The sequence below is a fragment of the Scyliorhinus canicula genome, chromosome 6 (genome assembly GCF_902713615.1).
Source record: "Scyliorhinus canicula chromosome 6, sScyCan1.1, whole genome shotgun sequence".
Classification (NCBI taxonomy): Eukaryota; Metazoa; Chordata; class Chondrichthyes; order Carcharhiniformes; family Scyliorhinidae; genus Scyliorhinus; species Scyliorhinus canicula.
This window is the reverse complement of record NC_052151.1, coordinates 204,914,698-205,036,593: the sequence shown is the minus strand read 5'-3', so window position 1 is coordinate 205,036,593 and position 121,896 is coordinate 204,914,698. Positions and strand designations below refer to the sequence as shown.

At 44.0% G+C, this 121,896-nt stretch overlaps 1 protein-coding gene and 3 non-coding genes across 5 annotated transcripts; all 4 read left to right on the top strand.

Moving 5' to 3' along the window:
- The first annotated feature begins 427 nt into the window (after nucleotides 1–427).
- LOC119967817 (NACHT, LRR and PYD domains-containing protein 3-like) lies at nucleotides 428–59,184 on the top strand. 2 transcript variants are annotated; one of them, XM_038800830.1, is made up of 14 exons: nucleotides 428–507; nucleotides 25,038–25,112; nucleotides 26,298–26,372; nucleotides 27,697–27,863; nucleotides 33,536–33,707; nucleotides 33,804–33,869; nucleotides 35,313–37,086; nucleotides 37,944–38,030; nucleotides 41,874–42,044; nucleotides 42,169–42,339; nucleotides 44,668–44,838; nucleotides 46,956–47,126; nucleotides 57,977–58,144; nucleotides 58,309–59,184. In XM_038800830.1, exons 2-14 carry the CDS (start codon nucleotides 25,070–25,072, stop codon nucleotides 58,403–58,405), a joined length of 3,333 nt encoding a protein of 1,110 aa, XP_038656758.1. In that variant the 5' UTR covers nucleotides 428–507; nucleotides 25,038–25,069; the 3' UTR covers nucleotides 58,406–59,184. The 2 variants fall into 2 exon arrangements, with proteins under 2 accessions (XP_038656758.1, XP_038656757.1); XM_038800829.1 differs by lacking the exon at nucleotides 428–507 and adding an exon at nucleotides 3,448–3,958.
- Nucleotides 59,185–72,449: 13,265 nt separating this feature from the next.
- trnas-aga lies at nucleotides 72,450–72,531 on the top strand. Its single transcript has one exon. It is a non-coding gene; the product is annotated as a tRNA-Ser (tRNA).
- A 3,408-nt stretch (nucleotides 72,532–75,939) lies between these two features.
- Nucleotides 75,940–76,021, top strand: trnas-aga. The gene has a single exon. It is a non-coding gene; the product is annotated as a tRNA-Ser (tRNA).
- Nucleotides 76,022–78,686: 2,665 nt separating this feature from the next.
- trnas-aga lies at nucleotides 78,687–78,774 on the top strand. The gene has a single exon. It is a non-coding gene; the product is annotated as a tRNA-Ser (tRNA).
- The last annotated feature ends 43,122 nt before the right edge of the window (nucleotides 78,775–121,896 follow it).

Here is a 121,896-nt window from a genome sequence, read left to right as displayed (position 1 = left end):
TTACAATTAAAGGGCAATTTAGTGTGGCCAATCCACCTACTCTGCACATCTTTGGGTTGCAGAGGCGAAACCCACACAGACACCGGGAGAAAGTGTAAACTCCACACAGACAGTGACGGGGCGGGATTGAACCCGGGTCCTCGCGCCGTGGGCAGCAGTGCTAACCACTGGGCCACCATGCTGCCCTTTGGGAGTGTCTTTTGACATCATGATGTTGCCGATCTTGAATGTGGGATTGACTAAAAATAATTGCCATTAAAAACAGGCGCGCGCGCGCTGCCGAGACTATCCGGGATTGTCCTGGATCTCAGATCTAAATTCCGTTCTCTGTCGCCCGCGTAGGCGCAGTCTAGTGGGCATGCGCAATCTACTTATGTCGGCCATCCTTGTTGCGTTGGCAACAGCCACAGAGTCGGAACCTTCTTTGTCGCGCCGGCGCAGTGTGAGAAACTCGCTCTGCATCCGGGGATTTGTTGAGAGTTGAGCTGGAGCTGCTCTGTGAAACCGGTAAGACACAATTACAGCTCTAGTATTATAGAGTCTTCATATAGTTTGTTAGAGGACATTATTCTTGTGTAGTATTTTATACACTTAATATTTGGGTCGGTTCATGGCGATAATAAGCGGGTTCTGTTGATGAGAGAAAATGGCGAATGCCTGTTAAAATGCGGAAATGGTTTGAAAGCCCAAAGTTGGATTGGGTCCAGGAAATTCATTGCGCGCTTTACAAATGAAAACATTACAACTGGAGAGAGCAGAGAGAAGGGAGCACAGTTAATACCCCCCCCCCCCCCCCCCCCCCAGAGTGGTGGAGGCAGAATCATTTTTAAGGCTGAGTGAGATTTCTGCCTGACAAGGTTAATAATTTCTGGGAGGGATGAGGATAGAAAGAAAAAATGGAGTTGTGGCTTATCAGCTTTGATCTTGTCAATAAAACAGCAGAATGGAGGGGGGCAGATGGCTTACTTCCACCGCTACTTTGTTTGTTTGTATTTCGCAAATGGGTGGAGGACCAATTAGAATTGAGACAACTGAAATGAAGAGGAGGAAGGCAGTGAGATCAGACAATGTGTAACGCGGGGAGGATGGAGCTAGTGAAATCAGACAGTGTGTAACCCGGGGAGGATGGAGCCAGTGAGATCAGACAGTGTGTAACCCGGGGAGGATGGAGTCAGTGAGATCAGACAGTGTGTAACCCGGGGAGGATGGAGCCAGTGAGATCAGACAGTGTGTAACCCGGGGAGGATGGAGTCAGTGAGATCAGACAGTGTGTAACCCGGGGAGGATGAAGCCAGTGAGATCAGACAATGTTTAACCTGGGGAGAATGGGGCCAGTGAGATCAGACAGTGTGTAACCCGGGGAGGATGGAGCCAATGAGATCAGACACTGTGTAACCCGTGGAGGATGAAGCCAGTGAGATCAGGAGCCAGTGAGATCAGAAAATGTTTAACCCGGGGAGAATGGGGCCAGTGAGATCAGACCGTGTCTAACCCGGGAGGTTGGAGCCAGTTAGATCAGTGTTTAACCCGGGGAGGATGGAGCGAGTGAGATAAGACAGTGTGTAACCCAGAGAAGATGGAGCCAGTGGACCATGCAGTGTGATGTTCAGATCTGTACACAATATTCCAACTGAGGTCTAACTAATGTCTTGTATGAGTTCAGCATAATTTGCTCTTGTACTTTGCCCCTATTAATAATTTCTAGGATACTATGTGCTTTATCAACTGCTCTTTCCACCTGTCCTGACACCTTCAATGGTCTATGGACATATACAGGAATTGTACCCCTGATTTTATATTGTCTCCATGTTCTTCTGACCAAAATGAATCACCTCTAATTTCTGCATTGAACTTCATCTGCAGACTTCACCCACTTGTCTATGTCCTTTTGAAGTTCATCGCTGTCCTCATTTTATAATACATCCAAGTTTTGTATTATCCGTAAACTTTGAAATTCCCCCCCAAGATCCAGGCCATTAAGATATGTCAGGAAAAGCAAGAGTCTCGATACCGATCCCTGGGGAACAGCGCTAGAAAGCTTCCTCCAACCCCAAAAATGCCCATTGAACATTATTCTCTACTTCCTGTTACTCAGCCAATTTAGAATCCATGTTGCTACTGTGCCATTTATTCCATGAGCTATAACTTTTCTCACAAGTCTGTGTGTGACACTCTAACAAACCCCTTTTGTAAGACCATGTATACCATGTCTATAACATTACCCTCATCAATCCGTCTGAAAAATGTCCAGAACATCCAAGCTGGCTGTTCCTAATCAACCCTCATTTTCCAAGTGACTCTTAATTCTTTCCTCAATAATTGTTTCTAGAATCTTCCCCACTAACAAGGTTAAACTGAGTGGTCTGTAGTTGCTGGGTTTGTCCATGCAATCTTTTTTGAATCAGAATATCATGTTTCCCAAGCATCTTTCCCAAATGTCCTCTCTCAACATCAACAGCCAGACTTCTAACCTCATCGCATCATTGAAAACAATGATCAACACAGAAAATAGAAGGAGCAGTAGGCCGGTCGGCCCTTTGAACCTGCTCTATCATTCAGCATGATGAAGCTGATTCTCTACCTCAACGCCATACTACAGCACTCTCCCCATACCCTGTGACACCTTTGGAGTCTAGAAATCTAATATTACCGTCTTAAATTTATTCAGTGACTTGGCCTTAAGTCTTCCATGCTAGAGAATTATGTATGTCCACCAGCATCTGCGTGAAGACATTTCTCCTCATCTCTGTCCTAAATGCCTATCCTGCATCCTGAGACTGTGGCCCATTGCTCTGGACCCTCCAGTCAAAGGAAGCAGCATCCCTGTCTCCAGTCTGTCCAGTCCTTTCAGAATTTTATACATTCCAATTAAAATTCTTATGTCTCCTCATATGACAATCCTGGGATACAAAATGAAATCAACTGGGACTGAATATGACAAATTGTCTCCTTGCTTATATTGACTTCTCTGCAACATTCAGCTCAACTGACCACACCATCCTCCTTTAAATCTGCCTTGTGATGTGTGTTTAAGTGAACCTACCTTGAACCTGTTTGCCTCCATTTTTACCTATCCAGTTGTTGCCACAGAATCTTCATAAAGGCTTCGTTTCCTGCCCTGCACAATTTCTCATAAATCCCCCCCAGGCATGGAAAGTAGAAAGTAATTGTCTTCATTTTGAGTATACCCTCCATCATCTTGTGTGGCACTACCACCATGCTAAATGGAACAGACTTCGAACAGATCCAGCGATTCAAGACTGGGTATCTATGAGGCGCTGTAGACCATCAGCAGCAGCAGAATTGTACTTAACTGCAATCTGTAACCTCATGGCACGACATATCCCGCATGCTACCACAAAGCCAAAGGATTAACCCTGGTTCAATGAAGAGTGCAGGAGAGCATGCCAGGAGCAGCATCAGGCATACCTAAAAATAAGGAGTCAACATTCTGAAGCTACAACATAGGACTACTTGCACGCCAAGCAGAACAGCAGCGTGATAGACAAAACTAAACAATTCCACAACCAACAGATTAAGCTCTACAGTCCTACCACATCCAGCCGTGAATGATAGTGGACAAGTAAACAACCCAGTTGAAGAGCAGGCCCCACAAATATCCCATCCTCAATGATGGCGGAGCCCAGCAGATGTGTAAAAGACAAGGTTGAAGCATTTGAAGCAATCTTCAGCCAGAAGTGCCGAGTGGATGATCTATCTCCGCCTTCTCCACAGGTCCCCAGCATCACATATATCAGTCTTCAGCCAATTTGATTCACTCCACGTAATATCAAGAAATGGCTGAAAGCACTGAGTACTGTAAACGCTATGGGTCCCGACAATATTCAGGGGAAAAGTATTGAATACTTGTGCTCCAGAATTTGCCGCGCTCCGAGCCGAGCTGTTCCAATAGAGCTACATTACTCTCATCTATCCAGCAATGTGGCCCATTGCCCAGGTATGTTAAGTACATAGGAAACAGGACAAATCCACCCAGCCAATTACCACCCCATCAGTCTACTTTTGATCAAGAGTAAAGTGATGGAAGGGGTTATCTATAATGCTATCTAGCAGTACTTACTCAGCAATACCCTGCTCACGGATGCTCAGTTAAGCTCTGCCTGGATCACTTGGCTACCAAGCTCATTACAGCCTTGGTTCAAACATGGATTAAAGAGCTGAACTCCACCCACTCTCTGACATCACTGCTGTAGGAAACACCCATTTCTTAAAGGTCCTCTCAGTACAGATATTTATATACACACCCACTTATAAACACTCATTTCTCATAGGTACTCTCACATGACAACATCACAGCAATCTCATTGCCCTCATCAGCTCTTCCTTATTCAGAAACCTCATAAGTTGGTTGAGCATAATTCGCCTTGAACAAATCCACACTAACTTCTCTCCCTTATTTCAATCTTTTGACTTTGCCAGCGTTGTCTTCCTTGGTAAAGACAATTCACGTAGTAGCTCACCGATTATTTCTGTCTCCATGCATAGATCTCCCTTTTGTTCCATAATTGACAGGCAGTTTAGCACAGGGCTAAAGAGCTGGCTTTTAAAGTAGACCAAGGCAAGCCAGCAGCACGGTTCAATTCCCGTTCCAGCCTCCCTGAATGTAGTGGCGACTACGTGCTTTTCACAGTAACTTCATTTGAAGCATTGTGACAATAAGCGATTTTCATTTTTCATCACCTCATCCCTCGTATTACTGATTTTTTTGTTTGCTGTTTCAATGCATATAGAAGAGCTTTAAATTTTCTTTAGTGTTAGCTTCAAGTCTCTGCTATGGTTATGACTGACAAAGTAACATCAGGTTTATTAAGAATCTGTGCTATCCAGTTTTACAATTGAGAAAGGGGATTAAACATCAGTAATCTCGTGGAAAGTAGAACTAACCCAAGGAAGAAATTAGAACTAACTGAAGGAACTTATGATTGTCAAGTAGAGCTTCAATTCAAGGTTACCGGGTGTTCTTGAGTTTAACTGAAACTCAGTAGAAAATCAAGTTTAAAAACTTGTCAGGTGCAAATAAGAATTGTTTTATTTGGAGTTCATTGGTTACAACTTGAAAATCATTTAAAAGGTAGTTTGTAGACAATTTGATTTTCTTCAAGAATCCCAGGAATTATCTTCTGAGACAGTAGCCTGAACACAACTTTAAAAGTCAAAGTCTGAAGTCAAAGTATGAAAATGAAATATGAATACAGAACTCTTTTCTAATTCTCTTCCTTTACTTTATGGCTCTTTCTGTCTCTCGCTCTGGCTCTCTGTCTTTCTCTCTCTCTCTCCACCTCTCTTTCTGTCTTTCTCTCTCTCTCTCCACCTCTCTTTCTGTCTTTCTCTCTCTCTCTCCACCTCTCTTTCTGTCTTTCTCTCTCTCTCCACCCCTCTTTCTGTTTTTAACTTCTCTTTCTTTCTTTCTTTCTTTCTTCTTCCTTTCTTTCTAAAATGGTGGCCAAATCATCCATGGATATACTATTTCATATCTGTCTTAAGTGATCCGATCACACCCCAATATAATCCTAATTGGTTTGGGTTTGGACTCAAACACATTTGATTTGATAACAAGCCGTCCATCTTCACGATGTAACATTACTTCCAATTGTTGCTTGTCTGTATATTTTTCATGGGATATTGTGCTTTATCAAAACCAGCAATGTTGACCTACCTATTGCCACAATGGAGACCTCATGCTGACCTCACTGCTGCAACAATGGAGACCTTATGTTATCTCATCATACTATGCGAGGCATAATTCCGAAAATATAATTCAAACTGTAGAATGTTGGAATCAAATATATATATTATATTTGATTCGATGTTTTAACTGTCCATTTATTAAAAACAAGGCAACACGGGCAGCAGGGTAGCATGGTGGTTAGCATAAATGCTTCACAGCTCCAGGGTCCCAGGTTCGATTCCCGGCTGGGTCACTGTCTGTGTGGAGTCTGCACGTCCTCCCCCTGTGTGCGTGGGCTTCCTCCGGGTGCTCCGGTTTCCTCCCACAGTCCAAAGATGTGCGGGTTAGGTGGATTGGCCATGCTATATTGCCCGTAGTGTCCTAATAAAAGTAAGGTTAAGGGGGGGGTTGTTGGGTTACGGGTATAGGGTGGATAGGTGGGTTTGAGTAGGGTGATCATGGCTCGGCACAACATTGAGGGCCGAAGGGCCTGTTCTGTGCTGTACTGTTCTATGTTCTATGTTCTATGTACAGTCTAAAATGTTTCAGCTAGTATAATCGTGGGATGTAATTTACTGTAATCTGAAATGGCGTGAGAATCATGCAATTCGTTCATTCTTATTCCTCGTTGCCATGGATTCAACCCTTGTCCTTGGAAAAAATTTAATGTTTTTATCAGACTTCTGTGTTTTGCAAACTCATGACTGAGTTTGGAAATTGTATGTTTCTTTCATTTTGAAACTGGGAATTTATATTTATGCTTTAAGCAGCTTTTTACCTATATTAAGTGTATTTGAAATACCTGGCTTCTGCAGTCGCCCCTTTGATAAATTGAAAGATCAAGTGAGATATATCAGAATAAGATAAAAGATATCATTAAAGCGATAGGATAGGTAAAAGCGCACAGAATAAATCATTCATATTGTCATTACAGATTTAAACAATAGAATGGAAACTTAGCATTGCAACAAGTATTTCAACAATAATCATTAAAATTCTTAAAGAATCATTATTACAAAATAACAATTAATAAATTAGTCAAATTTGATGCTATAGATTCATTATTAATAGATTATACAAATAATTGATTGATAATATTACGGTTAACATTTCAACAAAAGTATTTCACCTCAAATTCATCAATTGGGGGTGCAGTAGGGTTAGTGTGAATCATCCTGACAGTTGGTCCCCTGCGCTTAGCGAATAGTTGTTTGATGCACGTAGCACATTGGTATGTTATATAAATGATGAATCCAGCTGCACAGGAGAATAGGATTATTCTCATTATGGACATTCCAGTGTGTCCAAGCCACCCACAAATTCTATCCCAGAGAGAGAGAACTTGGGATGGATCAAGTTTTTTGATTTCTTTTTGGATATGTAATACCAAATCTTTAACTTCTTCAGATTTATCGGGAATGAAAGTGCAACATTCTGCACCAATCAGGGCGCATGTGCCACCTTTTTCGGCTAGCACATAGTCAAGTGCCATTTGATTTTGCAATTCCACGGTTCGAATTGTTCGCATTTCGTCAGAGATTTTATCTAGGGCAGTGGCAGTGTAATCAGCCACATCTTGTATGATGGTTGTTATTTTATTTAACTCATTCTCCATCCTTACTTCCCAATAAAAAGGAATGAATCTAGCAAAAATTGCATCTCTAAAGGTGATGGAACGTTTTTTTCTTTGTACAGTCATTTCTGAAATATGCAGGAGATTAGTTACATGATGAATGGCAGGTACCATGTATCCTAAATAGCAAGATCCTGACCAGGATCTTGGGAGCCAGGGATATGCTTTATCATCACAAATGAAATAAGTTCCATTATAAGCAGAATATGAGTAAATATATTCTAAGAGCCATTGGTCTTCGAATGTTTTATTATTTCTGAGGTTAGGTATGCCTGTTATCCTTGAGGACCGTATAACTCTTTCTAAGCGGTTGTTTGTACATTTAACAGCTGTGTTAACATCTACATAGTTAGTACAATTACTATTACCCATTGGTATCCCTTTAGGATCCTTACTGATGAGGCAAATTGATCCTTTTTGTTTAATATTAGTTGGGAGGTTAAGATGTTGAGGTTTTTTGTCAGGGTTAAATTGAAGTTGGTGCCATCCTGAAAAGGTGTTTAGTGGATAGCCTGCAGATTTCCATAAGTTAATAGATTTTTGGATGTCAACCTGGTACCTCCCATTTTCACACGTATATGCTCCAGAACGGGTCACCACAGAGCGAGGGACGCTTTGATAGATGTACCATTCTGCTGTTTCTGAAGCATTAAAGGGAATAGTTAGAAAGGGAATACCCTCCCCTGAGTTAGTAGGGGTTGCAATGCATACCCAACAATTAGAAATGTTAAAGTTTTCAGCATATATCTTAGATGTGTAAAGGAATGTGTTCTTATTCATTTCTGATACAACATTCACAAAGTCAATCAAATAACTGAAAATTAAAATTGTGGGAAACATTTTACTTGTACGCGCGCTTCACGTGCGATGCTTGAATCCAACTTTTCTTTCCTTTTAACTTAACAGCGGATTGGGTGGTGAGAAGGATTACGAAAGGACCTTCCCACTTTGATCCCAAAGGTTCCTTTTGCAGCTTTTTGACGTACACTTCTTCACCGGGCACCAGGTCGTGTCCACCCTCCGGAGGATCGCCCCACGCAGCTAACACCTGTTGAGAAGCAGAGCTAACAGCATTTGTTAGATTTTGACAGTAAGACAGCAAAGCATCACTCATTAAATGACAGTCTGCTTTCCTCAAGTCAATAGTTCCTGGCAGAGACATTGGTCTGCCTGTGATGATTTCAAAAGGGCTCAGGCCTGTTGTTCTGTTTGGTGTTGCTCTAATACTGCATAATACTATTGGCAAAGCTTGGACCCAATTCATGCCTTCCTGGCTGTATTTAGACAGTCTTTCTTTCAAAGTTCGATTCATACGTTCCACTTGTCCTGATGATTGTGGATGATAAGGACAGTGTAAATTCCAGTTAATGTTTAGTAGTTTACAGACTTCCCTACAAACAGCTCCTGTAAAGTGGGTTCCATTGTCTGAGTCAATGCTAGCTGGTACTCCCCATCTGGGAATAAAGTCTTTGCATAGCACTTTGGCTGTATGGGCAGCTGTCCCTCTTCTAGCTAGAGCAGCTTCCACCCATCTGGAGAATTTATCCACTATTACAAGGACGTCATTGTACTGTTGACATTTAGGAAGAGTGATGTAATCTATTTGTAAGTCCTGGAATGGACCTGTGGGAGCAGGAGCTCTTAATTGAGGCATTGATGTTATAGGACCCAAGTTATTCTTTTGACAGGTTACACATCGGTTTGCTACCAATTGTGCATGTTTTTTGAATCCTTTACCACACCAACTTCTATGGAATCGATCCATCATTTGTTGAGGTGATATGTGTCCCCATGAATGAATTTGTTGAGCTAAGAAGGGCATTAGTGATTGCGGTGCGACTGGTATACTGGTTTACAAGTTTGAACTTCTCTCCAAATTTCATCATCATATGGTTGAATACCTGATTCTAACGATGTCCATTTTTCTTCCTTTGTACAATCACTCTGCATTTCGCGTAAATCATGTAATAAGGTTGTTACTCCCAATTTGTAAATGTGACAGGATTCCTGATGCCAATGAGAGGCACAAAGGGAGGCAGCTTCCCTTGCTGCTTGGTCCGCAAGAGCATTTCCTCTTGCTTCCATAGTGTCCTCATGAGTATGGGCTTTACATTTTAGAACTGATACTTCTTTGGGCAAGGTCATAGCTTCTAGAAGATCTCGTACTTCCTTTCCATTTCGGATAGGTGTACCTGCTGTTGTGAGAAATCCTCTTTTTCACCACAGTTGGCCAAAATCATGTGCTACTCTAAAACCATATCTGGAGTCAGTATAGATGTTAGCAGTTTTATCTCTTGCCACATGACATGCTTCTGTAAGTGCCTTTAATTCGGCCTGCTGAGCTGATGTAGCTGGGGGCAAACTTCCTTCAGCTAATACTTCGTATGGGCTTGTGACTGCCCACCCAGCTTTCTTGATACCCTTGTCAATAAAAGAGGAACCATCTGTGAATAGGATTAAATCTGGGTTCTGTAGTGGCTCTTCTTCTACTAAGCGTACTTCTTCCATTTCCTCTATTATTTTCACGCAGTCATGCACTTCTCTCTCTCCCTCCCCTTGTTCCTCGGGAAGTGGGAGCAAGGATGATGGGTTTACAGGACTGGCTTTGTGAAAATATAGGTTGGGAGCTTCCAAAACTGCTGTCCATCTAGTCCATCTAGCTGATGTAACTTGTGACACTCTGTTCATGGATAGTAGAGAATGGACTGAATGTGGACATTTAATGATTAACTTTTGGTCTAGAACAAGTCCAGATGTAATCATTACAGCTCGACATGTAGCTTCCATGGCTCGTAAGCAGCTGCCAAATGCTAGTGCCACATTGTCAAGTTTAAGGGAATAGTACCCAACTGGTCTTAACTGATCACCATGTTCTTGAGCTAGTACTGCAGTCATGTAACCATCTCTTTCATGAACAAACATGGTAAAAGGTTTTCCGTTGTTTGGAATACCTAAGGCTGGCGCTGAACACAGGACCTTTTTCAAATTCAGAAATGATTGTTTTTGTTCAGAATTGAGTTTCACTCGATCTTTTGATTTTCAGTTTCCTTTTAAAAGATCATTCAATGGCTGGCATAATTGAGTATAAGAATCAATCCAATTTCTGTTAAAATTACAGTCCCAAGAAAGATCTGACTTCCTGTATAGTTGAAGGTTCTTTAGCTGCTTTGATGGAAGCTGTCCTGTTCTGAGTAAGTTCCCTTTTGCCTTTGGAAATTTTCTGTCCCAAGTAAACAACTTCTTCCTGGGTAATTTGTGCTTTGGCAAAGCTAGCTTTGTGACCATTAGTACTGAGGTGGTTCAAGACCACCCGTAAGTCCTTTTCATGGTCATCTTTATTGATGGAGGCTAACAGAACATCATCTACATACTGAATAATGGTTGAAGGCAGATCAGGCAGTTGCCTGATGTGATTCTGCAGAGCCATATGGTAAACAGTTGGGCTATTGTGAAAACCTTGCGGTAGTCTAGTCCATGTTACTGTTGTTGATTGACTGTAAAAGCAAACCATGGTTGTATTGTTTAGCTAGTGGTACTGACCAGAAGCCATTTGCCATATCAATGACTGAAAACCATTGAAGGTCAGGAGTTAAAGAGTTAAAAATTGTAGACGGATCTGCCACTAAAGGAGTTTTTCTGACAATGAATTGATTTGCCTTTCTGTAGTCAATAGTAAGGCACCATGTGCCATTAGCCTTTTTCACAGGCCATACAGGGCTGTTTGATGAACTGTGAATACACACTAAAATATCCCTTTCTTCAAGTTGTTTTATTATAGGTAGAATACCTTGAATTGACGTTTTGCTAATGGGGTATTGTTTGGTACAAGGTGGAGCTGATCCCATGAAAGTAACTGGTTCCATTTTCAAAAGACCACAATCATTTTTGTCAATTGCCCAAATTGGATGATGTTGTATTTCATCTTTTTTTATGTGTCTAATGGACCAGGTAATTTTCCCATTATTGAACATCAGTGAAGAATTTAGTTGTGATAAGATGTCCATACCTAGAAGTGCTTGTGTTACCAGACCTACCCATATTGACGCTATCAGTTGATGTGGTCCAAATTCTAAGAGCAGTGGTTTAGTCTTTCGAAGAGGGACAGAGTCTCCTCCTGCAGCAAAAGCTTAAATTTTCTCTGAAGTTAGGGGAAAGAAAGCAGCATTCTGTTCAGTAACACAGGTAAGTTCAGCTCCAGTATCAAATAGAAAGTCGATATAAATACCTTCCACTCTTAATGAAATATATAATCCATCATTTTTCTGCTGCAAAAGTGCATGTAGAGAGAAATGGAGAGAATCATCAAGAGTGAGGTCTAGTAGTTTTTTGAATTATCATACAGAGAACTTCTTTGAGCTGGAGGACAGCTGTTTAACATTTCATTCATAGCATTGTTATCATCGTGTAGATTCCTACGTGGGTACGGTTCGTCCCCATGTGGGTAAGATTTCTCCCTACATGGGTAAGATTCCTCCCTACGTGGGTAAGGTTCCTCCCTACATGGGTAAGACTCCTTCCTACGTGGGTAAGGTTCCTCCCCACATGGATAAGGTTCCTCCCTCCATGGGTAGGACTCCTTCCTACGTGGGTAAGGTTCCTTCCCACATGGATAAGGTTGGGAGGTTTTAGAATCCCTGTACGTAAGTCTGGGTCTGTCTTGTTGGAACGTTACCCTAGGTGCATCTTGTTTGTGCGCATTATGTGGTTGACCATGAGGTGGAAATGTATTGTAGTGAAAATTGTCTACCTCATTATCATCTCTCGAATCCATCTGTGGTTTAAGATAGCATTTTGCCATCCAGTGTCCTACTTTACCGCAGTAAAGACATTGTGGTATTTTTTCCTTACGTGATTTTAATGGAGCCAGGGTACATGTTTGCCCTGAATCTTGTGGTGGCGTTTTAGTCACTGCTGATGAGCTTGTCTGATTGCGTAAACCGCGATCTATCTGAATGCACCGGTCAACTATGTCTCGGTATGTGCCAGTTTTGGCCCAAGGTTGTAAAACCAAATTCAGGGCATCAGAAACTTCAGGTTTAACACCGGCTACAAAAGCCGTTTTTAATGGATTTAAAGTGCTTGCATCCCATGTGTCAGTTTCGTCTGCAAGTATCATTCCTGAATATTCCATCCAAGCCTGTAAAAATCTTTCTTCAAAATCCTGAATATCTTCATTACTTTTTTGAATGCAAGATGTGATCTTCGACCAATCGGTCGTTGGGGGGCGAAATGTTAATAGCCAATCTCTGATTGCTAGCCAACCAGCGTCTAAATTTTGCAAATCGTCTCCAAGGGCAAATTCCACCTCAGTTCTAAGGGTTGAAATTATGCGAGTACCGAGCATGATAGTTAGAACTTGTACTCCATCAAATGGGTGGAGACTGTAAATGGATTTTAATCTGTTAATTCCATTCCATGTGGATATACCACCCTTTTTAGGATGTGGGAGATTTTTGGACCATTCGTCAATTTCTGCAGGCTCTGCTGGTTCATGAGTCCATTGATGATCAAATATGTTTCTAGAGATAGTTTCACCTTCTTCCTCTATTTTTTTGCTTCCAACTCTAACCCGTTTGCGTTTTAAAGGGGCTAGTTGAATTAATTTAGTATTACGCTTTGTAGGAACACTATCTTCATCTGATTCATTTGGCAGAGGAATTAATTTATTCTTGACACTTGATCTCGGCTGTGCATTTGCCGATTGTGCCACTAGGTGGGGTGCTTGGGCTGCTTGTTGAGTTTGTGTTACTTCAGCTGTTGTTTGAGTCTGAGCTGTGCTTTGCCTCAAACAATCTTTTAGGATCTTGCCGCTTTCAGTGGCAGTGTTTAAATCTTTTTTTAAAACATATCTTTCTTCGATTAACTTGCAATTATCATATTCAATTCGCTCAGTTTTTGATTGCAACCTTTGGTATCTTGACTCTACTTCAAAAATTTGATTTTTTAATTCTGCTGTCTGAATAGATAACTTCTGGAGTTTAGAGGTTTTATTTTGCAATTCTGTTCCAATTTCATCATAATGTTCAAGTTTAGATTCTGCATCTTGCAATTCTCTTTCTAAAACACATTTTTGTTCCATTACCTTGTATTTTTCAAGTTCAATTCGCTCCGTTTTTGATTGCAACTTTTGGTATTTTGACTCCACTTCAAAAATTTGATTTTGTAATTCTGCTTTTTGAGAAGATAACTGCTGGAGTTTAGAAGTTTTGCTTTGCAATTCTGTTCCAATTTCATCATAATGTTCAAGTTTTGCTTTTGTATCTTGCAATTCTTTTTCTAAAACACTTTTTTCTTCAATTAACTTGGAATTTTCAAGTTCAGTTTGATCAGTTTTTAATTGCAACTGTTTGTATTTTGACTCTACTTCAAAAATTTGATTTTGGAACTCTATTTGAACAGATAATTGCTGGAGTTTAGAAGTTTTGTTTTGCAATTCTGTTCTAAGTTCATCGTCCTGTTCAAATTTGGATTTTACATCTCGCAATTCTCTTTCTAAAACACATTTTTCTTCAATTAACTTGTACTTTTCAAGTTCAATTTGCTCAGTTTTTGAATGCAGCTGTTGGTTTTTTGATTCCACTTCAAAAATTTGATTTTGGAATTCTGCTAATTGTACAGATAACTGTTGGAGTTTGGCATTATCCTGTTCAAATCTGAATTTTGCATCTCGCAATTCTTTTTCTAAAACACATCTTTCATCAATTCCTTCGATTAATTTGCAATTTTCATATTTAATTTGCTCAGTTTTTAATTGCAACTGTTGGTATTTTAACTCCACTTCAGAAATTTGATTTTGTACTTCTGCTATTTGAACAGGCAACTGCTGGAGTTCAGAGATTTTGTTTTCCAAATCAGTTCTAATTTCATCGTCAGATTCAAGTTTTGCTTTTGCATCTTGCAATTCTTCAACAACTGCAATTAGTTGGTCTTTAGTGGTCCTATACTCATGATCAGTTTTATTTTTCGTAATTATCTCTTGCTGTCTGCGTAATTTTCCCATAATTGCCAGGGACCATTTAACACGTTCTGCACTGTGCAATCGTGTGCATTTTCCCCATGCTCTCTTGATATTATCAAAGGACCACTGTCCTCTGGGGATATTATACTTTGATTCAATTTTTCTTGAGGTTTCACATAGGTCAAATTGTTTATGAAAGAAGGACCCAAAATCCCCCAACATATCTTCAACGGAAACATCTGGTATCCCAGATCCTCCTTTTATCGTCGTAGGGAGTACTTTTCTGCCTTCTAAAGGGTCTAAATCTATACTTTCATCTGGATCAGCCATAAATTCAACCTTTCACTTAACTTTTTGTGTATAGGCTGTGTTAGTCTCAACAACCGGCACCTGATTGATTTAACACAGTCTATAAAAATGTCCTTTTCAGGGGTCGAAGCACTGATTGATGCGGCATTAAGACTTTTAATGGGTGAAAAAGATATTTCTTACCCAGTCTAGCCGTGGATTCCGACTGTCTTCCGATGTCTTCCGATTATTCCCGAAGCTTCCGTCGTTGCCTGGTCCTCCTCCGATTTCTCACGAAGCTTTCCGAACCTCTCCGAAGGTCGTATCAGAACTCCTCCCCCGCTGCCGACTACGCCAAGTTGAAGGAACTTATGATTGTCAAGTAGAGCTTCAATTTAAGGTTACCGGTTGTTCTTGAGCATTGCTGAAACTCAGTAGAAAATCAAGTTAAAAATTTGTCAGGTGCAAATAAGAATTGTTTTATTTGGAGTTCATTGGTTACAACTTGAAAATCATTTAAAAGGTAGTTTGTAGACAATTTGATTTTCTTCAAAGAATCACAGGAATTATCTTCTGAGACAGTAGCCTGAACACAACTTTAAAAGTCAAAGTATGAAAAAGAAATATGAATACAGAACTCTTTTCTAATTCTCTTCCTTTACTTTATGGCTCTTTCTGTCTCTCGCTCTGGCTCTCTGTCTTTCTCTCTCTCTCTCCACCTCTCTTTCTGTCTTTCTCTCTCTCTCCACCTCTCTTTCTGTCTTTAACTTCTCTTTCTTTCTTTCTTTCTTTCTTCTTCCTTTCTTTCTCTTTCTTTCTTTCTTTCTAAAATGGTGGCCAAACCATCCATGGATATACTATTTCATATCTGTCTTAAGCGATCCGATAACACCCCAATATAATCCTAATTGGTTTGGGTTTGGACTCAAACACATTTGATTTGACAACAAGCCGTCCATCTTCACGATGTAACATTACTTCCAATTGTTGCTTGTCTGTATATTTTTCATGGGATATTGTGCTTTATCAAAACCAGCAATGTTGACCTACCTATTGCCACAATGGAGACCTCATGCTGACCTCACTGCTGCAACAATGGAGACCTTATGTTATCTCATCATACTATGCGAGGCATAATTCCGAAAATATAATTCAAACTGTAGAATGTTGGAATCAAATATATATATTATATTTGATTCGATGTTTTAACTGTCCATTTATTAAAAACAAGGCAACAGTCTAAAATGTTTCAGCTAGTATAATCGTGGGACGTGATTTACTCTAATCTGAAATGGCGTGAGAATCATGCAATTCGTTCATTCTTATTCCTCGTTGCCATGGATTCAACCCTTGTCCTTGGAAAAAATTTAATGTTTTTATCAGACTTCTGTGTTTTGCAAACTCATGACTGAGTTTGGAAATTGTATGTTTCTTTCATTTTAAAACTGGGAATTGATATTTATGCTTTAAGCAGCTTTTTACCTATATTAAGTGTATTTGAAATACCTGGCTTCTACACTAATCCAAGGAAGGAATTTACTGTATTGATATTAGTCATTGATAGACGAATGGGTCTTAAGCTAGATAAATCACTGAAGCCTGATATCCACTTTACTGTGGAAAACAAATGGTCGTGGTAATTTCAGAAGTTACTCATTTAATTTGAAGCACAAACATTGAATCATGTGAAAGGTTAAACTGGAATTTAGCTCTCCCTCAAATTTAAGATGGGTTCGATAGGACTGTAATTAGCAGTTTTCCCTGTCAGTTTGACATTAAACTACCAGAAACTGACTCTCCGAATAGAGTGATTGCATGCAAGAGCAAACATTCAATGATCAGAAGGAGCCAATATAGCTTTATTAAAGGTATGTCATGTCTGCATAATCCAACAGGTAATTTTGAGGAAATGTCTAAAAAGGTAGACAAGTGAGTATGTAATTGATGTAATTTACTTGGATTTATGGAAGACGTTTGAGAAGGTTCCACACAAAACATAATTGACTGAAATGACAGTTCAGGGAGTTGGAGGCAGCCTTTTAGAACATAGAACATAGAACAGTACAGCACAGAACAGGCCCTTCGGCACTCGATGTTGTGCCGAGCAATGATCACCCTACTTAAACCCACGTAACCCGTATACCCGTAACCCAACAATCCCCCCATTAACCTTACACTACGGGCAATTTAGCATGGCCAATCCACCTAACCCGCACATCTTTGGACTGTGGGAGGAAACCGGAGCACCCGGAGGAAACCCACGCACACACAGGGAGGACGTGCAGACTCCTTGACTGGGGCGAGGATTTTCCAGCCTGGTCAGGGCCGGTTTTCACCTAGCAGATGCAGTGAGTCATTAGCTGCCGGTGGGGCCTTCGCTCAAATGACATCCATGTGTGTTTATTTTTCAAAGTGTGGATTTTTTTTGGTTAACTGATGGTAAAGCTTAAATGATTGCCTGATCTTGAGTCTTCATTCCCTAAGAGTTTCTGCAAGATGTGGGACCATCTCTGGCTCTTTATCATCCTAACTCAAATGATCCTTGCAAGGCCTATAGTTGTGGTCCTAAGGGGTACAAACGTTATAGCGATAGGAGGTTACGGTATTTTCCTTTTCTTCCGTAAACTTAAAATACATGAGGGCAGGTGTAATCTCTAAGGTACAACCATGAGTTCCGATTAACCCACATTTGTCCCTGTCCCACCGGGTGGGGGCAACATGAGGGAGATCCCATATATTATTCCTGCTTTCCCCAATATTCTCTTATTTCTGTAAGTTGTTCCACCTTCGCATTTAACCTTCGTATGTCTATTGACTTGACCATAGAATTTTCTGTGTTAAGTCAAGTTACTGCATCATTGATTATGCCTCTTCTAACCCTGTGTAGGTTGTCATGCCCTCAAAAATCTAGTGGCACCCGTGTATTGGCAGCCTGCTTCGTAACAACCTTACTTAAAACACTGTACATATTTATTTCATATTATAAACATTATATAGCGGAACGCACAAGACGTACAGACACAAGTTGTATACGCATCCGATGTCTTTCCCTGAATTTAGCTGCAGCCAAGGATTAAAATAAGCTATATCATTGGTCCAGTCTCTGGCTGCTGGGATGCACATCCCGTCATTAAAATTATACACAACACCATAGTTCCTATAGCTACGTTCATTCTGTGTACGTTGTGAAGTCAATGATGTCCCTCAACGAGTCCCCTCAGCTGCTGCTGTCGTTCCAGCCTTTCTTGAATGTTTAACCTAAAAATTTAAAGGAAAAGTGAAAAAGTGTCCTGGTCGTCACCAGGTGTTAGATGTTGTCCGTATAAAGCTTTTCCTGTATGGGCCGAACATGTGTGTTATTCAGGGTTTAGTAGTTCTGATATATGACAACCTTTCATATCTATTTTCCTAATTCTGTGAGTTTGAACCCGACCTTAGCGTGCTTTTGCCTGGTTAATTAGCCAGTTTACAATAACTCAACTATCTCAAATTCCTGAAGCTACTGCAAATATTGTGGCATTTGTAATTACTTGTAAAGTTCTGTGCTCTATGTTCTAACACCAAAGATCCATTCTGCATGGGACAGAGTGGGTTAACTAATCTGAATATATCTGACAATACAAAACTTAAGATTTGTAAGTTCCAATTAAAAATACATCTTGAGCTGTTTGTCTTTTTATTCCTTTATCAGGATTACAAAGCCAGAGCTCGGAGTGTGGATAGGGACAAACCCCAGCACGGGTCAATTCGCTGCTGGTTTGAAAAGGGGTGAAGTAAAAGTTGGATTGCTGCCAAATCTCAGATGTCTTAGAACGATGTGTTCTTTTGGAATATAGATTTGCTTTTAATCGGAGTTGGTTTTTTTCTTAAGAACCAGCTTCCACATTGCCTGAAGTTTTAATTTCCAAGCTAATTTTAGACATTTATTTTAAAATATCAAACACAATAAGCTATTGAATATATGACTGAACGCATTTTGCGCTGTATCTTGCTTCTCTACCAGACGTCATTTTGTCACCACCCTTCTGTTGGTTAAACAAGAAACATGATCAAGGACATATTTTATTTATCCATCTGTCCTTTACACTTAATTCTGCAATCTCAGAATTAATACATCTGCGTTGTGTCAGGGAAGTTTTAACCCTGAACTAGTGAAACACCGGCTTGGTCATATGTACTTCAACTGTTATATGTATTTCAACTATCCTAACTTCCAATGAACACCATACGTGATTACATATGTGATTTTGCACCCTAATTAAAATTCCTCATGTATCAAAATTACCCTGGAAATGTCAATGATAAACTTTTGAAAATGAAAATTTGTTAACTACACTCAAACTATGATCTTTAAATCGCAATGTCAGACGACACACCAAAATAAGTTAGGTAAAAATCCTTCTGGAGCCTATTCTAAAATTCCAGATTATAAACCCAAGGTTACTTCTCAGAAGATAAATGTTAGCAGAGAGATATTAACATTCACAGACCAAACACACACACATTCTCACAGGTCGCAAATATCAGAGTAAAGAGACAGCAATTTCACAATCGCTTAATTAAAATACTGAACATATTCTCCTTCATCATAAAACTTTATCTGTGTTATTCCATTTAAGTCAATTTCCACTGATTTAATTTTATAGGCATTAGCTATTCTTAGAGACGTACATTTCTTTGTGCAGATGACCTGCTTGCTGAAAGGATTAAATTTTTGTACAGAATTGAAACTTGGAATGGTGCCATTTGCGTCTTTTACGTGATTTCAAACATTATTTATTCTTTCTTTTAATGCTACTCAAATTTCTTTCTTTTTCTTTAAACTGAATTCAATTTTCAATGTTCGCTATTTAACCAGTGTTTGAAAGAGATATTATTGGCTGTTATTTTTTTTGATTCAAATTAATTGAATTACTGCCGGGTTTATCTGGACGGCTTGAAACGATCTGAAGTTATTCCCGACAAGAATCCATTGTTAAGGTTGTAACCTTAATCTTGTATTGACTTTACTCCCCATTTTTTCGTTTTGGGAGGGGATTTATCATCCTCAGATTGAACGTTTCAGCCCCTTTCTGATCTGGACTTTATTTGATTTTTTTCTTTCTTTTCCTTTGGACATGTCTAAACTTTTAGTGAATTAAAAATGTCCATTCACAGGTAGTCTGTTTCTCTCCCCTCTCCTTGAGACATTCCAGGACAGTCCTTAGCTGTAATTATAGCAGTTTTCTGTGATTCTTTGCCAGTTTGCACAAACAACTGCCGCTATCTTTTAACGCTTTATTGCTATGCTTAAAATGATTTGTTGTGAATGTGGGAGAGTGAGAGCTCAATTCCTTTGAACTAGCCTGTTTTTCAAATGGTGTGAAGGTTTAATTTCTGTCATTTGTTCTTCTACCGATGAACTAAGATGACTCCTACTTTATTTGTCTTATCTCGCTTCTGTCTATCTCACCATTTTCTCTGTTCCACAGGGGGCTGTGTCGGGATCCCACCCATCTTTGATCATTATTTTTTTTTCTACCAGAGTATTTTGCTCTTGCCCAAATGCCAGACTCGTGGATCGCCGAGGACCCCAGAAAAATGGCCTTGTGCCTCTCTTTTCTTTCCCATGATGTGTTAACCGTGTCGTCTCTATCACCCGCGTATCCGGTGTGGCGAGGCGACTGTGCTCAGAGGCTTTACCTATCGTCCACTCCCGGAAGGTGGAGGTCCTAGCTTGGCACTGTGTCATGGTAAATTTTGCGATCCGTTACTCACTCAACAGTCTGTGCGTCTTGGATTCCCAACTAACTCTGGCCGTCACGTGAGAGCTCAATTTCCCTCTTAATTCAGGCTCAACATGGATCCTCGAGCAGCCAATTAACACTAAAGAAAATGTTATAGCGGACCAACAAACAAAACCCCCCCAAAAAATTTTAAACTGAGTCTTTTACTCACTTGGCCTTGATACCAGATTCGTTGGATGTTGCTTCGGTGTCCTTCCGTCTCACAGTGTGACTCTAATTTCTGGCGGTCAAAGGTTTGACTACTCACCTTGTTCACCGGCTTGAGCGGCGTCTGGCTTCAGCAACGTCCCACCAGACTATGCCAAATGTTAGAGGTGAAAATATTCAAACGAAGGCCTGAGTATAAGTAAAGAAAGCAGTTTATTATGTCAGAATTCTGGGAGTCAAGTTCTGAGACTCCGCAGCCTTTGACAGCATCTTATCTCACTTGAGCTAAGGCTCACATGGGTTAATATACAGATTCAAGAGGCGGAATTAGTTGTATTCTCATTTACATACAATCAATCAACTATATTCGCGTCACACTTATTACATGCAGTCAATTTTCCTAGCATCCCAGTTATCACATATATGGTTAAAGTGGGTGTTGTCTTACTCGCCCTAACTTCATACAGAAGTCGTTCAAAACTAACACAATGATGTGTCCTGTCTAAAGCTGCAGACCTTGAGCTTTGTCAAGGATACATTGCACATCTTGTTCTGTGAAGCTGTTATCAGCGGCTGTTGGGATACTCCTTATACATACCCACGGTTGGGTTTCATGAAACAGTTTACTGCGAATGTGGCTTGTTCAGCCATCTTATATCACAAAATAGCTAACAGCCATTTTGTGTCTTTTCTGACATTAACAGCATTGTGTATATACTATCTATTTCTACAAATTGCCTTTTCTAAACAGACATCATAGCCAATGAGTACCTTTTGTTTCATCAGAACTATTCAAACGTAATATTGGAACACAAATGTAGTTACAGGGCCATCTATAATTTATATCATAGTCCAGTATCACAAAATGCTCGCCAACACTCCCAAGACCATAAGTCCATAAGGTTTTGGTAGTCCTGGATAAGAGCAAGAGTGGCCCGCAGGTGAGAGTGCTCATTGGACATCCATATTAGACAGGGAAAATGCTGGAAAATCTCAGCAAGTCTGGCAGCATCTGTAGGGAGAGAAAAGTGCTAACATTTTGAGTCCGATGACTCTTTGTCAAAGCTGGATTGTCATATTAGACAGGAACTGTGTATTTCAGGGCAAATCCACGTCTGACATGTGGGAGGCTTTTATAAGCCAGTTGATTGAAGTGCAGGACAGGCATGTCCCCGCAAAAATGAAGGCTAGAAATGGTAGGATTCGGGAACCATGGATGACTAGGGAAATTGTAAGCTTAGTCAAAAGAAAAAAGGAAGCATACGATAGGTTAAGGCATCTTAAAAACTGACAAACCACTTGAAGTAGAGTGAAAGTGGGGAATGTAAATGTGGAATTAGGAGGGCTACAAGGGGCCATTAAATGCCTTCAGAAAACATGGTCAAGGAGAATCGCAAGGCTTTTTATGCATTTTTTTGACAAGAGGGTAGCAAGAGAAAAAGAAGGCCCACTCCAGGTAAATGGAGGGAAGTTATGCACAGACCCAGAGGAAGTGGTAAAATCCTTAATGAGTACATTGTGTCAGTATTCACCAGGGAGAAGGACATGATGGATGCTGAGGTCAGGTATAGGTGTGTGAGCGCTCTTGAGAACGTAAATATATCATGGTAGCACAGTGGTTAGCACTGTTGCTTCACAAAGTTGGTTTCCCAGGTTCAATTCCTCCTTGGATAACTGTCTGCGGAGTCTGCACGTTCTCCCTGTGTCTGTGTGGGATTCCTCCAGGTGCTTTGGTTTCCTCCCACAGTTCCTGAAAGACGTGCTGTTAGGCGAATTGGACATTCTGAATACTCCCTTGTGTACACGAACAGGTGGCGGAATGTGGCGACGAGGGGATTTTAACAGTAACTTCATTGCAGTGTTAATGTAAGCCTACTTATGAGAATAATCAAAATTATTATTAGAATAAAGATTATTATATCAAGGGAGGAAGTGTTGAGTATCCTAAATTGCATTTAGGTAGACAGGTCCCTGGTGACTGATGGGCCTATCCTAGGTTATTGCAGGAGGCAAGGAGAGAAATAACTGGGGCTTTAACAGATATCCTCACACCCTCTTTGACCACAAGCGAGGCTCCAGAGGACGGGAGAATAGCCTGTGTTGTTCTCGTTATTAAGAAAGGAAGCAGGGATAATCCAGCAAATTATTGGCCGGTGAACCTGACATCGGAGGTGGTGAAGCTTTTCGAAAAGGTACTGAGGGACAGGATATATATACACATTTGAAGGAAAATAGACTAGTTAATGACAGGCAGCATGGTTTTGTACGGGGAAGGTGATGCCTCACCAACTTGATTACGTTTTTTGAAAAGGAGACAAAGAAAATTGATGAGGGAAAGGATGTGGATGTAGTTTATATGAACTTTAGTAAGGCATTTGACAAGTCCCACATGGCAAACTGGTATAAAAACTAAAATCGCATGGGATTTGGGGTGGGCAGGCTAGAGGGATACAGAACTGGCTTGGTTATAGAAGACAATCAGTTTCTGGCTTCTTTTCACATCTCTCTAACTTCATCCTGTCCTCCAAGTCCCCAGTTATATAGTTCTCCATGTGTGTGGGTGGCTGTATCTACATCATTCAGTGTTCAACTTTGTAGCCTTTAGCTTCTGTGCTTTTTTAATGTTTAAAATACTGTGGAAAACATGTTGATTTTGTGTTCAACACGTTAGTGTCATGTTAGCCAAACAGGAGAACTCTGACCTTTGCAACGGCTGGAATTCACTGGCTGTTGGGATTCTCTGTTCCCGTCAACAGTGCATCCATGGTGGGGTCTGGTGGCTACAATGGGAAATCCCATCAACAACCGGCGGGAAGATAGAATCACACTGCCAGCGACCGGTAAGCTGCTGAGAAACAGGCGCTGGGGAAGTGGAGACGACTTGGCTAAGCATTAATGTAATTGAGAAACGACAGATCTGTGAATTAAGCACTTTCACGCAGGGGAGGAATGAACTAACATGAGTGTGAGCCCACAGTGAGACACATGCGCAAGTGGAAAATTGTGATGATAAATCAATTGTTCGATCTACCCACTTAACCTTTTATTATGGCATTTGATATTATGAAGAAATTCTATAAATCAGTACTGTCCATCACCTTACTATTTAAAATTTTAGGATTTATAAGTTATATAATTTATAACATTATACATTTGTGTTAATACTCGTGGAACAGTGGTAAGTGTCCTGAGTTCCTATAATGTTCATTGGTCAGATGCTGACTGTATATGAAAAATATGGTAAATCTATTCAAATAGAACTAAGTGGGATACATTGGTGCAGTGGTTTAGTACTGCTGCCTCAAGAGTTAAATAGACGGTTTAGTGCTTGTTACATGACATTAGCAATGGAACATATTGACTATTGATAGTTAATTATATTAAGATTAACAATCAGAATTCTCCTGTTTATGTGAACAATGTTTAGTCCTAACCTTGTTTCCATTTAAAACATTTATAATGTTACGGCCTAGTCAGTTCTCAACAGTGGTTAAGAGACTGAACCAGGGCCATAACCTTTTTAAAGTTTTACGGTGTTGCGGAAAGATCGATTTGTTTCAGGCATGAAAATACAAGAAATAGAGCTTGGTTATTTTATAAACTTTATTAAAATAAAATAAAACAACATTTAAACTTTTAAACATCAACCTTAACAATAACAGATTGCAGGCAGTTCCATGCAGCTCTCAAGCCATTTCCATATGCATTAACGGAGCAATTTCTCTTATGGTACGGACACTAATTCTGAATCCCTTTTCCAAACCCTGCCTCGGTGCCATGGACTTGGGATCGATCCTGGCCCTGCGTCACTGTCCGTGTGGAGTTTTCACATTATCCCCATGTCTCCGTGGGTCTCATCCCCACAACCCAAAGATGTGCAGGGAACGTGGATTTAACATGCTAATTTGCCCCTTAATTGGAATAATAAAAATAATAAATAAAATATAAGTCGGATACATCCCAATTGACACAAGGACAGTATCACTACCTATAGAGTCCACCAGGAATGGTACTCAGTCATGAGTACCATTGTTTGTCTGCAGCTCAATATTATATTCATATATTGTTGTTGGAACTTAAGTTTAAAGTAACAAATGAACAAGTTAAAAAATATTAAACATAATCTGAATGAAAATAACAACCGTCAAATTTGTTTAACAGTATGAAGGCTCATTTAATTCATCAGTGATTCCTTGCAGAATATTATCCATCTCGAGAATACGTTTAACTTTGGTTAGGGTTGCATGAGCAAATCTTACCAATGGACTTTCCTAGTACAGAGTCCCTGCCAATGGGAGCAAATCTGAAACTTAGTTGTGGAGATCAGCAGAACTCATTGAATTTCACTGGGCAGCTGTTTGTGTCAGTACACCTGTGGAGAGTTCATCTTTGTTCAGGGGGTGGGGGGGGGTGGGGGGGGGGGGAGGAGGGGGAGGAGGGGGGAGGAGGAGAGGACCAACATCATGTTTATCAAGGAAATTATCCTTCTCAAATTGATATTTCTGACAAACGTTTCTGTTAATATATTTATTTCAGGGCATCCAGATCTGGGAATTCCTCTCACTCCCATGGCTGAGGGTCCAAACGTAGGAGAGGATCCAACATCTACAGGTATTTTCATTAAATCGTTTAAAACATGATTTATTTCCTGATTTTGTAATGTTACTAACAAGGGAAAAGGTTTTGAAATAATAGACGATTAAATCAATTGGCAAATTAAAGAAAAGCAAAACAAGGAAGTGCCACCCACTGAGGTTTAATTGTAATGCTTTTCACTAAGACTATATGAATGTTGGTTTAGCTCAGTTGGCTAAACAGCTGGTTCGTGATGCAGAGCAAGGTCAGCAGTGCAGGTTCAATTCCCATACTGGCTGAGGTTATCATAGAATTATAGAATTTACAGTGCAGAAGGAGGCCATTCGGCCCATCGAGTCTGCGCCAGCCCTTGGAAAGAGCACCCTACCTTAGGTCCACGCCACCACCCTATCACAGGTAACCCTACCTAACCCTTTTGGACACTACGGGCAATTTAGCAGAGCCACTCCACCTAACCTGCACATTTTTGGATTGTGGGAGGAAACCGGAGCAAACCCACGCAGACACAGGGAAAATGTGCAGACTCTACACAGACAGTGACCCAAGCCAGGAATCGAACCTGGAACCCTGATTCTGTGAAGCATCTGTGCTAAACACTGTGCTGCCGTGCTGCCCTTACCCATTGCCTGAGGTGAGGTGATCCTCAGGTTAAACCGTCACTAGTCAGCTCCCTCCCTCAAAGGGGAAAGCAGCTTATGGTCATCTGGGACTATGGCAACTTTACCGTTACCTTAATTTTAGGAATATCAAGTATTCGCTGATAACTGTGCAGTTATCCTTTCGAGAATGAGTTAGATATAGCTCTTGGGGCTGAAGGGGTCAAAGGATATCGGAGGGGGGGGAAAGCGGGGATGGGTTACTGAGTTGGACGATCAGCTGTGATGATGAATGGTTAGGGTTGCATGAGTAAATCTTACCAATGGACTTTCCTAGTGCAGAGTCCCTGCCAATGGGAGCAAATCTGAAACTTGGTTGTGGAGATCAGCAGAACTCATTGAATTTCACTGGGCAGCTGTTTGTGTCAGTCCACCTGTGGAGGGTTAATCGTAACTATCAGTAAATGCTCAATCCCAGAGCAAACAGCTGTTGTATTGATCAGTCGGGTGGGGGGGGGGACTAACATCATGTTTATCAAGAAAATGATCCTTCTCAAATTGATATTTCTGACAAACGTTTCTGTTAATTTTATATTTGTTTCAGGGCATCCAGATCTAGGAACATCTGTCACTACCATGACTGAAGGTCCAAACGTAGGAGAGAATCCAACATCTACAGGTACTTTCATTAAATCGTTTAAAACATGATTTATTTCCTGATTTCGTAATGTTACTAACAAGGGAAAAGGTTTTGAAATAATAGACGATTAAATCAATTGGCAAATTAAAGAAATGCAAAACAAGGAAGTGCCACCCACTGAGGTTTAATTGTAATGCTTTTCCCTAAGACTATATAAATATTGGTTTAGCTCAGTTGGCTAAACAGCTGGTTCGTGATGCAGAGCAAGGTCAGCAGTGCGGGTTCAATTCCCATAGTAGCTGAGGCTATCATAGAATTTACAGTGCAGAAGGAGGCCATTCGGCCCATCGAGTCTGCACCGGCCCATGGAAAGAGCACCCTACTTAAGTCCGCGCAACCACTCTATCCCCAGAAACACTACCTAACGCTTTTGAACACTATGGGCAATTTAGCAGAGCCAATCCACCTAACCCGCACATCTTTGGACTGTGGGAGGAAACCGGTGCAAACCCACGCCGACACAGGGAAAATGTACAGACTCTACACAGACAGTTACCCAAGCCAGGAATCAAACCTGAGGCCCTGTATCTGTGAGGCAACTGTACTAACCACTGTGCTACCGTGCTGTCCTTACCCATTGCCTGAGGTGAGGTGATCCTCAGGTTAAACCGCCACGTGTTAGCTCTCAGTCAAAGGGGAAAGCAGCTTATGGTCATCTGGGACTTTGGCAACTTTACTGTTACCTTAATTTTAGGAATGTCAAGTATTCTTCCAGTCCAAAGACGTGCTGGTTAGGTGGATTGGCCATGATAAATTGCCCTTGGTAACCAAAAAGGTTAGGGGGGTTTATTGGGTTACGGGGATAGGGTGGAAGTGAGGGCTTAAGTGTGTCGGTGCAGACTCGATGGGCCGAATGGCCTCCTTCTGCACTGTATGTTCTATGTACAAATCTATGTATGAACTCTGCAATTATCCTTTTGAGAATGAGTTGGATGTAGCTCTTGGGGCTAAAGGGGGTCAAAGGATATCGGGGTAAAACGGGGACGAGTTACTGAGTTGGACGATCAGCTGTGATGGTGAATGGTGGAGCAGGCTTGCAGGGCCACGAATGGCTTACTCTTGCTCCTATTTTCTAGAGTTTACCAATCATTAGCCCAAACTACGAACACACGAGATGAAAGCTTGTTAAGACGAAATCAGATAGATTGATGGAATGTTGCACGTCTGGTATCAATAACATATATACATGGATTATCACAGGATGTTTGATAATGTGGCTCACAGAAATTATTTGGTGCAAGTGTAATGGAGCAGCCTGGATAGAAAATAAATTGTATGTTTCGTTTTCTCCATTTTATCACAGATCAAAACTTTGCAGATACTGAATTCTTGACAAAGTGCAATGAGAAACAGCTGTTCCAATTGACAAAATTGTACCGGGACAGACTTGAACAGGCGATTGAAGAAGTGGTGGATGGAATCAGCTTGTTGTTAACATATGAGGAGCATTTCAGTGGACACGAACATCAGGTAAGTTGCTGGGGCAGATAATGAGTTTTGATTATTAAACTTGCGGCTGGTTTTCCTGGAAACCCACCATTGGGAAGCTCACTCCTGCTGTCCCACAGCCGTTTAATGCTCAAAGGAACGTTAACTTGCTTGAGCTAGGTGGCCTTGCTCACACCAATCAAAAATTTGAAGGCAGGATGAGAAGTTGCAATTAATTGGCTACTTAACAGCCTCAATTGGCATGAGAGGAGGGTGAGCTGGGCCATGTTAAATCTCCAGGCGTGAGTCGGTAGGAAAGCTGCTCACATTATATCACAGTTCCCCATACCACCTGCCTGCAAACCTGCCCACAGAGGACTGTAAAATTCTGCCTTTTGAAATGAAACAGCCAAATAACCAATGTCTTTATTAGTATTTGTACAAAGCAAAGGGGAAGGGTTTGGGTATAATTCCAGTGTAGACTGAAAATAACCAGGAACAGTTTTAGTGAGACTGGGAAAAGGAGACACAAGAGATAGCAGATGGGGGTTCGGGGGAAAGTCAGATGGGGGCGGCACGATGGCATAGTGGTTAGTACTGCTGTCCCACAGCTCCAGGGACCAGGGTTCAACTACAGCCTCGGGTGACTGTTTGCACTTTCTCCCCGTGTCTGCGTGGGTTTCCTCCCGGTGCTCCGGTTTTCCAGATTCCAAAGATGTGCAGGTTAGGTGTGTCAATTCCTGTACCAGCCTCCCCGAAGAGGTGCCAGAATGTGGCGACTAGGGGCTTTTCACAGTAACTTCATTGAAACCAACTTATGACAATATTTAATTATAGTTATTGTTATTTCTAAAAATTGTTTAAATTTACAAACCTGGTGACTGAAATTATGAACATTTCAGGGATGAACACAACACCGGCAGGTTCCTTTAGCAATGGGATTTGTGGAAGAAATTAAGGAGCAACTGATGCAATGCTTCACAAACTCTTGGAAACATAAAAAAAGGAGCAGGAGTAAGCCATTCGGTCCTTTGAGCCTGCTCCACCTTCATTTTTAAAAAAAATTTAGTGTACACAATTAATTTTTTCCAATTAAGGGGCAATTTAGCAGGTCCAATGCACCTAGCCCGCACATCTTTGGGTTGTGGGGGCGAAATCCACACAAACATGGGGAGAATGTGCAAATTCCCCACGGATAGTGACCCAGAGCCGGGATCAAACCTGGGACTTCGGAGCCATGAGGCTGCGCGGCTAACCCACTGCGCCTGCTGCCCGTGATCTACCATTCATTATGATCATGGCTGATCATCCAACTCAGCAAATTGATCTCACTTTCCCCTCATATCCGTTGATTCCTTTATTCCCAAGAGCTCTTTCTAACCCTCTTCTTGAAAACGTACAATTATTTGGCCCGACTGCATTGTGTGGTTAGCTGTAAACTGACAGGACACTGGCATGGCGAGTCCATGTGAAGAATTCATTTCAATCCCTATCAATTGGTTTATGGGAGAAATAAAAAGAGATCTTCAGTGATGTGCGATAATTCCCTGGTCTTGGTAAAAACCACGATTGTTAGAATTTTTTTCTGAGCTTTTGAATGTCCTACACGGAGGGAGAAAGGCAATTCTTAAGGCTGAGGTTTCGGAGAAAGTTCAGAGTCTTACAGCATCACATCAGGCCATCAAAAATTCAGTTTGATCCAGGGTATATGGTATAAAAGGCCTGAAGTAATTGAAAGGCTTGGATAAGGGAATAGGATGGGCAGTATGGTAGCATTGTGGATAGCACAAATGCTTTACAGCTCCAGGGTCCCAGGTTCGATTCCGGCTTGGACCACTGTCTGTGCGGAGTCTGCACATCCTCCCCGTGTGTGCGTTGGTTTCCTCCGGGTGCTCCGGTTTCCTCCCACAGTCAAAAGATGTGCAGGTTAGGTGGATTGGCCATGATAAATTGCCCTTAGTGTCCAAAATTGCCATCAGTGTTGGGTGGGGTTACTGGGTTATGGGGATAAGGTGGATGTGTTGACCTTGGGTAGGGTGCTCTTTCCAAGAGCCGGTGCAGACTCGATGGGCCGAATGGCCTCCTTCTGCACTGTAAATTGTGTGTGTGAAATGATGGCAAAAGAGTAATTTGTCCAACACTGGAACCAAAGTGTTGGTGTACATTCCTTGAGCATATTTGGAACTGGCTATACTATAACAGATTCAGAACTGGGCACAGAGAGCGGAGAAGCGACATGTACTTCACATTGGTGTATTTTAGACAATTATGAGAAGCAGTTTGCGCAGATAAATGGAGAACTGAATATGAAGAAAGGGATGCTGAAAGACCGGAGGATAAGGACATTTACCGAAAGGAAACTACCCAAAGTTGACATTTAAGTCGAGATTAACATATATGCTAGCAGGGGCTGGTTTGTGGAGGGTGCTGTGATTATAGGGAGAGCTGGAAAAGCCACCGGCAAATACAAACAGTGGCTGAATATGCAAGATGAGGGACGACAGGTAAGAATCAGAGATTGGGAAAAGTTATGGAATGCCAGAAAATGCCAGATAAGCCCTGAAAGTGGTCACAGCCCGAGGAAAAGATAACTGATTTGCGAAAGGGACTTGTATCGGAGGGAGAGATTGTGGAGCACTGGTCCAGAAAGAGACAGGAAGGCAAATAGAAGTCATAGTTTGACTTCACAAGGACCATAGAACAGCCCAGAAATACCACGAGAAGTAAAGGCCCTTATGATTGAGATGACTAACAAAGCAGAAGATTAATTCAATGAAGATGCCGAACAAGAATTGAAAATAATTTGATTCAGACACTGAAATGCTTGACAGTGTACAGCCAGTCTTCTCACACAAGTGGTTAAGGACATATGAGGTATTTCCTGAGGGCGTGTACAAGACTAAAACTAGACTAGTAGCTCTTGGTTTCGAAGAAAGATTTGGTGATCAAAATGTATGAGTAAACGCCCCCACCACAGAAAGTGAGTTTGAAAATTTTCTTCGCTCCTTTGGCAACATATTTATGGGAATGTCAAGCAATTCGTACAAAAAGGTGTATTTTTGCAGAGTGAGAAGTTTCAAAGTAATGAATTTTCAAAAGTACTCAAGGAATCTGGTGATATCGAAGAGAAAGTGGGGAAATTCAACAAGTGTGTATTATGAGCTGGGTGATCCGTCAAGGGTATGGTATTTCTCAGTTGGTTCATCCTGTTGAGAACGGTTTGTTTTCAGCTAAAGGCAGAAAAGGGATGCTCTATTGGTATCACAAGAGAAACCTGCAGGAATCTTTATAATGCATGTTGATGATTATCTGTGGTGAGGTCCTGCAGAATTTGAGCAATGGGTGATGGAGAAAACAAAGGAGGAATTTAAGGTTGGCAGTTGAGCTTTGGGCTCTTCAAAAATATAGGGCGAGACATTAAGCAGATTAAGTTGGAAGAAATCTTGAATCAACAAGTTTTATTTTGAAATCAATTACAGCCCAATAAATCAGGTAGGTCATCACAAAAAATAGAATAATGCATAGAAGTAAGAAACAGACCAATTAAAAAGTTTTGACTAGACAGTTGCGCCAGTTGTGCATTTGGACTGTTGCTAGTTATCTTTTTATTCATTTGCTGGATGCGGGTGTCGCTGGCTCGGCCAGCATTTATTGAATACTCAATTTTCCAGCCTTGGGTGATGCAGAAAATATGAGGTTTGTCTCTGAACAATGCTTCAGAAGCTAGTCTTCCAGATATATATTCTAATACAGCAGGGTTAATCGTGGAGGGAAAGAGTAATACATTTGTCCTTTTGCCTTGAAAGTGAAGAAAACAAAAAAGGTAGTTAAAAGCACCGTAGCTGCTGAGACCAGAAACAATAAATTACCTAATATACTGAAGGAAATTCTATACAAGGGGAAATAAAAGGTTTGTCCTTATAATGTTGCATGGAAATTTGGGACATAGTCTTGTTGAGCAAGGATGTCACTGAAAAAAAAAGTTGAGAATTGACCTAGTGGCATAAAAGAAATGTTGCAGAGAACAGAGATTTCCAAATAAAATGGGTGGCTGGTAGTCATCAGAGGACAGACTGTTTTACAAAGAGAGGTACTTGGTCAATAAATTATTAGATGTACATGTTATGATGAGGACATGGAAAACCAATATTTTGTTTGATTGCTTTATAATTATTTATGCGTGGTAAAGAAAAGGAAAATGTTTAAAGAAGAGGACAAATGGGGGATTTGTTAATGGTCGGTGATATTCTAATATGAGACAGGTGGAAAACTGCAGACAGTTTTGTTTCTTTGCAATTGGTTTGAAAGTTTATTCTTGTGCTTTCAAGAAGTTTTAATCTAAAAGACGAAAGTGTAATCTGTCAATGTCTTATTGATTACATGGTTACGGTTTCGTGGCAATTACATTAAGCAGGTGATGGGTATTTGTACACATATGGATGAAGATAGCTGGGACATTGCGGTAGCCTTTACTTTGAACTAAATCAATAAACTCTCTCCAGTAAAGAAACCAGTTGTGTCTGAGTTTTATCTTTAGCCGGTGTGGATCCAATTTAACAATCTCGGTCTTGTTGCACATGGTTGAGGAGGGTTGACCCTATGTCACAACCTCAAGAAGCTCTTGCAGTAATTGCCTCTGGCTGAGTGAGCTATCCTCCTAAATGACATGTTCCTTTGCACAAGGAATGGGTCCAACTGGTGAAGTGTTTTGCTGAAGAGGGGCCATTGTCTGAAGGGCAAAACAGGCTCCAGGGTCTGTGAAAGATCCTCTTATCTACAGAGGATAAGATATTTAGTCCGTTTTGAGGTGTCCAAACACTCTTTATTTTCATTAATTTATTTGGTACAGTTGCAAGAAATTAACTCGAGAAAACTTTTAAGAGTACATTGAAAAGTCCTTGAGACACTAAGAGTGAAATCAAAAACCTTCAAGAAACTCCAGATTTACTAAAATAAAAGTCATTTCAACAAAGGCTTTTTTAAAAAGTAATTTTTAAGAACGCTTCAAGAATCTCGGAAGGCTAAAATTTTTCTTACTAATCAGTCAGACAGATCACATTCTTCAGGGAATCCTTATGAGGTTCAGCCCCTTCCTAACTTCCATTGGTCTAATTCTCAGCTGAGACCCCTTGATTCGTTCAGGAAAGTGTCAGTCACTTAACAGGTGATTGGTTAATTAGACATTAGTCAATTAATCCCAATTAATTATCCTTTCTTTGAAATTGTATGATTCTCATGCCTCCTGTCCCACGATCAAACTCCCTACGTCATGTCTGGTCTCACTTACAAGATTATTTCAAATTTGTTGAATGTACCCTCTTATCGCTTTTCTACAGTACATCTTTTGCAACATTTGAGACAGTCATGGTCAGGATTCAAAAGTTTAGCCAATTTTATAACTTGATCATATTTTTGCAGATCCCATAATTTTCAAGAATCATTTTATTTTCCAGTATATTTTAGCTAATTCTCTTAAAAGAACCCCCTCTATAATTGTTAAATCCAACAGTCTGAATGGCCGACTTCTATTCTCTGTCCTAAAATGTCTGTACAATATTCAGCTCATGTTCAGAATTGATCAGTTTCTGGTCGACTGTTTTCCGTGCACCAAAGAACTAGAAAATCCCATCACTGAGCAGATCCTTTCCTTCTCGTTCTCAGTGTTTACCTTTCACTCTACTCTTCAATATGATGCTAATTATTATTCTTTATAGAAAGTCACTGAGCTCGTGGAGAAGGGAAACCGGGCAGACAGTTCCAAACTTCTCCTAAAACTGGTGATGGGGAAAGGATCTTCGGCCCTTAGGGTGATGTGGAAATCACTCCTAAAAATGCGGCACAGGGTCCTAAAGTTGGACAACATACTGAAAGAAATACAGGAACTTGGTACGGTAAAATTACACAGGGAATTCAGTATCCGATTCACTGCATATATAATATCAAACAGCTCATATTTCATGAAATCTAAACTTATTTAAACAGATTCCGAACAATTTGATTTTACGAACATTCTCCGAGGCTCACCCGAACTCCCCAGTACACTGAAAGGTAAGAGATGACATGGAAATTTCAACCTGCTTAATTTCACTTCTAGGAATCTGAATATTTGAATGGAACCATTTGAGTTCCCAAATCTAGGAATTGGATGCAGAGGCTGGAAACACATTTAAAATTGTTACGATTCATCTTCATTCCTCAACTATCCTGCATCGATTCAAATTACAATTCATACGATTTCTATGTATGTTGCAAATGTGCGAATGTTGCATTTTTTTTTCACCAAATAAAACTGCTGATTGCCATTACTTATTAATTTTATACACAGAATCCAGATACACTCTGAAACCCCGTACACACTTGGCAGGATCCTGATACACTGTGAAACCCTGTACACACCTGGCAGGATCCTGATACACTGTGAGACCCCGTCCACACCTGGCAGGATCCTGATAAACTGTGAAGCCCCGTACACACCAGGCAGGATCCTGATACACTGTGAAACCCTGTACATACCTGGCAGGATTCTGATACACCGTGAAACCCCGAACGCACCTGGCAGTATCCTGATCCCTGATACATCAATTCAATAATTATCGGAATCATATTTTCTAATTTCCAGCACTACATTGCAGAAAACGCAGTACAAAGTTGTTTAATAGAATGTTGAGACAGATTGAAATTAATGGTTACGGCTTCCTATTTTAAAAGTGATATTGAATGAAGTGTGCAATTGTTTTACTTTTGAATCTAATCAGTATTCGGAAAGGAGTGATATGTATGAAGGAACTGAAAAACCTGTTTAAAGTATTGAAAGCAGAAGATAACTAAAGAATGTTTTTGGACACAAAAAGACTACTAGGATGCCTGCAGTGTAGAAGGAGGCTATTCGGCTCATCAAGTCTGCACCGACCCTCTGAAAGAGCACCCTACCCAGGCCCATTCCCCCACCCTATCCGTGTAACCCCACCTAATCTTTGCACACAAAAGGTCAATTTAGCATTGCCAATTTACCTGACCTGCACATCATTGGGCCGTTGTAGAAAACCGGAGCACCCGGAGGAAAACCACGCAGACAGTGTGAGTCACCCAAGGCTGGAATTGAACCCAGGTCCCTGGTGCTGAGAGGCAGCAATGTTATCCATTGTGCTAACTAAGCCTGCTCCTGTTAGAGATGAACCCACCTAGTCACCACCAACAATATTTGTAGAAACATGTTCTACTATTCTTGGACACTTCTTGCACTGTCCGTTTGTTGTCTTGGTAACTAACCCCCACCCAATTGTGCTTTGGATGAAAAATATCCTGAATTTCCTTCTCAGTCCCACTGCATAATTTCAGTTTATCCATTTCTCAATAATTGCATTCATTGTGAGTCTCTTCTTTCACATTGATTTATGGTTTTCATTCCAAATCTGGTGAAATGGGATTGAGTTATTTTTTATTCCAGTACAAGTAACATTGAGAACCATTTTCTATCTGTCTTAATTGAAGATGTTCAACAGAAACACAGGGAGACACTTCTGGCACGAACTGAAACACTGAGAGTGAACACTATCCTAGTAAAGGAGAAAGTTAAGACTTTCCAGCTGGTTGATCGATACGCTGAGCTAACGATCATTTCTACTGTTCGAGATCGAACATTTGTAGAACATGAACTGCTGGCAAGAGGCCGAGACCATGAAGAATGGAGAAAGAAACATCTCCGGAGAGAACTGGAAAAAATCCGAACTGATCAATTGTTCCAGAGCAGCTTTTCCTGGGCAGGCTTCTTTTTGAAGAAAATAAAGAGTTTTGTTTGGCAATCCAATTCCGGGAGTTCAGCAGCAGTGAGTGGAGTCCCGGGAATTGGAAAAACAACAATGGTACAAAAGATTGTTTATGACTGGGCCACTGGGAAAATTTACCCAAACTTTCAATTTGTTTTCAGTTTTAAATTCCGGGATTTAAACACCATTAACTCAAAAATTAACCTGGGGAATCTGATACTGGATCAATATCCTTACTTTGGGAATGTTCTGGGAGAACTGTGGAAGAACCCAGAGGGATTGCTGTTTATATTCGATGGTTTGGATGAATTCAATGACAGGATTGATTTTTCTGACAATTGGAGAAATACGGAACCTCAGTCCATGTGCACAGATCCCGAATGCTGGTGTGAAGTGTCTGACATTGTGTACAGTTTAATACAGCACAAGCTGCTCCCAGGATGTTCAGTGTTGGTGACCAGCCGCCCCACTGCGTTGCATTTATTGGAAAAGGCTGAGATCAGTGTCTGGGCTGAAATCCTTGGATTTGTTGATGATGAACGGAAGGAATATTTCAACAAGTTTTTTGAAGATCAGTCGGTGGCAACAGCTGTTTTCAAACATGTGGAGGAGAACGAGATCCTGTACACCATGTGCTACAACCCTTCCTACTGCTGGATCCTCGGCCTGTCGCTGGGTCCCTTCTTTACACAAAGAGACAGGAAACAGCAGCGAGTTCCCAAGACCATCACCCAACTATATTCCTACTATATTTACAACATTCTGAAAAACCATGGCCGAGAGATTGAAAGCCCCCGTGATGTGTTACTGAAGCTTGGTGAGATGGCCTTCACAGGAGTCTCCGAGAAGAAGATTGTGTTTGGAAATGGAGATTTGATCAAGTACAATCTACAACCTTCCCAGTTCCTGTCTGGGTTCCTGATGGAACTTTTGGAGAGAGATGATTCTGCCCAGAGTGTGGTTTACACATTCCCACACCTCACCATCCAAGAGTTTGTAGCTGCACTCTCACAATTCCTGTTGCCTGATACCGGAGACATTGGGAAACTCCTCAGTGAAGCCCACAGCGAGGAAGATGGGCGATTTGAGATATTACTCCGTTTTGTTGCTGGTCTCTCCTCCTCACAGTCAGCTCGGCCCCTGGAGGAGTTCTTGGGTCCATTTCCTCATCAAACAATCTGTCGAGTGATTGACTGGGTGAAGGAGAATGTTGAAGGACAGATTGGAAACACAAAGATTAAACCTAATCGAACTGAACTCCTGAACACATTCCACTATCTGTTTGAGTCTCAGAATAAAGCACTGGCTCAGAACACAGTGGGATCTGTGCAAGCACTTATGTTTAGTGGATTGAGTCTGACGCGAATTGACTGTGTGATCTTGTCCCATGTTATTGGACTCTGTGATGCAATACAACACCTTGATCTGCAGAACTGTTACATTCAGTACGAAGGACTCCAGCGGTTGGAACCCGTTCTGCACAAGTGTCATGTGTTAAGGTAACGATTTATTTCTAATTGTTCGGCAAATTGTGGAACTGTCGATTTAAAGTTTTTGCTCTGGGTGAAGGAAATATAGATAAATTAAGCCAGAGAAAAATAGATTTGGTAGCAAAGTGATGAACAATGAGACAATCAGTTAGTAACTCCCTGAGGAATGGAGAATCTAAAATGAATTATTGTAAACATTATAGTCTACTGCAAGTAATCTGAGATTTCTGGAGGATCAGGAAGTAGACAAGATTCCTCACGTCTGCTCAAGATCGAGGAGATGGATTTTGATAATTTGAAAATTAAACTGGACCGAAGCATAACTAGGATTCTTACAGGCCACACTTTATTTAAAAAGGCAACTCCTGACAATCTGTGAATAGCGTGGTAGCATAGTGGTTAGCACAATTGCTTCACAGCTCCAGGGTCCCAGGTTCGATTCCCGGCTTGGGTCACTGTCTGTGCGGAGTCTGCACATCCTCCCCGTGTGTGCGTGGGTTTCCTCCGGGTGCTCCGGTTTCCTCCCACAGTCCAAAGATGTGCAGGTTAGGTGGATTGGCCATGATAAATTGCCCTTCGTGTTCAAAATTGCCCTTAGTGTTGGGTGGGGTGACTGGGTTATGGGGATAGGGTGGAGGTGTGGGCTTGGGTATGGTGCTCTTTCGAAGAGCCGGTGCAGACTCGATGGGCCGAAAAGCCTCCTTCTGCACTGTAAATTCTATGAAAATATGGAAGTCGCATACAGTGAGATTCATTGTCAAATCTGCTCATTATTTTCCTGCAGTATTTTCAAAACATTTGCTACATGCGAAAGAGATTTTTTTAACCAGGGTTTTTTTCAATTTGGTTCTAACTCTCGTGTTCAGATTTGGGATGAATAAGCTGGGGGATTCAGGAATGAAACTGCTGTCTGCAGTTCTGAGGACAACGGACTGTAAAATACAGGAACTGGGGTAAGTAACAGATTGTGAGAGGTTTTGTTTATTAAAATTTTGATACCTGGGCAGCACTGTGACGCAAGTGGTTAGCACAGTTGCCTCATGGCGCCGAGGTTCGATCCTGGCTCTGGGTCACTGTCCGCGTGGAGTTTGCACATTCTCCCCGTATTTGCGTGGATTTCGCCCCCACAACCCAAAAAGACATGCAGGGATAGGTGGATTGGCCACACTAAATTTCCCCTTAATTGGGAGATATGAATTGGATACTCTAAATTTACAAATAAAAAATAAATCTTTATCTGCCATGGTACATCATAACAGTACATTATTCATGCTATTGTAATAATACTATATGGGTACATACAAACATACTGTATGGGTACATACAGACATGCAAAATAGGAGCAGAAATCGGCCATTCGGCCCCTTGAATTATCAGTAAGATCATGTCTGATCTTTTTGTGTTCCAGATTGCCCATCTGCCTCTGACAACCTTGATTCCCTTGCGCAGCAGGAATATATTTACATGCTGACTGTTCCCAGTTACCGTGAGCTAAGTGCTCAGCCATAGCATCTTTAATGATCAATTCTAACACCTTCCCCATGACGGGTGTCCACCTAACTGGCCTGTAATTTCCTGTTTTCTGCCTCCCTTCTGGAACAGAGGGGCTACATTTACTATTTTCCAATCTGATGGAACCTTTCCAGAATTTAACAAAACCTGCGCACCTGCCCCACTTGTTAGCCACTTGTAAGGCCCTAGAATGAAGTTGGAGACTTGTGAGCCCGAGCTCCATCAGTTTACTCAGTACGAGGAATATAGAAAATAGGAGCAGATGGAGGCCATTTGGCCTTTTGAGCCTCAACTGCTTTCTGTAGTCGTGAATTCCACCGGCCGACCAGTCTCTGGGTGAAGAAAATTCTCCTCGTCTCAGTCCTATATGGTCCACCCTGCATCCTCAGACCTGACACCCCCACCATCAGGAACATTCTTCTTGCATCTACCCTGTCTAGTCCCACTAGAATTTTATAGGCTTTTATGACCTCCCCCTTATTTTTCTGAGATCCTGCGAATATAATCGTAACCGACTCAATGCGTCATTCATGTAATCCCAGGAATTAGTCTGGTAAACGTTCACTGCACTGAGTCTATAGCAAGAATATCCTTCCACGGATAAGGAAACCAGAACTGCACACAATATTTCAGGTGTGGCCTCACCAAAGCCCTGCATAATTGCAGCAAGACATTGCCAACCCAGTACTCAAATCCTCTCCCTGTGAAGGCCAACATATTGTTTGTCTTCTTTATTGTGTGCTGCACCTGAATGCTTACCTTCAGCGACTGGTGTATGAAGGACACCCAGGTTTCCTTGCACCCTCTCCTGGCCATTCAGATAATTTGGATCGCTGCTTTTGCTACCAAAGTGGATAAGCTCATATTTATCCAAATTATGCTGCATCTGCCATTCATTCGTGCACTCAGTCAACTTCTCCAAATCACACTGAAGCATATTTGCATTCTCATCACAGCTCACCCTCCCATCCAGCTTTGCATCATCTGCAAACCTGGAAATATTACATTTAGTCCCCTCATCTAAATCATTAATATAATTTTTTTTGAAAGGGAAATCATGGCCAGGATTCTCCATTGCGAGTACCCTGCTGTTAATGAGGAAGGAGAATTTAGCACAATGTTCGCTGGCGGCAGAATTCTCTATTCCCGCTGCTTATCAATGGGATTGCTCATTCAAGCCTCCCCAGGGAAACCTGTCGGCGGGAGTGTGTTCCCGGCAAGACCAGAGCATTCCGTTGCCAGCGAACAGCCAGAGAAACCACCACCCCTTGGTGGTACCTCAATAGTCACTTCCTGCCATTTGGAATAAGACCATTAATTCCGACACTTTGTTTCCTGTCTGCCAGTTAGTTTTCTATTCATCTCAATACCCCTAATACCATGCACTTTAATTAATACATGCTACCCTCTAAGGTAGAACTTTATTGAAAGCCTTCTGAAAGTCTAAATAAACCACATTCACTGGCTCCCATTCATCAACTCTACTCGTTACATCATCAACTCTACTTGTTACATCCTCAAAGAATTTCAGTTGATTTGTCAGCCATGACTTCCCTTTCATAAATCTATGCTGACTCTGGTCCTGCCAATGTTTTCCAAGGGCTCTGCTATAAAATCTTTGATAATTGATTCTAGAATTTTCCCTCTACAGACATCAGGCTTACTGGTCTATAATTCCCTGTTTTCTCTCTACGTCCCTTTTTAAATAGTGGGGTTACATTAGCTACTCTCCAATCTGTAGTAACTGTTCCAGAATCTATAGAATCTTGGAAGATGACCACCAATGCATCCACTATTTCTAGGGGCACTTCCTTAAGTAGTATGGGATGTAGATTATTGGGCCCTGGGGATTTATTGACGTTCAATCCCATTAATTTCTGCTATTACTGATCTCCTTCCATTCTTTCCTCTCTCTAAACCCTGTTTTGCACAACTTTTCTGGTATATTATTTGTGTTCTTTTTGAAGACAGAACCAAAGTATGCATTATTTGGTCAGCCGTTTCTTAGTTCCCCATTATATATTCCCATTTGTCTTCAGCAATCTTTTTTTCATCACATACCTATATAAACTCTTAGTCAGTTTTTATGTTCTCTGCAGGTTTACTCTCTCACTATTTTCTCCTTCTTAATCAATCCGTTGGTCCTCCTTTGCTGCGTTCCAAACTACTCCCAATCCTGAGGTCTGTTTTTTTTCTGGCCACTTTATATGCTGCTTCCTTGGATCTAATACTATCTCGAATTCCACTTGTAAGCCATGGTCCGACTACCATTGGCCACTGCTTCCCCAGTATTTATAACTTAACCAAGTTCCTCTCTCTCTTCCACCTCCTGATTTACGGCCATTACTGGAATGTTTCTTGCATCCTGTATGATGAAGACAGAAGCAAAATATCTGTTTACTTCATGCACCATTGACTTATCATCTACTATTAGCTCCCCATTCACACACTCCAGAAAACCAACACTCGCTTTTTACTGACTCTTCACCTGTACCTGTAAACTCTCACATTCTGTTTTTACATTTCTAACTCACTTCCTCTTGCTAATTTATGTCCCCTAGTTAACCTTTTAGTCATTCTCTGCCGCCCTTTAGATTCTGACCAATCACCTGTCCTGCCACTCATCATTACGCAGTTGTATATTTTTTCCCCTTAAGACTGGTGCATTCCATAACTTCTTTAGTTCACTGTGGGTACTTACTCCTTTTAAAGGAGATAAAAATATCCCCTTAAATGTCTTCACTGTTTCTCTATTGATCCATTCCCTAGCCTAGTATCCTAGTTCACTTCACCTAGCTGAACTTTCTTGCCCATATAGTTGCACTGACTTTACTTTAAAATCCTAGTCTTTGACCCACTGGCCTTTCAAATTGGATGTAAAATTCACTCATATTGTGGTTGTTGCTGCCTGCCTTTACTTTGAGGTCATTAATTAATCCTGTCACATTGCACAGTGTTAAATCTAAAACAGCCTGCTGTCTGGTTGCTTCCAGTACATGCTGCACTGAGAAACTCTCAAAAGAGTTCTAATAACTCCTCATCCAGGATATTACTGCCAGTCTGATTTTTCCAGTTTACGTGTGGCGTGTCATCCATGATTTTTGCCGTTCCTTTATCACAAGCATCCAGTATTTCTTCTCGAATACTTTGCCTTGCATTGTGGTTACTGTAGGGAGCCTGTAGACCACTCCAACTAGTGACTTTTTTCCTCTTCTGTTAGTCTGATTGATGTTGCTTCTTCTCCACCAACCCATCCTGATCCATCCATCTCTCTCCCTCCTCAGGCTGGAGGAAAACAGGTTGACAGCTACTTCTGCTCAGCATCTCGCCTTCGCTCTCTCTACAAACCAGTCACTGAAGGATCTGAACCTGAGTAATAATAAACTGGGAGATTCTGCAGTGAGCCTACTGTCTGTGGGTCTGAGGAATCCAGATTGCAAAATTCAGAAACTGGGGTAAGTATCAATCTGTGTGAGATTGTGTTTATAATAACAGGATGCCTGACACTGTTACAATCAATCAGAGCATTGTTAATAAGAACTGGTATTCCTCCCGATTCATATTGTCTCTGATTTCCAGGCTGGCTGATGTCTGTCTCACAGGTTCTTGTGCAGAAGCTCTCGTCTGCATTCTCGAGACAAACCAGTCACTGATTGAGCTGAACCTGAGTAGCAACAAACTGGGAGATTCAGGAGTGAAACTACTGTGTGAGGCTCTGAGGAAGCCAGACTGCAAAATACAAAAACTGGAGTAAGTACCAGATTGTGTTTATAATAACGGGATGTCTGTCATTATGGTGTCATTAAATCATTAATAATATTATTTATAAATACTACATGATTAGCAGACATCTATCAATAAACAAACCCAGTATGGGCAGCACGGTAGCATAGTGGTTAGCACAGTTGCTTTACAGCTCCAAGGTCCCAGGTTCGATTCCCGGCCAGGGTCACTGTCTGTGCAGAGTCTGCATGTTCTCCCCGTGTCTGCATGGATTTCCTCCGGGTGCCCCGGTTTCCTCCCACAGTCCAAAGATGTGCAGGTTAGGTGGATTGGCCATGCTAAATTGCCCTTCGTGTTCAAAAAGATTGGGTGGGTTATGGGGAGGGTCGGAGTGTGGGCTTGGGTAGGGTGCTCTTTCCAAGGGCCGGTGCAAACTCGATGGGACGAATTGCTTCCTCCTGCACTGTAAATTCTATGAAATAACCATTTCAATAGAGCATCTATGAATAGTAGCTTGGTATTGTAGCACTTGAGTATTCCTAAAGCAGACATGGTTATGTCACTTTTTGCCTTGCACTCGTCAGAAAAGGAACAAGAATGCAAAATTTCCAAGGGAACAATAATTTCTACTGCGTCAGAAACAAGGTGCTGAAAGGTTGAACAGCAGATTCTGGCAGACATTGACATGGAGAATGCACCAGGAACAGTTATTTGTTTAAATTTTAAAAAGGCATCTCTTGTTGAGATGTTCAATGGAGAATGTACCGAGGGACAATGACTCCAAGCAGTTGTTTAATTGGAAAGGTTAAATGCTTCGGCAAATTCCACTCATCTCCAGAGGTCTGGGGCGAAATTCTCTGACCCCCAGCAGGGTCGGAGAATCGCCTGGGGGCGCCTAAAATCCCGCCCCCGCCGTGGCAGAGATTCTCCGCCACCCGGGAAGTGGCGGGGGCAGGAATCTCGCCACTCCGATCGGAGAGGCCCCTGCGGTGATTCTCCGGCCCGGATGGGCCGAAGTCCCGCCGCTGGGAGGCTTCTCCCGCCGCCGAGGTTTAAACCACCTCTGGAACGGCGGGCTCAGCGGCGCGAGCAGACCCCCAGGGTCCTGGGGGGGCGGGGGGGTGATCGAACCCCGGGGGGTGCCCCCACGGTTGCCTGGCCCGCGATCAGGACCCACCGCTCAGACTGCGGGCCAGTGCCCTGGCTGCACTATGTTCTTCCGCGTCCGCCACGGCCTCCACCATGGCAAAGGCGGAAGAGAACCCCATATCGCGCATGCGCCGGCAGTGACATCTGCGGCCAGTTGCCGCTGACGTCACTGCCGGCGCATGCGCGGACCGGCGAAAGCCTTTCGGCCAGCCCCGCTGCCGGGGGCGCCGGTTTTTTTGCGCCGGTCTTCTGGTCGCAACCGCTCCGGCGCGGGGCTGGCCCCCAAAGGTGGGGAGAATTCCCCACCTTTGGGGAGGCGCGACCCCTGAGTGCTTGGCGACACTCCCCTACTCCGGGACCCTCCGTCACGCCGGGTAGGGGAGAATGCAGCCCCTGGGCTCTGCTTATGAATGGATGCAGTTTCTAACAAGCATAAGTGAGCCTGACTGATCATCTTAAATTTGTTGTCTTAAATCCCAAGTGTGGCAAGACTTGCACTGACAAACCAATTGAAGATTATCAATCCAGTTCGCAATGTGGCTTAACTCTTGCTGGAAGCAATATATCTTCATAGGCAGAGCCCAGTCCAGTCCTCTGTCAGAAAAAATTATTTATCCAGGCAATTTTGCCTTTTCAGTTGAACAGAAGCTTGGGGTGACTGTTCTTTTGTGCATTTTCTTTGGCAACACCTTGACTGATCGGAGTCGACTTGGCATCCAATCAATGTCCTGTTTCTCATGCAGTATAAATTGTTGTTCCCGTTGAAGCTTGGGGCGGTATTCTACATCCTTTCGCTGGTGGTGAGATTCGTCAGTCCCACAAGCAGCCCACCCCTGCCGAAGGGTTTCCCTGAGAAATCCCATTGACAAACGGCGGGAGTAGAGAATCCTGCCAGCAGAGAACGGTGCGTCAGATTCTCCGTTTTCGCAAGCAGTGGTAGCCTGGTGGACTCTCAATGTAGAATCCAGCTTTGCATCTTACCTCTGTCCTGATATGTGCAAGACAAAAAGCTTTGACTGCATGCCTCTTTTTCCAGCAATATGAATAAACACGACATTTTCATTAGTATCGCAATCATGTGAATAAACACTCTACGTTTTTATTAGTGCTTATCAATGTTAATACTGATGAGTATCAGTAATCGTGTTATTAGTAAGCACTGGGATTTCTCCTTATTTAAATTATCTCTTTGTTTCTGATCTCCAGGCTGAGTGCAGTGAGTCTCACAGCCTCTTGTGCTGAGGATCTAGCTTCCACTCTCCATGCAAACTCAGTCCTGACGGTTCTAAATCTGAGTTATAATAAACTGGGAGATTCAGGAATGAAACTATTATCTACAGCCCTGAGGAAACCAGACTGTAAAATACAGAGACTGCAGTAAGTGGCAGAATGTGTGAGATTGTATTTATAATAATGGAATGTGTGACTCTGAACATTATCATTAACATCGATAAGAGTGCTATTAATAAGTATGACGTGTAGATGCCGGCATTGGACAGGGGTGAGCACAAGATTCACCTGAGGAAGGAGCGTTAATAAGTGTGGTATTTTATTAATATTGTTACGGTCCTCTGGCTGGATCCTAGATTATAGGAAAGTTCTGGTGAGGGACCGATAAGGTTTTGATTAAAGTAAGTAAAGGGCGGGTGTTCCGGCTCTTCCTGCCAGTGGGATCTTCTGTTCCTCCAAAGGTGATCCTCTGTGGCGGGATCCCTGACAGCGGGACAGGCAAGCCACGCAAAACATCGTAGACTGCGGCGGATCTGGAAGATCCCACCAGTCGCCAATGGCGAACACCGTTGCCACCGGCAAACGTGCCGCAGAGGGGAAGCTGGAAAGTTCCGTCTAGAATTTGAGATTAACGACTCCTGCTGAAGGAATGAAGTCACAAGATTCCATGGGTTTGGAACAAACAAATATAAACTTACTATACAAGTTCAGAAGATGAAACAATTCTCAATATCTATCTTAAGCTCTGGGTAAATATGAGGTACATTAGAATTAACAGGAAAATGTTCAAATGCACCACACTACACAATAAATCACAGGTGTAGCCAAAAACGGATCCCAGGGATTACTCAACAAGCCATCCAGATGTTAGACATACTGTGAGCCAATCAATCTCACTGAAACGCCATCCATCTCTCAATGTTTTCCATCATCGCCATCAAAGATCTCACCTTTGAATTCTCTCTTAAAGTCACTCCAATTCAGACAGCTTCAGCAATGACTCACCGCACCGGGTTTCAAGCTCACTTTCTGAGATTGTGTTGCCTAGATGTCCAAGTACACTCGCACATTAACTCGGTTGCCTTCGTGCAGCTTCCAGGCTTCTCTCCGGCCACCTTAAAGTCTAATAACTGTAACTCTTTTCATGCTGAACTGGGATTTCTTGTCTTTGTCCCTTACATAAGGACATTTCTTGGCTGACAGATTGGCTAACCCAAATTGACCCCCACAAAGTGCTGTTCACTGACATTCGGACTGATTCGGTGACATATCACAATACAAGCCCTCATTACTGGCAAGAACAAATTTAACAGGTCATGCAACATCCTGAACCTAAATATTACAATTCCCACACTCTGCTAACTTAGCATGCAGCCACACGGCATGAATGGATTTCATCACAGTATAAATGGTGTTTAATATTTGTTTTATTAATACACACTTTTGAGGTTGATTTTCCTTCCAGGATTCTTATTCCAACACCGAGCTGAATTCCATGTTGGAAAAATGGAACTGCTGGCTGCGAGACATTTGAAACTGTTTTAGAAGAGGCTACCAACTAAGTCTTGGAGCCCCAATCAATTAATGGTGACGGTCAGGCAATTGAGCGCCAATTGATTGCTTTCCAGCGCTGACACATCATTAACCGCATTATCAGAGGTGTGAACTTGCGATGCACTTGGGAGAGACAAAGCTACCCTCTGAAAACTTTCCGAAAGTTTAAAAAGAGAGACAGACCGTAGCTACCAGTATCTCTTTCTGGAGGGACGTTTTCTTAACAGGGAAGCTTGCGGCTGAAAAAGTATCAATCGTGGTGGGGAGGTCAGATGGAGAGGGTGGTGGGGAGAAACTGGTGAATGGAGTGCTGGCCTACACCCCAAGTATTCTACTGGGAAGCTGCCTCCATTCATTGGCCATATCATGACGTCTGCAGAGGGTCCTTCTGCTGACTGAAATTTTCCCGTCAGCAACAGGAGAGGAGCCTTAATGTGCACTTTTAGATGTTTCATTGGCTACCTGCTACTTGTAGGCACGTAGCTGTCACCTCTAACTTGGCTGCATTCAAAATTACTTGGTAATGGTGAACTGGCACCCCAACAAGTAACAGGAATGTGGGGACCCACCCTTCTCTGACACCATTCCTGTGGGGGTTTCCAAAGTCACCCACAAATGCACACTGCACAGCAGTCATCTTTTTATTGCTAAGTACATCATTTTAATATGTCTCCCCATTTTAAATTCATCTTTATTACTCTCGTCCACAGGCTGTGTGATAATGGTTTCTCAGCTTCTAGTATCCAGTATCTCGCCTCTGCTCTCAGTACAAACCGGTCATTGACAGAGTTAGACCTGGGTCAAAATAAATTGCGTGATTCAGGAGTGAAACATCTGTCGGAAGCTCTGAAGAACCAGGACTGGAAAATACAGAAACTGCGGTGAGCTTCCTGCTCTGTGTAAATCTGCTTTCATTAACTGCCTGACACTGTATACCATCGGTCAAAATCTAAGTGCGAGCCATGGATCTCACTGCTGAGTCAGAACATTGTGGGTTGAAGTGTAACTCCGTGTACTTAAGCAGAAATGCCGAGGCTGATACTCCAGTGCAGTATTGAGAGAGTGCTGCATGATCACAACTGTTGTGTTTTTGATGACACTTTACATCAGAACATTGGAACAGGAGTAGGCCATTTGGCCCTTTGAGCCTGCTCCGCTATTCAGAGGATCACAGCTGATCTGCTGGTGGTCTAAGCTCCACATTCCTGTCTGCCCTTCAGAACCATTGACTCCCTTGCCTAACAACGATCTGTCTAATTCTGCTTCGAATAAATTAAACAGCCCACCTTCTACTGTCTGCGGGAATACAATTCCACACACCAATGACCTCGGGGAGGAAGAAATTCTTCTTGTCTCTCTTAAAAGGGAAACCTCTTCTTTTTAAGGAATGCTCCCTAGTTTTAGTCTCCCCACAAGTAGAAACGTCTCCAGGTATAAGAGCAAGGAGTAGGCCATTCAGGCCCTTTGAGCCTGCTCTGCCATTTTAATAACAACATGGCTGAACGGATAGTAACCTCAAATCTGCATCCTGCCTACACCCCTATAACCTATCACTCCTTTGTTTACCAAGAATCTATTAACCATTGCCTTAAAAATAGTCAAAGTCTCTGCTTCTACCACCTTTTCAGGAGAAAAACTCTTAAAATGTCATCCCATCAAGTATCCACTCTATCAAGTCAGCTCAGGATCTTAGATAATACCATAAGATATAGGGGCAAAATAGGCCATTGGGTCCATCAAGACTGCTCCATAATTCAGTCATGGCTGATATGCTCCTCATTCCACCTCTCCTGCCTTCTCCCCATAACCCCTGATCTTATTAATCAATAAATCCCCTTATTAATCAAGAGCACCAAATTTATGCTTGAGGTGCTGTTACTTCCGGGACGACAGACCAAGAGCTGGAAGGTGGAATTGGACAGAATAGCTCTTAGAAGAATTAGGAGCATGAGTAGACAAATTAGCCCCTCGAACCTGCTCCACCGTTCAATACAATCATGGCTGATTTCATCAATTCCACCGTCCTACCTGTTCTGTGTAACCCTTGAACCCATTACTAATTTAAAAATCTGTCGTAACTCCTCGTTAACATTACTCAGTGTCCCAGCATCCACAGCATTCTGGGGTAGCGAATTCCACAGATTCACAGCCCTTTGGGAGAAGTATTTTCTCCTCAAATCTGTTTTAAATTTGCTACCCCTTATCCTGAGATGGATGTATCTCACTCTAGAATGCCCCACAAGAAACATAGAAGGCCCTTCGAGCCTGCTCCTCTATTTGTCATGATCATGGCTGATCGTCCAACTCAAAAGCCTAATCCTGCTTTTTCCCCATAACCGTTGATCCTGCTCGCCTCAAGTGCCATATCTTGAGTGTCTTCAATGTCTTTGCCTCAACTACTTACTGTGGTAATGAATTCCACACGCCCATCACTCTTTGGGTGAAGAAATGTCTCCTCATCTCTGCCCTAAATGGTCTACCCCGAATCAGACTATGGCCCCTGGTTCTGGACACACCCACCATCGGGAATATCCTCCCTGCATCCACCCTATCTAGTCCTCCATGTCTACTTCATCCATTACTTGTATAATTTTATATATACCTCCGATCTCCCTTTATTCTTCTGAATAGGCCTAAACTGCTCAATCTCTCTCCATAAGACAAACTCCTCATCTCAGATGCTTATGTTCATTGGCAAGCAAGTAGTCCTGTGTTGAGCTTCACCAGGTTGACACCTCATTTTTCATTGAACCAGGGTTGATCCCATGGCTTGATGGTAATAATAGAGTGGGGGATATGCCAGATCATGAGCTTAGAGATTGTGACTGAGTACAATTTTGCTTCTTCTGATGCCCCACAGCGCCTCATAGATGCCGAATGTTGACTAGCTAGGTCTGTCCTGAACCTATCCCATTTAGCGCATTAATTATAACAATATTAGGCAGGAACTGAAGAACCTAGATTGGGGGCAGATGTTTGAAGGTAAATCAACATCTGACATGTGGGAGGCTTTCAAATGTCAGTTGAAAAGAATTCAGTACCGGCATGTTCCTGTGTGGAAGAAGGATAAATACGGCAAATTTCAGGAACTTTGGATAAAGAGAGATATTGTCGGCCTCGTCAATAAAAAAGGAGGCATTTGTCAGGGCTCGAAGGCTGGAAACAGATGAAACCTGTGTGGAATATAAGGAAAGTAGGAAGGAACTTAAGCAAGGAGTCAGGAGGGCTAAAAGGGGTCACGAACAGTCATTGGCAAATAGGGTTAATGAAAATCCCACGGCTTTTTACACGTACAGAAAAAGCAAGAGGGTAGCACGGGAAAGGGTTGCCCCACTGAAGGACAGACGAGGGAATCTATGTGTGGAGCCAGAGGAAATGGGCGAGGTATTCACCAAAGAGAGGGAATTGGTGGATGTTGATTCTGGAGAAGGGTGTGTAGATCTCACATTGAGATCCAAAAAGACGAGGTGTTGGGCGTATTGAAAAATATTAAGGTAGATAAGTCCCCAGGGCCTGATGGGATCTACCCCAGAATACTGAAAGAGGCTAGAGAGGAAATTGCTGAGGATTTGAGAAATCTTTGGATCCTCACTGTCTTCAGGTGATGTCCCGGAGGACTGGAGAATAGCCAATGTTGTTCCTTTGTTTGAGAAGGGTAGCAAGGATAATCCAGGGAACTACAGGCCGGTGAGCCTTATGTAAGTGGTAGGGAAATTATTGGAGAGAATTCTTCGAGACAGGATCTACTTCCATTTGGAAGCAAATGGACGTATTGGTGAGAGGCAGCACGGTTTTGTGAAGGCGAGGGCGTTTCTCACTAACTTGATAAGAGTTTTTTGAGGAGGTCACAAAGATGATTGATGCACGTAGGGCAGTGGATGTTGTCTATATGGACTTCAGTAAGGCCTTTGACAAGGTCCCTCATGGCAGACTGGTACAAAAGGTGACGTCACACGGGATCAGGGGTGAGCTGGCAAGATGGATACAGAACTGGCTCGGTCATAGAAGGCAGAGAGTAGCAATGGAAGGGTGCTTTTCTGATTGGAGGACTGTGACTAGTGCTGTTCCACAGGGATCAGTGCTGGGACCTTTGCTGTTTGAGGTATATCTAAATGATTGGAGGAAAATGTAACTGTTTTGATTAGTAAGTTTGCAGATGACACAAAGGTTGGTGGAATTGCGGATTTCTATGAGGACTGTCGGAGGATACAGCGGGATTTAGATAGTTTCAAGACTTGGGCGGAGAGACGGCAGATGGAGTTTAATCCGGACAAATGTGAGGTAATGCATTTTGGAAGGTCTAATGCAGGTAGGGAATATAGAGTGTATGGTAGAACCCTCAAGAGTATTGACAGTCAAAGAGATCTAGATGTACAGGTCCACAGGTCACTGAAAGTGGCAACACAGGTGGAGAAGGTAGTCAAGAAGGCATACGGCATGCTTGCCTTCATTGGCCGGGGCATTGAGTATAAAAATTGGCAAGTCATTTTGCAGCTGTATAGAACCTTAGTTAGGCCACACTTGGAGTATAGTGTTCAATTTTGGTCGCCACACAGCCAGAAGGATGTTGAGGCTTTAGAGAGGGTGCAGAAGAGATTTACCAGGATGTTGCCTGGTATGGAGGGCATTAGCTATGAGGAGATGTTCAATAAACTCGGTTTGTTCTCACTGGAACGACGGAGGTTCAGAGGGGACCTGATAGAGGTCGACAAAATTATGAGGGGCATAGACAGAGTGGATAGTCAGGCTTTTTCCCAGGGTAGAGGGGTCAATTACTAGGGGGGCATAGGTTTAAGGTGGGAGGGGCAATGTTTCGAGGAGATGTACGAAGCAAGTTTTTTTACACAGAGGATAGTGGGTGCCCGGAACTCGCTACCGGAGGAGGTGGTGGAAGCAGGGACGATAGTGACGTTTAAGGGGCATCTTGACAAATACATGAATAGGATGGGAATAGAGGGATACGGACCCCGGAAGTGCAGAAATGAAAAATGAAATGAAGGAAATGAAATGAAAATCGCTTATTGTCACGAGTAGACTTCAATGAAGTTACTGTGAAAAGCCCCTAGTCGCCACATTCCGGCACCTGTCCGGGGAGGCTGGTACGGGAATCGAACCATGCTGCTGGCCTGCTTGGTCTGCTTTAAAAGCCAGCGATTTAGCTCAGTGAGCTAAACCAGCCCCTAGATGATTTTAGTTCAGACGGGTAGCATGGTCAGCACAAGCTTGGAGGCCGAAGGGCCTGTTCCTGTGCTGTGCTTTTCTTTGTTCTTTGGTAGTGGAACACAACGCAAAGGATGGCATTCTCGTTGGGAATCGACAGATGCATCTACTGCAGACATATTGGTCCCTCTTTTTGGTTCCTTCACCACTGTCGCAGACCCAGTCTAGCAGTTATGTTCTTTAGGACTCTGCCTGCTCAGTCAGGGTAGTGGTACCACCGAGCCACTCTTGGTGATAAACATTGAAGTCCTCAGGGCCACCCTCAGTGCTTCCTCCAAGTGGTGGTCAACATCAGCTGAATGTGGGCTGTGCATAGTAATCAGCAAGAGGTTTCGTTGTCCATGTTGACCTGAAGCCATGAGACCTCATGGGGTCCAGAGTTGATGGTGAGGACTCCCAGGGAAGCTCCCTCTCAATTGTATACCACCACCTCTGCTGGGTCTGACCTGCGGGTGAAACAGGTCATGCTCAGGCTTGGTGTCTGGAACTTGGACATGATTCCGTCTGTCAGACGGACTATGTCAGGCTGCTGCTTAACTTGTCTGTGAGACAGCGCTCTAATTTTTGGCACAAGTCCCCAAATGTTAGTAAGGATGTCTAGTTCGATGCTGGGTAATACGTTCGGTTTCTTTTCTTTTTATTGCCTTTGTAGGGGTTTGATACAACTGGCTGGGCCATTCAGATGGTATTTAAGAGTCAACCACATTGCTGTGAATCTAGGTCAGACCAGATGAGGACTGCAGATTTCCTTCTCAGTTAGCCAGCAGGGCTTTTTTCTGACAATCGACAATGGCTGTATGGTCATCATTAGACTTTTAATTCCAGTTATTTATTAGATACACCATCCATCATCGGCTGTGGCGGGATTCGAGCCCAGGTCCTCCGAGGATAACCCTGGGTCTCTGGATCATCAGTCCAGTGACAATATCACTCTGCCACAGCCTTACCATGAGTAATCAGCAGTTTAGTGGGCATAGATTGCTGGAACAGGAGGCAAGTCACATTGTCTAGATTAGCTCAGAACTGGCATCAGATAAGGTAGGAGAGAAATATAGATGTTGAGCGTTAGAACAGGGAGGAGCCTTAAAGGAAATTTCTCCAGGTGGACTAACGGAAGTGAGGGACGCGGCACAGTCAGCTGACTGGCTGTTCTCCGTCTTGATGACAGAGACGTCCATGGCTCCTTACACTTGTTGGAGGTGAGGGTGGAACAAATAGGTGAGTGGCTGAAGACAGTCAGGCTTTATCTTTGCATTTCAGGGTGATCCTGGAATTGTGAATGGTTTTACCAGATGAGAGCAGGACCTGAAGGTGATTTAAGAGGTCCAGCAGTGGATTGTTTTTTTAAAAAGTGTTTTTATTGGTGTTTCATTATTTACATTAGTGTATATAAACAACAGAAAAGAGAAAAACGTGTGAAATATGTTAGCCGGCTAAAACACAAATATCATTACAGATGCACCAAAGAGTGACTTATTGTCTATTTCTTTTGTATTGTTTTGGTGCAAATGCAGGTAGATGGCCGTGTTCTCTGAGGCCCCTTCCATTTCTTTGTGTTTTGGGGTGTACATACAATTCTCATGGTATTCGTCTCTTCCGTGCGTGGTCACCTGCGCCCCACAGCACGTGGAATCCGTTTCCCCCTTTCCTTATTGTGCCTTGCTGCTGCCCAACTCCTCCCTTTTCTGCGCCCCTCCCCTCTCTGCTTGTCACAAACAGGTCTTCAAAGAGTCTGGTGATTTTTTTCCCCCCCCATATATGGTGGAATCCTTCATTTAGCGGGCAGCACGGTAGCATGGTGGTTAGCATAAATGCTTCACAGCTCCAGGGTCCCAGGTTCGGTTCCCGGCTGGGTCACTGTCTGTGCGGAGTCTGCACGTCCTCCCTGTGTGAGCGTGGGTTTCCTCCGGGCGCTCCGGTTTCCTCCCACAGTCCAAAGATGTGCGGGTTAGGTGGATTGGCCATGCTAAATTGCCCTTAGTGTCCTTAAAAAAGTAAGGTTAGGGGGGGGGGTTGTTGGGTTACAGGTTATGGGTATAGGGTGGATACGTGGGTTTGAGTAGGGTGATCATTGCTCGGCACAACATCGAGGGCCGAAGGGCCTGTTCTGTACTGTTCTATGTTCTATGATCCCGCCCCGAATGACAAATGTTATCTTTTCCAATTTTAGGAACTCTGCTCGGTCGGGGAGTCACTCTTGAGGGTCTGGTGGTGCAGCTGCCTTCCATCCGAGTAGAGTCTGCATCGAGCAATCACTGAGGCGAAGGCCAGGGTGTCGGCCCCTCTCCCTGTGAAGAGCTTTGGGCATTCTGACACTCCAAACAATGGCAGTATTGGGCATGGGTTTATTATTATCCCAACCACCCAGGACATAGTCTTGAGGAAGGTGGTCCAAAACCCATTGAGTCTGGGAGAGGACAAGAACCTGAAGCCGGACCCTCTTGACACTGCTAGCACCTATCCTCCTCTTCCAGAAAGAAGCTGCTCATGTGCGTCCTGGTTAGGTGTGCTCTGTGCAACACTTTTAGCTGCGTTAGGCTCAGCCCGGCGCATGAGAAGTTGGAGTTGATCCTGTGCAGCGCTTAGATCCAGGGTCCTCCCCCTATCTCCATGTCCAGCTCCTCCCATTTTTGTCACATCTCATCCAGTGGGCCCTTACCTCTTCAACAGCCGTTGGTACATGTCGCCATATTTACCCCCCAGCAAGTCTGGTGCAAGATGTCTGTCCAATAAGGTGTATCCAGTTGTCTGGGGGGATGTCATTGTCTCCTTGCGGAGGCGGCCTCGCACTTGCAAATGAAATGAAATGAAAATCGCTTATTGTCACGAGTAGGCTTCAATGAAGTTACTGTGAAAAGCCCCTAGCCGCCACATTCCGGCGCCTGTCCGGGGAGGCTGGTACGGGAATCGAACCGTGCTGCTGGCCTGCTTGGTCTGCTTTAAAAGCCAGCGATTTCGCTCAGTGAGCTAAACCAGCCCCTGTGTCCAGCCCTGGACTGTGTCCAGTCTCCATGGGAGTGCTGGGTCTGACCCGTCTCCAACCTCGTCCATGTAGTGTGAAGTGTGGTCCGAGTTTATTGTCACAGGGTATTCCGTCCACAATAGCCTTGGAAGCATCGTTCTCCCCACTAAAAAGTCAATGCCAGAGCTCACTCCCTTTTAGAAGTTGCAGCTTCTCTGTTAGCTTCCCCAGAGCTGCTACTCTACCGTTCACATAACGTTTCTCACCATCGATATCCCTCCATACTCTCCACATCTTGAAAGTGGCGAATATTTTTATGGTATAAATTTATATCCTGCAGATGGGGACTGCAACCGATATACCTTTGAGAATGAAGTGGTACCTGAACTGGTCCGAGGTCCTCAATATGGTACTATCACCTGGCTCCTTGAGTAGGTAGCTGGGGTGCTGTGAGCGAGGCACTGGTCAGTGCCCCAAGGGATGTGCCTGTACAGCAGGCCTCCTCCATCTGAACCCATTCTGCCTTGGGCTCTGGCAACCACCCCACCCTCTCACTGCGTTTGCCGCCCAATGGGAGAGAGCAGCAGGTTCGGTAGAGCCAGGCCTCCCATCTGTCACACTCTTTGTGGGATGGTTTTCCGTATTCTTTCACACCCAGCCGACGGCCATGATTAGTTTGTCAGTCCTGGTGAAGAATAATTTTGGAATGATGATCGGGAGTGATCTAAATAGGAAGAGGAGCCTTGTCAGTATTTCATTTTAGTCATTTGCACCCTTCCTGCCAGAGGTAGTGTGAATGAGTCCCATCTCCAGAGGTCTCTCTTCACATCCTCCACCAGCTGGACAGCTGCGACTTATGGACCTGCGTCCAGTCGTGAGCTGTCTGTATTCCCAGGCACCCGAATTTGGTTTGAGCTAGTTTAACGGTAGCGCCTCCAGCTCTGTTACCCCCCCCCCCCCCCCCCCCCCCCCCACCCCCACCCTTGGGTGTTTAGCGGAAAGACCACTCTTGCTTAGGTTGAGTTTGTAACCTGAGTATGCTCCAAACTCTCTCAGGTATTCTGTTATGTTGCCCATGCTGGCCAGGCGGCTTGAGACATAGAGCAGCAGTTAATGCATATAGATTGAAACTCTGTGATCCCTACCCCCATTCCGAATGCCCATCCATCCCTTCGCTGATCTAAGGGTGATGGCCAGTGTATCAATTGCCAGTGGCAACAGCAGTAGGGAAAACAGGCATCCCTGCCTCGTGCCTGTGTGTAGCCAGAAATATTCCGAACTGGTGGTTGTCCTGCATAATGCTCGCCATGGGAGTGTTGTACAGTACTTTTATTCATGATGTGAAGCCTGGTCCAAACCCAAACTGTTAAAGCATCTCTCTGAGGCACCTTTATTTTACTCGATCGAAGGCTTTCTCAGCATCCAGGCAGACGATCACTTCTGGTGTCCTCCCCATGCCTTTATTGAGCAGAAAAGGGGCAGACCCATGATGATTCAGCCACCCAAGAGGTATTATTTTACAAAATCCCTCTTGTTGGCAAGGAGACTGTGTCCAGTCTCCATGGGAGTGCTGGGCCCGACCCGTCTCCAACCTCGTCCATGTAGTGTGAAGTGTGGTCCGAGTTTACTGTCACAGGGTATTCCATCCACACTAGCCTTGGAAGCCTCGTTCTCCCCACTAAGAAGTCAATGCGTGAATGGGTTTGGGGGAACAAAAACTCCTCTCTTGGGTAGCAGAATCTTCATGGGTCTGCTCAATAAAGGTGTTTAGTTCTCATGCCAATCCTGATATGGCTCCCTTCTTGGCGTTGGACCTCTCTGTTTTTAGGTCTTGCACATAGTTGAAGCCAGGCACCCCCCCCATCCGAACCCCACGATGAGTTTAGGTCAGTTATATTTGCCATTGTTTTCTTAAAAAATTCAGTGTCATCCCAGTTTGGGACGTAAATACTTACCTGAACCAGTGGGGCCCCTTCCTGGATCCCGCTAATCATTAGGAATCATTCCCACGGCTCCGTCACTGTGTTTGTTGCCGTGAACGCTACTTTTTGCTTAATAGTATGTCCATCCCCATCGCCCTTCTGCCGAAGCACGTCTGATTCGTTGTCCCATCCAGATTTTCTTTGCCCTCAGTCGGTATTTCTATCTCAAATGTGTCTCTTGTGGGAAGACTATGTCCGCTCTCAGGCCTTTTGAGATGGGTGGATCTTTTCACTGGCCTTTGAGTCTCCTCGCATTCCAGGTGACTATCCTGATGGGGCGTCTCTGCCCCCCTTCCTCCTGTGGGGTCAGCCGTACCTCTTGGACGTTACCCTGAATGTAGGCTTTTTCTTTGTTCATGGGACATCCAAGGTGGCCTCTGTCATCACTCTCTCTCCAGCTCTCTCCACGTGCCGGCAGTGGATTATTAAACCAGCTATCGACCATATACTTTCAAGCTTGCATTCCCTACATGTACTTTGGGTTCAATCATTGTCAGAGAATGGAATGGTTGATAATACAATAATAATCTTCATTGTCACAAGTAGGTTTACATTGCAATGAAGTTACTGTGAAAAGCCCCTTTTCACCACATTCCAGCGCCTGTTTGAGTGCACAGGGAGAATTCAGAATGTCCAAATTACCTAACAGCACATCTTTCGGGACTTGTGTGAGGAAACCGGAGCACGCGGAGGAAACCAACATAGGCACAGGGAGAACGTGCAGACTCCGCACAGACAGTGACCCAAGCCGGGAATCGAGCCTGGGACCCTGGCGCTTTGAAGCCACAGTGCCAAGCACTGTACTAACGTGCTGGTTTATTTGGCATGGCTTGAAATTGAGACACATTTCACCTCTGCCGATATTAATGGGGATAAATAATGTGTATGGGTTGCAAGGACAACAAAGAATGACAATGTATTTACTTTGAAAGTGACAGGACAAATCAAGGCGACAGTATTGGGCAGCATGGTACCACGTGGCTGGCACTGTGGCTTCACAGCGCCAGGGTCCAAGGTTCAATTCCCTGTTGGGACACTGTGCGGAGTCTGCACGTTCTCCCCGTGTCTGCGAAGGTTTCCTCCGGGTGCTCTGGTGTCCTCCCACAGTCCAAAGACGTGCAGGTTAAGTGGATTTACCATGCTAAATTGCCCTTAGTGTCCAAAAAAGGTTAGGAAGGGTTATTGGGTTACAAGGATAGGGTGGAAGTGAGGGCTTAAAATGGTTTGTTGCAGACTCGATGGGCCGAATGGCCTCCTTCTCACTATGTTCTATGTTCTATTAGAACAGAAAACCTGATCATTGTCAGATCGGTGTATGGGAAGGTTGTGTACAAATTGGTTGTAGAGTTTGCTATGGTACAACAGTGACTACACAGTGTATTTCAAAAACTGTAATGTGCTTTGGGGTGTCTACAGGGCTTGAAAATCACTCAATGAATACAAGTGTCTGCCTCTCTTTTAGTATCAGTAATCATGTTACTCATCATTATTAATTAGATTTATAGTGTTGTGAACACAAGTTTGGGATTTATTTTAATTCCTATTTTTTCTCATTTCTCATCCCCAGGCTGGATGATACCCGTCTTTCAGATGCGTGTATCAGTGACCTCGTCTCTGCCCTCAGTTCAAACAAATCGGTGACAGGGCTGAACCTGGAGTTAAACTCCTTCACAGACCGATCCATCCCAATGCTACTCCAACTCATAAAAAACTGTAGCAGTCTGGAGCGGATCGAGTGAGTGTCTTTTATTAATGATTAAATTAATAGCTAAAATATTAATGGGATTCAGTCACTTCTTTTGAAATATTTGTCTAATTGTCATTAAAATATCCCAGTCTCGCTTTATTTTTATTCTTGTTCAATCTGTTGAACCTTGTTTAATCTAAAATCTCTTACAGACTGTGGGACAATCGGTTCAGTTCAACTGGAAAAAATCAACTGAAGTCACTCCAGGATATAAGACATGGACTGAGTGTGGAGTTGACATCAAGTTAACTTACAAACATTGCTGCTCTCCTTCTGTGAACATTTATCTCTGATTTCCTGACCCTCCCCTTTAACCAGCCGGGCTCCAGGTTGAAATCCTATTGGCCGTTTCCCGGTTTCCAGCTGGAGCTGAGTGAGTGTCACCTCCCATTGTGACATCAGAGGCCCAGCAACAGCGTCACCAGACTCCGCCTCCCGACTCCACAGCGCTGCTTATACAGGAGATCCGGGGCTGAATGTTCCCCAATGGGGCACTGGGGAATGCACTGTGGAATTGTTCATACAGGAAGATACCAGGGTGGGCTGCAGTGGGACACTGACAAATACACTCCGTATTCCTGGGGTTGGGCAGAACATTGATCAGGGTTTCAAGCCAGTGACGGTTCGAAATTTAGTCTGTGTCTGGACAGAATGGAGACAGGATATAATCAACTGGGATGAGTCTCCATGTCAAACAGTCATTGTCTCTTGTGTCCGATGGAGTGTATACTATTGGGGAGGTTGTGACCTCCAAAATTAGATTTTGAAAATGCAGAATCAGCTCAAACAAATATTCTGAGAAAAAAAGATGAATGGATGTGTTAGCCAGATCCACATCGCTTTGTACAATGATTTATACTTGTAAACATTTCTAAATTTGTTAAACTTTACCTGCCTCTTGAGTTTTGTACATTATATTATGAATTTTGTAAATTGCACTATGAATTTTGAGTTTTATTCTATGAATACTGATGGAAATTGTTATTTTGTAATATTGAATTAAAATTAAATTTTGTAAAAAAACTCTATTCTATGAATACTGATGGGAATTTGTTATTTTATAAAATTGGCTTAACAGGCACAATTCAGGTTGTCGTAACAATGTTTCAGACTGTTTTGGCCAGAACCACAAAAAGCTGAGTGTGGATCAGAAGCAATTTCCATGAGAGAAACGTCAGAGGATAAATAAACATTGTTATTTGAGGAAGTAGTAGACATCTGTCTCTCTCGGGAAACGGTGGACTGTGCCCCATGGGGTGAATTTCACTTCTGGATTACCCGGGGTGAATGTCACTTCTCGGTCACTGGATCGACTATCACCTGTTATGGCTGTAGAGGTTATCTGCTAAGTTGCAGTCCCTTACACAGCTGAATAGTCTTTAGTTGGCAAGTTTTTCCCCGTTCCGCCTGGTTCCCTTTTCTGACAACAGGACATTTCTTTTGTCCTTTATTTTCTCCACATCCATCCTGACTGCTTGTCTGCTGGCCCTCTGGTCAGCAGCAAAGACTTCCCGTGCATAAACTGTGATGCGGGTAATCGTCTTGCTTACCGATGTCCCTGTATCACAGACTTGGGTGACCTGTTGGTATCGCGTCAATAGCAAGCTCACCATAGAGCATTGCCTTGGGAATGTGTACATCATCCATTTGGCACACAAGACCCAGCCTCTCCACTGATTTGAGATGGCAAACATGCTGGGGATCCCTGTACGCCGGTGTATTTTCATATTTAGCATTCTTTACTGCCAAGACTTGTTCGAGACAGCAGAGGTGGAAGCAGTTCAGATGTCTTTCTTGGCGAGCATAATTGGTCTATGCTTCGCTCCTGTAAAAGAAGATGCTGGGAATACAGGCCAGGTATTTTCAGTTAGTCTGCTGTTGGTCCACGCAAGGGACAGATTGCTGGTAATTGTTGATGCAAGGTATGTGATGCTTTGACATTCTCTGGAGCGAGGTTGTCAATGTTGATGGAAAATGTAGCCCTGGTCCATAACTTTGGTCTTCCTGAGGCTTAATTTCAGCAAATCTCTTGTGTACAAATATACTTGTTAGGAGCAGTAGTAGGTCACTTGGCCCCCAAGCCTGCTCCACCGTCCAATAAGATCATGGCTGATCTGATTGTAACTTCACCCCACATTCCTGCCTTCTCCTGAATACCTTTCACCACTTGATAATCAAGAATCTATCCAGCTCTGTCTTCGATTCTGTTTCACTTCTTTTTGACAAAGAGTGTTCCAGAAACTCATGACCCTCTGAGAGAAATGATTTCCCCTAATCTCCATTTAAAATGAGAGACTCCTTATTTTTAAACAATGACCCCCTAGTTCTAGATTCTTTGACAAGAGGAAACCTCGCAACATGCACCCTGTCAATACCCTCAAGTGTCTTAAAGGTTGCGATCAAGTCAAACCTTTGCTCAAAAGACAACCTGTCCAATCTGGTGTTAGTCCAGTAAACTTTCTCAGGACTTACATATTTCCTTAAATATGGATACCTATACTGTGCACTACTCCAGATGTGGTGTCACCAATGCCCTCTATAACTGAAGGTAACTTCCCTATTTTTGTATTCAATTCCCCTCATAATAAATGACCCAGCTTCTTGGCTGAAGCCTGACCACACCAGTGTTTGATCAGTGTGACAGTCAGTGCTCTGATTACTGCAGATAATAAGAACACTGATGAGGGTAAATCCCCAGCTCATTTTCTCTACAGTAAACCCCTCACCAATGCCTCTTGCACCCTCGCCCCCAAGAACAAGTGCAAGGAACTCATGCACCTCGTTGTCACTCGGATTGAGACATTTTCTCTACAGCCAACCCCTCACCGATGTCTCCACCACTCCCCCCACCTCCCAAGAACAAGTGCAAGGTACCCATGTACCTCGATGTCACTCAGATTGAGACATTTTCTCTACAGCAAACCCCTCACCGATGTCTCCACCACTTCCCGCCCCCCACTTCCCAAGAACAAGTGCAAGGAACTCATGTACCTCGTTGTCACTCAGATTGAGACATTTTCTCTACAGCAAACTCCTCACCGATGTCTCCACCACTCCCCCCACCTCCCAAGAACAAGTGCAAGGTACTCATGTACCTCGTTGTCACTCAGATTGAGACAATCTGATCAGCGGCCTCTGTTGAGTCACCCCTTTCGAGTCGTCCACCAGACCAAACTTATTTTTAAGTTACGACCCACCACTAGACCTGATCTTTCCAGCATCACTCCTCCTATTTAAAATGCCCCAATGGTAAGATTTGCATGTGCTTAAATAGAACATTTTAGATTACCCACTCATAAAGTGGGTACTACCTTCAGGGGTTAATCTTAAGGGGCCATGTGAGCGTTGCTCAGCCTGGTGTTTACGTGAGGGGGCTGTCTTGCTGGTAAATATATTTGTGTCTGTGCCTCTTCCTATTTCCTAATAAATGCATTGATAAAGCTAGAAAAGACTTATTTACATTTGACTTGTGTTTGCACCTATTTTGTGGCAAAAAAGGGACATTAACGTTGTGAGAATGCTTGGGATTCCCCGGTGCACTTGAGAGCTCATTCGGAGTTCCATAGCTCAAAATGCGGAAAACCCTGAGTTAGCCAAACTTCTATCCATGCTAATATTCTACCCCCAACATTTATTAAGTAGCCTTCTGTGTCGTATCTTATCAAATGCAGTTTGGAAAACCAAGTATATTATGTCAACAAGTTCCCCTTGATCTATCCGGTTCATGACCACCTCAGAATTCTCATAAATGTTTCAGGCATGATTTTCCCCTTCATGAAATCACGCTGACTCTGCTTGATTACATTATGTACTTCTAAATGTTCTGCTACTACATTTATAATGGAAGTGAACATTTCCCAATGACAGATGGTAAGCTAACTGGCCTATTTTTTGTCTTCCTTTTTCCATGGAACCCACTTCTGGTTCCCTTAATCCCTATTCCCACTAAAGTGCTAATTACAAACTTCTCCGATTAATTCCCATGTTTCCTAATAGATCGCACTTTCTTCAGGTGTCGACCTTCTCTCCTTTAAATCTTCCATCAATTCTGCCTGAAAAATCGGAATCCTCAAAATCTCCTTTCAAGCTATGAACCAATCTCTAAACTTCCTTTCCTCTTAATATGCTGTTACTTCTCAAATTCCATCTTTCCAGGATGCTGCCCCTTAGCAACATCATCCGATGACACTGCATTAGTTTTCACATGTACATTGAGACGAGTGAGCTCTACCACTGCATCTCCTGACTCGTTTTCTCCCTCAATACTACCCATTTGAGTGCAGCACTTCCTCGGCACTGTACCTCCAACAGTACTGCTATCCATTAGTTCTTCCCCTCTGACTGCTCCCTCAGTAATTATCCTCCACCAGTGCAAGTCTTACTCGATACTGCCCCTCGGACGGTGCTGCATTTCTTCCGTGCAGCTCCTGAGACAGTTCAGCAATCCCTCAGTGCTAACCCTCCATCAGTGCAGTATTCCCTCAGTACATCATCTGACAGTCCATTTGATCCCTTGAGCTTGCTCCACCACTTAATAAGATCATGGCTCATCTGATTGTATCCTCAAATCTACATCCTGCCTACTCACGATAACGTCACATAGGTGTTTACAGCATGGAAACAGGCCCATCGGCCCAGCTGGTCCATGTCGCCCAGTTTCTATCACTAAGCTAGTCCCACTTGTCTGCATTTGGCCCATATCCCTTTATACCCACTCTGCCGATGTAACTGTCTAACTGCTTTTTAAAGAACCAAATTGTACCAGCCTCTACCACTGACTCTGGCAGCCCGTTCCAGATGCTTACCACCCTCCGTGTGAAGACGTTTCCTCTCTGGTCTCTTTTGTATCTGTCTCCTCTCACGTTAAACCTATGCCCTCTAGTTCTAGACTCCTCTACCTTTGGGAAAGGATGTTGACTATCTACCTTATCGATGGTCCTCATTATTTTATAGACCACTATAATATCATCCCTAATACTCCTACGCTCCAGGGAAAAATGTCCTAGCCTATCCAGTCTCTCCTTATAACTTAGACCATCAAGTCCTGGTAGCATCTTTGTAAATCTCTCCCGTGCTCTTTCTAGTTTACCAATATCCTACCTATAATATGGTGACCAGAGCTGAACACAATATTTCATGTGTGGTCTTAACAATGTCTGTACAACTTCAACAAGACATCCAACTCCTGTATTTAATATTCTGACCAATAAACCCTAGCATTCTTCACCACCCTGTCCACCTGCGACTCCACCTTCAAGGAGCTATGAACCTTATTCCTAGATCTTTGTTCTGTAAGTCTCCCCAACTACCTACGGTTAACTGTCATGATTTGATCTCCAAAATGCATCACCTCACGTTTATCCAAATTAAACTCCATCTGTTATTCATTGGCCCACTTACCCAATTGGTCATGTTCCTATTGCAAACAGATCCCTTTGCTAACCAATAATCTAGCTCTGCCTTAAAAATACTTGAAGACTCTGATTCCACTACCTTTTCAGTGAGAGTTCCAAAGATTCCCAATGCTCTGAGAGAAAACATTTCGCCACAATTACATTTTAAATTGGCAACCTCATATTTTTAAATTTCCCATCCTATCTACATTCACCCTGTCAAGACCCCTCAGGATCCTATGTTTCAGTCAATTCGCCTCTTACTCTTCTGAACTCCAACGGATGAAAATCTAGTCTGCACAACCTTTTCTCATAAAACAACCTACCCAAGCATTTGTCTGGCAAATCTTCAAACTGCTTCTAATGCATTTATAAGCTTTCTTAAATAAGGTGAACAATACTGTACACATTACTCCTGATATGGTCTCACTCGTGCTCTACAACTAAGCATAACCTCCCTACTATATGCATTGTCTCGCAATAAATGACTAATTACTTGCTATTCCTGCATACTTGCCATTTGCAATGAATGCACTAAGGCACCCAGATCCCTCAACATCTCAGAGCTTTGCAAACTCTCACTATTCAAATATAATGCTGCCAATGTATTCTTCCTGCAAAACAAGAAACTTTCACATTTTCACACATTATATTCCATTTCCAGATCTTTTCCCACTCAACTTGTTTGTCACTTTGTAGCCTCCTTATGTCCTCATCACAACTTATTTTGCTCCCTATCTTTGTGTCATCAGCAAATCTCACTACCACATAATCCATCCCTTCATCCAAATCATTTATATATATATATTGTAAACAGTTGCGGTCCCAGCACTGATCCCAGTGACACACCACTTGGTAAATCTTGCCAACCTGAGGTTAAATGTGATTTCTCTTTCACAAAACCCAGTTGAGTCTGCCCAATTACTGTAAGCTTATCCAAGCTTAACCCATAACCCAGTAAACCTTTTTGGACTCGAAAGGCAATTTAACATCGCCAATCCACCTATCCTGCACATCATTGGACTGTGGGACGAAATCAGAGCACCCGGAGGAAACCCACGCCAACACAGGGAGAATATCCGCACAGAAGGTGCATGGAATCGAACCTGGGACCCTGGAGCTGTGAAGCAAGTGTGCTAACCATTGTGCTATCGTGCTGATGATCATGGTTGATCATCAAATGGAATAACATGTTCCGATTTCCTAAATATCCTCTGATCCCTTTAACTGCAAAGCTATATCTAACCCACTCTTAAAAGAAATACACGTTTTGGCCCCACTGCTTTCTCTGATAGAGAATTTCACAGGCTTACCACTCTCTGAGTCAAGAAATTTCTCCTAATCTTAGTCCGAAATGGTTTATCCCGTTTCTTCAGACTGCGAACCTGGTTCTGGACTTCCCCCACCATCAGGAACATACTTAGTGCATCTACCATTTTTGCTGCTGTTAGAATTTGATAGATGTTTTTGAGATCCCCCCCCCCCCCCCGCCCCACACCACATCTCCCTGCCGCCCGCCTTCTAAACTGCAGCAAATATAATCCTAACCGACTTGACTTCTCCTCATACGTCAGTCCCATCATTGCAGGAATCAGTTTGGTATCCGACTCTGCACTCCATAACAAACATCCTTCCTCACATAGGGAGACCAAAATTGCACACAATATTCTAGGTGCAGTCTCGCCAGGGCCCTGTATATTTACAGCAAGTCATCCCTGTTCCTGTACTCGAATCTTCTCGATATGAAGGCCAATATATAATTTCCTTCACCACCTGCTGCATTTGCTTGCTTACTTTACTTGCTGTAACTGCTGTACGATCACTCACCCCTCTCACTCTATAGCCATTTAGATAATACTTTGTCTCCCTGTTTTTGCGATCAAAGTGGATACCTTCACACGTATCCACATTGTACTGCATCTGCCAGACATTTGCCCACTCACTCAACTTGTCCAAGTTACAGCAAAGCATGTCTGCACCCTCCTCCTGGCTCACCCTCTCACCCAGCTTTTTGTCATCAGCAAATTTTGAGATATTACATTTAGTTCCCTCATCTAAATCATTAATATGCATTGTGAATAACTGGGGTCCATATTGATTCCTTTGGGACCCCACAAGTCAGCAAGGTAGCACAAGTGGATAGCACTGTGACTTCACAGTGCCAGCGTCCCAGGATTGATTCCCCGCTGGGTCATTGTCTGTGAGGAGTCTGCATGTTCTCCCCTTGTCTGCGTGGGTTTCCTCTGGGTGCTCCGATTTCCCCACAGTCCAAAGACATGCAGCTTAGAAGGATTGGCCACGATAAATTGCCCTTCATGACCAATTAAAAAAAGGTTAGGAGGGGTTATTGGGTTACAGGGATAGGGTGGAAGTGCGGGTTTAAGTGTGTCCGGGCAGAATGGCCTTCTTCTGCACTGTATGTTCTATGTTCATCCATGCTATATGGGAAAAAGACCTATTTATTCCTGCACTTTCTTTCCTGTATGCGAACCAATTATCTATGCATCTCAACACAATACCCAATCACAAGCTCTTTAATCTGACACGCTCATCTCGCATGTGGGACTTTGTCGAAAGCTTTCTGAAAGTCCAATTGAATTACTTTAATTTAATGCCCCCCTTCACCAATTCTACCAGTTACAACTTCAAAGAATTCCAGTAGATTTGTCAAGCATGATTTTCCTTTCTTGAATCCATGCTGACTTCCTCCAAGTGCTGTGCTATTAAATATTTTATAATGGACTCCAGCATTTCCCCCACAAGTGACGTCAGGCTTACTGGCCCATAATTCCATATTTTCTTTGTCCCTCCCTTTTTATTTAGTTAAAGTTTTAGAGTACCCAATTCAGTTTTTCCAATATTAAGGGGCAATTTAGCGTGGGCAATTCACCTACCCTGCACATTTTTTGGGTGTGGAGGCTAAACCCATGCAAACACAGGGAGAATGTGCACTCTCCAAACAGACAGTGACCCAGAATCGAACCTGGGACCTCAGCGTTGTGAGGCAGCAGCACTGACCACTGTGCCACCATGCTGTTCTATATCTCCCTTTTTAAATCATGGTGTTACATTAGCTATCCTCCAATTGTAGGAAATGTTCCATTATTTCTAGGGGCAATTCCATAAGTACTCTGGGATGTACATTATCAGGTGCACGGATTTATTGGCTTTCAATCCCATCAATTTCCCCCACACCATTTTCCTACTAATACTGATTTACTCTATTTCCTCCATCTCTGTGAACCCAATGTTTCCCAACATTTCTAGTATGTTATTTGCCCCTCCTTTGTGAAGACAGAATCAATTTATGGACATAGTTGGTTTGTTACTTACACAAGACCTATGATTATGCTACCCATGAGTCTCATGGAACACAAGCTTCTCTGCTGAGCGGGTGGAGCTCTCTAATCAGCAGGGTAGCAAATCAGGATATAAAAACACCAGCCCGAGTGTGGGCTGGGCACAGGCGGTCCCTTTTGGCACCAATGTACTTAGAATGCTTGTGTTATTGTAATAAATGATTTGTTCCTTACACTGCCTATGTGGCTGCTCCTTGAACAAAACAGTTTGTCAACCATTTATTTGTTGCCCATTAAAAATTCCCATCTTTCTGACCGTAGGAACAGCAAAAAAAAAAGAAAATTACAGCACAGGAACAGGCCCTTCGGCCCTCCAGCCTGCACCGACCATGCTGCCCGCCGGAACAAAAACACCATACCCTTCTGGGGACCATAACCCTCTATTCCCATCCTATTCATGCATTTGTCAAGGTGCCCCATAAAAGTAACTATCACATGTGCTTCCACTATTTCCCCGAAAGGAATGAGAAGTGGGGCCAATTGAATATTTCTTTCAGAGTGACCGCACGGAAAAGGTGGACAGAATGGCCTCCTTCTGTGCTGCATAATTCTGTTGCTGTGTGGGTTTTGGGACAATCAACACTGATTCCTGTGATGCTGGCCTACACTAACTCCTGCCCCGACAATGTGAAGGATGTGATTGCACTGGAGGGGGTGCTGAGGCGATTAACCAGGATGTTGCCTGGGATGGAACATTTAAGTTATGAATAGAGGTTGGATAGGCTTGTGTTATTTTCGCTGAAGCAGAGAAGACTGATCGAGGTGTACAAGATTATGAGGGGCATGGACAGGGTGGATAGGGAGCAGCTGTTCCATTAGTTTAGGGGTTAGTTACGAGGGGACATAAGTCCAAAGTGAGGGGCAGGAGGTTCAGGATGGATTGAGGGAAAGCCTTTTTACCCAGAAGGTATTAACGGTCTGCAACGCAGTGCCTGGGAGGGTGGTAGTGGGCGGGTTGCCTCACATCCTTTCATAAGTACCTGGATGAGCATTTGGCGCATCTTAGCATTCGAGGCTATGGGCCACATGCTGGCAAATGGGATTAGGATTGGCAGATCAGATGTTTTTCATGCGTCGGTGCAGAATCGATGGGCCGAGCTTTTGTTATCTGACCTAATATCTCTGTGACTCAGCACCAAATTTGTTATATTTTTAATGGTAAGCTTCTGGTAACTGCCCAGGGTTATGTTGCTATATCGAAGATGCACTTTTTAGCGATGGTGCTATGGTGGTGAGCATAACTGACTTCCAAGCAGTTGATCTGGATTATTATTGACGAAATGTCAGTTATAGTTACAGCAAAATCCACCAAATTAGTGACAAACATCGTTCTGGCCATCTCTCCCTTTGTCTAAGTCATTCTATGTCCAATTACATATGTGTGTGGGCGTGCATTTGTGCATAGTGATGTGTGAGTTTGTGCTTTTACCTGTGTGCGTTGGTTTTTGTTTATTCCTGTTGTGTTGATTTTGTTTATTATGTGTCGGTCAGATGCTCGTCTTCAAATACTTTTCCAGTTCCATTTTTAACATTATTATTGAAATTATGTGCTACAATCTTTTCAGGTGGAGCTTTCCAGCACTCACAAACACAGAGTGAAAATTAGGTCTCTGCTTCCGTCCTCTATTTATCTTCTGTCAATGACTTTGAATCCACGACCTCCAGTTAGTGACTTAGACACAGAGGGGATATTTTCCATGTTTACTCTCCCATCATCTGAAAATCCACTATCCAGTTATCTTCAATTCTACTATGTCCTAATTTCAGCGACCAGAACTTTCCTAACCATTCCTCATAACTGGATTGGATGGATTGGATTGGATTTGTTTATTGTCACGTGTACCGAGGTACAGTGAAAAGTATTTTTCTGCAAGCAGCTCAACAGATCATTCAGTACATGGAAGAAAAGGGAATTAAACAAAATTCAAGAAAATACATGAGAATACATAGTAGGGCAATACAAGATATACAATGTAACTACATAAGCATTGGCATCGGTTGAAGCATACAGGGTGTAGTGTTAATGAGGTCAGTCAATAAGAGGGTCATTTAGGAGTCTGGTGTCAGTGGGGAAGAAGCTGTTTTTGAGTCTTTTCGTGCGTGTTCTCAGACTTCTGTATCTCCTGCCCGATGGAAGAAGTTGGAAAAGTGACTAAGCCAGGTGGGAGGGATCCTTGATTATGCTGCCCGCTTTCCCCGGCAGGGAGGTGTAGATGGAGTCCATGGATGGGAGGCAAGTTCGTGTGATGGGCGGTATTCACGACTCTCTGAAGTTCCTTGCGGTCCTGGGCCGAGCAGTTGCCATACCAGGCTGTGATGCAGCCCGATAGGATGCTTTCTATAGTGCATCTGTAAAAGTTGGTAAGGGTTAATGTGGACATGCCGAATTTCCTTAGTTTCCTGAGGAAGTATAGGCGCTGTTGTGCTTTCTTGGTGATAGCGTCGACGTGAGTGGACCAGGACAGGTTTTTGGTGATGTGCACCCCTAGGAATTTGAAACTGCTAACCATCTCCACCTCGGCCCCGTTGATGCTGACAGGGGTGTGTACAGTATTTTGCTTCCTGAAGTCAATGACCAGTTCTTTATTTTTGCAGGCATTGAGGGAGGGATTGTTGTCGCTACACCACTCCACTAGGTTCTCTATCTCCCTCCTGTATTCGGACTCGTCGTTATTCGAGATCCGGCCCACTATGGTCGTATCGTCAGCAAACCTGTAGATGGAGTTGGAACCAAGTGTTGCCACTCAGTCATGTGTGTACAGGGAGTAGAGTAGGGGGCTAAGTATGCAAGTAGTAACTGAACTACTTCATCCTTGAAAACCTCCCAGAAAGCAACTTCTGTCCAGTTGCTAATGTGTTTGCTGAAGGGAGGTGACCAGCATTAACCACAAGGCTCCTTACTCCTTAGGAGGAACTTCTTCACCCATAGGGTTGTGGAATTCCTTGGCCAGTGAGGCTCCTTCATTAAATGTTTTTAAGATAAAGTTATAGTTTTTTGAAAAATTAAGGGATAAATGGTGTTCGGGTCGGAAAGTGGAGCTGAGTCCACAAAAGATCAGCCATGATCTCATTGAATGGCGGAGCAGGTTCGAGGGGCCAGATGGCCTACTCCTGCTCCTAGTTCTTGTTATGTTCTTATACCAAGGTCGAACTACGTTATTGCATGATTCCGCTGCTTTTATTAATGATTCCTTGACATTAGAATCCCAAAGAAATGATATAACTTTTGAACAACACTTTGTGTATATGGAGATTAATGTTTCTCCGCCTATCTACACTTGAGAAAAAATCTCACATTTGCATTTATTCATTGTAGCCTGCCCAAAGTTCAGAATATTACTTTTTAATTCCTCGTATTTATTTTGTCTATTTTAACGAGTCATTATGAGAATCATAGAATTATACAATTATAAAATTCCTACAGTGCAGAAGGAGGTCATTCGGCCCATCGAGTCTGCACGGACACTCTGAAAGAGCACCCTCACCCAGTAACCCCATAACCCCACCTGAATTGCACATCTTTGGACATTAAGAGGCAACTTCGCATGGCCAATCTACCGGATCTGCACATTTTATGTGTGTCTTTCTTCCTGAACTGCCTACTGAGCGGATTGGTGAAGTCTCCTCTAATGACCCAGTGGTCCAATTGTTGGGATTCAGCGCTTTCAACGCCGCATTTTTGTCACCTTCATTATTTGAATCTGCCCTGCCCTCCACCCCATCACAGATTTTACCTTTCCTTCTTCTTTCCACCCTCCACCTGAGATACAAGGAACAATGTAGGTAGCTCCTTCTCGCACACAGTGGCTACATTTTCACTCACAGAGACACAGACACAAAGTTCCTCAGGCTCAGACAGCAGAAGTATTCAGTCCCACTTCCAGAGAAATGTTTTGAACCTCACATCGGCCAGAGCTCGAGAGAAAGAATTCGTTCAAATTTCCACTCCAACTCAGTTTCGCTGACAGATTTAAACAGAAAGGCCAGCCCGAACGGCAAGGTGGCACACATGGACCCGGGTTTGATTCCGGGATATTGCAAATTCTCCCTGTCTTCCGCGTGCTCCAGTTTCCTCCCACTGTCCAAAGATAGGCAGGTTCCATGAGTGCTAAATTCCCCCTCAATGTCCAAAAGCTGGGGGACCATACAGGGCTAGAGCAGGTATTAGGCTCCAGGTCAGGTGCTCTTTCGAAGGGTCGGCGACGACTGGATGGGCCGAATGGCGTCCTTCTGCACTGCAGAGATTCTATGATTAAAAGTCTTCTGGCTGAAGTTTGTTCTCACTGTCTAAAATAATTGATTAAGAGCCACCCTGAATGCAAAAATCTCCACTTACTGCTGGAATGCATTTGATAAACACCTGCTGGCCCCTCACCACTCAGTGGACAGTTACTGGAGACAGACTTGCAACGGGCAGTCTTTCTAGCCTCCCTTGACGTTTGGGTTCAAATTATCAACAGCCCTCTATACGAATGAACAAGCTGCTTCCCAACAAGTTTAGCAAAATCTATTTATCAGCAAATTTACTTACAGTCAGCTTCTGGCTAGGCCAAAATATTTGCTGCTTCTATATATTTTTACAGATGTCGTGCTTTGCACTCATAAATTATTGCTAATTGCTTTGAACCACGTGCGGAACAAACCAAATACTTAACTGTAGGCATGTACTTCATCACTGAGCTACTTGTAATGACCATAACCCGGGAGGAGAAACCAAAGGTTCCTGTAAAACTGTTTCTAATTCCATCTTCATCGGGACAATCCGGTTATGACCCAGAGCAGAGGGTAAACACAAATTTAATATTCAACAGACCCTCTGCAATTTCTCGCCGTAGGCCTGTCGGTTTCATTCTCAGCAGATACTGCCGGAACTGACGATTATTTCCAGCATTTCCCATTTCGTTTGCGGTTTACAGCATCTGCGTTGCCGTATTTTGCTTTTGTGTTTGACTATTGTGATATTGTGTATTGAATTCAAATCTGTACATTAGTGGTGCAGGAATAACATGTGGAACCACATTGTGGCAGAGACTGGTTGAAATCCTGAACCATGCTTAATCTATTACAACATCTTATTTCCTAATTCAACAAAATGTTCTTTTCCTATAGCGGCTTTACAGAGCTGTTATGGTATGTCTGGTTTGTATTACATCAGGTTGTGAATGTATGAACATTTATGGTTAACGCTGATGTGGAGATGCGGGCATTGGACTGGGGTTGGCACAGTAAGAAGTGTTACAACACCAGGGTAAAGTCCAACAGGTTTGTTTCGAATCGCCATCGTCAGAGCTCAGCTCCTTCCTCAGGTGAATGAAGAGCTGTGTTCCAGAAGCAGATGCTTCCAAATGGACTTTCCGTGTATGTTTGCTAGTTCCAAAATAAGTTTGCGCGTCAAATCAGATTGTTGTGAAATGAGGAAAGAATAGATATCCCATGTAACCAGCAGAGAGAATAAATACATTCATATCCAAAACGAGGTTAGAAATCACCTCGAGAGGATGTTTCTTAAAAGTGTTTTGAAGAGAAAGCGTGCAACAGAATGTGGTCGTGGCCGAGTGGTTAAGGCGATGGACTAGAAATCCATTGGGGTCTGACCGCGGATATTCGAATCCTGTCGACCACGTTTTGCCTATTTATCATTCAATTTCATGTTTCACCACATTCCTTTGGCGGTGATGGTTTTTCACAGCATTCAACAACAGAAGTTGCTGCTCTCACTGTTATTCACCAAATTTCTGCCGCAGTGCCGAATGGGGCTGGCTTAGCACCGGCAGGCTTTGAAAGTAGGCCTTAGCAAACCAGGAGCCTAATTCAATTCCCGTATCAGCCGCCCCGAACAAGCGCCGGAATGTGGCGACTAGGGGCTTTTCACAGTAACTTCATTTGAAGCCTACTTGTGACGATCAGCGACTTTCATTTTCAACTACTTGAGCAGAATTAGTGACTTCTTTCTGGCTCTCTAAACCTTTGTCTGAGACACTCTATGCCCAGTTATATTTGTGTCTGCCTGTTTGTGCGGGTGCATTGTGCATGTTTGCACGTGAGTTTATGCGTTTACTTGTTTGTGTTGCTTTTTGTTTACTGCTCCTGTAATTTTTGTACATTTTTTGTCTCTAAGAATAAGAGCGTTCCAATTCGCACCAACATCAGCGTCTCGAGATTGCGGCAGCGTGGAGGATTTTTGAAACCTTTGTCTAAATTTTCAGCTAACATGAAAGGTGTTTGCTTACTTTGGCTTGGATTCCATCGCTGTGGATCGGCGAAAATTCATTTTCAGATTCAACCCCATTCTTACCCATTATTAAGTTTCTACGTTTTTAACGCACCAATTCATTTTATAAGACAGAGACATCGATCAGATCACTCGTCATTCTTCAAAACTTAAGAAAATAGAACAAGGGAGAATCGCTATCAGTGGAAAATATGTAGGGATAAGAGAGAAGGCGTGGGATTGACACCGAGTACATTTAATCTTGACAGAGCTATCCCATGGAGGACGGACCTAATGTCCTTTTTCAGTGCAGCACCCATTCGTTGATTATACGATTCTAGGATTATGGAATTGAGATGCGATATTAACAAAAACAAACCTCTTAGCCCCAGTGTTGAAGCACTCTAAGATCAGTGCAATTCTGGATCTTCCTCTGAATAGCGTCTGTAAAATCATGAGAAATGACAGGAGACGGGTAATGAATTTCACGGTTTCTCAAACATTAAAACAAACTCCTGGCAGAAGATTTGTGAAATGAAGCGAAAGTGTGCCTGCCGCTCTGTGAAGGAAAAGCACTTGAGAGGGTGAATTACCAAAGATTGCCGCGGCCCGTGAACATCGAACATAAAACAGTACAGCACAGTCCAGGCCTTCAGCCCACGATGTTGAGTTACCATTTATCCTAATCTAAGATCAACCCCTTCAATTTACTGCTGTCCATGTGCCTGTCAAAGAGTAGCTTAAATGTCCAGAATGACTCTGACTCCACCACCTCTGCTGGCAGTGCATTCCACACACCCACCGCTCTCTGTGTAAAGAACCTGCCTCTGACATCTCCCACATACCTTCATCCATTCACCATAAGATTATGAAGTGGCGCGATTTAATGACTGTGACTGAGATAAATACATAAATTACAACCTCAGTTGACTATTATTTGTTGTGTCATTTGCTTCTTGATTAATTTGTTCTAACTGCTTAAAGTAACTGACTAAATACCACCTTGCATGCTAAAATGTCCACTTACTGCTGGATTGCTTTAGAATACCACCTGTTGGCCTCTCATCACTCAGTGGGCAGTGACTTCAGATCGTTGGAGCCTGGTGCTCATTACACCAAGGCCGGGGGCTCGGTTCCTCTCGGCCAAGAAAAGTCAGCGTTGCCATTCATTTAGATTCGGGAATGGCGAACCTCGCGCACATGACGCTTTCGACACGCAAACTGTCGCAGATTTATTTTTTTCCCTCCATACCCATTGCACAGTGGAAAATCTCTGATTTCTGTTCTGACAAATTCGTTCATCCCTCGACACCACTGTGCCACGTGTCTGTCGGTGACATGTGATCAAACAGTTGCTGCTCTTTAGCGGATCACTTGCAGACCAACAGAGATATCGCGGTTAAGGATCCCCATTCCGCCAGAATTCAAGATTCAATTCCAGGCTGGGTCACTGTCTGTGCGGAGTTTTACTTTCTCCCCTTGTCTGTGTGGGTTTCCTCCGGTTGTTTTGGGTTCCTCCCACAGTCCAATGACGTGCCGGTCAGGTGGATTAGCTACGGTAAATTGCCCCTAGTGACCATAAACGTTAGGAGAGGTTATTGGGTTACGGGGATAGGGGGGAAGTTAGGGCTTCTGTGGGTCAGTGCAGATTCGATGGGCCGAATGGCTTCCTTCTGCGCTGTATGTTCTTTGTCTATGTTAACATTTGCTGCTCGTGTGGATAATTTGCAAAAAAACATTTACATCGCGGTTAACGATCCCCATGCCTCTCGTTCATTGTAACATTGCATGAATATTAGCTGGAGCCAGACTTGCAAAGGCCAGTCATTCAGGCCGACATTAAAGTTTGCATTCAAAGTATCAACAGCCCTCTATACGAATGAATAAGCCGCTTCCCAAAAATTTCTGCAAAATCTATGTATCAGCAAATTTACTTACAGTCAACTGCGGGCTAGGCCAACATATTTGCTGCTTCTATATGGTTTTACAGGTGCTGAGCGTCGGAATCATAAAATATTGCTAAATGTTTCCACCCACGTCCGGAACAACGTGAATTTTTAACTGCAGGCGTGTATTTCATCACTGAGCTATTTGTAATGACCATAACCCGCGTTGAGAAACCAATGCTTCCTCTGCAACAGTTTTTAATTCCATCTTCATCGGGACAATCTGGTTATGACGACCCCCAGAGCAGAGGGTAAACACAAATTTAAAATTGACCAGGCCCTCTGCAATTTCTCGCCGAAGGCCTGTCGGTTTTATTCTCAACAGATGCTGCCGGAACTGACGATTATTTCCAGCATTTCCCATTTCGTTTGAGGTTTCCAGCATCTGCGGTGCCGTATTTTGTTTTTATGGCTGACTATTGTGATATTGTGCATTGTATTCAAATCTGTACATTAGTGGTTCAGGAATAACATATGGAACCACAATGTGTGAGAGCCTGATTGAATTCCTGATCCATGTTTATTCTATTATAACATCATATTTCCTAATTCAACAAAATGATCCTTTCCTATAGCGGCTTTAACAGAGCTGTTGTGCTATCTCTGGTTTGGGTAACATCAGGTTGTGAATGTATGAACATTTATGATTAACACAATGGTACTTTCAAATGGATTTTCTGTATATATCTGTTTGACCGTTCAAAAAATAACTTTGTCCGTTAAAGCTAGTGGTGAAATGAAGAAGGAATAGAGATCCACTTAACCAGCAGAGAAAAGAAACAAGTTAATATCCAGCATAAGATGTCAAATTCGCATCGAGAGAATGTTTCTTAGAATTGCATTGAACAAAGAATAGCGCAACGGTGGGTTCACTGTGGTCGTGGCCGAGTGGTTAAGGCGATGGACTAGAAATCCATTGGGGTCTCCCCGCGCAGGTTCGAATCCTGCCGACCACGTGTTGCCTATTTTTCATTCAATTTCATGTTTCACCACATTCCTTTGGCGGTGATGGTGTTTCACAGCATTCAACAACAGAAGTTGCTGCTCTCACTATTATTCACCAGATTTCTGCCACAATGCAGAATGGGGCTGGTTTAGCACCGGGTTAAATCGCTGGATTTGAAAGCAGACCAAGATAGGCCAGCCGTATGGTTCAATCCCCGTACCAGCCTCGCCGGAATGTGGCGACTAAGGGATTTTCACAGTAACTTAATTTGAAGCCTACTATTGACAATAAGCTATTTTCATTTTCAACCACTTGAGCAGAATTACTGACTTTTTTCTGGCTCTCTAAACGTTTGTCTGAGACACTCTATGCCCAGTTATATTTGTGTCTGCCTGTGTGCGGGTGCATTTGTGCATGTTTATGTGTGAGTTTATGCGTTTACCTGTTTGTGTTGCTTCTTGTTCATTGCCCCAGTGTTACTTTTCTATAGTTTTGGCTCTAAGAATATCATCTTCAAATGGATTTCCAATTCCATTAAAAAAATCATTTCGGAAATTATCCACAACCTCAATTTCAGACAGAGAGTTCATATTCGCACTAACATCATCGCTAAATTGCGGAAACCTCGAGAATTTTTGATACCTTTGTCTAAATGTTCAGCTAACATGAAAGGTGTTTGCTTACTTTGGCTTGGATTCCATCGTTGTGGATCGGCGGAAATTCATTTTCCCGCACCAGCCTCCCCGGACAGGCGCCAGAATGTGGCGACTAGGGGCTTTTCACAGTAACTTCATTGAAGCCTACTCGTGACAATAAGCGATTTTCATTTTCATAAACTGGGATTGTTCTCCCTGGAAAGACGGAGGCCGAGGGGCGACCTGATAGAAGTTTATAAAATTATGTGGTGTATTGATAGGGTGAACAGTTGGAGGCTTTTCCCAGGGTGGAAGTGACAAGTACAAGGGGGCACAAGTTGAAGGTGAGGGGGTAAGGTTTAGTGGAGATATGCGGGGGAAGGTTTTGGCACAGAGGGTAGTGGTGGCCTGGAGTGCACTGCCAAGTGAGGAGGTTGAGGCAGATACCTTAGCGACCTTAAATATTTATCTAGATAGACACATGAACAGACGGGGTATAGAAGGATACAGGCGGTTGGACTAGATAAGACATGTGATCGGCGAAGGAGATTGTCATCGACTTCAGGAAGTGTAGTAGAGAAGGGCTTGAAGGGCCGAAGGGCCTGTGTGTGTGCTGTACTGTTCTTTGTTATTTGTTCTCTGCCCATTTTCACTTTAGAAAATTGTCCCATTGAAAATGTCCTTTAGAAACCTTGTTGAGCTGAAGGAGGCCATTCGGCCCACTGTGTTTGAACCGACCCTTTGAAAGAGCACGGTAGCAAGGTCCACTCCCCCATTCTATCCCAGTAACCCTATAACCCCAACCTAACTTGCACATCTTTGGACATTAATGGGCATAGCCAATCCACCTAACTTGCACATTTCATGCCTGAATTTCTTCCTGAACTCCTTTCAGAGCGGTTCGGTGAAGTGTTCGCTAACGATCCAGTAGCGCTACCTAGTGGTCCAATTATTAGGATTAAGCGATATGAATGCCATATATTTGTCACCATTATCGTTGAATCCTTCCTGCCCTCCAACCCATCACAGATTTCCCCTTTTCTTCTTCTTTCCACCCTCCACTTGAGATACAGTGAACTCCTTCTTACGCACAGTGGCTATATTATCACTCACAGAGACACAGACACACAGCTCATCAGTTCCACAGGCTCAGACTGCAGAAGTATTCAGACCCAGTCTGATCCCATCTCCAGAGACATATTAGGAATCTAACATTCAATCAGAGAAGGAGAGAAATAAGTTTATTTCCATTTGCACTTCAACTCAGTCTTGCTGACAGGTTTGAACAGAAACCCCAGCCGGCTAATCTATTCTAAGATTGGAAGAGACCGCGCCAATATCGCAATAGTAACTCATAGCAACCAACTGAACAGCAGACGGAAAGATACAAATTGAATCCAAACCATTTCACACTATGTGATTTAAAGTCTCAGTGTTATTACCAATCCTGTTCACAGTTATGTAGATTTACTAAAGGAAATGCGGATGCTGGAAACCTGAAATAAAACGAGAAAATTCTGTGGAATTCTCAGCAGGCCTGACAGCTGTACATATGCCTGAGAACACCGAACATAAACTCTGTTTCTCTCTCCACAGATTCTGCCAGAACGTCTGTTTTCCAGCATTTTTGTTTGATTCGAAACTTCCTTCCGGTGATCAAGTCATTTTCAAATTCAGTGAGTGGAGAATTCACATTTTCCTACAGCGGCTTAAACAGAGCTGTTGTTTTCTCTCTGGTTTGTATTACATCAGGTTGTGAATGTGTGTACATTTATGATTCACACTGTGATGATTTGAAATGGGTTTTCTGTGTATCTGTTTGCTAGTTCAGTTCCAAATAGTAACAAAATACGTTTGCGCGTCAAATCAGATTGATGTGAAATGAGAAAAAAATAGAGATCCACGGAATTAACAGAGAAAAGAAACACGTTTACATCCAGCACAAGAAGTCAAAATCACATCGAGAGGATGTTTCTTTGAGTTAAATTATTGTCTCTTTGAATTGCTTTGAATAGCGAATAGTGCAATAACGGTTCCCATGTGGTCGTGGCCGAGTGGTTAAGGCGATGGACTAGAAATCCATTTTTATTTTTAACTCCCCGCGCAGGTTCGAATCCTGCCGACCACGTTTTGCCTATTTCTCCTTCAATTTTAATTTTCACCACGTACCTTTCGCGGTGATGGTGTCCCACATCTTTCAACAACAGGAGTGCTACTTTCATTATTATTCACGAAATTTCAGTTATAATGCAGAAACATTTGAGCAAAATTAGTGACTTCTTCTGGCCCTCTAAAGTTTTGTCTCAGCCACTCTATATCCAATTATATTTGTGTGATTGCATTTGTGCATGTTTATGCGTGAGTTTATGCTTTTACCTGTTCGTGTTGCTTTATGTTTATTGCCCCTGTGTTGTTTTAGTTTATCTGATTCTCGTCTTCAAATGGCTTTTTAATTCCATTTATACTATTATTATCGAAATGATCTAAACTACTCTTTCAGGTGGAGCGTTCCAATTCGCACCAACTCTGAGTGAAAATATTATCTTTGCTCCCATCGTCTCTTTATCTTCCAACAATAACTTTGAATGCACGCTTCTTCGTTATTGACCCACAGTCAATTGGACTCTTACTGTTTAGTCTCTCCAAATCTCGCGTCATCTGGAAAAATCACTATTAGGTCATCTACTATGTTCGAAGTACAACAACGCGACCTTCCCCAACAATTCCTTTGTGGGCAGCACGGTAGCACAAGTAGTTAGCACAGTTGTTTCACAGCGCCAAGGCCCCAGGTTCTATACCCCGCTGGGTCACTGTGCGGAGTCTGCAAGTTCTCCCTGTGTCTGCGTGGATTTCCTCCGGGTGCTCGGGTTTCCTCCCACAGTCCAAAGACATACAGGTTAGGTGGATTGGCCATACTAAATTGCACTTAGTGTCCCAAAATGTTACGGGGTTATGGGGATAGAGTGGAAGTGAGGGCTTACATGGGTCGGTGCAGACTCGATGGGCCGAATGGCCTCCTTCTGCACTGTATGTTCTATGTTCCTCATAACTGGGTTGGATTGGATTTGTTCATTGTCACGCGTACCGAGGTACAGTGAAAAGGATTTTTCTGCTAGCCGCTCAACAGATCATTAAGTATATGGGAATAAAAGAAAATACATAAGGGGCTGGTTTAGCTCACTCGGCTAAATCGCTGGCTTTCCAAGCAGGCCAGCAGCACGGTTCGATTCCTGTGCCAGCCTCCCCGGACAGGCACCGGAATGTGGCGACTTGGGGCTTTTCATAATAACTTCATTGAAGCCTACTCGTGACAATAAGCGATTTTATTTTTTAAATATTTAATGTAACTGGATAAACACCGGCATCGGATGAAGCATACAGGGGTGTTAATGAGGTCAGTCCATAAGTATATAAGAGGGTCATTTAGGAGTCTGGTAACAGTGGGGATTAAGCTGTTTTGAGTCTGTTAGTGCGTGTTCTCTGATTCTGTATCTCCTACAACTATTTAAACCTTGAAAACCTTTCAGTGAGCGTCCTCTGTCGCCTTTGCTGAAGAGTGATGATCAACATTATCTACAAGACTCCTCATTAATGTTGAACTGCCGGTGTTAAAGTTCCCGCATGACTCCGGTACTTTTATCAACGTTTTCTCGACTTTAGATACCCAAATAAATGATATTTTCGAACACCATTATGAAATTTGTGTATATGGAGATTGGTGTTTCTCTGTCCATTTGCACCTTAGAAATGTTTCGCATTTCAAATGTTCTTTAGAATCTCTGCAGTGCAGATGGAGGCCATTCGGCCCATTGAGTCTGCACCGACACTCTGAAAAGAACACCCTACCTTGGTCCACTTCCCCACCCTATCCCAGTAACTCCCTAACCCACTTAACGTGCACACCTTTGGACATTAAGGGGCACTTTCGCATGAACAATCCGCGTAGCCTGCACATATTATGTGTGTATTTCTTAGTGAGGTCCTTTCTGAGCGGAACGATCCAGTACCGCTCCCTCGTGGTCCAATTGTTAGGGTTAGCGATATGAACGCTGGATATTTGTCACCTTTATCATTGAATCTTTCCTGCCCTCCACCTCATCACAGATTTTCTCTTTTCCTTTCCTTTCCACCCTCCACCTGAAATACAAGGAGCAATGCAGGCAGCTCCTTCTGGCGCACAGTGGCTACATTATCACTCAGCGCATCAGTTCCACAGGCTTAGGCAGCATGGGAATCCAGGCCCACTCTGATCCCACCTCCAGATACATGTTTTCAATCGAACATTCAAACAGAGCTGGAGAGAAAGAATTCGTTTCCATTTCCACCCCAACTCAGTCCCGTTGACAGGTTTGAACAGAAACCCCAGTCCCCAAATCTAATCTATTATAAGGTTGAAAGGGACTCCGTCAATATCACAATAGTGACCCATAGCAACTAACTGAATAGCGGACGGAAAGATACAAATTTTATTCAAATTTGATTTCAAGTCTCAGTGTCACAATCTCTGATTTAAAATCTCAGTGATATTAACAATCCTGTTTATAGTTGTGTAGATTTACTAAGGGAAATACGGATGCTGGCAATCTGAAATTAAAACAGAAAATTCTGGGAATACTCAGCATGTTTGACAGCTCTGAAAATATTCGTAACTAAACTCTCCACAGATTCTGCCAGAAGTTCTAAGCTTGCCAACATTTTCTGGTTTATGTAAAACTTCCTTCCTGTGATCAAGTAATTTTTAAATTCAGTGAGTGAAGAATTCGCATTTGTCTTTGTTGACTGATTGCGCACAACCTGGAACGTCAGACCTCTAGATTTTGACAATTCAAAACTTCAGGTTAACGAGCTGGAAGGATTGGTTTACCTCTGAGCTGTCTGAATGTTCCCATCTTCACAAAGTTGCTCAGCAACATATACGCTCTCTTTGAAATGTAAGCTCTCAATTTTCACCATCACACATGCTCCTTGTATGTGAACAACGGTTTTTACAGCGAAATAATGGAAGACAATCCAAAAAGTTGAATTTCACCGGTGCTGCCGGTCAAAGCGGTGTCTCAGTTGGTAAAAGCGGCTGCCTAATAAGTAGGAAATGCTGATTCCTAATCTCAGCGGTGCCTCAGTCGGTTTGTTCAATGCTTGCACACAGTCGGGAAATAGCGCAGGGACGCATGTGATATTACGTAGTATTGACGTTATATTTGGATCTGCATGACGAAACAGCAATTTTCAATAATTGTCCTGGATTACTGGGAGAAAGAATTAACTATTTGGTGCCACTCCGTGTTATACAGCGCAGAGTTCGGAGGGGGAAAATTTGGAGCATTTTCAGGAAGACGTTTGGAATGTTACTCCCAATGCCTGGCTCTCACACTCTGCCGCAACAATCAACATTTGAAACTGTTTACCCTCTCGTTAAATCCATCTATGTGCCTTTGTTGCTTCCCATTCCATTTACTGCAACTCAATAATTCCCCGAAATAAATGTAATCTTCAAATTTTTGAAGGCCCAGTGCAGGTTCCTGAGTAACAACAGCTGTCACATCACACGGCACTGGTAAGGAGCGAGTAGTTGGTGCAAGTTTGAAGATTGTGAAATGAAGCCAAAGAGAGGCTGCCGGTCTGTCTGTGAGGAAAATGCGATTGAGAGGGAGAATTATTAAAGGAGGAAATGCGAAAGGCTCTATGCCCCACATTGGACAGTGGAGACAGCTATGAAAATCCGACTTAATTGAGGCCGGACAGCTTAGTAAGCAACATATCAGATTTTTAATGTGAGGGTCCAGACTTCAAGTCCCTGTGTCGGCGCTGCTTTTATCTGAAGGTGTTCAGTCCCCTGGGAACGACAGGGAAAATGAGTCATGAATGCATAATGCACCAGAGAAAGTGTAAGAAACGTAACAACATCATCTTCGCTAAATTGCGGCAGCCTCGTGCATTTGTGAGATTTCTGTGCAGATTTTCAGCTAATGTGAATGGTTCGTTACTTTGGCTTGGATTTTATAGCTGTGGATCAGCGGAAATCATTTTCAGATTTAATCCATAAGATTTATTTTACCCATTATTAACAGGGTCCAAGTTTTTAAACTTCCAATTCATTTTTATAACACAGAGTTTGCAGCTTTCAACGCTGAAGAAAATAGGACAAGGGAGAATCGCTGTCAGCGGAAAATGTGTCGGGATAAGAGTGACGGCGAGGGATAGATCTGGGTAAATGTCACCTTAACAGAGCCATCACATGGAGGACGGACCTAATGTATTTCGCCTGTGCAACACCTATTCTATGATTATACGATTCCAGGATTGTGGAATTGAGATGCGATAGTAACGAAAACAAACCTCCGGAGCCCCAGTGGTGAAGCCCTCCAAGCTCAAGCAATCCAAGGTGACAGCGAGAGGATGCTTCTTAGAATTGCTTTGAACTGCGAATAGTGCAAGTGCTGCTCTCGTGTGGTCGTGGCCGAGTGGTTGAATAAAAATCCATTAGGGTCACCCCGCGCAGGGTCGAATCTCGGCGATCACGTTTTGCCTATTTCTCATTCAATTTCAACATTCACCACGTTCATTCTGCCGTCATGGTGTTCCACAGCTTTGAACAGCAAGAGTTGCTGCTCTCATTATTATTCACCACATTTCAAAAATTAACTCGTTCATGTGACAGCACAGATTTGGGTGGGGAAAAGGATGGAGCCTTTTAACGAAGACGTTTGACTGGAATCGGTTTGCACCCCTAAAATTTGTTCCTCGCAACATTTAGAACGTCACTCCTGATGTGTGGTCTTCACACTCTGCCGCCACAAATACCATTTGAAATTGTTTACTCACTCCTGAAATCCCTCTCTGTGTCTTTGTTGCTACCTACTCGAATTTTTGCAACTTCGTCTCTCCTCGAAATAAATACAGTCTTCATAGCTTTCACGGCCCAGTGCACATACACGGGCAACAACAATTGTCATATCACACGGCACTGGTAAGGAGAGAGTTGTTGGTGCAAGTTAGAAGATTTGTCAAATGAAGTCAGAGGGAGGCTGCCGGTTCGTCTGTGAGAAAAATGCGCAGGAGAGGGGGAATTAGCAGCGAGTGAACGCAAAAGATCTCCCATAAGGCATTGACGACAGCTGTGTTGAAGCTGTTAAATCGAGCCTTGTAACTTTGTCGGTGGAGTACCAAACACTGAAAGATGCCCTCTACGAACGGAATATGGCGCTCGACTCATTGATCGGCTGTTCCAATGCACCACAGCAAAAAACCGCACCGACCTCCTCATAAGACAAACACGGGACAAAACCGACAGGGTACCTTTCATCGTCCAGTACTTCTCTGGAGTGGAGAAAATAGACATCTTCTTTGCAGCTTTCAACACATCATCGATGAAGACTGTAGGAACGTTTTCCAAGGCCTGAGTATTAAGCCAACCTTTACGAGGGGTTCGTCCCTCTTTGTTAGGCCTTAGCTTAATAAACAGAACAGACACACAACAATATTGGATAAGTCGGCTTTTTATTATCCCAAGATTGGTTTCGTGTACACGAGAGATGGACCTGGACAATGCCAAGACCGATCTGCTGAACACTGATAAAAACGCATCAATTATAGAATTTCCAAAAATCAATCGCCCACCCCAGTTGGACTTGATTCAATCCCTGAAGCTATCATGTTCAAGCTTATCCAATAAAATTGCTATCGACCCATGATTGACCTTCTTTCTGTCACCTGTTGTTTACCGAAGGTTTGATATCCATTTTAAGTTGTTTTCCCCATCCTAACATCCTGCCCATCCATTCTTCATTAGGGAAAGGATTACAGAACTGGCATCCTCTTTACTCCATGGATTGTTTCAGAGGGACAGGATATCAGAAGTGGCTTCCTCTTCACTTCTTGGATTGTTCCAAACGAAATTGGGGGCCACTGATAAAACTTGTTTACGTCCACTATGTAATCTGCTCACCACATATCTCGTGTGTCTCAAAAACATTGGCAAGTTAGCTAGCCTAAATCCCAGCATACATTGTGGCCACTGCTTGTCGCTAGAGTTTACATGATTATCACTGCTATGTCCCAAAATAGAGGTTTAATGGTTAATAATGATTACCCAGCATGCTTTCTGTAATTAATCTCAATCCATAATAAAGTAATTTAGGTACAATTACTCTCCTGGCATCCTAGCTAGTCAGTTTTTGGAAGTCTCATCGCTGGACACCCCTTTCAAAGACAAATGTCTTGCCAAGGCCTACCCACACTCCCACTACTTGCCTTCAAAGAACCACGCAACCTCAAATAGACCATTGTTTGCAACAAACTACCCGGCTTCAGGAGAACAGCGAGCACGACACCCCTCAACCCTGCCATGGGAACCTCTGCAAGACATGCCAGATCATCGACATGGGTACCACCATGAGACGTGAGAACACCACCCACCAGGTATGCGCTAGATACTCGTATGACTCCCCCAACATTTTCTACCTCATATACTACAGGAAGGTATGGTACATTGGTGTGACCATGCAGGCGTTCCGTCAATGGATGAACGGGCATCGAGCGACAATCGCCATGGAGGAATGTTCCCTTTCAGTCGGCGAATTCTTCAGAAGTCAAGTGCCTTCAGCCTCTGATCTTTGGGTAAACGTTCTCCAAGGCAGCCTTCAGGACGCACAACAAAGAAGAATCGCCGAGAAGAAACCGATAGCCAAGTTCCGCACACATGAGTACGGCCTCAACCGGGACATTGGATTCATGTTGCATTACATTTAGCCCCCACCATCTGCCATGAGCTTGCAAAATCCTACCAACTGTCCTGGCTTGAGACAATTCACATCTCTTTAACCTGTAATTATCCCTCTACACCCTGTACACCCTGTATGCTTCAAACGATGCCAATGCTTATGTAGTTACATTGTATACCTTGTGTTGCCCTATTATGTATTCTCATGTATTTTCTTGCATTTCTTTGAATTTTGTTTAATTCCCTTGTCTTCCATGTACTGAATGATCTGTTGAGCTGCTTGCAGAAAAGTACTTTTCATGGTACCTCGGTACATTTGACAATAAACAAATCTAATCCAATCCCAACTCCAGTCGCTCCGTCTGGACCTGTAAAGACTTAATTACCTGCAAAGACGCATTCAAAGGATCGCCTTGCATCAGTGACTCTGTCTTTATATGTGTTTCTGGAACCCACCTCTTTATTCACCTGAGGAAGAAGCTGCGCTCTGAAAGCTACTGATTCGAAACAAACCTGTTGGACTTTAACCTTTAACCTTTAGCCTGGTGTTGCAAGGCTTCTTACTGTTCCCAACCCAGTGCAACGTCGGCATCTTCACTCCATGATGCTCTCAGTAAGGCAGCTGCAAAATGTCGCAAATGGAGGCGACCATCACATGCGTCCTTCAGCGATTTCAGCAAGATAGTCGACCATGTAAGCAGAAGCACATGTTTGCTTTCTTTATTCTGATCATTACCATTTCTTCGACTTTTAAATCAGGAAACCATTAATTCATAGGCATGAATGAAAATGACTCGACCCCTTCCTCCCTGCCTGACTGGTACGTACTTATCAAGAACACGCAATAGCTGTTCCTTGAACAAGCTCCACATATCCAGTGTGCCCAACCCTTGCAGCCTACTTCTCCAACCTACACATCCTAAGTCATGTCTAATGGCATCATAATTGACCTTCCCCCAGCTATAACTCTGGCCCTGCGGGGTATACTTATCCCTTTCCATCACTAACGTAAAGGTCACCGAATTGTGGTCACTGTCTCCAAAGTGCTCACCTACTTCAAGATCTAACACCTGGCCTGGTTCATAACCCAAAACCAAATCCATGTGGCCTCGCCTCTTGTTGGCCTGTCAACATATTGTGTCAGGAAATCCTCCTGCACACATTGTACAAAGAACGACCCATCTAATGTACTCGAACTGTATCTTTTCCAGTCAATATTTGGAAAGTTAAAGTCTCCCATAACAACTACCCTGTTACTTTCGCTCTTTTCCAGAATCATCTTTGCCATCCTTTCCTCTACATCCCTAGAACTATTAGGTGGCCTATAGAAAACTCCCAACAGGGTGACCTCTCCTTTCCTGTTTCTAACCTCAGCCCATACTACCTCGGAAGAAGAGTCCCCATCTAGCATCCTTTCCGCCACCGTAATACTGTCCTTGACTAGCAGCGCCACACCTCCCCCTCTTTTGCCCCCTTCTCTGAGCTTACTAAAACACCTAAACCCCGGAACCTGCAACAACCATTCCTGTCCCTGCTCTATCCATGTCTCTGAAATGGCCACAACATCGAAGTCCCAGGTACCAACGCATGCTGCCAGTTCCCTTATCTTATTTCGTATACTCCTGGCATTGAAGTAGACACACTTCAAACCACCTACCTGAACACTGGCACCCTCCTGCGAAGTCAAATCTGTGCTCCTGACCTCTATGCTCTCAATCTCCCGTACCCCAAAACTATAATCCAGGTTCCCATGCCCCTGCTGAATTAGTTTAAACCCCCCCCCCAAGAGCACTAACAAATCTCCCCCCCCCAGGATATTGGTGCCCCTCAGGTTCAGATGTAGACCATCCCGTCTATAGAGGTCCCACCTTCCCCAGAAAGAGCCCCAGTTATCCAGAAATCTGAATCCCTCCCGCCTGCACCATCCCTGTAGCCACGTGTTTAATTGCTCTCTCTCCCTATTCCTCATCTCACTATCACGTGGCACGGGCAACAACCCAGAGATAGCAACTCTGTTTTTTCTCGCTCTGAGCTTCCATCCTAGCTCCCTAAAGGCCTGCCTGACATCCTTGTCCCCTTTCCTACCTATATCGTTAGTGCCAATGTGGACTACGACTTGGGGCTGCTCCCCCTCCCCCTTAAGGACCCGGAAAACATGATCCGAGGCATCACGCACCCTTGCACCTGGGAGGCAACATACCAAACGTGAGTCTCTCTCGCTCCCACAAAATCTCCTATCTGTGCCCCTGACTATTGAGTCCCCAATTACTAATGATCTGCTCCTCTCCCCCCTTTCCTTCTGAGCAACAGGGAAAGACTCCGTGCCAGAGGCCCGTACCCCATGGCTTACCCCTGGTAAGTCCCCCCCCCCCACAAGTATCCAAAACGGTATACTTGTTACTCAGGGGAACGACCGCAGGGGGTCCCTGCACTGACTGCTTCTTCCCAGTCCCTCTTACAGTTACCTATCTATCTCCAGTCTTTGGTGTAACTACTTCCCTGAAGCTCCTACCTATGACCCCCTTTGCCTCCCGAATGATCCGAAGTTCATCCAACTCCAGCTCCAGTTCCCTAACTCGGTCTTGGAGGAGTTGGAGATGGCTGCACTTCCTGCAGGTAAAATCAGCAGGGACACTAACGGCATCCCTCACCTCAAACATCCTGCAGGAGGAACATTGCACTGCCTTCCCTGCCATCCCTCTAAGTTCCAACCAAGTACTGGTTAACAAATATAAAATAAATAAAAAATAATAATATAATATAGCACTTACCTGTTGGACTTTACCCTTTAACCTTTAACCTGGTGTTGAAAGGCTTCTTACTGTTCCCAACCCAGTCTAACGTCGGCATCTTCACTCCATGATGCTCTCAGTAAGGCAGCTTCAAAATGTCGCGAATGGAGGCGATCATCACATGCGTCCTTCAGCGACTTTAACAAGATAGTCGACCATGTAAGCAGAAGCACATGTTTGCTTTCTTTATTCTGATCATTACCATTTCTTCGACTTTTGAATCAGGAAACCATTAATACATATGCATGAATGAAAATGAAATGAAATGAAATGAAAATCGCTTATTGTCACAAGTAGGCTTCAAATTAAGTTACTGTGAAAAGCCCCTAGTCGCCACATTCTGGTGCCTGTTCAGGGTGGCTGGTACGGGAATTGAACCGTGCTGCTGGCCTGCCTTGGTCTGCTTTCAAAGCCAGCTATTTAGCCCTGTGCTAAACCAGCCCCTGACCTTAAATTTCCCTTAGTGTCAACAAGCTTAGGTGGGGTTTCTGGGTTACGGGGATAGGTTGGAGGCATGGGCTTAAGGGGATGTTCTGTCCCAAGGGTCGGTGCAGACCCGATGGGCCAAATGGCCTCCTTCTGCACTGTAAATTCTATGATTCTATGATTAGCCTTTGAATTCCGAGTTTATACTCTGCATCAGTTTTTTAAATAAATTTTAAGTACCCATTTTTTTTCCAAGTAAGGGGCAATTTAGCATGGACAATCCATTCACACTGCGCATCTGTTTGGGCTGTGGGAGTGAAACATAATACATAATCAAGACGATACTCAACATACATTCAATCTACTTAGATTCCCATGTAATCCCAAATTATTTCACCGAATTTGAAGTCGCTTCTTAATTCCGGGTTAAATTAAAACCACGATATTGAAGAATATGCAGAGGTACCACTGAAAATTCCATCAAGATCAGTCCTCAACAAATAGACGCTTTGGCCCACTCAGCGACTAATCCAGTTGGCAAACGAGATTCGTAATCGAGTGTTTCGAGTTGTATTCCAACCGTGTGCTGCAAACTTACTGGGAATTCTTCCTCTATGGGGCTGTGTGACAGCGCGAATTGTGAATTTTCCGAAAATGAAATTGAGGCAGAAGATCACCATTATACGGGAGAACACAACCCACCAGATACACACTGCATACTCGTATGACTCACCCAACATTTTCTACCTCTTACACTACAGGAAGGTATGGTACATTGGTGTGACCATGCAGGCGTTCCGTCAATGGATGAATAGGCATTGAGCGACAATCGCCATGGAGGAATGTTCCCTTCCAATTGGCAAATACTTCAGAAGTCAAAGGCCTTCAGCCTCTGATCTTTGGGTAAACGTTCTCCAAGGCAGCCTTCAGGACGCACAACAAAGCAGAATCGCCCAGCAGAAACTGATAGCCAAGTTCCGCACACATGCGTGCGGCCTCAGCGGGACCTTGGATTCATGTCGCATTACATTCAGCCTCCACCATCTGGCATGAGCTTGCGAAATCCTACCAACTGTCCTGGTTTGAGACAATTCACATCTCTTTAAAGGAAGTTGTGAAATGTTTCTGAAGTCCCGAAGTACACGATCCACCTGTTCCTAATTCCAATGTTCTTACAGGCACTACACAGAGGAAATAATATTGAACTTGGAGTGGAAACAGTGCTGATTCATCAGTGGGATTCTTCAGATTTTAGAGTTGCATAAACCTAGAATGGTATAATCATAGAATGGGTAAAACAGCGAAGGCGGTCATTCGGCCCGACCTCTCTCCACTGGCTCTCTGACGGAGAAATTTACCCCGTGTCACTCTCTTGCTTTCTCCCTGGTACCTCCATTTATCCCCCCGTGGGGATTCTCCCTGTTTCTCTCCTCTTGAGTAGAGAAGAATGAAGGGTGTTCTGATCGAGGTTTTATCCTGATAAAATGAATTGTTAGCTTAAACACGAAGAAACATTTTAATGTTTTCGACGGTAAGCGCTGGAGCGCATCTGAAGAAGGCTTTGTCCCTGCTCCACAGTGATGGTGTCTAGGCCAAGGAAAAGTGTACCTGTAAATCTAAAAGTAACTTTGAGAAATGACCGAAGCTACAACAATTTCAACAAGTGTAAGACAAAGAACCGTCTGTGTTTCTCTCTTCGAAGAGTTCAGCACAGATCACTCGTTGTTTCTGTTAGGACCCCTCACTGGGACAGAACTTGCATCCGCTTCCCCTCCTCCATCTCAGGGTACGAGCTACGCAGGTGACTATTGGGCGGAGCTTCCTCCCAATTGGAGGAACTCCCCACAGGATATAAACCTGGGAGCAGACCGGGAATGTGACCCTGCGGGGAGTGGAGAGGAATGATTGTTGTATCTAGTGTGAGAATATAGAGAATTGTAGCCTGTCATCCAGGCTTTTTGTGGAGGCTTGGGTTCCGACCACAACACTGGCAACGAGGATGAGATGGAACTGCCACAGCTATCGGATTTCCTGTCACAAACTAGCCTCCGATACGCCTGGAGAGGCCTTCGCCCCAGCCAGAGTGATGGCGCTTGGAGGAAAACTCGAGCCGTTTGACTCGGGAGATTGCAACAAATACGCCGAAAGAATTCAACTTTTTTCCGCACCAACGCCTTCACCGATGACGAGCCACGGACCGTCACGTTACTGACTGCCACTGGCGGACCACACTATGCACTGATAAGAAACTTGGTTTAGCCGAATACGTGGCGCGCAGCAGTTCGCCAGACTAATGGAACTGGTGCGTGGTCACTGGAATCCACACCTCCCAATTGTGGTCTGGAGACAGCGCTTCCATACCGCTTTGCAGGTGCCGGTAGAGTCCACTGGGAAATACTTGGTGTGCTTACTCTCTGCCCTCTGCGAGAGTCCTGATTATTGGGCGTCGTGACCGCCCACTAATGTGCACTGGGAGCTAGGTGCCGGGGCCGTGTCAGGGCGGAAGAATCCTCAGGTCCCAGAACCCCCGCCGCGACTCACCCGTAGTGACTGTGGAGTTAGGGTTCCTGGAGCATGGGCGCCAGAATCGAGAGGGACACTAAGGCCAGCTAGGACGCTCTGGGAGATCATATAAGAGCACCATTCCCAGGCAACGGACCATTCATCCTTCCTCCTCCCCTGAGAGACGCTGGAGGAACTGGAGGCCGAGGAGTCACGGCTGTCGATGCACTGTGTTACAGACCTCAGGACGGCACCTAGCTGCTAAACGGGAACCCCACTGAGATGGAACTGGACACGGGAGCGGTGGCTTCTGTCGTCAGTTTTCACACATTTGCGACCATCCGGACGGATCTTCAGATGCTGCAGCCTGGTAATAGTTATATTCCCGACTAGCCACACATATAGGGAAGCCCATAGAAATGGAACGGTCAGCCCACATGCCTGTGAGAGACTAGTCCGCATTCCTACCATTGGCCCAGTCTATTGCGATGTGAGTGGCTGTGCAGCACGCATCTGGATTGACTATGCGTGTGCCAGATGTACCCCCGTGGACCGAAAGGAATGCTGACCAAATTCCTTCGGTTTTCGCAAAGCCCTTGGTACAATTAAAGTATCAATGCCCACGATAAATGTGGAAGAGAACGCTCAGCCCCGAAATTTCCGCGCCCTCCCTGTGCCGTATGCACTTTACGCCAAGGTCGAGCGGCAATTGGACCATTTGGAACAGCTGGGTATTATTCGCCCTGTCCACAATGCCCATTGGCTTCGCCTGTGGTGCCCAGCTGAACAGATGTCGAGGTAGGGCTCTGTGGGGACTACAAAATGACTGCAAACCGAGAACCTTCTTTGAGCTCCACCCGGTCCATCGTATTGAATATCAGTGGAGGACAAAATGTTCACAAAGCTAGACATGAACCATGCGTACTTGCAGCTGGTGGTCGGCCCGAGTTCCCGGAAATATGTGACAATCTATACCCATCGTGGACTGTATGAGTATATGCGTTTGCCGTTCGGAGTCTGCTCGGCTTGTGCGATATTTCAGATGGTCATAGAGAATATCGTGCCAGGGCTATCAAGGGTGGCCATCTATCTCGGAGACGTTCTCATGACATGGAACTTGCATCAGGAACACAAGGGCCTAATGCGGTTTGTAAGGCCGTGGTGGCCTAGTGGCGTTGTCACTGCAGTTGTAATTAAGTAAACCCAGGAAAATGCTCTCGAGTCCGGTGTTTGAATCCCACCAAAGCAGATGGCGAAATTTGCATTAAATCCAAATCTAGAATTAATATAATGATGACTGAAACTATTACTGATTTTCGGAAAAGCCCACCTGGTTCACTAATGTCCTTCACGGATAACAAATCTGGTCTCACCTACCTGTGACTCCGAATCCCCACTTTTTATAATTCCACCTGAGCTTTTTTCTGGAAATGTAAGAACCCAGAGTGAAATCTGCCTTGGCAGATCAAACTTTTTCTTGTTTTGGAAAATAAATAAACGGTGTTTGTCAGTTAATGAGCCCATTCACTGGCCTTGAACTATTCTTTAAACACGGATAATAAAACTGTTTATTAAACAGGAAACTGAATGATATTACATTAAACAAGACAACATTTAGGATAGATTTCAATACAAGTAAATTAGTGAGTATTTAAACTAGCTGCTTCGAGGATTCGGCGGGAATTCAGCTGTTGGAGTGGGCGGAGCTAGAAAGTCGAGCGGTGAGTATTTAAACCAGCTGCTTCGTCGATTCGAGTCATTTCAGCGGGAATTCAGCTGCTGGAATGGGCGGAGCTAACAGAGTTCAGCGGTGAGTATTTCAAATGTGGGAGTTCAGGGACGCAGCCGATGCCCCTGACTCCTTCATGTGCGGGAAGTGTGTCCAGCTGCAGCTCCTGTCAGACCGTGTGACAGCTCTGGAGCTGCAGATTGACTCACTTTCGAGCATCTGCGATGCTGAGGAGGTCATGAATAGCACGTTCAGTGAGTTGGTCACACCACAGATTAGGATTGGTGAGGGAGAGAGGGAATGGGTGACCAAAAGGCAGAGAACGAGCAGGAAGGCAATGCAGGTGTCCCCTGCGGTAATCTCCCTCCAAAACAGGTATACCGTTTTGGAGACTGTTGGGGGAGATGACTCACCAGCGGAATGCAGTAGTAGCCATGTTCATGGCACCGTGGGTGGCTCTGCTGCACAGAAAGGTGGGGAAAAAACTGGCAGGGCTATCGTCATAGGGGATTCAATCGTAAGGGGGGGGGGGGGGGTAGACAGGCATTTCTGTGGTCGAAAATGAGACTCCTGAATGGTATGTTGCCTCTCGGGTGCACGGGTCAGGGATGTCTCAGATCGGCTGCAGGACATACTGAAGGGGGAGGGTGAACAGCCAGTTGTCGTGGTGCATATAGGCACCAACGATATAGGTAAAAAACGGAATGTGGTCCTGCAATCAGAATTTAGGGAGTTAGCAGATACATAAAATAATAGGACCTCAAAGTTAGTAATTTCAGGATTGCTACCAGTGCCATGAGACAGTCAGAGTAGAAATTCAAGAACAGTCAGAATGAACACGTGGCTTGAGAGATGGTGCAGGAGGGAGTGGTTCAGATTTTTTGGACATCGGAACCGGTTCTGGGGGTGGTGGGACTATTACAAATCGGATGGTCTACACCTGGGCAGGACTAGAACCAATGTCCTAGGGGGTGCTTTTGCTAACACTTTTGGGGAGGTTTTAAACTAATGTGGCGGGGGATGGGAACCTGATTAGGAAGTGAGAGGTAAGTAAAGAGGCAGCAACTAAAGCCGGTAAGGTACTAGATAATAAACCCATTGTGACTAAGGGGAAGAGTATACAGGGAAGAGGTGATGAACGCAAAGCGACAGGTGGTCTGAGGTGCATTTGTTTTAATGCGAGAAGTGTAGCAGGTAAGAAAGATGAATTTAGGGCTTGGATTAGTACCTGGGAATATGATGTTATTGGTATTACTGAGACTTGGTTGAGGAGAGGGCAAGATTGGAAACTAAATATCCCAGGGTATAGATGGTTCAGAAGGGATAGAGAGGGAGGTAAAATGGGTGGAGGAGTTGCATTACTGGTCAGAGATGATATCACAGCTGTGATTAAGGAGGGCACTATGGAGGATTCGAGCACTGAGGCAATATGGGTAGAGCTAAGAAATAGGAAGGGTGCAGTAACATTGTTGGGACTTTACTACAGGCCTCCCAAAAGCGAAGTAGAGGTACAAATATGTAGACAGATTATAGAAAAATGCAGGAGCAATTGGGTGGTCGTGGTGGGAGATATTAACTTCCCCAAAATTGAATGGGACTCATGTAGTGTTGCAGGAATATATGGAGCAGAATTTGTAAAGAGCATCAAGGAGAGTTCTTTAGAGCAGCATGTAACTAGTCCAACTCGGGAACGGAGCATACTGGACGTGGTATTGGCGAATGATCCCGGCCAGGTGGTTGGAGTTTCAGTTGGTGATTACTTTGGAATTAGCGATCACAATTCCGTATGTTTTAGAATACTAATGGGCAAAGACGAGAGTGGTCCTAAATGAAGTGTGCTAAATTGGGGAAAGGCCAAGTATAACAAAATTCGGCAGTAGCTAGGGAATGTGGATTGGGAGCAGCTGTTTAAGGGTAAATCCACATTTGAAATGTGGGAGCCTTTTAAAGAAAGGTTGATTCGAGTGCAGGGCAGACATGTGCCTGTGAAAACGAGGGACAGACATGGCAAGATTAGGGAACCATGGATGACGGGTGGAATTGTGGGACTAGCTCAGATGAAAATGGAAGCATACATAAAATCTAGGCGACTTAAAACTGATGAAGCTTTGGAGAAATATCGGGAAAGTAGGACAAACCCAAAATGCGCAATAAAGAGGGCTCAAAGGGGTCATGAAATACCTTTGGCGAACAAGGTTAAGGAAAACCCCAAAGCCTTTTATTCGTATATAAGGGGCAAGAGGGTAACTAGAGAAAGGATTGGCCCACTCAAAGACAAAAGAGGGAATTTATGCGTGGAGTCAGAGGAAATGGGTGAGATTCTTAATGAGTACTTTGCATCGGTATTCACCAAGGAGAGGGACATGACGGATGTTGAGGTTAGGTATTGATGTTTATATACTCTAGTTCAAGTCAGCATAAGGGAGGGGGATGTTTTGGGTATTCTAAAAGGCATTAAGGTGGATAAGTCCCCAGGTCCGGATGGGATCTAGCCCAGATTACTGAGGGAAGCGAGGGACGAAATAGCTGGTGCCTTAACAGATCTCTTTGCAGCATCCTTGAGCATGGGTGAGGTCTCGGAGGACTGGAGAATTGCTAATGTTGGCCCTTTGTTTAAGAAGGATAGCAGGGATAATCTAGGGAATTATGGACCTGTGAGCTTGACGTCAGTGGTAGGCAAACTGTTGGATAAGATATTGAGGGATCGGATCTATTCACATTTGGAAGAAAATAGACTGATCAGTGACTTGACCTAGAGTATTTAAACATCCATCTCTAACCTCTTGCATGAAGTTTTATTGGTAAATCGTAGGATATTTGAATTGGTATGGTTAAAAAGTGCACTTTGGTCTATTTCCTCTCCAAATGAGCATGGAATCCCTATTGTGCGGAAGGAGGCCATTTGGACCGAATCTCTCAACGATCACCTTGCCCAAGCCACCTTCCCCATCATGTTATAATAACCCCTTTTATTGTTTGCAATAGCACCCTAGCCTAACCTACACATCCACGGACCCGAAGGAACAATATATCGATAGATGCGGGAAAGTTGTTTCCACTGGTGGGTGAAAGCAGAACTAGGTGGAGGTAGATATAGGACTGAGTTTAGGAATAACGTCTTCACCCAAAGGGTTGTGAATCTATGAAATTCCTTTCCCAGTGAAGCAGTTGAGGCTCCTTCATTAAATGTTTTTAAGATAAAGATAGATAGTTTTTTGAAGAATAAAGGGATTAAGGGTTATAGTGTTCAGGCCGGAAAGTGGAGCTGAGTCCACAAAAGATCAGCCATGATCTCATTGAATGAACGAGCAGGCTCTAGGGGCCAGGTGGCCTACTCCTGCTCCTAGTTCTTATGTTCTTTAACAAGGCCAATCCACCTAATCTGAATATCGTTTGACTATGGGAGGAAACCGGAGCACTCCGAAGAAGCCCACGCAGACACGGGGAGAACATATAAACTCCTCATGGACTGTCATCTCATGCCCGAATTGAAGCCGGATACCTTGGGTTCTAAGGCAGACGTGCAACAACTGTGCCACTGTGCCGCCCACCATTTTGCCTTAGTGCTATGTTCCTGTATTTCACCGTGGTACTGCACATCGAAACATACATAGAAAATAGAGAAAGCTGGAGACCATTCGGCATTTTAAACCTGCTCCTCCATGATTACGACCATGGATGCTCACCAAGTTCAATACCCTGATCCAGCCTTCCCCCATATCGTTCGTTCCCTTTACCTCCAAGAGCGATATCTCACTCCTTCCTGAAATTACAAGAATATTTATTTTTACCTCATGCCTAAAAGGTTTACCCCTTACCCTCAAACTATGAGCACTAGGTCTGGTTGCCTCCAACATCAGGAACATTCTTTCTGAATCTACCCTGTCTAATCCTCATAGAATTCTATCTGTTTCTATGAGGTACTCTCAGACTCTTTTAAACTCCAATGAATCTCATCCTAATTGATGTAGTCTTTCTTCATATGGCTGTCTCTCCATCTCAGGACTCAGCCTGGTAAACCTTTCCTGCATTCCCTCCTGGCAAGAACGTCCTTGTTCAGATATGGACACCAAAACTGCACACAATACCCCTGGTGTGGCCTCACCAATGACCAATACAATTGAAGTCGAACACCCCTACTCCTACACTCAAGTCCCCTCGCTTTGAATGCCAACATACCATTTTACTTCTTTACTGCCTGCTGTACCTGCGTGCTTACATTCAATGACTGATGGACGAGGACATCAACGTCCAACTCTTTCAATTAAATAATTATCTACCTTCCTATTTTTGCGACCGAAGCAGATAACCTCACATTAATCCGCATTATACCAAACCTGCCTGTCCAAATCCCACTACAGCATCTCTGCATCTTCCTCACAGTTCATCCTCCCACCCAACTGTGTACCATCTTCAAATTTGGGATAATACATTCAGTACTCTCGACACATTATTAATATATAGTTGAACAGTTGGGGTCCTAGCACATAGTGCGGGACCCCCAAAGTCACTGTCTGCCAAGCAGAAAAATACCGACTTATTCGAATACTTTTCTTCCGAGCTGCTAACCAGCTTTCTATCCCTTTCAAGACACGACCCGTAATTTGCACTTTAACTTTATATAGTAATCTATTATGTGAGACCTTAGCGAAAGCCTTCTGAAAGTCTAAATCGACCACATCCACTGTTCTTCCTGGTCAGCTCGACTAGTTACATCTCCAAGGGATTCTAGTTGGTTTGTCAAGCATGATTTCCCTTTTGTAAATTCATGCTGCCTTTGTCTGATAATATCCCTGCTTTCCGAAAGCTATGCTATCAAATGCACGTTGATTCTACACAAATCATCATCTTTCTACCTATTAAATGCTCCCATGCACCTTCCTCCAACACACCTCCTGCAATGCATTTCATACCTGTACAACTCCCTGCTTGGAAGGTTCTTTTGCACATCTCATTGGTTTATTTTACAAATCACTTTAGATTTGCGCTCTCTCATTCCCAATTCTTGTACGAGCACCAACAGTTACTCCATATCTTCGACCAGTCCCTCATGATTTTGAACTTCATGATTAAATCTACTTTTCGCTTTCTTCATTGCAAAACTAGTTCAAACTTCACCAATCTATCCTCCCAACTGAAGCTTCTCACCTCTGCAACTACGTGTGTAAACTTCTTCTGCACCCTGTTCAATGCTTTCAGATCCACCCGACATGTGCAATATTCCAACAGAGGTCCAACTGTTGTTCTGAAAAACGTTCAACATAGCCTCCTTCTTCATGTAATCTTTTCTCCAATTAAGAAAGCCTATGATAACCTATGATTCCACGTTTCTATGGTAACAAGATTTCTTGCTTTATTAACGGTTATCTCTATTTGCCCAGGGACCTCAATTCATCTATTCACAAGTGCACCCAGATCCCTCTGCCCCTGAACGTCATGAAAAATTGTACCCATTTTTTAAAGTTTGTCTGTCCATTTTCTACATACCAAAATGCAGCACCTCACAATTCACCGCATAAAATTTATCTGCACCTATCGTCTCACTCCAGCAAGTTGCCTAAGTCCAAGTTATAGACGGACCGCTTCACAGTTTCCAATAATGTTTCCAATTTTGTGACATTCTCAAACTTTGAAAGTGTCCCCTACACACCAAGACCGTAATCATTAATTTATGTGAGGAAAAGCAATTATCCCAATACCCACACTTAGGGAACTGCACGCCAAACCTGCCATCAGCCCCATAATATCTATTGACCATTATTCTCGTTTTCTGATTAATCAGCCAACGTTGTTTTCACGTTGCTAACTTCCCGTTTATTGCACAGATATTGGGATGTCTCACTTGCAGAAAAAAGGCTGAGAGGAGATTTGATAGAGCCACTCCAAATTACCAGGCGCCTGGAGAGAGTAGATTGAAATAAATTATTCACACATGAAATGAGCCATAAGTGAAGTGCACAAATTAATTAGTAAAGACTCAAAAGTGATATTATATATGCAGCGAGCGGCAGTGGCCTGCAATGTTATATTTGAGAATGTACAGCATTTAGGTTTAATCGAGGCAATAAAATTGATTCGGAACGTTTTTTTTAAAGAAAGTATATGTTTGCTTACAAGAAGGCGCAAGATTGTTACGAAAATAATTTTCCTTTCCGAGAGCCGTTGGAGACATGATGGGCAGAAAAGGCCTTCTTTTGTGCCTTAAAACCCAGTGAATCTGTGATTTGAGTTTCCCCTTGCTCTTCTAGGGGTCTCTCAAACTCTGACTTGTGTTCAGATGTCACTTTAGTTGAAATCACTTACATTTAGTTCCACTGATATTTAAGGCTGGAAATACGCTTGGAAGCGGTTCAGCGAAGGTTTACGAGCCTGATGTTGGATTGGGTTGGTTTTGCATTGAGGAAACGTTGGAAAAGCTAGTCCTGTATCCACTGGAATTTAGAAGAGTTAAAGGCAACTTTATTGAACATTAGAAGAACATCAGGGGTCTTAACAGGTTTGATGCAAAGTGGATGTTTCCTCTTGTGGGAGAATCTGGAACGAGGGGGTCATTGTGTAATAATAAGTGCTGGCCCATTTAAGAGATAAGTAATGAGATCTTTCCTCACTCTCAGAAGGTCTTGAGCCACGAGGACGTCAATTCTTCCAGGGAGCTGGAAGCAGCGTCTTTCATTATTTTAAAGCATGAACTAGATGTTTGACACAAGGAGTGCAATGCCATCGTGTGTATGTGGAAATGTGGAGTTGAGGCTGTCAGCACATTGCGCATGATCCCATTTAATGATGGAGTAGACTGAAGGGGTCAGTGGTCTATCTTCGCTTCTGATGTGTAGGCTCAGATTTTTGAGGTTTGCAATTCGCATTAAGTAACTTTGCCCTTCCTTCAGCCAGGGAATTGATGCATGATGTCAATTGCTGGCTGAGAGTGACACTTGAGGGCATTGACCAGCAAGGCCGCATGACGGCTGGCCATTGAACGGGAAGACATTCGTCTATTCATCTAAGGGATTGTCGATCACAATGTGGGAAGGATCGAACATCTCTTTCCCCCAGTAAACATTGTACAATTGAACGGAATATGAAACTTGACTTTTATTGATCTGAATTTCTCAGGCCGGTGGGCGGTGCTTTTGTCGAGCGGAGTTCTCTGATTGGATGGGCTACTGTTTCTCAGACACCACAAGATTTGAAATTGACGTGCAGTTGTCAGTCAAACTTCAGACAATTTATGATGTTCGAATTTTCTGTTGGTGCCAGCTCAGGTCCTCCCATTTGCCGGAAGATCCTGCTGGATGGCGGAGATTGGCCGGGGACACCATACATACTGAGACTGCTGTTGGGTCGTGTCAGGAGCTCCTTGATTCAAAGTCAGCAAAGGTGCTTTCTTGCAGGGGGTACATATCCATTACATATTCCAAAATGAAACACGAGGAGCCACCTCTGTCTTGTTCTCAGTTGTTTCGTTTATTCATGAAATTAACAATTAACTTTATTGAATATTTCACGCCGTTCATGACCTGCTCTCTGAATTTCGACTGAGTCACACCATAAATAAACGTGTTTGTGCAACAATTAAAAATCTGCAGCATATATCCAACTTGTTCCAATATAAATTCAGATTTGGTCAGGTAAATACTTCGTGTAATGGTGAAATATAAGTAGTCAATGACATACACCGACCACATTAATATGAAGCTGCCGGATATGGTGAAGAGTAAAATCATAGACTTCCTTCTGCTCTCCATCTCTGTGTCACTGGGATTCCCTCCCTTAGTCTGGCGCATCAATCCCTTACGGACTTGGTTGGCTACTAAAACGTGTCTAACTGTCAGAGTGTTGAGCAACATAATCAAAACGAAAGGAATCAATGGGATCAAAACCTTATTAAACCAGTTATATCCCAACCACCTGGCATCTGTGAAACAGATAGACTTTGTTTTACAGCCCCATCGCACATTCTGGTCTATCGAGAAATGTTCCTATGTGAAGTACATGGGGATATTTCTTAAATAGAGCATAATACCGGTTGTTGCTAGAACCACGGCTGCAGTTTTCTGGGTGCAATATTTTGTTTTCAGATTCTGGCAACAGATGGCCACAAATCGATCAAAGGAGAATGCGGCGGTAAACCAGACTGAACAGTCTGTGGCTCCACCAGTCAGGACAGAGATAATACTGCACACAGGGGTGATGTACAGGAAACTCCATGGGAAATAATAATAATTGATCTGGTTCAGTATGACCTGAGTGAAAATGACGAGTAGATCAGCGGATGCCATGGCTATCAAGTTGCGAGTGGTGCAGGTGGAGAGGCCGCACTTTCCCAGGGACAGTATGGCAATCCCCAATAAATTAACTGTAAGAAAGAAAAGAGAAAAAATGACTTCAAATTACTGTTCAAACATTTTGTGTGTCTTCCCAAAGAGTAAGGAAATATTTTTTGAATAAAAACTATAGTTGGATGGGTGGAATGGGATTGCATTTCGGCGGTCTGGTGCTCTGATTTTAAGTTAATAAGACCTCAAAGAGGGGAGAGGGGAAGGGGGACAGCAACCTCCGAGCGGGGAGCCACCGTGCTAGCAGGAAAGCTAGCAAAGGGGGCGCGCAACAGAGCAGGGCCGCAGCGCACCCCCAACAGGGGGGAAGGCGCCAGGCAGGGGAGGGGGGGGATCACCCATCAAAGGTGGGAGAGCAAATGGGGACAGGAATGGGGGAGAGAGGGGCAATGGAGGGGTACACAGGGGTATCCCCGAAAGGGATAGAGCGGGGGGGGGGCACTCGGGGGGCGAGAGACCAGGGAGGGGAAATGCAGGGACGAAGGGACAAAAGAGGCCAGAAAGGGAATAGGGCCACAAAGTGCCACAGACAAGGGCTCGAAACAGGGAACTGCTGCAAACACCCACCCAGTACGGTCTGTGGGTGAAGGGGCCCCCCGGAGTGCAGGGGGCTACCCGCGTGGCGGACACACAGTGGACGGCCATGGCGGGTGTCCCCGGGACAAGGGGGAACCCCGGAGCGCAGGGACCCGACCGCATGGGGAGAGCAGTGATAGTGGACATCCTGGACGGCCCCCTAACAAAGGGAAACCCCAGAGGGCAGGGGCGCGTCCACCGGACAAATATGGTTAACCCCACAGGAGCAAGGGGGCAGAAGCCCCCCACCAGAATAGTCACCTGGAACGTAAGGGGACTTAATGGCCCAGTGAAGAGATCTAGAGTCCTCACCCACCTTAGAAACATGAGGGCCGACATAGTCTTCCTCCAAGAGACGCACTTGAGGGAGCAGGACCAACTGCGGGTAAGAAAGGGCTGGGTGGGACAAACCTATCATTCCTGTTATGGGGCAAGGGCCAGGGGGGTGGCGATCCTGATTGGCAAGAGGACAATGTTTAGGGCGACAAAGACGGTTACGGACCCAGGGGGACGGTATGTCATGGTCAGCGGGGCCCTGGATGGGGCGCCGGTAGTCCTAGTTAACGTGTATGCGCCCAACTGGGACGACACGAGCTTCATCCAAAAGACCATGGCAGAAATCCCGGACATAGCGACGCACCGACTAATCATGGGGGGGGACTTCAACTGTGTACAGGACCCAACGACGGACAGATCAAACCCCAGAACGGGGAAAACCTCAAACATGGCAAGGGAACTCAGTCACTATATGGAGCAGATGGGAGCAGTAGACCCCTGGAGATTCGCCCACCCGGGGGAGAAAGAATTCTCTTTCTTCTCCCCAGTACACAACGTGTACACCAGAATTGACTTCTTTGTGGTGGGGAAAACGGTGCTTCCAGAGATAGACAAGGTGGAATACTCTGCAATTGTGATATCAGACCACGCTCCACACTACATGGATGTGCGGCTAGAGACGGGAAGGGCCCAGCGCCCCAAATGGAGGTTGGACGGTGCCTTACTAGCTGACAAGGCCTTCAGCAAAAGGATAGCGCAGGCCATAGCGGAGTACACTGCGATCAACCAAAACGGGGAGGTCTCACCCTCCACGTTCTGGGAAGCGCTTAAGGCCATACTAAGAGGGGAAATCATAGCCTACAAAGCGCAAAGAGATAGGGAGGAAAGGGTGGCTAGGCAGAAGCTGGTCGACTCCATACTGGAGGTAGACCATAAATACTCCGAGGCCCCGACCGTAGAACTCCTGGCGGAGAGGAAAGAATTACAAAGGAACTTTGACCTGCTCTCCACCAGGAAAGCAGTACACCAACTCCGCCAGGCACGCGGGGCCCTATACGAACACGGAGACAAAGCCAGCCGACTGTTGGCCCACCAGCTGAGAAAGCAGGCAGCCAGCAGAGAAATTGCGCAAATCAGAGATACCAGAGGCACGTTGGAAACAGAACCAGAGAGGATTAACAAAACCTTCAAGGCCTTCTACCAAGAGCTGTACACCTCAGAGCCCCCAACGGGGAAGGCTGGGATGAACCGGTTTCTTGACGGACTGGACATACCAGTTGTGGGAGAGGGCAGAAAACGGGATCTGGAAGCACCACTAGCACTGGGAGAGATCATGGACAGCATTAGCTCCATGCAGGCGGGGAAGGCGCCGGGACCGGACGGATTCCCGGCGGACTTCTACAAAAAATTTGCGACAGCGCTGGCCCCGCACCTGCGGGAGATGTTCACAGACTCGCTAGCTAGGGGCACATTGCCACCCACGTTAGCACAGGCCTCAATCTCGCTGATACCTAAGAAAGACAAAGACCCAACGGAATGTGGGTCATACAGACCCATATCTCTGCTGAATGCAGACGCCAAAATACTGGCCAAAATCCTAGCCAAGAGGCTAGAAGACTGTGTACCTGAGGTGGTCACAGAGGACCAGACGGGCTTTGTCAAAGGTAGACAGCTTACCGCGAACATCAGGCGCCTGCTGAACGTGATAATGACCCCCTCCAGGGAGAGAACACAAGAGGTGATCGTCTCCCTGGACGCAGAAAAGGCCTTCGACAGAGTCGAGTGGAAATACCTCATAGAGGTACTGGAGCGGTTCGGGCTTGGAACAGGGTTCACCGCTTGGGTAAAGCTCCTGTACAACGCTCCCATGGCGAGTGTACAGACCAACAATACCAACTCCCAATACTTCCAGCTGCACAGGGGCACCAGACAAGGATGCCCACTGTCCCCGCTGCTGTTCGCACTAGCAATTGAACCGCTAGCAATCGCGCTCAGGGCAGCAAAAAATTGGAGGGGGATCCGAAGGGGAGGTAGAGAGCACAGAGTCTCACTCTATGCGGATGATCTGCTCCTCTATATCTCGGACCCACAAAGCAGCATGGACGGAATCATCGCGCTCCTGAAAGAGTTTGGAGCCTTCTCGGGCTACAAACTCAACATGAGCAAAAGTGAGATCTTCCCAGTACACCCGCAAGGGGGGGGGGGGGGCAGCACTAAAGGGGCTGCCGTTCAATCAAGCCCGACATAAATTCCGCTACCTGGGGATCCAAATAGCCCATGACTGGAAAGGGATCCACAAATGGAACCTCACCAGCCTGACGGAGGAAGTTAAAAAGGACCTGCAAAGATGGAACACACTCCCGCTCTCCCTCGCGGGGAGAGTTCAGACGATCAAAATGAACGTACTGCCCAGGTTCCTCTTCCTGTTTAGATCCATTCCGATCTACATCCCCAAGGCCTTTTTCAAAGCGCTGGACAAACTCATCATGGCGTTCGTATGGGGGGGTAAAAATGCTAGGATCCCAAAGAAGGTCTTACAAAAAACAAAAACCAGGGGAGGGCTAGCCCTCCCGAATCTACAACTCTACCACTGGGCAGCAACAGCCGAGCGAGTAAGGGGATGGATCCAGGAGCCAGAGGCTGAGTGGGTGCGTGCGGAGGAGGCCTCCTGCATGGGAACCTCCCTCCGGGCCCTCGCCACGGCAGCACTCCCATCCCCACCCAAACAACACTCCAGCAGCCCAGTGGTGACAGCCACCCTCCAATCCTGGAACCAACTGCGGCAGCAACTTGGCCTGACCAAAATGTCGAACAGGGCTCCCATCTGCAACAACCATAGGTTCACACCAGCACTGACTGACGCCACCTTCAAAAGGTGGAGGCAGGACGGGGGGACACTGACAGTCAGGGACCTATACACGGACGACAGGATCGCAACACTGGACGAACTGACAGAGAAGTTTCAGCTAGCTGGGGGGAACGAGCTACGGTACCTGCAGCTCAAAAACTTCCTACGAAAGGAGACAAGGACGTACCCACAACCGCCACGACAGACACTACTGGAAGACCTACTGGACGCAAGTATCCTAGAGAAAGGGAACTGTAGTGACATGTATGACCGACTGGTAGATAGGGACGACACCGTACTGGACGCAACAAGAAGGAAATGGGAGGACGACCTGGGGATGGAGATAGGGTGGGGACTCTGGAGCGAAGCACTGCATAGGGTCAACTCCACCTCCACGTGCGCAAGGCTCAGCCTGACGCAACTAAAAGTGGTACATAGAGCCCACTTAACAAGAACCCGTATGAGTAGGTTCTTCCCGGAGGTGGAAGACAGATGTGAACGGTGCCAAAGAGGCCCGGCCAACCACGCCCACATGTTCTGGTCTTGCCCCAGACTCGTGGAGTACTGGACAGCCTTCTTCGAGGTTATGTCCAAAGTGGTGGGAGTGAGGGTGGAGCCATGCCCGATAGTGGCGGTCTTCGGGGTTTCAGAACAGCCAGATCTATTCCTGGGGAGGAGGGCGGACGCCCTTGCCTTTGCCTCCCTGATCGCCCGCCGTAGAATCCTGTTTGGCTGGCGGTCAGCAGCACCGCCCAGAGCTGCGGACTGGCTGTCCGACCTCTCGGAATCTCTCCAAATGGAGAAAATCAAATTTGCCATCCGAGGGTCGGACGACGGCTTCCACAGAACGTGGGAGCCATTCATGCAACTGTTCCGGGACCTATTTGTGGCCAATGTACAAGAGGAAGAATAGTCGGGGGAAGGTAGCGGGAGGGGGGGGGGGGCTACAGGTTCGGTACGGGGGTTCGATGGCTAGCTAAGGCCCAAAACCAAACTAATTAATCATGTTGAGGGGGGGGGGGGGGGGGGGGGCGGGCGCAGTTACTACTACGAAGATGCTTACCTGTAAATATGTATGTTAATTTGTTTGTTGTTTTTTTTTTGTTCTTTTTCTCTCCTAACAATTTGTAATTTGTTCAACATAAAATATGAAAACTGAATAAAAACATTTATAAAAAAAAATAAGACCTCAAACATGTTACCGATCCACACCAATCCACCCACCACCAGAGTTAACGTTATTGGGACAAGAATTTACATGAATCATGTTAAATAACTAAATATACAAGAAGGCTGAAAATATCCGATTGTTATATGGCACATGCCAAACTCTGGCAAACTGCGTGCGCACACCAAAGCCTTTATCACGCGAAAAGGATATGGGATTGTGGAGACTGAAATGACCACTTTAACCTCTTCTAACTTTAGGGTCGTTACGGGGATTGGATCATCGATGGATGTTGGAATCAATCGCCGGTTGTTAGACTACCTGGCCTCGCAGCACTCCCAGGGATAGTAAAATTAAATAACTTTAGTCCCGCTCGTGTTCCACGGGGATTAGTTTCTGTGCCAGTGTGAATACTCCACAAGAACATGAACTAATCAGCTCCAGCAGTGGAGCCTCTAGCCTTGGACCTTCCACTCTTTCTGGCGCTCCACATTTTTGGACCATACTGTTATTTCAATATTGCCCACTCCTGACCTTTCTAAGGATCTGACCGACCCGAGGTTCGGACCCTACGAGACACAAACTCTCCCCAGGTTCATACACCTGGGTGTATATTATCTTCAGATTCGGTCTAACTTTATTTTTGGAAACTTTGCAGTTGTTAACAATTCCCAAGTGTCGATACTCTACAGGCCCCACCTCATACCAGTAATCTTCTCAGTGCGTGGCTATCTTTCTTTATGGTTTTTGTAATCATACATTTTCTACTTTGCAGCTATAAAAGATAAGAGCATTTACTGTTTGGGACCCTGGTGGAAGCATAGGAAAGTAGATAAATTTCCAGTAGCTCCCAGGGTCAAGTACAAGTCTGAAAGCTGTGTACCGAAAGGTAATCATTTCACCGCGAACATCAGGCCACATCCCATCCTTTCCAGGTGACTCGGATGTAGCCATCCTTCATCAACAGTGCAGCTCATCCCAGAAAGTTATAATCGGAGGCTTAAAATAATAGTGTTGCGTCTGCCAGGCGTTGACATGTTGAATTCAGAAATAACAGTGCCGTTCCCTATGAAGTTTCAGTAGAAGCGTGAGGAGGTCGAGTACAGAGATAAAGAAGTGGTATTGGCATGATAAATGAACTGAAAAGTGATTGGGAGTTCACTGTCACGCTTGCAGTCTGAGAGAGCGAGTTCGTAAAACTGGATGACCGATGTGCGTTTGGTTCTCTTGCAATGTAGAGTAGGCTCCACTATGAGCAGCAAATACAGTCGATGAATTTTCTGAAGCTTAATCCAAATACTCTTTCAACTGAAATTAGCATTTTGGACCTTAGACATTAGAATGGTGGAACGTAATGGGACGGTATTAACTGTCTTGCACTTTGGTAAGGCGATTCATAGGAACAGATCACGAGCAGGATTGAGGATTTGCCTAAGGACATCAATAATGCTGCGAGATGGGCGGGAATACGAATACGTGGTTGATGTTGAACAGATGTTGGAGAATGAACGCGGAGGCTAGTGGCATGGAAGGTTATGAGAAATAAATATTCTCCAGGTTTCTGCCAGGGAGGGGAAATGGTGAAATTAGTAACACGTTTCATTGAATGGACATGATCCTGCTAATCACGAGAGACATCACGAAGGAATAGTTACCAAGGCATAGTTACGAAGTTCATTAAACAGTGGTTAGTAGTTGATCGGCGTCATAGCATCTGGAACGAAACTTGCGACGCTGGAGCTATTAGAACAGAGCATTCCGAGGAAGTGGGGAAGAGGACATATAATCTATGGACGTCGGTGAGTTTAGAGTAGATACTGAATGGAAAATGATGGTAGAGAAGTCACGGAAGGGATGTGTGAGGGATGGAAGATAAGACGTATGCTGCAGATAAAAGTAACTTATTTGACTGTGAAAGTTAATGTAAGGAATTCTGAGTGAGTCTGCCTGTTTGAGCGAACATGGCTGACACAGTGAGCGAACCTATGTAAGCAGAGAGTCTGTGCAATTATGAATGCGTGTGCTAATGTACGTTTATGTGTGAATGAATCGGCGTCTATTAGTGAGAGTCCGCATGAGATTGAATAGTTATTTGTGTAAAGAATTATGCGTGAGCAATTGAGTTTGTGTAATGTAAGTGTAATTCTGTGGCAATGGAAGTCTGTGAATGAGTGATTATGACCATGCGACTGCTTATGTGTGAATGAGTGAGCCTGTGTGTGTGTTTTAGTGATGCTGTCAGTTTGATAGTATTTTTTTCTATTCATTCATGGGATGTGGGTATCCCTGGCTATGAAACATTTATTGCGTACCCGCAATTGCCCTTCAGAATGTGATGCGACCAACCTTCTTGAACAATTATATTAGCTGAGGTGTAGGTGTACCCATAGTGCTGATAGGGAGTGGGTTCCAGAGATTTTCCTGAGAGTCAGTGAAGGAGAAGTAACATATTACCAAGTCAAAAATTTGCGTGTCTTGGAGGTCAACATCCAGATGTTCCTATTGTGCTCCTGCCCTATGCCTCCACGCGTAGAGGCCCTGGGTTTTGGAACGTGTTGTCTGAGGAGCCTTGGTGAGTTTCTGCAGTGAATTGTGCAGATGGTTCACACTGTTACCAACATATGTCTGTGGTATGGAGAGCGAATATTTGTGGATGAGTTCTCAATCCAGCGGATGGCTCGTTCTTAGGTGTTGCCAATATACTTGAGAGTACCTCGACGTTCATTCAATTATACTAGGACTTCTCAAGCACTGGGCGGGTCATACATAATTCTGAACATTGGGAATGAGCTGTGTAAACCCACATTCTGATATTTTGCTGAAAGGAATGTCAATGATGGAGCAGATGAAGACAGCTGGGCTTGGGATAAATCTCCGAAGATGTCCAACAGTGCTATTCTGGAAGTGATAATATTGCTCCCAATAACCACAACCTTTGTCTTAAGTATGTGAAAACGTTAAAAATAATGCAAGCTAAATATCATATATGCCAGTCCTTGCTGAATTCTCAAAGACAGAAAAATTAGTGATGAAAAACTAATTATTCCAGCTCAGACTGTCTAGCGACATAAACCAATGCCAGCTCACACACAAAAAATAATTGATCATTATACAGCTGCAGGTCATGTGTGTCAACTAACGCACAGGACAATGGAAATGGACTATGGTGCACCACCGGTCAGACATACTTTTAATTTTGTTTGTGTCTAGACGTTATTAGGTAAGTAGAGACGACGGCATGCGAAATAATAATATAATTAAGTAAATGTGCCTAAACTCTGATTGGATAAATATACCAACATGTTATACATTATGTAATCGTAAGTTTGAATTGTGAAATAATACAGATAATTCCTTAATACATGTACTGTTCTGATTAACATATGCTAAGTTATTGCAATCGAATCGAAATTAAATCTTTGAAAGTGACACGCCAACCTGGAAGGTCAATGCTATAGCTGTAATAAAGGCCTTGTTCGGAACTCCAAGAGTCTCTACATGGTTTGTCGTGAGGGTGAATTACACCATAGTCGAATAGTTGTATTAATTATCTCCTCCACAGCATGACAACAACCAGTGGAGATTAATTATGTAATACTTGACAAAACGCCTCGTTCATACCAAATGAAGTTGCTCTCAGCTCAGTTCTGGTGTCCACCTTTTTTCTCCATGATTTAACCAAGGTTTAAATGATTTCAGAAGCCGTGATCCTAGCAGAGCTCAAACGATACGCCATTGAGCAGTTTAAATCTAAGCAAGGTTGATGAATTCTTTTATAGGTTTACTAATGATTCAATGTATATGGGTGGGATGGTAATTGGTCGGATTGCGCAAATGTAATACCTGTGCAACTATTTACATTGCCGGCTAAAGATTAGTGTTGTGTCTGTACTAGAAAAGCTTGGGCTGGTGTGAAGAATATTCGAGACTGCCCACCTAACTACTTTTATCGGAGCATTGTCATGTCCTTAGTATTTGCAGCATCCATCCCTTTACAGCGTTTTTCACATCCTGAGGAGAGAAATGTCGGCTAGAATCCATTGTTGCTGACGTCATATCTTTTTTTCCCGTAGAATTTACAGTGCAGAAGGAGGTCGTTGGAAAGAGCACCTTGTTTAAGCCTACGCCTTCACCCCATAATAATAATATCCCCTTAACCCAGTAAACCCACCTAACGTTTGGACACTAAGGGGCAACTTAACATGGCCAATCCACCGAGCCTGCACAACTTTGTACTATGGGAGGAAACCGGATAACCTGGAGGAAACTCACGGAAACACAGGGAGAAAGTGCAAACTCCGCACAGACAGTCACTAGAGGCAGAAATTGAACCTGGGACTCTGGAGCTGTGAGCCAGAAGTGCTATCTACTGTACATCCATGCAGCCCTTTTGCCACCGTGCCGCCCAATGGTCCTTTGATGGAAGGCGGGATGGATCACCCATTGGGCACCTGCCTAGCTGAGGATGGTGTCAAACGGCTCGGCCTTATTATTTCATGAAGGTGATATACCCCCCCCCCCCCCCCCCCCCCCCGCCAACCACATAATTACGGGTGGGAATATTTGTGGAGTCTCCGCTTCCAGTGAGCTGGTAATTCTCGATCACCATTCACGACAATGCGTGACAGGGCTCCAGAAACTGATTTGATCTATTAGTTCTGGGGTATCCTAGTTCTGGAGGTTGACTGATGTTTATGCTGTTGGACTGACAAGGTGTGCTGAATTCTGGCTTCACTGGGTTGTTACTTCATTTTAATATCTGGCTAACGCTGCTCCTGTCGTGCCTTCTTGCATTCTGCCTTGAGGAAGTGTTGTGGAAAGGGTAAAGTGGGGAATGTACCAGCTGACGAAGTTAAAGGTTGCAGTGGGTAGAATGTTTCTGCAAATAGCCCATAAATCCTCACCGATTCCCATACTTGAATTGTTAGATCTGTTCGAAATCCAATTAGCACGGTACAGTGCCACAAAACACAACAAAATGTATTCGCAATATAAGAACTGGTCCTCTTCTCCACAAATACTCTGTGGTATTAACCCCACTCGATACTGCCATGGACAAATGCATTTGCGGCAGGCCAACGAGTGAGTAAGAGATAAAGTAGGAATTTCCCTTTCGTGGCCTGTCGCCAATTGTTGCGGGCCCAGTCTAGTAGCTTTGTCCTTTAGGACGCTGCTAGTAATGAGACTATAGAGCAGCTCTTGATGATAGACAATGAAGGTCCCCATCCATCGTACATTCTGTGCCCTTTCCAGTCTCATTGTTTCCTTTAGAGTTCAGGTGCTTGGGTCGTGGAAGAGTTCCAATTAATTTGCTAATGGGCGGTGGGCGGAAGGGTTTGCTCACATTTGGTGATCAGCATGATGCTTCCTTTACATAAGACCTCATGCGACGTGACTTCATGGGGTCCAGAATCCACGTTAAGTACGTGAAAGGCAACTCCCTCCGTTCTCCATAGCACTGTTGTCACAACTGGACGATTGTAAGCCTTTAAGAATATTGGATTGTAAATATTGGGCAACTTAATGGTTAAAGGCCTGGGGTTGGAGTACGTTTGACTGCAATGTTCAGGTTTTTAAAATTTCTGTTTTGCAGGGCCTGGGTGTTTTTAGAAACCATAAGGTGAAATTGAAATGCAATGTGTTATTTAATCTGGACTAATGAATTGTGATATGCCTGGGGAAGATTCTGGGGAGTTAAAGTACTTTGCGGCCTGCAGACATAATTTTCTTTTAACTTGGAGAGATGAGGTAATTGCTGTGTGGAGCCAAGGAAGACAGAGAGACATTTTACGAAGCTGTGGAGAGAGGCAGACCTTTGAGAAAGCTGGAGCGAGAATATTTTTGGAGAAAATTGTGGAGAGACGGAGTTGATGGAGAAACGCTGAGAGAAGTGTTGAATTCTGATTTGCCTGATCCTGAGTCCAAATTCTTCAACAACAAAATAGTTTGAGCGTTGTATGTTTCTTCAGATGTTGTTTAATGGGAAATTAAGTAGTAGTGTTTAAGGTGTAAAATTGTAATCTGTTCTTTTTTGGCATGAAGATAAAAAGTTTAACATTGTCGTTATGATAAAGTTTTTTCCATTCATTTATGGGATGTTACTGTGTTTGTCAGGCCAGCAATTATTGCTCGTCCTTAGTAGCCTTTCCAAAGGTGGGTGCGAGTTGCCTTCTTGAACCGCCGCAGTTCCTGTGGTGTAAGTGCATGTACAATGTTGTTAGTGAGGGAATTCTAGGATTTTCTCCCAGTGACAGTGAAGGGACGGCGATATATTTCCAAGTGGAAATCTAAGGTATCTGCTGTTCTTCTCCTTCCAGTTGGTTATGGTGGTGAAATTTGGATGGTGCTGCCTAAGGGACCTTGGTGAGTTACAACAGAGCATCTTGTAGATGGGACACATCGTTGCCACTGTTCGTCGGTGTGGAGGAATTGGATGTTTAGGAAGGAGGAGCGATCAAGCGGGCTGCTTTTTCCTCGATGGAGTCTAGCTTCTTGAGTGTTGTTGGAGCTACACGCACGCAGGCAAATGGAGAGCATTACGTTACACTCCTGACTTGTGTAGATGGTGGGCAGGCGTTGGGTGGGTTGGAGGGGAGTTACTCACCGTAGGAACCCGGTAGCCACAGTATTAAAATGGCTACTCAAGTTCAATTTCTGATCAAATATAACGCCTAGGATGTTGACTGTGAGGAATCTAGCGGCCGTAATGTAATTGAATATCAAGGGACAATTGTCAGATCATCTCTTATAGAAAATGGTTTTGTAGAAGACTGGTGTTTCGCAAATGCAATTTCCACATCTCAGTTCAAGCCTCCATATTGTCCAGGTCATGTTGCATCTTGACATTGAATGATCCATTATCTGAGGAGTCACAAATGGTGCTGAACATTGTGCAGTCTTCTACGAACATCCCTTCTCCTGATCTTAGGTTGGAAGGGAGGCCATTTGTAAAGCAGTTGAAGATGGTTAGTCACATCCTGTAGTTATGTCCTGGAGCAGAGATGATTACCCTCCAACCGCCAGGATCATCTTCCTTTGTAGAAAGTATGATTCCAATCAGCTGAGAATGTCCCCCCTATCCCTATTTGTCCATGTTTGATCGAAGGCTGTAATGAGGCGAGGAGCTGAGTGAAACTGGCAGAACCGAAACTAAGTGCCGTGAGAGGTTTGCTGCTGAGCAAGTGGCGTTTCATTGCACTGTTGATGCCTCCTTTCATCAATTGTATGATAATGGAGAGTTGCCTAGTAGGGCGGTAATTGATTGGGTTGGAATTTTCCTGTTTCTTAAGTACAAGACACACCTGAGCAATTATCAACAATGCCGGGTAGATGTCATTTTTGTCGATGTACTGGTCAGGGGTATGGCAATTTCAGGAGCACAAGTCTTCAGTACTATTGCCAGAATATTGTCAGGGTCCGTGACCTTTTCAGCATCCAGTGCCTTCAGCCGATTCTTGATATCAGGTGCAGTGAATCGAATTGGCCGGCTGACATTAGTGATGCTGGTGACCTCCGGAGGAGACCAAGATGTACTATCCATTTGCCACTTCTGTCTGAAGATTGTTGCGATAACTTCAGCATTGTCTTTTGCACAGATCACGGCTGGATTTAATGGGAGTTCAGAGCCTAGATCTGATGCATGCGTTGTTGAATCACTTAGCTCTGTCTAGTCCTTGCTGCTTATGCTATTAGGTCACAGGTAGTAATTTCTTGCAGCTTCACAAGGTAAACATCTCCTATTTATGTATCCCCAGAACTGCTCCTGGCACACCCTCTTCTACTCTTTATTGAACCAGAGGTGATCCCCTGGTTTGCTGGTAATGATAGAGTAGGGGATATGGGGGACCATGAGGTTTCAGACTGTGGATGAATAGAATTATGCTGCTGCCGATGGCCCACAGCGCCTCATGGTCTTGAGTTGCTAGATTTCTTCAAATTCTATCCCATTTAGCACGGTGGCAGTGCCACACAACGTGGTGAAGGGTATTCTCAGTGCGAATACGGGACGTCGTGTCCCCAAATACTGTACGGTGCTCAATTCTACCCATACTGCCTTTGAAAGATGCCTTCGCAGTTGGTAAGTTGGATCAGGATCAGGTCAAGTATGTTTTTCCCTCTTGTTGGGTCCTTCACCAGCTACTGTAGTCCCAGTCCAGTAGCTACATAAGGACCCGACCAGCTCGGTCTGTGGACGCACTACTGAGCCGCTTTTGGTGTTAGACATCGAAATCCCTCACCCAGATTATAGTCTGCGCCCTTGTCACCATAGTCTTCCTCCAAATGGTGTTCGACATGGAGGACCAATGATTGATCAGCTGATGATGGATGGTACGTGATGATCAGCAGGACGTTTCCTTCTCCCTGTTTAACCTGAAGGCACGTGACTTTATTTGGTTCAGAGCCGATGTTCAGGACTCCCTCACGACTGTATTCCACTGTGCTGCCACATCGGCTGGGCCTGGCTTGCCGGTGAGACAGGACATTCCCAGGAATGGCGATATTGTGAGTAGGGTATGGATCTGTGAGTATGACTAGAATTGTCTAATCTGTGAGACACGTCTCCCACCTTTGGCACAAGATCCCAATTAGACCCGCATAGTAGCACAACGGTTAGCAATGTTGCTTCAAAGCGCCGGGCCTCGGGGTTCAATTCCCAGCTTGGGCCACTGTCTGTGCGGAGGTGGCACTTTTCCCACGTGTCTGCATATACATTTCCTCCGGGTGCTCCCAGAAGTCCCAAAAGACGTGCTTGTTAGATAAATTGGAAATTCTGAATTCTCTCTCAGTGTAGCAGAACAGCGACGAAGTGTGCCAACTGGAGGATTTTCACAGCAACGTAATTGCAGTGCTAATGTAAGCCTACTTGTGACACTAATAACGATTGTTATTAGCAAGGTCGACAGGCTGGCTTTACTGTTGTTGTTTCCGGTACCTGGATCGATGTCAGATAGTCTGTCATGTTTATGTTGTGATTGGATACAACGGAGTTGCTTGCAAAGCCATTCAAGAAGGGTCAACCACCACATTGCTGCGGGTTTGGAGTCATATGTAGGCAAGGCCAGGTAAGGATGGCAATTAGTGAACCAGATAGTATTTTACAACAATCGTTTCATGGTCATCAATTAGACTTTTAAGTCCATATATTTTATTGAATTTCGAGCCTGGCTCCTCCCATTATCCTGTCTCGCTGGACCCAGGACATTACGACTATGTCACCGCCTCGCCAGAGAAAAAAGGACAAGCGCTATTTCTTCATGAAATCATTCTGGAGCGAATCATTCTTTCTGCACAGTCTTTCAAAGAAACTAAAATACGTGGATTTCCATTATACTCGCCATTCTTGCAGTCTGGATCCAGGATCTGGATTCTGAAGTATAATTCTTTGTTTACCTTGGAATTATTAAACTTAAAGACAGTAAGTGCATGTGGAATGATTGCATTCATTCAGGTTTTGAAATTTAAATATGGAGTTACTGGAGATGGCTCTTTCAGTTGCAAAGATTTTCCTGAGTATGGTAGAGATTATTCGGGATGACTCACAAAGGGAGAATAAAACAGTAACTTTCGGGTTTGGCGGGGAAGCTGCAGTTGGCCTTATCTAAAGGGGTAAGGAAAGTACTGCTGATACAAAGCATAGCTCAATATGTAAATTTTCCAAAGACACAGCCCGAATTAGCGAGAATTCAATTACAAACAGCTGTGAAGAAATTTGAAATATAGCAAAGGAAATTGAGAAATTGGCAATTACAGAACAAAAGAAGAACGAGAGGGCAGGAAATGAAAAAGTGAAGGCAGAAAATGAAAAATAAAGGGTTTTTTCAAAAAGAAATGGCAGAGTGCGGCCGGTTTAGCTCGCCAGGCTAAATTGCTGGCTTTTAAAGCAGGCCAGCAGCACGGTTCGATTCCCGTACCAGCCTCCCCGGACAGGCGCCGGAATGGAGCGACTCGGGGCTTTTCACAGTAACTTCATTGAAGCCTTCTCGTGACAATAAGCGATTTTCATTTCATTTCAAATGGAAATATCAGCACAGTAGGAAAAGATAAGGAGAGAGAGAAAATCTCAACTATGGGAGCTGAAAAGAAATCCTTAACTTAAAAGTTTGGAGTTAAAGGCAGAAGCTCAGGAAGTTATAGAGGAATAATACATACTTCCCAGTCAAACGTTTAGCAGGTATATGTTTACAAATATTCAAACATTACCAATATTTGATCAGAAACACGTGGAAGGATTTCTCAGCTCTTTTCATGAAGAGACTCAACAATTGAATTGGGCAAAGAACATGTGGTTAGTGTTGGTTCAAACAAACTTGGGAGGTAGATTTAGTGAAGCTTTGCATCACTATCAAAGGAGGTACCTAGGGATTATGATGAGGTGAGGAATACCATATTAAGTGCATATGAACTAATACCAGAAGCTTACGCAAACGCAAACGTTTAGCAATAAGAAGAAAGTACCAGGTCAGGCATATATAGAATACGAAGAATTAAACAAAATAATTTTGAAAGGTGAATAAGAGTACCAAAATAGACCAAACATGTGACGTTCTGAGCGAAATAATTAATTTGGATGAATATAACGATCCACTCATGTGGAAGAGCAAAGAGCTAAACTTGCTAGAAAGGCCGCAGAAATGGCCGATTATTTTCAATTGGCACATACAGCAAAGTTCGGTTTTCGACATCAAGTTCAATCGTCGAAGGATGGAAACTGTGGAAACGAGAAATTCATAGGTAGTCAATGGACAGGTGATTTAGTTGGCGGTGTTAAGGAGACTGTGCCTCAGAGCAAAAAGAAAACCTATGGGATGTATCATAGAACATAGAACAGTACAGCACAGAACAGGCCCTTCAGCCCTCGATGTTGTGCCGAGCCATGATCACCCTACTCAAACCCACGTATCCACCCTATACCCGTAACCCAACAACCCCCCCCCCCATAAACTTACTTTTTAGGACACTACGGGCAATTTAGCATGGCCAATCCACCTAACCCGCACATCTTTGGACTGTGGGAGGAAACCGGAGCACCCGGAGGAAACCCACGCACACACGGGGAGGACGTGCAGACTCCGCACAGACAGTGACTCAGCCGGGAATCGAACCTGGGACCCTGGAGCTGTGAAGCATTTAGGCAAACCACCATGCTACCGTGCTGCCCACCCATGCTACCGTGCTGCCCACCCATGCTACCGTGCTGCCCACCCATGCTACCGTGCTGCCCCCTGCCCATATCGTTGCAATTACACAGAGTTTTGGTGAAGCCACATCTGGAATGTTGTGTGCAGTTTTGTTCTCCTTATCTGAGGAAAGCTGTTCTTGCTCTAGGAAGAGTGTAGCGAATGTTTACCAGACTGATTCCTGGATAGTTGGCGGTTGAGGAGAGATTGAGACGGTTAGAGTTGTAATTACTGGAGTTCAGAAGAATGAGGGGGAATCTAGTTTAAGTCTATACAATTCGAACAGGCCGAGACAGGGTAGATGCAGAAAGGATGTTCCTGATGGTGGATGTGTTCAGAACCCTGGATCACAGTCTGAGGATACAGTATGGACCATTTAGGACAGAGATGAAGAGAAATGCCTTCACCCAGACAGTGGTCGGCCTGTGGTATTCATTACCACAGGAAATAGTTGAGGCGAAAACATTGTACGTTTTCAAGAAGCAGTTAGATATATCACTTAGGGCAAAGGGGATCACAGGATATGGGGGAAATGTGGGATTAGACTGTTGAGTTGGAAGATAAGCCATGATCAAAATGAACGGCGAAGCAGGCTCGAAGGGTCGAATGGTGTCCTCCTGCTTATCTTTTCTATGTTCCTAAGATAGTGGGAGAGAGATAAGGAAACGTAAGTGAATAATAAGGTGCAACAAAGTTGGACATCTGAAGTCGCAGTGTTAGTGGCTTAAGAAAATAGAACAAAGAACATAGAACATAGAACGATACAGCGCAGTACAGGCCCTTCGGCCCACGATGTTGCACCGACATGGGAAGTCAAAAACTAAAGGCCATCTAACCTACACTATGCCATTATCATCCATATGCTTATCCAATAAACTTTTAAATGCCCTCAATGTTGGCGAGTTCACTACTGTTGCAGGTAGGGCATTCCACGGCCTCACCACTCTTTGCGTAAACAACCTACCTCTGACCTCTGTCCTATATCTATTACCCCTCAATTTAAGGCTATGTCCCCTCGTGCTAGCCACCTCCATCCGCGGGAGAAGGCTCTCACTGTCCACCCTATCTAACTCTGATCATTTTGTATGCCTCTATTAAGTCACCTCTTAACCTTCTTCTCTCTAACGAAAACAACCTCAAGTCCATCAGCCTTTCCTCATAAGATTTTACCTCCATACCAGGCAACATCCTGGCAAATCTCCTCTGCACACGTTCCAAAGCTTCCACGTCCTTCCTATAATGAGGCGACCAGAACTGTACGCAATACTCCAAATGCGGCCGTACCAGAGTGTTGTACAGCTGCAACATGACCTCATGGCTCCGGAACTCAATCCTTCGACCAATAAAGGCCAACACACCATAGGCCTTCTTCACAACCCTATCAACCTGGGTGGCAACTTTCAGGGATCTATGTACATGGACACCGAGATCCCTCTGCTCATCCACACTACCAAGAATTCTACCATTAGCCAAATATTCCGCATTCCTGTTATTCTTTCCAAAGTCAATCACCTCACACTTCTCTACATTAAACTCCATTTGCCACCTCTCAGCCCAGCTCTGCAGCTTATCTATGTCCCTCTGTAACCTGCAACATCCTTCCACACTGTCTACTACTCCACCGACTTTAGTGTCGTCTGCAAATTTACTCACCCAACCTTCTGTGCCCTCCTCTAGGTCATTTATAAAAATGACAAACAGCAACGGCCCCAGAACAGATCCTTGTGGTACGCCACTCGTAACTGAACTCCATTCTGAACATTTGCCATCAACCACCGCCCTCTGTCTTCTTTCAACTAGCCAATTTCTGATCCACATCTCTAAATACCCTCAATCCCCAGCCTCCGTATTTTCTGCAATAACCGACCATGGGGAATCTTATCAAACGCTTACTGAAATCCATATACACCACATCAACTGCTCTACCCTCGTCTACCTGTTCAGTCACCTTCTCAAAGAACTCGATAATTTTTGTGAGGCATGACCTACCCTTCACAAAACCATGTTGACTATCCCTAATCATATTATTCCTATCTAGATGATTATAAATCGTATCCCTTATAATCCTCTCCAAGACTTTACCCACAACAGACGGGAGGCTCACCGGCCTACAGTTACCGGGGTTATCTCTACTCCCCTTCTTGAACAAAGGGACCACATTTGCTATCCTCCAGTCCTGTGGCACTATTCCTGTAGCCAATGATGACATAAAAATCAAAGCCAAAGGCTCAGCAATCTCTTCCCTGGCTTCCCAGAGAAACCTAGGATAAATCCCATCAGGCCCCGGGGACTTATCTATTTTCCCCTTGTCCAGAATTGCCAACACTTCTTCCCTACGCACCTCGATGCCATCTATTCTAATAGCCTGGGTCTCAGCATTCTCCTCCACAACATTATATTTTTCCTGAGTGAATACTGATGAAAAGTATTCATTTAGTATGTCGCGTATCTCCTCAGCCTCCACACACAACTTCCCACCACTGTCCTTGACTGGCCCTACTCTTACCCTAGTCATTCTTTTATTCCTGACATACCTATAGAAAGCTTTTGGGTTTTCCTTGATCCTACCTGCCAAAGACTTCTCATGTCCCCTCCTTGCTCGTCTTAGCTCTCTCTTTAGATCCTTCCTCGCTTCCTTGTAACTATCAAGCGCCCCAACTAAAACTTAACGCCTCATCTTCACATAGGCCTCCTACTTCCTCTTAACAAGAGATTCCACTCTTTGGTAAACCAGGGTTCCCTCGTTCTACCCCTTCCTCCCTGCCTGACTGGTATGTACTTATCAAGAACACGCATTAGCTGTTCCTTGAACAAGCTCCACATATCCAGTGTGCCCAGCCCTTGCAGCCTACTTCTCCAACCTACACATCCTAAGTCATGTCTAATGGCATCGTAATTGCCCTTCCCCAAGCTATAACTCTTGCCCTGCGGAGTATACTTATCCCTTTCCATCACTAACGTTAAGGTCACCGAATTGTGGTCACTGTCTCCAAAGTGCTCACCTACCTCCAGATCTAACACCTGGCCTGGTTCATTACCCAAAACCAAATCCAATGTGGCCTCGCCTCTTGTTGGCCTGTCAACATATTGTGTCAGGAAACCCTCCTGCACACATTGTACAAAGAACGACCCATCTAATGTACTCGAACTATATCTTTTCCAGTCAATATTTGAAAAGTTAAAGTCTCCCATAACAACTACCCTGTTACTTTCGCTCTTTTCCAGAATCATCTTCGCCATCCTTTCCTCTACATCCCTAGAACTATTAGGTGGCCTATAGAAAATAGTGGGAACACAGACTCAGTAAAGCAGGAGAAGCCAGTGGGGTTGATGAAAGTGGGAGGGAAAACTATTGTCCCAGTGGAAAAGGGGCAACAGAGTGCCCAGCCTGTTCAGCGGTTGGTGGATAAGCGAGTAACGGACCTTCTTCAGCATTTTAAGGTAAGGTTTATTCTTGTGCACAAGGTGAGGTCGGTAAGGTGTTTAAGATGTTGAGGGGTACATCAGTAAGTCAATATTTAATGGTGAGAGATTAGAAGAAATATAATTTGTAAGGAATATTGCCAGAAAAGTTAGCAAAATGTCCAAGTAGTGATGAGAGCAGAAGTGTGCTTAAGGTTATGGCGTCCAGTGAAAACTGAGGATATGGTTCTTTGATCTTTGTAATATGAAAATGCCTCTTTCATGTGCACAACGTATTCTAGCTAATGATATGGCTGGATCACAGTTGGGAGTACACTCTACTCTGGAGGAAATGCCTGTGGAAAATCAAACAACAGGTGTTGCAAGGCACATATCCCTGGATGTTTCCTGGTGGTGTGGTAACCAGATCAAAAAGCCACAGGTTGAGACACGAGGAAGAAAATCTGAGGAATACCGATAGGGAGGGTGAAACTCAGTTGTCAGAAACCATGTTTGATCAAATGTTTAGCAAAGAACAAGAGCAAATGGCTAAAGCGGGTATTTTTAGTTCAGGGAAGTTGGGGCAGCACGGTAGCATGGTGGTTAGCATAAATGCTTCACAGCTCCAGGGTCCCAGGTTCGGTTCCCGGCTGGGTCACTGTCTGTGCGGAGTCTGCACGTCCTCCCCGTGTCTGCGTGGGCTTCCTCCGGGTGCTCCGGTTTCTTCCCACAGTCCAAAGATGTGCGGGTTAGGTGGATTGGCCATGCTAAATTGCCTGTAGTGTCCTAAAAAGTAAGGTGAGGAGGGTGGTGTGGATACGTGGGTTTGAGTAGGGTGATCATTGCTCGGCACTACATCGAGGGCCGAAGGGCCTGTACTGTTCTATATATCAGAAAGATTCAGAGATAAAGCAGTTACATCAGAAAACAAATGCGAAAATGGAATCTGAGTGTGTACCAGAGTGTTAGTAGGTTAGAACAAAATGTATTAAAGTGAAAATGGAGACCTATACATATTCAAACAGATGAAAAATGGGCAGAGGTTCATCAAGTGGTATTATTGGTGGGTTATAGAAGGAAGGTTTTGCGGGCAGCGCGTCAGGTTTCAATAGTGGATCATTTGGGAGTAAGGAAAACTCAAGCAAAAATATTGGCCTGGACTGTGTAAGGATGTAACTGAAATTTGCCGTATATCTCACACATGTCAAGTAATAATAAAACCTCTGGCAGTATGTAAACGAGCGCCTTTAATACCCATTCCAGCATTTGAGAAACCTTTGAACAGGCACCTTTCCGGTT

Bases quoted from the DNA above. Each gene is read 5' to 3' on its own strand.
- LOC119967817 (XM_038800829.1), top strand. From the start codon at position 3,829: ATGGGTCCCGACAATATTCAGGGGAAAAGTATTGAATACTTGTGCTCC. The intron at 42,340-44,667 runs GTAAGTACCAGA...TCTGATCTCCAG, and splicing joins TGCAAAATACAAAAACTGGA to GCTGAGTGCAGTGAGTCTCA. The intron at 58,145-58,308 runs GTGAGTGTCTTT...AATCTCTTACAG, and splicing joins AGCAGTCTGGAGCGGATCGA to ACTGTGGGACAATCGGTTCA.